Below are 108,730 nucleotides of genomic sequence, written 5' to 3'. Positions count from 1 at the left end.
AAAGCGACCCCCCCAGGACAAAGCCCCGGGACTGCAGCTGTCGCCGGCCGTAACTTTGCAGTCTCCCTCCCAGAAATGGAATTTTTTCTTTCTTTCTTTCTCTTTAATGCAGTGTGATCGGTGTGCGTACAGCGAGCTCCGAGACACTTAGTGTCTTGCACACTCACGCTCGCACGCACACGCGCCCACATCCGCACGCTCCCCTTGGTGTGGTTGTATTACCTCATCTTCGTCCGCATCCTCAGCTGTCCGTCAAGGATGCAGAGCCACGCCCCCTGACGACTGGAGCAGGTGCCCTGGAGCTCACGCGCTCCCTGCTGGCCTAAAGAGACGCGTGCCGGCCACTGGCCACACACTAGTTAGCTCAACTAACTGGGCCTCTCTGCTTACGAGACCCAGTCCAAAGGGATGCAGCAATTTGAGAGGTGACGGATTAACACTGTCTATGGTAGGGAGCAAATGTGGTTTTTCTGGCCTGCTTAGACGTTACCAGAATCAAGAAGACACATGCTAAATTGATTTATTTTGCAGGATTTCTATGACCGAAATAATGAGACACTAAGACAGACACAAGCTAGACTTGGTTGTTTTGGTCATCAATAGTCAACGTGGAAAATAATCTAAAATGGGTGCGTTCTGACTAAAAAGGTAGATTGACATCGGGCTTACATATTAATCTTGCCAGAAAACACAAACTTTGTTTTGCTGAAGTTGCAGCTACATAGGACAATGAATTCATACACTCAAGAGCCAGGATAGGATATAGAAAAATAAAAGTAGACTATGTGTTAGGAACCGGGATTATGAACCTTTCTGAAATAATCGTTTTCTTTCATAATATATGATCTCTTTTGCTTTGGAAGATTTGCTTTCCCTCCCTGTTTCTTGCTCTCTCTTGAATTGTACCTGTCCTTTCTCCCATCACTAGTTCTTTCCAAATCTTTTTCACCCCTCTGCCTTTATTTACCTCCCTCCTCACTGAGTTCTAAGTACAAAATAAAAGGAAAAATATCAAACATGCTCTTCTTCAGGCCTCCAAAAGCACCAGGCTTGAGGCTACTCTGAGCTTTGTTCTTGCTGGTCCCCTTGCCCAGAAATCTCCCCAGGGTGACCTCCAGAATCTCCAGTAAACGTCCTCCCTAAGGCCAGTCTCCCAATCCAACCCAATCAACACCATTCATTAAAACATGGAATTTTAGGGTTTGAAGGACAAAAGGAAAAGGAGTTAAGGCTACCTCAGTTAATCCTAACAAGAGTCACCATTATTCCCATGTTATAAATGACAAGGCTTAGGGAATTTGAGCAGTTTGCCCCAGTTACATGTTTAGCAGAGGGGAAACTGGTATCCAAGAATTAGTTGGGCAAAAAAACCCAAACCAAACCAAACAAACAAGCAAACAAAAAACTCACCTTGTTCCATAACACAAGTTATGTGATGAGGAGACGGTGTGATAAGAGGCAAGACATATGGCAATGTAAAAGTGCCTCAGTGTGAAAGAAAGGAAGGGAGAAAACGAGGATAGAGTGTTCTGAGAGGACACAAGTAGAATTGAAGAAAAGGTCATGTAGGGCTTCCCTGGTGGTGCAGTGGTTGAGAGTCTGCCTGCCGATGCAGAGGACACGGGTTCGTGCCCCGGTCCGGGAAGATCCCACATGCCGCGGAGCGGCTGGGCCCGTGAGCCATGGCCGCTGAGCCTGCGCGTCCGGAGCCTGTGCTCCGCAACGGGAGAGGCCACAGCAGTGAGAGGCCCGCGTACCGCAAAAAAAAATAAATAAATTAAAAACAAAAAAAAAAGGTCTTGTAAATTTGTATTGAGCTATTTTTACTTCCAATCATGAGACCAAGTGTATGAAGACCCTGGAAACTCTCTTGTGGTCTGGGAGGTACAGATCCAGAAACTATAAACTATCAGTAACGACTGAAGGGGAGGCTGGAAGTACCAGGGAGAAAACAGCATCTGACCAGCTAAACCAGAAATTCCCAAGTAGAAAAAGCCTAACCCTGCTAAAAGGGGCATGTTCTATGGGTGCTCAAAAGGAATGTGTATTCTGTTGTTGAGTGGAGTGTTCTATAAATTTTCATGAAATGCTATTGGTTGATGACTTTGTTTCATTCTTCTTTAGCCAGGCTGACTGTCTGTATAGTTGTTCTATAAATTATTATTATTATTATTTTTTGCAGTACACGGGCCTCTCACTATTGTGGCCTCTCCCGTTGTGGAGCACAGGCTCTGGACGCGCAGGCTCAGCGGCCATGGCTCACGGGCCCAGCCGCTCCGCGGCATGTGGGATCTTCCCGGGCCGGGGCACGAACCCGCGTCCCTTGCATGGGCAGGTGGACTCTCAACCACTGCGTCACCAGGGAAGCCCTCTATAAATTTTTGAAAGAGGTGTATTGAAGTCTCTAACTACAACTGTGGATTTGTCTACTTCTTTTAGTTCTATCAGGGTGTGCTCCACCTTTTTTTTGCCACTTTGTTGTTTGTGCTTTGCTACATTGTCTTGGTAGATTGATCCTTTTATCATTATATAGTATCCTTCTCTGTGGTAATTTTCTTTGATCTGAAGTCACCTTTATCTAATATTAAGATAGACACATGTTTTTCTTTTATCCATGTCTTCGTGATGTATATTTTTTCCATCCTTCACCTTCAATCTGCCTATGATGTTCAATTTGAACTGAGTTTTTTTGTAGACAGTTTATAGCTGGGTCATGTTTTAATCTACTCTGCCAATCTCTGCCCTTTAATTGGTGTACTTAAACCATTCGCATTTAATGTAACTATTGGTACGTTAGGGCTTAAGTCTGCCCGTTTATTTTTTGTCTTCTGCCTGCTCTGTCTGTTTTCTTTCTCCTGCAGGTTACTTGCACATTTTGAAGATTCCATTTTGACTTATGTATAGTGTTTTTCAATGTTTCTTTTTTTTTTTTTTTTTTTTTTTTTTTGCGGTACGCAGGCCTCTCACTGTTGTGGCCTCTCCCATTGCGGAGCACGGGCTCCGGACGCGCAGGCCCAGCGGCCATGGCTCATGGGCCCAGCCGCTCCATGGCATGTGGGATCTTCCCAGACCAGGGCACGAACCCGTGTCCCCTGCATCGGCAGGCGGACTCTCAACCACTGCGCCACCAGGGAAGCCCCTCAATGTTTCTTTTTGAATAGCTTGTTTAGACGTTGCTCTAGGCATTACACTATATATTTACAACATCACAATCTACTAATGTAGTCATTTTGGCAGTTCAAGTGAAGTACAGAAATCTTACTTCCCTTTAACTCTTTTTACCCTCCCCCATTTATAATTGCTCTATATACATTTAGGACCACATCCGTGTTACGTTCTGTCGACTGATTATTTTTTCCCAGTTAGTTGGCTCTCTTCTTTTTCCTGCAGTGTTATATAGTGCCTCCTCACCGTGATGTGAATAATCCTCTGAAGTTAAGGCAAATCAGGTGGGAGAGTCCTGATTTGATTCCTGTTTCCAGATATGTAGTCAACTGAGTCACTGAGATGAGAAACAAATTTGGGTTACTTTAACTGGAGTGCAGCTGCTTATCAGTTTCCCAAGGCAAAGAGCATGGTAGAATATATTTTCCAGAAATGCCCTCAACAATATTTCTGGTCCCATATGCTCTTCCAGAACATTGTCACTCCTTTATGAAGAGGTTCCATCTGTGGGATCCTTAGCTGCGTTGTCTAATAGGGCACCACAATAGAAATGACATTATCTGACATTCAGGGGTAGGTTATAAAAGACAATAAAGTGTAAAAGCCAATATGGGATTTCAACTTCTGGGAAGAAGAAGAAGTAGACACACTTTTCCCTATGACTCTAGCGAAGTACAACTAAAAAACCTGGCAAACCATGTGAAGACTCTGCAAGTTGGAGGAAAGACAGATCATTTAGGGACCTTGGGACCCAAGGAACAAAATGGTGGTGTTTCCCTAGTTTTCCTTTTGCCTCCTATACCCAAGACTTGGATTGGAAGAAGTCAGCAACTTGGAAATGCCGTGGGCATGGACCCAAAATGAACAAACACAACACGAAAAGCCTACTCTCTCTAATCAAAAAAACAAAGAAAGGGGCAGCATAGCAAAGCTGAAAACTTTTAAATAGTAACCACTCTACTCTAGCCAAACCGCACAGAAAAACTGTGGTCCCATCCCCACCAGTGACCACAAAGGCTGAGTGGGGAACCTATGTCCTTGCCAGGCTGTCATGAAACACCCCAATGCCACCAGCTCCTTGCTGATTTTCTCCTTCTGTTTTGACAGCTGAGTGACACATACATGTTTTCACTTTCATCACTTTTAAGCTTGCCTTTACTTTTCTTGCGTTTCATGTAGCTCGTATCCAAAGCAGTGGTTAATTTCTCCTTTTAAGGAGCTGTCTGCCCTTTGGGATTTTCCTCAGATGAATATAATCCTTGAATGTGAATGCCAGTCATCTTTCTTGAACTTCTCCTGAAGCCTCTCTGACCAGAAACAGAAAGATTTCTTTGCGAGTACCTGACTTACCTTAGTTGTCTTTGGAGTCCTGAAAGTAAATACTTCACAGATCTAAATTCCTAAAGCAACTGAAACTTTTGCTTCTATTTTGGTACACGATGTACAGTTTTTTTCTGTGCAAAGTTCAGAATAAATCTCAAAACCTGGTGAATAAAATCTGATCAGAGTTGGACGTGGGACCTAAACTACAGACTAATATCCTATCACAACCTCTGTTGCAGGTAGGGTTCTCTAGAAAGCCAACTCTGAGACAGAGCTTAGTGAGCAGAATGTTTATAAAGGAGCATCCTTTGGCTTAATACCTAGGAAGGAAGGAAGGAAGGGAAAAGGGGGCAAGGATTGGGCAAAGGGAGCTGCGCTGGAATGCAGGTTCTGTGGGCAATAAAGCATTAATTGTACCCAAAGAAAGATTTGGCCCTTTGCCCTTGGCTCCTGGGAGGTAACCTCTAAGCCTTTGGAATGTCCTGCTTGATAAGAGTGTCTTTGTTTAACCTGGCGGGCTTGGGCCATGACAGATAGTTTATACTAACACAACATGATATATGGTAGAGGACTTAGGGCACACAATATCAACTTGACATTTGGAGGGGCTGGCGACGAAGGTCAGCCTCATGGGTGGTCAATCACATCTACATGACAAGCCCCTAATAAAAACTCTGGACTCAAAAGTTTGGGGAACTTCCCTGGTTAGCACTACTCATGCATACTGTCACAAGTCATTGCTGGAGAAATAAAACACAAGCCACACAAATCCTCTGGGTAGGGACAGACAATGGACAGCTCCACACCTGTTCTCTCCCTATCGTCTGTCCCTTTGATGATTTTTAAAAATTAATACACTTTATTTTGGGGGCAGTTTTAGGTTTATAAAAATGCTTAGTGGAAAATACATAGAGTTTCCATGTATCCCATCAGTGCCCTACCCCTTCAGTTTCCCCTAATATTAACATCTTGGGTTAGTGTGGTACATTTGCTATAATTGCAGAGCAAATATTGATACATTATTATTAATTAAAGACCACATTTTCCATTAGGGTTCACTCTTGGTGTTGTAAATTCTGAGTTTTTATATAGAACCCATAGAACATGGGTAGTTGTAGCTGATTACTGTTTTAAGTTGCAGTTTTCTAATGACATGTGACATTGAGCATCTTTTCACCTGCTTATTTGCCATCTATCTTTGGTGAGACGTCTGTTAAGATCTTTGCCCATCTTTTTAATAGGGTTATTTGCTTTCTCGTTGTTGAGTTTTAAAAGTGTTTGTGTATTTTAGATAACAGTCTTTTCTCAGATGTGTCTTTCACAAATATTTTATCTTAATCTGTGGCTTGTCTATTCATTCTTTCTCTTTCTCTCTGTCTCTCTTTCTCTCTTTAAAGTAACAGGAGTTTGCCCCAGCTAGCCTGCTGCAGGTGCCACAGGGCCCAAGAGTGACGGGAAGTACCTCGTGTCCCAGTGCTCAGGCTTACATGGACTTTCTCCAACCTTGCCAGCACTTACCTTTGCACTGCATGGTGGTGGGGGTGAGGTGTCTTTCACAGAGCAGAACTTTTCAATTTTAACCAAGTCCAGCATAACATTTTTTTCTTTCCTTGGTTATGCTTTCGTGCCAAAACAAAGTTCACCTAGATTTTCCTTTGTTATCTTCTAGGAATGTTATAGTTACGTATTTTACATTTAGGTCTATGATTCATTTTGAGTCTACTTTTGTGAAAGGTGTATAGTGTATATCTAGATTCTTTTTTTTGTTTGTTTGATTTTTTGGCATGGAGATGTCTAGTTGTTCTAGCACCTTTCGTGGAAAAAACCATCTTGCTCCATTGTATTCCTTTTGTTCCTTCATGGAAGATCAGTTGACTATATTTTGGTGTGTCTATTTCTGGGCTATGTTCCACTGATTTTCTTCTTTATTCTTTGACCAACACAACCCTATCTTGATTAGTGCAGGTTTATAATAATAAGTAGTAAAGTCAAGTAGTCATAGTCTTCCAACTTTGTTCTTCTCCTTTAATATTGTGTTGGCTCTTCTGGGTCTTTTGCCTCTCCTTATAAACTTTAGTATCAGGTTGTTGATATTCACAAGATAACTTGCTGGGATGGTGATTGGGATTACATTGATGACAGATCAAGTGGGGAAGAACTGACAATGTGACAACACTGAGTCGTCTTATACATGTACATGGAATATACCTCCAATTATTTAGATTTTCTTTGGAGTTTTGTAGTTTTCATCGTATAGATCTTGTACATATTTTGTTAGATTTATGCCTGAATATTTCTCTTTGCAGGGAATGGTAAAGTAAATGGTATTATGTTTTAAACTCCAAATTCCAATTCCTCATTGCTGGTTCATACAGAAGCAACTGATTTTTGTATATTAATCATGTATCATGCAACCTTGCTGTAATTGCTTATTAGTTCCAGGAGTTTTTTGTCGATTCTTTGGGATTTTCTGCAAAGTACTTAGACAACTATATCATCTGTGATCAAAGATTAGTTTTATTTTTTCCTTCCCAAATAATGTAACTTTTACTTCCTTTTCTTGTGTTATTGCATTAGCTAGGACTTTCAGTATGATATTGAATAGGTGTGGTGAAAGCCAACATCCTTGCCTTGTTTCTGATCTTAGCAAGAAAGCATCTAGTTTCTCATCATGAAGTATGATATTGGCTGTAAGATTTTTGTAGGTGTTCTTTATCAACTTGAGAAAGTTTCCCTCTATTTCTAGTTTGTTGATAGCTTTTATAAATGGGTATTGGATTTGGTCAAAATTTTTTTTATTGGAGTATAATTGCTTTACAATCTTGTGTTAGTTTCCCCTGTACAATGAAGTGAATCAGCTATATGTATACTTATCCCCTCCCTCTGGGACCTCCCCCCCCCCCACCATCCCACCCATCTAGATAGTCACAGGGCACTGAGCTGAGCTCCCTGTGCTGTACGGCAGGTTCTCATTAGCCATCTATTTTACACATGCAGTGTATTTATGTCAAACCTAATCTCTCATTTCATCCCACCCTTCCCTTCCCCCACCATGTCCACATGTCCATTCTCTACCTCTGCGTCTCTATTCCTGCCCTGTAAATAGGTTCACCTGTACCATTTTTTTAGATTCCACATATATGCATTAATATATGATATTTGATTTTCTCTATCTGACTTACTGCACTCTTATGACAGTCTCTAGGTCCAACTATGTCTCTACAAGTGACCCAATTTCATTCCTTTTTATGGCTGAGTAATATTCCATTGTATATATATACCACATCTTCTTTATCCATTCATCTGTTGTTGGACACTTAGGTTGTTTCCATGTCCTGGCTATTGTAAATAGTGCTGCAATGAACATTGGATACATGTGTCCTTTTGAATTATGGTTTTCTCAGGGTGTATGCCCAGTAGCGGGATTTTGGGGTCATATGGTAGTTCTATTTTTAGTTTTTTAAGGAACCTCCATACTGTTCTCCATAGTGACTGTATCAATTTACATTCCCACCAACAGTGCAAATGGGTTCCCTTTTCTCCACACCCTCTCTAGCATTTATTGTTTGTAGATATTTTTGATGATGGCCATTTTGACTGGTGTGAGGTGATACCTCATTGTAGTTTTGATTTGCATTTCTCTAATGATTAGTGATGTTGAGCATCCTTTCATGTGTCTCTTGGCCATCTGTATGTCTTCTTTGGAGAAATGTCTATTTAGGTCTTCAGCCCATTTTTGGATTGGGTTGTTTGTTTTTTTGATATTGAGCTGCATGAGCTTCTTGTATATTTTGGAGATTAATCCTTTGTCAGTTGCTTCATTTGCAAATATTTTCTCCCATTCTGAGGGTTGTCTTTTGGTCTTGTTTATGGTTTCCTTTGCTGTGCAAAAGCTTTGAAGTTTCATTAGGTCCCATTTCTTTATTTTTGTTTTTATTTTCATTATTCTGGGCTGTGGGTCAAAAAAGATCTTGCTTTGGTTTATGTCAAAGAGTGTTTTTCCTATGTTTTGCTCTAAGAGTTTTATAGTGTCCAGGTCTTTAATCCATTTTGAGTTTATTTTTGTGTATGGTGTTAAGGACTGTTCTAATTTCATTCTTTTACATGTAGCTGTCCAGTTTTCTCAGCACCAGTTAGTGAAGAGGCTGTCTTTTCTCCATTGTATGTTCTTGCCTCCTTTGTCATAAATTAAGTGACCATATGTGCGTGGGTTTATCTCTGGGCTTTCTATCCTGTTCCATTGATCTATATGTCTGTTTTTGTGCCTGTACCATACTGTCCTGATTACTGTAGCTTTGTAGTATAGTCTGAAGTCAGGGAGCCTGATTCTTCTAGCTCCGTTTTTCTTTCTCAAGATTGCTTTGGCTATTCAGGGTCTTTTGTGTTTCCATACAAATTGTGAAATATTTTGTTCTATTTCTGTGAAGAATGCCATAGCTAGTTTGATAGGGATTGCATTGAATCTGTAGATTGCTTTGGGTAGCATAGTCATTTTCACAATATTGATTCTTCCAATCCAAGAACATGGTATATTTCTCCATCTGTTTATGTCATCTTTTTGTTGTTGTTGTTTATGTCATCTTTGATTTCTTTCATCAGTGTTTTATAGTTTTCTGAGTACAAGTCTTTTGCCTCCTTAGGTAGGTTTATTCCTAGGTATTTTATTCTTTTTCTTCCAATGGTAAATGGAATTGTTTCCTTAATTTCTCTTTCTGATATTTTGTTGTTAGTATATAGGAATGCCAGAGATTTCTGTGCACTAATTTTGTACCCTGCAAACTTACCAAATTCATTGATTGGTTCTAGTAGTTTTTTTGTGACATCTTTAGGATTTTCTGTGTATAGTGTCATGTCTTTTTGAATGTTTTAATGTATCTGCTGATATGATCATATGGCTTTTCTTCTTTAGCCAGTTCATGTGATGAATCACATCAATAAGTTTTTGAATGTTGAATCAGCCTTGTATGCCTAGAATAAATCTTACTCCTTTGCTGATTTTTATCTGTATCCTTTCATTGTAATAAACCATACCATGAGGATAATGGTTTTCTGAGCTCTACTAATCTTTTAGCAAATTATTGAACCTGAAGTTGGTCTTTGGGAACTTTGGAACTTGTACCCTATAAGACTCTTGCCCACCGGGAAGCTCAGGAGCTAATAATGATCAATCAGAGATGCCTCACATTTGCCCTTTATCAAATAACTTAACATATTCATAGGTTCCAAGAATAAGAACATGGATGTCTTTGCAGGAATGCTCCCCACATTGCCCATGCAACTCCTTGTGATTTTTTTCTCACTCATGCTCAGTTCTGGGTGTACCACTTCCAAATTACAAGAGGATATTTTTGACCACACCTGAATTATGACTTGGCAAATCTGACAGAACTCACCACACAATGGGCAGTTCTGGATGAATTGTCACATGACGTCTCACGGTCAGGTGCTCCATCTTTACCTGGGTTCACTAGCATACCAAAAGTTGTTATTCCAAAGACATATAATTCTCCGCTGCAAATGGCATGGCCTTGCTGCAGAACCACGGGAGTCTGCATTGTGATTCTCCCACATGTGCCGTAAACTCTACATGGTATCTTTTTTCCACATCGGATACTTCTAATACCATAGGGTCAGCTAGGCTGAATCACCCAAGCAGCAGCGCTCTTCACCACAGACGGGCTTTTCGGCAGAACCCTTTCCTAATCTCAGTCCCATTCAAAGCTGGCAGCCTGTAACTGGGCCGAAGCAGTATACCCAGGTGTGAAATATGCTACTGTCAGAAACCAGAGGCAATGTTACCTCCTTCTTCATAGTGGGATATATCATTTTCTTTAGATGAGATGTCCTGGCACGCCCCTGACTTAGTGGGTTCTCCGTAGGAATTATCTCCCAATATCTGAAATGTGTGAGTGCCAGGGCCTCTAAGATGTTGACTGCTTCTTGGTCATCTGGCTTGATTAGCATGATATCATTGATATAGTGGACTAATGGGATAGTCTGCCGGAAGTACACACCACCCAGATTTTTCTCTCTCTATTGTAACAAAAGGAGAGTGTGTTAATACAGTCTTGGGGCAAAACTAAACAATATATACTATTGTCTCTTCTGTGTGAGTTCAACTACTTATGATCCCCTTTTCTAATAGTGAAAGAAAAAAAATCACATTCATCCAATTAATGACCACATACCGTATACCCGAGACCGTGTTTCTTTGCTTTAGCAAAGATACCACATCTGGCACAGTGGCTACAACTGGAGCTACCACTTGGCTGACTTTGTGGAAGTCCACTGTCATTCTCCAGGACTTACTAGATTTCTGCAGGGGCCAGACTGTTAAAGCAAATGCATATACGACAGAGATGGTTAGTTCTGTGTTCTTCAGATCCTTAAGGCTCGCACTAATTTTCAGGCTTCCCCCACCCCAATGAGGGTAGGTAAGTCAATGAAAAGCGGAGCAGAGTTGCCTAAAGGCTTATAGTGCTGATGAGATAAAAATTGGAGTTCAGAATTTGATAAGGGAAGGGGTATTAGTAAATATCCCAAGCTCTCAGCTGGGACCCCTGGAGGGCAGAGCAGACCAGAGGTAGACAGAGAGCCTCAACATTTTGTAACTCCGTTTCAAGGCAGTTTCATCTCTGACTGGATTAAGATGATCTAATTTCTCTCTATCAGAAGGCAAGGTGACTCCTCCTTGGAGGGAAAAAAAAGTGCTGGGGCGGGGTGGGGATGAAGTAGGGGTTAAGATTTCTCCTGGAAAGGCAGCTGCCACTTTTTCATGTAAAATCCAACAAGATGCCTAGGCTGGGGGCAGACTGAGCTCCTGAATATACCATTTGCATTTGACTGCCAATGCCTTTCAATCCTTCCTTTGTTAGTCGGTGAGTCGGAGTTGAAAACCCCCCCAAAATGGGACGCCAGATGGAAATTCCCCTGGTCAGTTTCAACATCAGTTTAACTACCGGTGAAGGGCTGCTTTTGTTTAGAAAGTGTGCATTTTGTAGCTCCATCCGGCAGGTGGCGATGTGGTACCAGGAAACGGCCTCTCTGAGAGTTCAGGCCCCCTTTCGGTCTTTTAAGCAAAGCCCCGAATTCGCTTTCTCCTTTTGGGATTCTGTATTATTTTTTTGCTGGAATATCCAGGAGGGACAGGAAAATAGTTTGGGGACAATCTACACATTCCACATGAAGCAGTTCCTAAACAGGAGAATCCCCTCTGGTACTTATGAGATGGGAGTGGGGGCATATATGGCATCAATTCCACAATAGCCGTACATTGAGTCCATCCAAAGGGTCTCATCCACAAGTTCACGTCATTTCTTTCTTCACCTCAAATCTTGCTTAAACCCCATCGACTGAACTAGGTACCTTTCCTCCTACAGAAGCACAATGTAAATCGGGGGTTACAACAGAAGCTACCATCTAGGGGGCCCAGGGAAGTCCAGGGTGGTGGAGAAAGGCCAGCTAGGGTTGAACAGGGACGCTAGTGGAGGTAGGAGAGAGGAAACCTGGTTGTCAGTCTCCTTTCCTCCTTTGGCCCCTTGCTCCAGGGTCATTGCCCAAGTGCCAGTGCTACTTGCTTTCCCATGTACATCTCAGTGTCTGGTGAGAACCAAGTTCAGGGACTTCTTTCTCCCTCCACACACACTGCCTCAGCTCCAGCCCTCAGGGCTTGCTCCTGTGCCCAGAATCTTCTCCTCTTCCAGGGCAAGAAAGTGACTTGGGTGCCTGACTAGCACAATGACTGACACATTAATATGTTAACTTTTCTTTTCCCTCTTGGTAATGGTACTAATATTTTGGATCCAAAAAAAAAAAACCAAAAAAGGAACAAAAGGTAATATAAAGGTACTCTGGGTATACATACAGACTCTCAAAAAGTATCCCGTCAGCCTAATGCTTTCAGAAATGTCATACACCCCAATGGAACACTGTAATGGATTTCTGACTAGTTAAAAGATTCTTGGGCAGATATAGACACTTTCAAAAGGGGACTGGGGGGCTTCCCTGGTGGTTGAGAGTCCACCTGCCGATGCCAATGCAGGAGACACAGGTTCGTGCCCCGGTCCGGGAAGAGCCCACATGCCTTGGAGAAGCTAGGCCTGTGAGCCGTACCCCGGTCCGGGAAGATCCCACATGCCTCGGAGAAGCTAGGCCTGTGAGCCATGGCCGCTGAGCCTGCGCTCCGCAATGGGAGAGGCCACAACAGTGAGAGGCCCGCGTACCGCAAAAAAAAAAAAAAAAAAGGGGGACTGGGGTAGTACATGGTTATCAGCTCACTGGATCATGGAGTAGGACAGAGAAAAACAGAACTATGTTGGTCTTGGCTTTTCTAGATACGGGGATGTTCTAGTTAGAACTGGATAAAAGAAAAGTTAAAGGTTTTTAACTTGCAGTCTCAAATGTTTACCATTTCTGAGCCTTCTTGTTGAAAAATTCAAGGAGCGTTTTAGACTCAGGAAAGGAGATGATGGTTTGATATGATAACAGAGCCCAGTTAGTAGAAAGAGACCCGAATTAATGTCAGTAAACTTAAGTGCAAGTCTTCATTCCACTTCTGCCTTAAGCAGCAACTCACTCTCCTCTCTCCTCGTCAACAAATTGAGGATAATAAAATCCTCCCTGCTTGCCTAACAAGGTTATGGTAAGAACAAACATTAAAAAAAATTGTTTTATAAACTGTAAAGCATTATATAAATGTAGGTTACTATTGTTATTGAATAGATCAGCCATGTTTGGGATGGTGTATATTTTCATACTATGAAATAGCATTCACTTTGTTTTCATTCCATAGTTTACTGTAATATGTTACATTTGATTTCTTGGTGTTGTTCAGGAAGTGTTACAATAGCTTTTTTTTTGTGGTACGCGGGCCTCTCGCTGTTGTGGCCTCTCCCGTTGCGGAGCACAGGCTCCGGAAGCGCAGGCTCAGCGGCCATGGCTCACGGGCCCAGCCGCTCCGCGGCATGTGGGATCTTCCCGGACCGGGGCATGAACCCGTGTCCCCTGCATCCGCAAGCAGACTCTCAACCACTGTGCCACCAGGGAAGCCCTGTCTTCATATTGCAGATGGAGAAAGTATAACTCAGAGAAAATAGGTGACCTGCCCAAGCCCAGAGTTACAAAGCAGAGATGGAATTCAAATGCAGGTATAAATACCCTACAGATGGATCTTCAGTTGGAGAATTCAAAAGTGTGTTCTAGATACACTGATGTTAAAATCTGGCCTCCATTTAAGATGAAGATGATACCGAGATGGTATAATTATAGGGAAACAGATGGGAAGAGAATTGTGTAGTGCCATGAAGGCTAAATAAATGTAAAGTGAGAGTCCACCTGGGAAGTTAGTGAGAAACTTTTGCTCCAGCTTTAGTTTTAAAGAGGGATTCTGTATTATTTTTCCCCATCTATCTTCCCTCTGATGTCTCCCCAGAAGGGAATGAACAATGTAAATAAAATAGTGAAATCTTCAATAGTGATATATACCACTAGAATGAAAGCCATGGAGGGTAGCAGCCATCTGTCTTCAGAATTCCATCATCTAACACAAAGCCTGGCCCAGGGCAAACCTTCAGCAAAGATATAGTCAATGAATGAATGAAGTGTGCATGTGAGGAACTATGCCCTGTTCTAATTGCTTTTCATAAACTACCTCATATAATTCTTACAACCCTGTGAGATAGGTATTATTTGTCCCACTTCACTAATGAAGCCTTTGAACCCCCAGACAGATCAAACTATTTACTCAAGGTCACAAAGCCCCAGAGAATATATTTTTGGTGACTTTTGATTATGAACATTTTCAAATAGAAAAAAAAGAGGATAGTATGATGAGCCTCCATATACTTGTAACATCGGGTAATGTGCTCATTTTATTTGCAAATTTACATCATCTTCTTATTTTACTACATTATTTTACACTTAGAGACATCATGACATTTTAACCCTAATTACCACTTTCCATCTGAAAAATTTTGGACTTTTTCTTATATCAGACCAAGATCCAATTGAGGTACATAAGTTGTCTCTAATTATTATGTCTTTTGAGCTCTTCTATTCTAGAAAAAGCAATAATTTTTGAAGAGAACAGAGAAATTGTAGAATGTTCACCTCCTGGGTTCCTTCTTCACCTTGTTTAGTTTAAGTTCTAGCCCCTGCATTTCTGGTCAAGAAGAAGTTATATAAAGACTATGCTTATTCACATGACTATTTCACAATGGAGCAGAGGTACTGGCTTCATCATTTACTGGGAATGAGCTATTTAGGAAACTCACTTCAGCCTCTCTGAGCCTTAGTTTTCTGTTTGTAAAATGAGAGATGATTCTCTCCTATCTCTCTCTCCTCCCTTTCCCCTCCCTCTTCTCTCTTCTCCCTCCTTGGCCCCCTTCTTTCTCTCCCCCCCCCCCCCCCGTCTCCTCTCCCTCTTCCCTACCCCCCTTCTCACTCTTCCCTGGCTCGGGCTCCCCAGAGCTGAGGCTGGCCATTGTCGAGAGGTAGGAATCAGATCGTGGCTGACCCTAGGCTTCGTCCGAGCCCACCACCCCGCTCCCGCCGGCACGGAGCATAACACGAAGCAGCCCCTGAAATAGCTAGTGGGAAGCAGCCGCATAGAACAGGGAGATCAGCTCGGTGCTTTGTGACCGCCTGGAGGGGTGGGATAGGGAGGGTGGGAGGGAGGGAGACGCAACAGGGAGGAGATATGGGAACATATGTATAACTGATTCACTTTGTTATAAAGCAGAAACTAACACACCATTGTAAAGCAATTCTACTCCAATAAAGATGAAAAAAAACAAGCAAAAAACCCCCCTGCTCCTACTTGGGTCCCCCAGGTGGGGGACGCTGCCTGGCCCAGGCCCTGGGGCCCCGGTCCCTTCCCCTCCCAGCCCCGGGGGCTGGCGCGCACCTGGCTCCCCCGTGCTCACCCGCTCCGCCGCGCACCTCGCCCGCCGCCAGCGCCCCACCCAGGTCGCTCCTCATCTGGCGAAGCGAAGGCCTCGCAGCTCCGTCCAAGGCTGGCGGACTTTTGATTATGAACATTTTCAAATAGAAAAAAAAGAGGATAGTATGATGAGCCTCCATATACTTGTAACATCGGGTAATGTGCTCATTTTATTTGCAAATTTACATCATCTTCTTATTTTACTACATTATTTTACACTTAGAGACATCATGACATTTTAACTCCCTCTTCCGCTCCCTCTTCCGCTCGGACAGCTTGAAAGGAGGGAGGTGGGACTAAGACTGCCTGACTTTCGGGACTTCGGAGGCTTTTCGCCTTCCTTTCCTCCCGACTTCTTCCGGCCTTCTCTGGGTTCTTCTGTTCTTTGGACAACCGGGGAAGCGCGAAGTTGACTTTAAATCTTTTGATCAGATAAGCAAAACGATCCCTAAAGACGTTTCTTTGCTCCCACGGGCAAAATAAACTCATCACTTGGGGAATTCAACAAAGAGAAACTGGAGTTCAACTTAATATATGATTCACTTTCCCTACCTTTGAGTGCAGAGTGCCCGGAGAGAAAGTTCAAGGGACCTCAGAGGAACACAAAGGTTCTGAGTCGGAGGTGTTGGGCTGCGGCAACAGAAACTGACTAGGTCTTGCCGGGACCTCCAAGAATGTCAACTGTCGGCTCCTAGAAAGATCCGCAAAGCAACCTGTTGCTACGACAGAGCTACGTCATTTGCTTCTAGAAGTCATGGAGAGTAATAACTTGACAGGATTTTGTTTGTGTCTCCGAGGGAGGAGAGCAAGATTGGGTTATTTATTAAGGTTTTGAAGTCTGGTTTAAGTTGTGTCTTTAACGTAGAGGATTGATTAGGATAAGGTAAGGGTTGGGCAACAGTTTCGGATGTGGATATAACAAGGCGAGGACGTTGAGGCAAGGGTTCAAGAAGTCTTGGGATGTAAACTGTACTTTGAGCTTTTCTGTTGAAGAATGGTTGGGTGTTTGAGGAAAGTTACTGAAATAAACAATGAAGATATTTGCAGCTTTCATGTCCCTGGGCAAAAGCTTGCGGAATTACGTTGATGAAAAAGAGTGAATAGTTCATATAAACGTAGTCACTTATAGATCTATGTGAATGTAGATGGCTTCAGTTCTCTCAATGGTGAACCTGCCTGTGAGAACGTAATCAACATTTGTCACTTAGAGTATTTTATCCTGGAAAGAAGTTCACTCAGGAAAACACATTTGCCACACATTTGTGGCAACATTTGTTTGTTACATACAGAATTCAGAGAGAGAGTGATCTTAGGAAACATTTTTTATGAAGTTAATGTTGGGTCTTAGAAGACCCATCCGTTTTTAAAATTAGAACGTGCTCCCCCCCACCTTGGGCACCGCAAAAGAAATACACATCCTTTTACTTTATTCTGTTCTTTTTACGTTTCCAGGGACAGACCTCATTTCCCCTTTCAGAAACAGCTGTAGCCAGGACTACGTTCCGGCTCCTCCACCAAACCTGAGGGTTTTTTCGAATTGTGCCCCAGCCAGTGAATTTCCCCCAAACTCCAGATCAGCCCCAGGATCAAAGGTGTAACTCACGTAAGGGAAGAAGTGTCTTTCCCCAACCAAGCTCCCACTCGTCTGCTCAGGTAACGAGGCGGGAACCTCCCTAATTCCGAGATCTGGGGAACTGCGCCTCTTGCCAGTGGACAGAGAGATCTTGGAGTCCTGCTCTCATTGGGTAACAACTCTGCTACTGAGGAAGCCGATTGGCTGAGCTCTAGCCTAGGTGTGGAGCGAGAGAAAAGATGAGTGTGGGCTGGTCCACCTCCCTCCCAAGAGCTCTTTCTCTTGGTTAAGATCGTGCTCCGCTACTCCGCTGTTCACTGCCAACAGGGCCTGCTTCAGCTCTCTAAGTCCTGAACAGGGAAAGAGTCCGGGAAAGAAGAGGGGTCCGGGGGCGGGGAGGAGAGCCGGGGATGCGGCTAGAGAGGACTCGGGAGCGGGAGGCCCTGATCGCGGGAGGAGGGGCCCCTGGGGAGGCCCTTAGCCCCAGGAGCCAGACCCGGCTGCAGAAGGCAGAGTGGGCGGGCGGAAAAGGGGCTCCCGGGTGCCCGGCAGGCCCCGCCTGGAGATCGCGGCGCGGGACGAGGCGAGGAGACACTAGCCTGCCGTCTGCAGCGCACAGCTCCAGCTGCGCAGGCGCACAGAGGACACAGCGCGTGGGTGGGGAGGCGGGGCCTAGGGCGACTCGGGCACTTTCCAGGGGTGTCATTCCCAGCAGCTGGGACAGGACCCACGACAAGGACAATTAGGAAGAAGCCGCGAATGCAGGCGGAGTGAACAGCCTCGTGGGACAAACCGATTCTCCAAACGTGCCTCCTCCATACGTGCAGAAGTTTACCAACCGGAGGAGGGAGACATTATGAACTCCAGGACTGGGCATCTCAAAGCCGACAAAGATCTCGATCGGAAAGGGCTTGCAGAGGCAGCCTGCTGTTCTAAGAGTCTCCGTGGAGAGCAGGCATGCAAGTGTTCCAGGCTGTGCTCGGGAAGGGATCAGCGTCGCAACAGTGACTACTTCTATGCGGTTTGACAGAGGAATATACGATGTATATAAAGGTACAGGGTTGAAAAGTGTGTTGGTAATTTCAATACGTGTGGTGATTTGGGAGAACTGGCCTTTATGCGCATACGATACACCTGAAGTGGCTAAAGTTCCTGCTTCCTCTTCTGTGGGTTCTCTGCTGTTTGGATAGAGGAACCTTTAAAAAGCAAAAAAAAAAAAAAAAAAAAAAAAGGCAACAACAACAACAAAAAACCCAGCGTGTACAAAAGTTTCACCACTTACTATCATTCTCTGAATCCTTGTAGGTTTCTATATCTCTGCAGTTATCACCAGAGAATTAGTATCTGGCTGATTTTTTTTTTCATTGTGGATTCTCAAGCAGCAAACATTTCCGTGACAAGTACAAGGAGTAAAGAACACTAGGGTTGAAATTGCTGAAAACTCTGAGCTATCCTGGTGGCTTCCAAACACTGAACAGCATCCTGCCATTCGATCTGACTTATTAATATCTGATAGGCTTTTGAGACATTGCCTGAAAATTAACACACGGATCTCAGAAACCTATAAAGAAGAGTGAAGTCATCCTTTTTGGAATAAACACAGGTATTGTTGAAGCCACTACATGTACAGTGAGAAGAACTATGATGGTAATAAATACAACTGAGTCCACTGAGAATGTGTTTGTGCAGATGTGAATCATTTTCTGTGGTTTTTCCCTCCCTCCCTTCTTTTTTTTTTTTTTTTTTTTTGCCTTTTGCCTTTTGTATACTTCAAAGTATAAACAAAGTGATTTAATAGACAATAGGCTTTAACACTTTCTAAGGCATGGATGTTAAGAATTCAACATACTCATAAATTTTGTTCACTGAAACAGTGCACAAGAAGATAATAAAACGTTACGATTACAGAGGGTATAAAATTTGTTCCTCTAATATCTATGCTGCTAAACCTACTATGTAGTGAGATATCTATAATTTTTTCCTAAATCTTTATGTAATTTTGTACAATTTAAATAATCTATATATAAAAAACATTTCTGGCTTGGTAAATTAGGTGTTGGTTTATTGGGAAAAGGGTGTAAAGTAAGTAATTCTTAAACCTTAAATATATTTTCAATAAAATACATTTTGGCGTAAGGTAATAGGAATATAAACTTTTTTGGATCAATGATTACTGTCACATTTTTTTCACCATCCTTACATCTTTTCCTTTTCTTTTCTTTTCTTTTTTTTTTTTTTTCGGTACGCGGGCCTCTCACCGTTGTGGCCCCTCCTGTTGCGGAGCACAGGCTCCGGACGCGCAGGCTCAGCGGCCATGGCTCACGGGCCCAGCCGCTCCGCGGCACGTGGGATCCTCCCGGACCGGGGCACGAACCCGGTATCGGCAGGCGGACCCCCAACCACTGCGCCACCAGGGAAGCCCCTGCATTTATTTTGAAAGGCACGCCCACGAGCTTTGTTTACGGATGGGGAGTTTAAGAAACAAGAGAAAAAGAGGGCTCAGCGATGACTCCTGGGCTTTTGACTTGAGCGACTTGAGCAAGGATAAAGTCTTCCTTGACGGGTATGGGAAATCCAAGGAAGGAGCGGTGTGTGTGTGTGTGTGTGTGTGTGTGTGTATGTGTGTGTGTGTGTGTGTGTGTGTGTGTGTGTGTGTGTGAATTCTACTCTTGACATGTTGACTTAGAGAGATTAATCCACTCCAACTGAATGACAAGGAGTGAAGTGAAAGGATTCACATTTGATACGTGACAGTGAATATCCAGGAAGGATCAGGAAGGGACATAGGACTGGACATGGGAAGGAATAACATAGACCAAAGTGAAAGAGAGAGAGAGACAGAGAGAGACACACAGAGAGAGACAGACAAGCTTGGACTTTATGATGGTAATGAGGTTGGCCATTAACTGAGAACTAAATTTGAGATGCAGTGAAAAGGAAAAGGAAAAAAGAATTCCAAGGGAGATAGCTCATCAGAAGATAAAGAAAAAGCTTGCCTTGTTTCCCCAGATCCTCTGTTTCTTAGGTGACATTTATATTTTTACCTCCCAATGGACTTTTGCCCATTTGTAATGGCATCTCAACCAGCACATAGTTCCTGCCAATCCCAGAGCATCCTGGCTCCTTGAGCCTAGCTAATAGCTGATGCTTCACTCCTTGTCTGTTTACTGGTCACTGGAATAGCAACTGAACCATATGCTTGGAATAATTGGCCTGATGTCATTTTAGGTGGCAGTCTTCCATTTCTGTCTTAAGTGTAAAAGTGACCCTCACCAGAAAACTAACAGCCTAGAGCTGGCTGAATCAGGACCTGTAGGTCCGTGGCAGAGCCCCAGCACTGCTTTCCCTTTCGAGGCTGTGCTCTGAAAGCTTCGATGCAAACCCACCTCAACTTGGCAACAGTGACAGAGTAGGAATTGCTCAAGGAATCTGCTGAGTCACCAAGGAGACGTCACTTTCAGCTGATGCTGAGATGATGCTGTTGAAATAGTTTGACATCCTTGAGAACAGGTGTTTGCCTTTGATAAGACTACACACTGCACAGTCCCCTGGACTCAGCACCTTGTTGGCCGTATGTAATAAGTAGTCTGCATTTCATTATAAATGTGACAAGAATACGTCTGGCCAAGTCGCAGGTGGTTGGGTTATTTAACTGTCGTCAATCCCATAATGAGGTAAAGACCACTCACATGTTCTGGAGAGATGGGAATTCATCAGATACTAAAGCCAAGCCTGAGAGAGTCAGGGGGCAAGGCCAGTGCTTTGGAATAGTGACTACTCCATGAATCCTGACAGATGTCTCTCCCCCGACCAACATTCAAAAAATCCTAACAGAGAGGACTGATTTCTGTATTTAGTTGCAAACAACATGTTCTGGGAAAAGAGAAGAGACTATTGCCTCTACCTGAGGACACTATGCGGGCGGCGGAAGAGGGAGAGAGGGATGTAGATTTGCACTTGATAGGTGAGGGATGAAGGGAACTGTCATCGGATGTACAAAGCAAAAGCAGCATAGAGGGCTAGAGCATTGGCCTCTGGGGAGGAGCTGGGGATGAAGGCCTGGATATCCTCTTCCAGAACTGGCCCTGAGATACGCAAAAGCACAGAAGGGATGGTCTATTCCTCCTCTCCTATGAGTTCACAGTGGGCTCACCTCCCTTTGGCTTAGAAGTTGTCCTCCTTTTTAAAAGAGGACAGGAGTGGGGTCTCTAAATTTCCAGAAGCCACATAGGGTCAGCCCTGAAGGCCTAGCAGCTAAACTGTCTACAGAGACTCCTGGTCCCTCCTATCCTAGGAAGACAGTGCACTCATGGAAGGGTAAAGCCCTCCCTCCCGGGACACCAGAGGCTCCAGGAAGGAGGCCGCCAGCAAGCCAGAATTTTTCTCTCTCCAGTAAAAGAAATACAAGGGTCTGTCATACAGAGTGAAGTAAGTCAGAAAGAAAAAGACAAATACCGTATGCTAACACATACATACGGAATTTAAGAAAAAAAATGTCATGAAGAACCTAGGGGTAAGATGGGAATAAAGACACAGACCTACTAGAGAATGAACTTGAGGATATGGGGAGGGGGAAGGGTAAGCTGGGACAAAGTGAGAGAGAGGAATGGACATATATACACTACCAAACGTAAAATAGATAGCTAGTGGGAAGCAGCCGCATAGCACAGGGAAATCAGCTCAGTGCTCTGTGACAACCTAGAGGGGTGGGATAGGGAGGGTGGGAGGGAGGGAGATGCAAGAGGGAAGAGATATGGGAACATATGTATATGTATAACTGATCCACTGTGATATAAAGCAGAAACTAACACACCATTGTAAAGCAATTATACTCCAATACTGTATTGGACACTTCAGTCCAATCTATATCCCCAGTGGGGACTTATCTGAGTCGCATTTGATCTTCACAGTCACCCCTTGATCTAGGTGTGACTTTTGCCCCCATTTCACAGGTTATGAAACAGGATAGTTTGTTGGAGGCTACAGGTCTAGTTGCGGTGGGTGTAGGGGTGTCCAGGAGGAGTTTAACCTTAGAGCCTCACAGCTTCTTAGGACCCTGCAGGGAGGCCTTAGGCAAGCTCCCTTGCCTCTTGGTGTGGGGGTGGGTGTTCTTATTTCCCTATTTGTAAATTAAAGTGATTGCCCATTTGTGATTCTCCATCCATTCCTGTTCAAACTCATCACTTGAGTAGCATTTAAAAACCACAGATTCTGGGACTCAATCCCAGTGTAAGTTCAATAGGTCTGGGGTGAGTCTCCGTAACCTGCATCTTTTAACAAGTAGAGGCATCAACAGATCTGCCTGAGAAACTCAGACCAATGCTTCGCAAAGTTTACGCTGCAACAGGATCCTCTGGGGAGCTTGCTGAAACACATTCCTGAGCTCCTGTGAGATCCTGATTCCGTAAGGCTAGAGTGTGGCCAGGTGCATTTCTCAAGAGCTGATGCCAATGCTGCTGGTGACCATCTTTCTTCATTGAACAAAACTACTCTAAGGACTTTACAAATATTAACTAATTTTATCCTTATAACAGCCATAGGAGGCAGCTACAGTCATCCCCATTTCAAAGGAAACTGTCTCCACAGAGACATCAAGCAATTGACCTCAAGACACACAGCTCTTAGCAGAGCCTGGATGACCCACCAAGCAGTTGGCACGTGACTCCCCTCCCCTCCGCCGCCCCGCCCCGACATTGCTTCTCCGCTATTGTTCTAATCAGCTTCCACTACCCTAGCCCATCTCAGCACTTCCCGGGGCTGCTCCACTCCAGTCCCGCTCCCCGATGCCCCAACCTATCCCTTTGTGACCCTCCCTCACTGCTCCTGGGACAGATCAGCGCCGACAGCCCCTTTCCAGCTCCGCCCGGGCACCCCAGCAGAGCCGGAAAGAACCTCGCCCAGCCCTAGAGCAGCTAGTACTCGCTGCGGGCAAAAGCTTCTTCAGGGCGGATGGAGTTCCGCGTGAGGCCTGCAGATGGCGCCAGAGGATCAGCCTGGGGAACGGGGAGGGGGAAGGAGGCGGAGGAAAGCGGAGGTGGGTGAGAATTGACAGTCATGACGGCCAATGGCAGCATGGTGTGGTTTGCCCAACTTCCGTGCTCTGGCCCCCCAAGAGCCTCCCACCGCTTTAGGGGGCTGCAATTGTGGCAGGGAACGGAGAGGTGGAGGTGCCGCCTGCTGCGTCACGTGGTCCCTGAGTGTACCCCTGTTAGTCCAAGGTTGCAATAGCTCATGGGGGCTCAACCTTCCCCCCTCCCCCAACTTATCTTCCTCTCAGTTCACTGAGGCACATCTTACCAGTCTCTGGCAAACTCGTGTCTCCATCACTCTGGGTCCTTGTAGTTTTGGTAAAAGGCATTACTGTCGCTTTGTAGTATAGTCTGAAGTCAGGGAGTCTGATTCCTCCGCTACCTGTCATTGTCTTAGCGGCTGTTTCCCGCACTGACAGTGCAGAGCGGGCTGCTTGGCGGGTGGGGGTGAGGTGAGCAGAGTGAGGGATGAAAGGTGGGAACCACCCCCTAAATGCCAGGCATTGTGTTTTGGTGTTTGCCACAGGATTGTCTCATTTCATCATCTTTGTCTTTAATCCATTTCCTGTTTCACAGATGAGGGAACAAGGTGAATAAATTGTCCGTGGGCAGTCCTTGGATGATCTTGACTCCTGTCAGCCGCCAACGCCCAAGGGCTTTTTATTGTGCCAAGGCTGCCTTTGCAGCGTTTCAGTGCATGCAGTTCCGGTAAATCACCTCTCCCCACATAGATTCACCCTTCCGACCATCTATTCATTTATTAGGGACCCACCCGCAAGGCATAGGCCTAGTTGCTATTAAAAATACAAAAAAAAAAAAAAAAGAAAAAGAAAAAGAAAAAAAAAGAACTCTGCTATGAAGTAGAGGAGATAAAAAAGATATATACAGGAGAGTTAAAAAATATATATACACGGAATAGTGATACCTATTTTGTTCCAGATAATATGATGGTGTCTGAAGACAAAGACATGGATAAAATCTACCCTTGCCTTTCAGGAGGCCTTAGGCAGGAGTAATCCCTGAACTTTTAATTTCTCACCCCTACAATTTTTAACTAACTGAGCATCCACTCCATATATATTATTTATGTTATATATGTATATATTCTTTTGTAATTGATACATTAAATGTTAGCTCACTTAATTTCTTATTTTGGGGGTAAAATTATAAATGGAGGTGGAAGCAGTTTTTTCATTCACTCCAGTGGAGCATCTTGGGCGCTTCCTGGAGAGCTTCCTTGATCTGGAACCCCCAGGCCTGGTACATGCCTGACTCTCTCCCTTCTTTCTTTAGATCTCTGTTAAATGCCAGGTTTCCAGAGAGGCCTTCCCTGACCACTCCCTCTCCTCCTCTGTCATCTTCTGTCCCCTTATCCCAATATTTCATATACTACGTTTCACTGTAGAGTAAATATCATTATTTTTTGTTAGTTTAGTTTTTGTCTCCTTGCACTAGAATGTAAGCTTCAAAGAACAACAGGGTCCTACTGTATAGCACAGGGAACTATATTCAATATCCTGTGATAAACCATAATGAATAAGAATATGAAAAATAATATATATATGTATAACTGAGTCACTTTGCCGTACAGTGGAAATTAACACAACATTGTAAATCAACTATACTTCAATAAAATTTAAAAAAAAATAATGAAAGCTTCATGAGGGGCGGGAAGGAGTCCTGAACACTGGGGGCTTCGAGACAAAAGCAACAAAGCCAGAAGATTGGGGATAGAGGGAGAAAGCCTTACCCAGTGCATCCTGAAACCCCCCTGGGCTGGGGTAGGAGTAGAGGGAATATGGGGACTGTTTATTCACGCCTCTCCTGATTGCTGCATTCTTGCAATGCTCAGGGCCAGTATCACCCAGCCCTTCCCTCTCCCCCAGTTATCTATAGTCTCCCCTTTTTCTCTCTGATTTTTAGTGAGGAATTGCACATTTTCAGTCCTCACCCCCCACAGGTAGCAAAGGTTAAGGTCTGATACACAAAGACTCTGCTGTTTGTTTCTCTCAGCATCTTCTCACTTAAGACGTTTGTGGTTGTACAAAGTGTTCTGGCCTAGGAGCCAGAAGACCTCATCTCTGTAACTGGATTTGCCCCTGAAGAAAAGAGTAAAGGGGATGGTTGAACACCCTATTCCCACACTATCTGACTTCCATCCCATACACAGGAGCCAAGGACACCTAGGAGTTGATCTTGGATTGAGCTTCTTACCCAAACTGTGTCCTGAACTAATGAGAAATGAGGAATCCTGCATGGTTGCCTGTTTCTGTGTAATGTAAGGAGAACATGGTGAGAAACCTACACAAAGTGTAGAGATTTTTATTACGATTTATAATCATTGGGTCCCAGCTGCACCAACGATGAGAAGCAGTTACACACCCCTGAAGACCCAGGGAGGACAGCACAGTATAAAGTGGAGTGCACCCGTGCACTAGGTTCCCTGTACTGACATGGTGCACACCCATGCCAGCCTCACCTCTGGCCAGCTCTTTGCACTCTTACACCATTTTATAAACTTGAAGTTGGGTTAAACTCTATTTTATCCTATGATTTTGATTGTTACTCCCTATCTGAGCCCCCCCCCCAATTACTAGTCACCCGCTTCTTACTAGCTACGTGACCTGAACAGGTTATCTTCTTTTTTGAGCCTCAATTTCCTTTCGTTTAGAATGGGAAAAAAAAATTGGTTATTCTAAAACCAATGGGGTCACAGGGTCAAAGAAAGATATTGTGGATTTGGAAGACTTCAGAAATTATATCACTAACATACTCATACATAGAAAATACTAGAGTAAGAATTCTAACCAAACATCAAATAAATAGGAGCAGAGACCTCAGTTAGGAGCAGGAAAAAAGGAGAGCAAACAGTGGTGAGCAAAAGAGTCTGGCAAATTTTATCTATATAGTTAAATCTAAACGGACAGTGATAGACACTCTGGGAATGTGTAATAAAAGTTTTAAAAAAGCATTCTTTAAGTGGAAGTGACTCACTGCAAGGGAAATTCTATAATATCTGGAGCTGAAACATTCAGGGTTTGGCTCAGGGGGACCACAGGTAGAGGAGTAGCGCATTTTGTCTCACGCGTCATACTCTTCTGGATGTGGGGAGGGAGATGAATAGGGGAAATGAATCTTTTGGAGAGATGTCATCTTATTGGGATGCAAGTGGAAGCAGAGGGAGAGTAACTGATACTTTGCCCATCTATAATAGAAGCGAATTTTTGTTCAGCTCTGAGCAGTAGGAAAAATACTATTGACTGAATAAAAAGCTAATAAGAGAATGTGATGAATAAGCAAATCATAAGATTCCTTAGTGGAGGTAATATCTGTTGCTTTTCTATACACTAATAATGAACCATGAGAAAGGGAAAACAATAAAACAATCCCATTTAAAATTGCATCCAAAAAACTAAAATACCTAAGAATAAACTTAACCAAGGAGCTGAAAGACTTATACTCTGAAAACTATAAAACATTTATGAAGGACACTGAAGATGATATGAAGACATGGAAATCTATCATGTATTCTTGGATTGGAAGAATTAATATTGTTAAAATGTCCATACTACCCAAAGCAATCTACAGATTTAAAATGCAACCCCTATGAAAATACCCAGGACATTTTTCACAAAACCATAACAAATAATCCTAAAATTTATATGGAACCACAAAAGACCTGGAATCACCAAGAAAATCTTGAGAAAAAAAAGAACAAAACTGGAAGTATCACACTCTCTGACTTCAGACTATACTACAAGCCTACAGTAATCAAAACAGTATGGTACTGGCACAAAAAAATAGACATATAGATTAATGAAATGGAATAGAGAGCCCAGAAATAAACCCACACACTCATGGTCAATTAATCTAAGACAAAGGAAGAAAAATACTATTGATTAAATAAAAAGCTAATAAGGGAATATGATGGATAAGTGAATTCATAAGATTCCATAGTGGAGGCAATATCCCCAGTAAAAAACAGCCCTTATCTTTTGAATAGACACAGGGTACAATCTTCAAAAGAAAAAAAGTATATACAGGGGAAATAAATTAATTTTCACCCCATTCTCAAGACACTACCTTTCCTGGGATAATTGATGACTATATAAGCATAATAACTCCTTTTCAACATATTTCACAGAAGCTGAGCAGTTCAGTGTTCATGCATAAGAAGACTGGCTGATCTGGCAGGAAATGAAAATTTTACCTTAGATATATTTCTCATGAATAGTTTTTTAGGTGGTGAGTGAGTATGCTCAAAAAGCGATTCACAAGCCTCTATAATACATGAGTTTGGGACACAGAAAGCTAAAGATTTGGACTAAGTTTAGATGAGATCAGGAGCCAAAGAGGCTAGCAGAGAGGTGTGTGTGTGTGTGTTCATATAGGGACAGGTGGGTAGCCGTTAGGCTGCTAGTGAGGTACCATGATCTCCAGGTCCCGGAGTAGGTCCTTGGGAAGACAGACTCTTCTAAAAAGTTGGTGCCCTTACCATTTTAAAATATTTTTATTATTACTCCTGGGCATCATTGTTCAATTTTAAAAATATCTCGCACAGGCTACTATTCCCATGGTGACAAGGCAAGGCTTGGTTGCCAAGAGCTTCTGTTGGACTGTCCCTAATTTTTCTTTGTGAGAACAGGTGCTTCTTCAGGGTAAGGAAGGGAGGTGGGAAGGTCCCTAGTAACCTACTCCCTCTCCCTGTTCAAAGGACTCTAAAAGAGCACAGCAGAGACAGTCCACTGGGATCAACTTTAGTGCTTCCCATACTCCTGAGCTGAGGCTTTCCCTGAAGGTAAAAGAAAAGACTGTTCACTGGGTCATGGGAAGATTCATATGTAAAGCCCAAGACTCAGGTACTGTTTCAGGGGAGTTTGCATCCACGGTAAAGTAGGATCGGCCCAGGTTCATCTGACTGCAAGGGCAACAGTATAAGGCAAATATGAAGGAACTGATATGATGTGGAGGGTGGGACCAGCCTGGGAGAAAGAGTGGAAAGGGAGAAAGTTAGGTGGAGAGGGTGAACCAAACACGTGTCTGTCTTCTTCAAACCAATAACTATATGAAATAATGGAAAAAATAAAAAGAAACAAAAACAGAATAAATCTGCCCCAATAAGGTACTGTCATGGAGCCTGAAATTTTGAGCAGACAGATGAACACCAAATTGAAACGCTTATGGAAGCAGACTGCTGTGAAGATAGGAACTGTAAAAAAACTTGAAGTTTGGGTATGATGGAAGTTGGGTGGGAGATGGCCTAGGATATCTAGTCAATCCCTGTCTCTCCTCCATCCTCACATCTCTGTTTCTCCTAAGCAACATTTATCCACAGGCAAAAGTGATGAGTGTCAGCACAAAGCTAGAGATACAAATCTTACCCAATAGGTAGTTGATGAGCACAAGCAGGGACCAGAATTAAGACTTAGAGACAAGTTTCCAGGTTTCCAGTGTCCCCCATGTGGACGCACAACCGTCGCCTCCCCCAGGGTCCCTGTAGGTCAGCTATGATGAACAGACAAACAGATGAACAGTTCTCAAACACAGAAGTAGAAAACCAGAAATCACAAAAAATTCAAGTTATAATGGTATTGTATAAATCCAACTGACATTATGTGGAGTTTCGTGTTGAAAATAAGTCTGCAACAAAAGAATATGACACACATCTTAAAATATGTGTATTGCTCCATAAATTTCACGATAATTTAGCATAAATGTTCATTTGTTCACATGAAAATAATAAGTATTATGTCAGGGTACACAGATTGAGCATTTATAAGCCAAGCTTTAAAAAAAGTGTATGCTACAAGATGGAAGAAGTTGAGGCCCCCTAAGAAATCATACTAGCTGTCTTCTCTTCCTTACTAATTCTATTTTGCAAGCTGGCTAGGTAGGACCCAAAATCCAAAAGCACGGAATGACAGATAATAGGATCTAAAGAAGAAAATTAAAAAGGACAGATGCCCAGAGTTTATTGTGTCAGATAATCTTTCTTTCTAATAATAGAAGTCGAGTAAAAAGACTGAACAAACAAAATCTACTTGAAAGGGCATTTAAAGCCATAGTTAGAAGTGTCAGCTGGTGAAAACGGAAGGAATGGGTGTGTGTGCGTGGGCCAACTAATGGGATACAAGCAGTTGTATTATCAGTCTGTTATAATAGTGTAACGTAATTAGTCTGCACCCCCAGTGCCTAGCGCAAAAGAGGGATTTGGGGAACTAGGAAATGTTTGGAATATGGACACGGCGGACCATGATGTGATAATCAGAGGACACGGAAATATTTCTGAGAAAGTAGTAGAAGAAAGGGAAAGGATTGTTTCCCAAAAGATGACTTAGGAGAATAGCATTGAAAGGGTAAATAACAAAGAAAAATAAAGTATTTTGAAATTTTGCCAGGTACCTGTCCTTTTTCAGTTCACTGAACACCTTTCCACCTTAAGGATGTGTAAGTAAGTATACGCATACTTAACTTTGTCTTTAAGTATTAAAACAAGGAAAAAGGAAGGACAAAACAGATGTATGTTTGAGGAAGGAGTAGGCAGTGGTAAGCAGTTATGGTAAACTGGCTGAACTGGGCTGGACTTTATTGTTTAAAGTTTCCAGATCTGCTAAAATTAAACTCTTAGTTGCAGGGGTATGTGGGGTGGGCAACAGAGAAGGGCCTTAAGTTAATACCTAGGTTGCATTTCTTCTCTTTTTGAGGGTTATAGAAGCAAGGGTTAACAGCCAGGTTTTAGAATCAGGTAGCCTTTGTTTAGAATTCTGGTTCTTCTTTAAGCCTGAGTTATCACATCTTAAAATGGACAATAATGGAACTTTCTTTACAGAATTATAATGATGACTAAAACAGATAATACATGAGACATGCTTCTTACAGTGCCTAGAACATGAACTTTCTACAAATATTCCATGTTGTTATTTATTTTTATCTGTCAGGGTTGTCAGGGGAGTTTGGATCAGGTGATAAGGAGTGTAGCTTCAAAGTTAATACAAATGGACTCTACAAGAAACCTACCTCTTTTTGGGTGAGATCCAAACCAACTCAGGGATTCAAAAAAAAAAAAATCAGATTGGAACCTTTCTGAGGCATCCAGTCCAAATGATGGAGAAGAAGGGTGAGAATAGATTTTGGGCACTTCCGTCTACTGAACTATCTTGCTCAGTAGCCCAAGGGGTTAAAATAGCAGAGGGTAGAGTTGCTTGGGGTGTGTTGGAGAGGAGGGACATCTTGGGATAGATTGGTTTGGGGTGTCACACCTATGAGTGGCTACTTTGGGATATGATTTGAGGGACTGTGGTTGAATTTGGGTATAGGATGACTGAGCTAAGATATGAGGGAAAACCTGTGCAAGATATATGGCAGAATGATCTAGAATGAAAAAATTCTTCATCTCTATATCATATGGTTCTTGGTTGGGAACTTTTCTTTGCAGAGAAAATATGGGTTGCAAAACGTCTTTGCTAGAGGTCTCCCATGAAGGGCTGGTGAACAGTAACTGGAAATTTGGTCTGAATGATGGACTCTGAGTTATGTCCAAAGCTGCCTCCAGCATTTACTGACCTACTGTGCCCACTCCATTTTCTGGAGTGTGACGGAGCAGCCCTGAGAAGTGAGAATGCCTTTTACCCACCCTGATCTCCACCACTATGGTTTCGCAAGAGCAGGTCACAGGACACATGGCGAAATCCTTCGCTGAGCAAAGGCATTTCATTTTATGGACACGTGGCAGAGCAAAATGAACAAACCCTGAAAAATCAACAAACACTCAGGTTTCCGAGTTGCTTCCTGCGGCCGGCATCAGTGGCAATGTACTCCTACTCAGCTTAGCCCCATCAGTGACCCCAAATCATCCTAGCCTGCTGGAGTCAAGGGATATTTGTCACACATCTTCTGTCATACCTGCCCCTTTCTTTTGTCTGATAAGTTAATGAGACTTATTATGTGAAGGTCAAAGCTTAGAAGTTATTAAGACATCTTTAGACGTTTGAACTCAACAGACCTCAGAAGCTATCCAGTCTAATTTCCTCAGGTTTTCCACTGGTTCTCTACACCTACTCTTACCCCATCCCTGAAAACACCTCACTACACCTCCATTCCTGCAGCATTCAGTTATGAACTTAAGAATGACTCCCAAAGGGAAATTTTCCATGACTCATCCACCACTAATACCCTAGCTAGATCCATTTCTTCTGATGCATGTTCTCTTAAAACTCTGTATATCTCCTTCACATAACTCATCCCAAATGCAGATAAATATTTGTACAGTTACTTGTAAGATGCATGCCTCCTCCTCGACACTGGAAAGTAGATCCCATGAAGTCAAAGAACATATTGAAATGGTAGTCCCTAGCTAGGGGCTTATCAGTCAATACCCACTTGACGGATGAATAACGAATGAATGTAAATAATGAATAAATAAATAATAAATGAATGAATGAAACTTCATAGAGTAGTTGTGAAGATAAAGTAAAAAAAGAATACATCCTAACATGCACAGTGTCTGGTGTATATTAGAAGCTTATGAAATAATATTAGATCCCTTGGTAGCTAACGCTTGAAGGAAAAGCATTAACATTTTGTATTCAATGTTTTTATACTTACTGTTATGACATAAATATTTCCCGTACTATTTTTTAACTTAATTAATTTATTATTTTTAACAATTTTTATTTATTTTTGGTTGTGTTGGGTCTTTGTTGCTGCACCTGGGCTTTCTCTAGTTGTGGCGAGTGGGGGCTACTCTTGATTGCGGTGCACGGGCTTCTCACTGCGGTGGCTTCTCTTGTTGTGGAGCACGAGCTCTAGGCGCGCGGGCTTCAGTAGTTGTGGCACATGGGCTCAGTAGGTGTGGCTCGTGGGCTCTAGGGCACAGGGTCAGTAGTTGTGGCTCACGGGCTTAGTTGCTCCGCGGCATGTGGGATCTTCCCGGACCAGGGCACAAACCCTTGTCCCCTGCATTGGCAGGCAGATTCTTAACCTCTGCGCCACCAGGGAAGCCCTCCCATACTATTAAAGTCTTTTGATAAACACAATTTAAATGATTCCATGATATAGTCACATGGTATATTAGTTTGGGTGCTTTGGCTTAAAGTAAGAAAAAAAAAAAAGCCCTGATTCAAAATGGCTGTAGTAAGGAAATTTGGTATCTCATCAAATTGAGAGTCCAAATGTGGACCAGGCTTGAGGTTGGTGCCTAGCAGCAAGCCCTTGATGTCATCAAGGAAGCAGGTTCTTTTTCCTTCTGTGATCACCATTGGTTTCATTCTGAGGTTGGTTCTCTTTATGATTGACTTGGCTGCCAGTACAGGGTCTTGTTAACATGCAAGAGATACACAGAAAGAAGTTCCAACCAGACTTACACTTTCCAGGAGAACGTCACGCTCTGATGGCTCAGACCAGTGGTTCCCTAATAATTATGAATATGAATTCTTAAATTATCATATTTTATCTTGAATTAATATGACTCCATTTCACATACAATGTAATAACAACATAATGTCATTTGCCTCCCCCCTTTGTGCTATCATTAAGTAATTTTCTGCTACATTTGCTATAACTCTGTGGTATACAGTTATTATAGTTGGATTTAAAATAGTCAATTGTTTTGAAGGAATTTAAGAAAAGAAACATAGGTTTAAACCACTTAATATTTTCAATGGTCTCCCTTTCTAACTGCAGTTCCAAAAATGTCGTTGACTTTAATTCCCTTTTGGCCTACAGACTTTTTTTTTCTTGTAGGGCAGATGTGCCTTGTTTATCTGAAAATGTTTATATTTTGCCTCCATTTCGAAAGGATATTTTGCTTGATACGGAATTTTAGGTTGAGAGTCGTTTTTCTTCCAGCATTTTTAAAATGTTATTTTATTGTAATAGGAAAGAGTCTTTGTATTCTATTACAAGTTAATCACTAAAGGGATGTTGCCTGTAAGCTTAAGTTACACATAATGGCCTATCTCTGGGAACCCTGCTTCTCAGGTAAGGAGCATTAAGCTAAAATACCTTTGTTAAGCTCACAAGAAACATCCTGACCAGGCCCACCTGTGAATGACTGCAGGGAGGAAGAAATGAACACATCCCCTCCAGAGGCTGATGGGAACCAGGAAGTGTATGACTTTACTCCCTCCCCTTTTAGGATAAAAGAAACTTGAATTCTAACTCAGGCAAGATGGTTCTTTGGGACACGAGTCCACCATCTTTTTGGTCTGCTGACTTTCTGAATAACTGCTGTTCCTTGCCCCACCGGCTTGTCTCTCCATTTATTGGCCTATTGTGCTGCAAACAGTACAAGCTTGGACTTGGTAACAAATTTGGGGGAGCCAGCCAGCCAGGGGCCTTGCTGCTTGTGGCCAGCTGCCCCACACACCATGCCCCACCCCCCCACCCCCATTGGGGGACTTTTCTGGTAAGGCCCTAGCAGCTGCTGAGACCACTTGTCCTGAGAATCTGCCCTTCAAAATTCCCCAAAGCAGCTCTCGGCAGTTGGAGCAAGGAATTGACATCTGGGAGATGACGGGCTCCATAGAGTAGGGTAAGTCGCTCTGGTGTGGATAGCTGGAAACTCTATTTGGGGCTTTTTCTCTGGAATAAGCTAATTTATTTTGTATTTGAGAGGGATGCCCTATTGGAGAGAGAAAAGAGTTGTTGGACTTTTACCCAATTTGTGAACCGGTTTGTCTGTTTCTTTGGATGCTAGCGTTTGTGTGTGCCATTTGTGTTTTGTTTGTCTTGAATTTCTGTCTTTTTTTTTTTTTTTCAGTACGTGGGCCTCTCACTGTTGTGGCCCCTTCCTCCGTGGAACACAGGCTCCGGACGCGCAGGCTCAGCGGCCATGGCTCACGGGCCCAGCCGCTCCACGGCATGTGGGATCTTCCCGGACCGAGGCACGAACCCGTGTCCCCTGCATCGGCAGGCGGACTCTCAACCACTGCGCCACCAGGGGAGCCCGAATTTCTGTCTTTAAAAGTGGATTTTTATCCACTTTCTATCTATAAAGAAAATCCTCTGAGGCACATTTTGGATAAGTGATCTGATTACAGCCATGAACCCATGACTGAGAGGAAAATGATATTTTATAGTAACGATGTGTGGCCGCAGTACCCGTTAGGATCTCCACAAGGGGTTTAGGCAGGGTAATCTTGGGACCCTGTGTACCATGTACTGTCAGCCTTGCTGTGTTAATTACATAGCTTGTGGTCTCCTGTGTTGTTGGTATATGTAAAACCCCAAGACCAAACTTGGGGGTTTATCTAGAATTTTCTCTTTGTCTTTTGGGGTTTTTCGTTTCATTTTGTTTGGCACTGTTTCTCCATTTACAGCCAAATCAATTTTGTGATATTTAAAACTTTTACTGGTGTCAAATGGAGGAAAGGAATAGAAAGGGGAAAAAAAGACCTGTCTGTGGGACATTCCCCGGGAGAAGAGAAAGGTTCAACTTGGTTTCTAAAATCACCAAAAGCCCCAGCCCAGAATTCAGCCCAGTTGCTTGATGCCAAGGCAAAAAGTCATCCTTTTAATGGTTAGAGACGATCAAATCCTATTTATGGTTTTACAGTGGCTTTTTGAATGATTCTATGGCTATTTTGTGAAGAAGCAGGGAAGAATGATGAAATCCTTTATGTGTAAGCATTTGTGCTATTATATCAGGGAAAATAAGAAAAGGAAGAGAAAAAGAGTGAGGATATGTTCCTTCAAATCTTAAAATCTCAACTCCTCCAACTGAGCTAGCTGTCCCAGCCGCTCTGCCTGTTCTGCCAATACATCCACCCCTTCCACCACCTTCCGTTCCTATCCAGCCCCAATTCCTGACACTGGGGCCCAGGACTTCCCCTCCTTCTAGGGATCAATTAGAAAATCCTATGTTAGTTTCTGGGGCACAGGGACTTGGTCTGGTATCATCTTCTAAGACCCAGCAGGGCAGCCAGTTTGGGCCAGGAGCCACTCCCAGGGCAGGGCAATTTCCATTGCTGTCATCACACGTAGGGGGCTAAGTGCAACTGACCAGACAGTTGGGTTTCTCAGACTTCTTTAACTGGAAAGATCACAACCCTTCTTACAGGGAGGATATTCTATACCCGAAGCCCATTTGGCAGTACCCACAGCTGAACCAAATTGGGACCATGATAAAGGAAGAATGCACTTATTAGAGCATTATTTATTAGTGCATCTTGGCAGGGCTTTGAAAATGGACACCAAAGCAAATGAGTTTAAACAATGTTCAAGAAATTCAGCAAAACAAAGGAAGACCTCTCTGAACTTTTGGAAAGGATTTATCGGGACTACAGATGCCATACTAATACAGACCCCAAAGCCCCTGAAAATATTAGAATGGTAAATTTGACCTTTTTCTGAGCTAAGTACCTAAGATATGAAGAGAAGGTTGCAAAGATTAGATGGTGCATTTAGAATGAACCCTTCTCAACTGGTAGGTGTTGCTTTTAAAGTGTGCAACAGGGAACAACAGAACGCCACTTTCCTGGCAGCGGCATTGAATACCTAAAAGGCAAGTAACCCAAAGAGAGGTAAGCCACTATTGGGGAAGGAATAATGCACTTACTGTAAGGAAGACCATTGGAAAACAGAAGAAAAATGATAAAAGATGAGAGCTTCTCATATGGTAGAAAGAGAGGAACACAGTGATGAATGAAGAAGCCCAGAGGCTCCCTTGGACTTGAGGCATCTAATTCCCCACAGGAGGCCCCAGTAAAATTGACAGTGGGGAATGAACTGATGAACTTTCTGATAGACCTCACCCTGAAGTTTTCACCAGAACAGCTTGACATCAGAGTTTCACCAGACCACACTTTAAGCCTACAGATGGCGCTCATGAAAATCCCAGGAAAGGAGATGGAGCTCTCCCCCCACCTCCTGCCCCCAGGTCTACAAAAAGATGAGACCAGAAGTGTGTGTTGTCAGCACCCCAGGGAAGGCCGAAAACACATGGCCAGTATGAAAACCATTAAAAAGGGATGCTGGGACACCTAATCTAAAACAATATACTCTAGGCAAGGGGATCACTTCTCCCACAGATTGACTTGTCAGAATACAAACCAGTGTATTCAGAAAAGGACAGAGAGGGCCAAAGAGTGGGGTTTCACTTGGATCACACCTCATCTGGCTGGAAATGTAGTGCACAGCTGTTTTGATCCCTGAGGCACTCTTGGACACTGTGCTGTAGCACATTCAAAATAGTGCCCATTACGGGGGAGATGCCAAATTACAACGGATTCAAAAGTATATAATGGGGCCTTACCTACACAACACCATCCAGCGAGTCAATCAGAACTGCATGATTTGTGCTAGAAATAAACCCAAAGACTGCTGTTGGACATCCCCAGATGAGGACCCAACATAGGAACCCATGCCACTGAGGACTGGACTCAAATGCCTTGAGCTGCAGGAAATTTCAGATGCCTGCCAGCATTTGTGGATACTTTTTCAGGATGGGTGGAAGCATATCCCACCTGGACAGAAAGTCTCTGAAGAGGATGCCTGGTTCTTGAACCAACTGAAAGCTGAACGTGAGTGTGGTATCACCATTGATATCTCCCCGTGGAAATTCGAGACCAGCAAGTACTATGTGACCATCACTGATGCTCCAGGACACAGAGACTTTATCAAAAACATGCTGACCCAGGCTGACTCTGCTATCCTGATTGTTGCTGCTGGTGTTGGTGAACTTGAAGCAGTTATCTCCAAGAATGGGCAGACCCATGAGCATGCCCTTCTGGCTTATACTCTGGGCGTGAAACAGCTAGTTGTTGGAGCTAAAACAACAGATTCCACTGAGCCACCCTACAGCCAGAAGAGCTATGAGGAGGTTGCTAAGTAAGTCAGCACCTACATTAAGAAAATTGGCTACAACCCTGACATAGTAGCTTTTGTACCAATTTCTGGCTGGAACAGTGAAAACATGCTGGAGCCAAGTGCTAGCATGCCTTGGTTCAAGGGATGGACAGTCAGCCCTGGAGATGGCAATGCCAGAAGCATCATGCTGCTTGAAGCTCTGGATTGCATCCTGCCACGAATTCATCCAACTGACAAGTCCTTGTGTCTGCCCCTCCTGGACATCTACAAAATTAGTACTGGTACTCTCCCTCTGGGTCGAGGGGAGACTGGTGTTCTCCAACCTGTCATGGTGGTCACCTTTGCTCCAGTCAACATTCCAACTAAAGTAAAGTCTGTTGAAATGCACCATGAAGCTTTGAGTAAAGCCCTTCCTGGTGACAGTGTGGGCTTCGCCATCAAGAACGTGTCTGTCAAAGATGTTCATCATGGCAATGTGGTTGGTGACAGCAAAAATGACCCACTGATGGAAGCAGGTGGCTTCCAGCTCAAGTGATTTTCTTGAACCATATCAGTGCTGGATATTCACCTGTGCTGGATCGTCACACGGCTCACATTGCTTGCAAGTTTGCTGAGCTGAAGGAGAAGGTTGATCATCGTTCTGGGAAAAAGCCGGAAGGTAGCCCCAAATTCTTGAAATCTGGTGACGCTGCTATCATTGATATGGTGATTGGCAAGCCCATGTGTGTTGAGACCTTCTCTATCCTCCTCTGGTCATTTTGGTGTTTGTGACATGAGACAGATGGTTGCTGTGGCTATCGTCAAAGCAGTGGACAAGAAGGCAGCTGGAGTTGGCAAGGTCACCAAGTCTGCCCCGAAAGCTCAGAGGGGTAAATGAATATTATCCCCAGTATCTGCCACCCCAGTCTTAATCAGTGGTGGAAGAACGGTCTCAGAACTGTTTGCCTCAATTAGCCATTAAAATTTAATAGTAAAAGACTGGTGAATGATTAACAATGCATGATAAAACTTGCAAAAGAAAAGGAGAATGCTTTGTGGACCACTTGTTTTGTGTGTAGTAGTTTTTAAAATCAGCACTTTAGAAAAACACACACATAAATAAAAAATCAGTACTTTTTAATTGGTTAAAGCCCTCCTGAAGGAAATTGTCCCCTGATTTGGATTAAGGCATTGGAACAACATTCATCCTGGAGACCGCAATCAACAGGAAAAACTGAGAAAATGAATATTACTTTAACTTGGGATACAGCCTTGTCAGCTGCCCTGCTGTGGATCAGTGGCTCCCAGAAGCAGGCTTATATTAAGCCCCTTTGAAATATTGTATGATAGGCCATTCCAGGTGTCTGCCTCGGTGGGAGAATCCAGAAATGCTCTAAAAGAACTAGCAGTTGCCAAATATGGTAGAATATTGAGCACTAAACTCTGTTCATGAGGTCTGCCTATCCAATGGAAGTAAATGGTAATTTCATTGTAGCTGGAGAAGCATCAACCTATTTGTTCATTTTTGTCCAAATAAATAGCATAGGAATTTAGTATATGTATTGGGAACTGGAACAAAAACTCCAAGTTCAATTACAAATTAGACAACCAAATGCTAAGGGGTTTCATCAGATTCAAATAGTTGTAGATAAAAAAGGAAAGAGGATTTTACTACTGACTAAAGATTCTAAGGAAGATTCATCACCCCCATTCAGCAGAAAGTAGCCAGAGTGGTCTTCATCCCTTTCCCCACAAGATTGTGGAATATGGACACTGACAGTGGGGAACTGTGATAAGGAACAACCTTTGTATTCTATTATAAGTTAATCACAAAAGAGATGTTGCCTATAAGCTTAAATTATACATCATGGCCCATCTCTGGGAACCCTGCCTCTCAGATAATGAGCGTGAAGCTAAAATACCTTTGTTTAGCTCACAGGAAACATCCTGACCAGCCCACCTGTGAATGACTGCAGGAAGGAAGAAATGAACACATCCTCTCCAGAGACTGACTGGAACCAGGAAATGTTTGGCTTTAGTCCCTCTCCTTTTAGTATAAAAGAAGCCTGAATTCTAACTCAGGCAAGATGGTTCTTTGGGACAGAAGTCCACTATTTTTTGGTTTGTTGGCTTTCCAAATAAAGTTACTATTCCTTGCCCCAACAACTTGTCTCTCAATTTATTGCCCTATCGTGCTGTGAGCGATACGAGCTTGGACATGGTAACATTATCTTCTAGACCTTACTCTATAACTTCTGAAAGTCAGCCATTATTTGTATTTTTATTTCCTTATGGAAAATGTTTTTTCTCTGGCTACTTTTAAGGTTATCTCTTTAAATGGGGTTCTCAGTAGTTTAAATATATGCCCGGGTGTGGTGTTCCTTCTGTTTATTCTGTTTGAGGTTTACTGAGCTTATTCTAAGGGGGAGAATTCTAAACCCTTTAGTCTTTCCAAGTAATTTCTTTACTTATGGTAAAAAAAAAATACAGCTCTGATTTATACATCAAATCTAAACAATAGTTGTCCCTTGCTTTTGCTGCAGGTATTTATGAAAGGGGAGAGAAGGAAATAGGTATTTCTTGTAGTGATCCACCTGCCTCCCAGTTCTTAGCCAGCTGGTTTCACAGATCAGAGTTGCTGAGTGTTGACAGGACCTTTAGGACCAGAAAGCAGCTCAGCCTTCTGGAAAAAGAGCCTCAGGAGGCACTCTGCCAATGTCTCAACGTTACAGAGCCCTGTCCCTGAACATGGGACCCGGAGGGAGGGAGTCCATCTCGCACTCCACTGCCAGGCATGCAGCTTGGTGCATGAATTCTATTACGAACCTCAGCTCAGCAGTTTTTGGATCAAACAGATTAAAGTACACTTTTCAAGACCACTATACCCAGAAGACATATTTCATCTTCTAGAAAAATCGGCCGCCTCTTTTTTTTCTGAGGACCTCTGCAGAGACTGAATGAGAAGACAGCTTTGCAGGTGAGAACAAAGGATCATTGCTCTGAGACTCCTCATCTCCTTCTGTTTCCGCACTGAAGTGGAATGAATAAAAATGCTACTGTTGGATGTGTATAAGAATTTCTCATCTGTGTTGAGAATTATGCCAGATGAAACGGAATTATGCCAGATGAAAGGGAAGCTATTCCCTTTGAGAAACCTGTATCAGGCATCTACTGTGTGTACGGCAGTATCCTAATTCTGTGAGAAGTTTTTCACTGGATAAAGACAGGCTTTTATTCTGAATTGATAAATTTGGAGCAATTTGGGAGCTTGCCATTGGTAGATGGGTGATAGAAAATGTAATAGCATCTGGGAAGGAATAGGCTGGTTCAGGTCTCAGTATATAACAGAGATTGTTGACATACTATGCAAATATGATCTTATTTAATCCTCTAGTAACGTACTAAGTTACATAGTCAGACTTTTTTCCCCCTTGGATAAAGGATGCCCAGGGAAATTAAGTGCCCTGCTTGAAGTGTCAAAGAGACAAGGTAGATTCTAGTAAAAGAATTACAATACAGATGATATTAAATATGAATTTAAAACTATAAAAAAGAATGTAATTTTAAAAATCTCAGCTGTAATGCCCCTATATTTGGTGTTTCCTTCTAATTTTTTATCTTTACATGGTTTATGTAAATATGAACAGAAAAATACTTTATAGCTAGTTAGAATTTTTGCACTGTCATTTTAATCCTTTTCATGTTCATCTTTAAGACTCTCTCCTATGACAACATATATATCATAACTTTTATGTTAATGGGTTTTAGAGTAGTAAAATAATGATAGATCATAGTTTATGTAAATTATAGAGAGACACTGAGATTGTGTCCAATACTTCCCTGTTACTTAATATTGTATTGCTTTACAAACTTTTTCAGAGTATTTTTCTTCATTTGAATTGTTTTCTTTGAATAAATTCCCAGTTCTGGAATGGCTTTGTCAAAGGTTTCAAAGTGTGCTCTATAGGACTTTGCCCACTATCAATGCTGGCAACCCACTAAAATGAATCTCCTCAGTTTTAGTCAACTGCGTTTACTGAACACCATATTTGTGTTTTCAGTGTGTGTGTGCACACACGTACAGAAAGTTCTCCCAAATGTACTTGTTGATACTTTAATATCCCCAGTAAACTGGCATCAAATTGAATTTTTCATATTTTCATGTAATCTTTTTGTGAAATGCTCCTCGCTAATGTCTGATTAGTCTTTAGAAATGATACATGTCTACTACTGTCTTGATACTTTCCAAGATACGGCACAGGTACTTCTATTCTGGTCTGAGCCTTTTTTCAGAGGAGCAACTGGTAGAAATTCCCATGCCCAGAACATAGTTGGCCTTCTGCAAGTACTTGTTGAATGAATGAAGGAGTCTTTTCCCTCTTGGTAAGCAGAGTGACTAAATCGATTATGTTGATACAAATACATAGTACATTCAATCACTAAACAGACATCGAGTCCTTACTGTGTGTAATAAACATTGAGAATAATAAAATAAATCATTTGAGGCCCTGCCCAGAGGACTGATAATCTAGAAGACAAAATGCAATTTACTGTAACAAGTTGTGTGATTGAAATATGTACATAACCTTAGGGGAGTGCAGAAAAGAGAGTGATTTGTATTGTTTGGATTGAGGAAATAGAGGGAGTCAATAGGGGAAAACCTGAAATTTGAGTAAGACTTTGAAACGGGAGCAAAAGCTGGATTTAGAAGGTCTTCTGGAAGTAGAGCATAAATAAAATGAAGAAAGGCAGGAGTTGTTAAATCAGATACTGAGTTAAAGAAATATTCTGTGGTCTTCTGGGGAATAGAAGGACGACAGAGGAGACTAATAGACTTTACCTTGATAGTAAAAAAAAAAAAAAACTCATTTACAGGACTTAAGTAAGTCTTACCAGTCCCAGTGACTGCCCACAGCAGCTACAGTCAAGATACAAACAACACTTTAAAAATTAACTTAAAATGGGTTAAAGACTTAAATGTATTAAGACTTGAATTCGTAAAACTCCTAGAAGAAAACATGGGGGAAAAAACTTGACCTTGGTCTTGGCAATGAGTTTTTGGATATGACAACAGAAGCACAAGCAACGAAAGCAAAAAATAAAGTGGGACTATATCAAACTAAAAAGCTTATGGAGGGCTTCCCTGGTGGTTGAGAGTCCACCTGCCGATGCAGGGGACACAGGTTCGTGCCCCGTTCCGGGAAGATCCCACATGCCGCGGAGCAGCTAGGCCCGTGAGCCATGGGCACTGAGCCTGTGCATCCGGAGCCTGTGCTCTGCAACGGGAGAGGCCACAGCAGTGAGAGGCCCGTGTACCGCAAAAAAAAAAAAAAAAATGCTTATGGAGAGAAAAAAAACAGTCAACAAAATGAACAACCTATGGAATGGGAGAAAATATTTGCAAACCAATAAGGGGTTAATATCCAAAATATGTAAAGAACTCATACAAGTCAAGAGCAAAAAATATATATTATATATATATTTAATCCTGTTTAAAAATGAGCAAAGAAGCCCTGAAAAGACATTTTTCCAAAGAAGACATACAAATGGCCAATAGGTACATGAAAAGATGCTCGAAACAAAATCACAATAATACCTCACACCTGTTTAAATGGCTATTATCAAGCAGACAAGAGATAAGTGTTGTCAAAGATGTGGAGAACAGGGAACCCTAATGTACTGTTGGTGGGATTATGAATTGGTGCAGCCACTATGGAAACAGTATGGAGGTTCCTATAAAAATTATAAATAGAACTACCATATGATCCAGTAACCCCACTTCTGGGTACATATCTGAAGGAAATTAAATCACTATCTTGAGGAGACACCTGCACCCCCATGTTCATTGCAGGATTATTCACAAGAGCCAAGACATGGAAACAGTCTAAGTGTCCATAGATGGATGAATGGATAAATAAGTTGTGGTATATCTATACATTGGAATATTATTCAGTCATGAGAAAGAAGAAAATTCTGCCATTTGTGACATGGATAACTTGAGAGCATTATGCTAAGTGAAAAAAGTCAGATAGAGTAAGACAAATATGCTATGATCTCAGTTACATGTGGAATCTGAAAAAAAACAAACTGATAGAAACAGAGAAGAATAGTGGTTGCAAGCGACCAGGGGTTGGAGGAGATGCAAAGATGTTGTTCAAAGGGTACAAACTTCCATTTATGAGATAATTTCTGGAGATCTGGTGTGTAGCATGGTGACTATAATTAACAGTGTTGTATTATGTACTTGAAAGTTGCTAAGGAGTAGATCTTAAATGCTCTCACAACAATGCAAAAAGAAATACGTGACGTGATGGAGGTGATAACTAACCTTATTGTGGTGATCATTTTGCAATGTACCTATGTATCAACTCATCACATTGTACACCTTAAACTTACACAACATTATATGTCAATCATATCTCAATAAAGGTGGGGAAAAAAGAGAGATAACCACCTCCCTAGTGGTTCTGGTCTAGACTCTCCTCCCCTCAAATCATGAAGGGACCTCCCGGTTAAATGAAGGGACTATTTTTTCTCCCCAGATAACTGACAAAAAGTCCAGGTAAAAGGGAACACATATGCAAAATCAAAACATTAATTTGTCCAAGATTCTCCAACATGTTAAGACAGCAGGATCAAAACATGAAAAGAAGTCTTTGGTAACTGGAGCATGACTGCCAATAGACGCAAACTAATACTAGTTCCATTTCTCCAAGTACAGATTCTACCTGCTCATCCCAAAGGACCACTGTTCCCAAAGGGTTGAGCTGAAGAGGAGCAGGCCCTGAACACAGTGACCAGAGAGCTGGGAAGCCAAAGTAAGTAGAGAAGAAGCCAGCTGAGGTCAGTTTCCTAGCATTGATGAGCTAAATTCATGGATACCAAAAACAGACCGGGGATGACCTTTAAAAGAACAGTCAGGAACTTAGGTAAATAAATGAGTTTAAACAACAATGACTTTCTCCTAATATCTACAGGGTTCTGCATATTCCAAATTTAATGCCATTTTGAGTCTAACAAGAACTTTCCCCATAGTTCTTGTCAGGAAGAGTTAGCCGGTCATTCCCAGGGATATGACAGCTGACATCTAACACCATCCTCTCTTCAATGGCCAGTTCTAGTGCAATCTCCTTTAAGAACGCTATAAGCTTCCACTGAGAAGTATTCTCTGTCTTTTGTGAATCTCGTAGGCCTTAGGCAGAACATTTGATTTGCCACAGTCTTCTGTCTACATTTTTAGTCAGCATGTTATGATCCAGTTCTTCTGATCATCCTAATTTCCTACAGTGAGTCAAAATGCAGAAATGCTGCTTTATCTTACATAGTGATATACACTATACACATCAGACTCTTAGGTTTAGGGATGGGCTAAGGCTCAAGAAGAGGTGAGGATTGGGGATAGGGTGATTGAATTCGTTTTCAATATCATTTGGTAATACAAATGAGAATAATTTATATTTTAAAGCACATCAAAATGGCTGCTTCAAAATGTCATGAATTCTATAGCATTGTGATTGCATATTTATGGGATAAGTTAGCTCTCTCTATGGGGCATATGTTTGTTGTGTACGTGTTTTATTTTCCTTATTAGATTATGAGTGCTTAAACAACAGGAAATCTAAGCTCACAGTTGCTCAGAGAGTTAGTTGATCAAAATTAAGTGTATCAGTCAGGGTCCAAGCCGAAAAGTAGATTTGTTACAGGGAATCGACCGTATGCAATTGTGTGGACTAGTTCAGCAGTTTCTGTAAGGCTGTTTCTTCCCACCTGGTGCTGAAGACTGAAGTACACAGGGAAGGTAGCTGGGAAAAGAACGTGAGAGGGAAAAAGAACAAGCTGAAACCCACAGTTATAAGCTGAGGCTCACGGGGCCAGAGAAACTTTGTCGGTCCTACTGACCCTGACCTTGGTAGAATGGGTGTCCCGCAGAAGCCAGGTTCCTTTGGTAAGGAGCTAAACACCCACACCTGGCCCAGGTGACAGACGAGCTGAAAGCAGACCTGGGGAGAGTGAGGCACTTGCCAACCCAGCCCCTACCTTGGGTCGTGAGTTTAGCTGCAAAACGCCTGCTGCTTCGACTCTGCCCTCCAGGTGCTCCTTAGGAATCTCTCTGTGGCCCACCTTAACTGGAAATGTGCAGAGAAGGGAATTCTGAGAAATGTAGTTCAGCCTAGCTGAGGGGACACTCACCACAGTTGTTGAGATGACAGTGAGTTCTCAATAAATATTTATTGAGCGATTGCATAAGTGAAAGACTGCATGGATGAATAAATCAATACTTAGGTTTCCAGGCTAGTCACAAACGTCTATTTCAATGGTAATGAAGCCATACTAAGATACCCTTGAATAAAAATCAAGGCCAGACTTTGGTAAGGAGAGCCTTTATTTGAAAGGATTATTTCAAGAGTGGGGAAAAGGAGTGCTGTAACAGAGAGAGGGTATTATTTCAACAGGAGAATTCTTAGACCATAACATCTGCAAACACCTGAAAGGTCAGGCAGGAAATGGTTATTCTTTTACGGAAAGGAGTAAGCAAGGTTCATGGGGGATCATTCTGAATGCCAGTGGTGGCTCTGGCTGAGCGTAGGTCACAGTGCAGAGCCCTGTGTGGAGGAGAGAAGCTTGACTAATGTGCGCTCAAGCCCATAACTTTTGTTAAGACATCAGAACACTTCGTTCTGATGGTTCAGTGGGGATAAACGGTCAAGCTAACCATTTATGAAGGAAGAGTAAACAGGGCTACAAAGAACCCAGTTCTTCTACCCATTTTTTAATTGGGTTGTTTGGGGGTGGGGTTGATGTTGAGTTGTATGAGCTGTTCATTTGTTGAAGATTGGGAATTTGAAGGCTTAGTAGCTGGCCTTGTCATAGGTAACAGGGGGACACGGTGAGTCTTACTACGCCAAACGGAAGAAAGGACAGTGCTTTGCAGGAAGACATTTCAAAAACACAAACGGGATGGAGAAGTTTCTTTAGCAATTGCTGTTTTCCAGGATAACAGGGCTTAGGTGTCTTTGTGTGTCTTGCAGCACTTCTCATCCCTTGGTTTTCGATCCTCTCTTTAGATTAAGGTACCTGCCAAGATGTTCCACTTACAAGGCCCGCAACTGCTGCAGATGTTAGAGAAATCCTTGAGGAAGAGCCTCCCTGAGTCCTTAAAGGTGAGAGTGGAACATTCTTAGGGGAAAAAGGACTAGCAACAGCCTCAGAAAAAGGTGGGCAAGAGAACAAGCATTCACTGAGCACCTACTCTGTGCCAGACGCTCACTCATCTTGCATCTCATTTAGTTCACATCATCTCTCTGCAAGGCAGGTACATCATGTCTGTAGAACCAAAGAGGAAACGGAGGCTCAGTTATGACCTGACCAAGATCACAGCAATAGTGAGTGGCAATGCTATGATTGGAATCCACTATGTTCTTTGCTGTGTGATGACCCAAAAACTTTCCCTTGTGCCCTTTCAACTCTTACGTTGTATAACACTGGAAGTTTGTCCAGAACTGGCAAAGTTAATGTGTAATTTATTCTTCCCAAACAATCAAGTGCCCGATGAAAAGTTAACCATTGTGATTCTCCTTTGTAATTAATAACTGGTCAATTTCTGTTTTGTCAAACCCCAAAGGATTATTATGTTTAACCTGGGGTGAGACAGAAATTGTGTTTAAGAAGTGATCTTATACCACAGAGAAGTGTTTTTTCTTGCAATAATATATGTTGCAAAGGGACTAGGCTATTGTTAAAGAGTGTCACTGCATTATGATAAAGGCATTAATTCATCAAGGAGACATAAGAAAGGCTGAAATGTATACACCCAACAACAAAGGCTCAAAGTACCTGAGACAAAAACTGATAGAACTGAAAGAAGAAATAGGGAAACACACAGGTATAAAGACTTCAGCATTCCTCTCTCAGCAATTTGTAGAATAGACAGAAAACCTATAAATATATGTGAACTTATTACATATGAAATACAATGAACCAGCCTGAAGTAACTGGCATTTATAGAATACTTTCCACAACCACAGCAGAGTACATATTATTTTCAAGTGCACATGGAACATTTACCAAAGTAGACCATAATTTTGAAAAGTTTAGAAGAATTGAAATCATACCAAGCATGTCCTTGAACAATATAGAGTTAAACTCAAAATTAAAAAAACCTGAAAGGTGTCTGGGAAATACCTGAATTTCTAGAAATTATATACTTCTAAATAAATCATGCTTCAAAATCACAAGTAAAATTAGAAAATATTTTAGTTGAACGAAAATAAAAATACAACTTTTGAAAAGTTTTGGGATGCAACTAAAGCAGTGATAACTGGGAAATAGATAGCATTAAGCGCTTATAATAAAAAAGAATAATGGTCTCAAATCAATGCTTTAAGTTTCTACCTTAAAAACTAGAAAAAAAAGTAAATTAACCTCAAAGAAAACACAATTAAGAAAATTATGAAAGATAAGAGCTGAAATCAGTAAATTTGAGAAGAGAAAAACAATTAAGAAAATCAATAAATCTAGACTCTGGTTCAGTGAAAAAAATCAATAATGTTGGTAAAGTTCTAACCAAACTGACCAAGAAATAGAAGACACAAATTATAAATATCAGGAATAGAACAGGGAGCATTACTACAAACACAATAGACATTATAAAGATATTAGGATACACTGTTTTCAATGCTGAGCTCATAAATTTCACAATGTATGTTCTGTGGAAAGCACAAATTACCAAAGGTCACTGAAGAAGAAAAATGCAAACTATATTGTCCTATATCTATTGGAGAAATTGATTTTGTAATTTAAAACATTCCAACAAAGAAAACTCCATGTCCAGATGGTGTCAGTGGCAATTTTTACTACACATGTAAGGAAAAAATAATACCCCTTCTACACAAACTCTTGCAGAATAGAGCAGAGGAGAAAACACCTCTCAAATCATTTTATGAGCCCAGAATTACCCTGATACCAAAATCAGAAGTGGGTATTACAAGAAAAGAAAACTACAGAACAATATCCCTTGTGAACAGAGATTACCCTCAACAAAATACTATCAAGTCAAATCCATCAATATATCGAAAGGATAATACATCATAACCAAGGGGAGTTTATCTTGGAAATGCAAGGCAGGTTCAACATTCAAAAATCAATCAATGTAATTCACCATATCAACAGACTGAAAAAGAAAAGCCATATGATCTTCTCTCAATAGATGCAGAAAAAAATATTTGACAAAATGTAATATTCCTCATAGAAATAAAACTCTCAGCAAACTAGGAATAGAAGGAATTTCTTCAACCTGATAAAAAGCATACTGGAAAAATCTACATCTATCATCATACTAAATAGTGAAAGAGTGAATTTTCCTCCTGAGATCGGTAACAAGGCAAAGATATTCATTCTCACACTTCTATTCAACATGGTACTGGATATCCTAGCCAGTACAATAAGGCAGGAAAAAGAAATAAAAGACATATGTATTGGAAAGAAATAAATTAGTGTTTATTCACAGATGGTATGATTGTGGAATGTAAAAAATCCTAAGGAACCTACCAAAAAGCCACCCTAAAAAGCTCCTAGATACATAACCAAGTTAAGCAAAGGCTTTAAGGTGAATATACATAATACAAAAATTGTTTTTCTATGTGCTAGCAATGAACAATTGGAATTAAAAATTAAAAATCAATACCTTTATAAGCAACCTCCCCCCCCCAAAAAAAAAAACAAGCGACAACAACAACAAAAAACCTTAGGTATAAACTGTTAATTTACAAGGCTTGTCTCTAAAATAAATCTCATTTTCTTTTGTTGATGAATCACAGCTCTGGACTTCTCAGGGCAGCATGAATATGATGTATATTTCAGTATAGTTAATTACACTGACCCTGCTGATGGGAAACCTGGAAGGAATGGCATCATATTACACCTTTTTTTACCTTTTTCTGGTGCTCTGACACCTTGTATAGGGATCATGTGTAGACTCAGCTATGAGTGCTGAGTGCAGCCCAGAGACACTGAGCCTTCTGACTGAGGTAGGGTAGGGAACTGTCGAGAGGAACAAGGTCAGGAGTCAGACTGCTCTGACCCCACAAATTCATTGTTTTCTGGGTAACACTGCAAAAAGTAAACATCTCTAAGTCTCAGTGCTCTTGCATGTAAAATGAGTAAAACTGGAAAGTAAATACACTCGGTAGACATTCCTCAACCTTAAAGAGGGTTATGATTACCTTGCAGGGCTGTTGGGAGGATTAAATAAAATATGATAAAATTTATAGCCAACACATCTAGAACACTTACCAAATGTCAGGAACTACACAAAGTGCTCGACATGAACTCAAAAGTCTAACTCAAAAGTCATTTGGGGCTTCCCTGGTGGCGCAGTGGTTGGGAGTCCGCCTGCCGATGCAGGGGACGTGGGTTCGTGCCCCGGTCCAGGAAGATCCCACATGCCGCGGAGCAGCTGGGCCCGTGAGCCATGGCCACTGAGCCTGCGCGTCTGGAGCCTGTGCTCTGCAACGAGAGAGGCCACAACAGTGAGAAGCCCGTGTACAGCAAAAAAAAATGACTATGTAGATTTGTGTTTACTGACATGGAAATATGCTCATAGTATAGTGTGTATGTGTACGTATGGGGGGGGAATAGATGTTAAATTAATATGTATTAGGTAATTTCATGTTTAAAAACAATGTGTAAATAAACGGAATAAAATGGAAAGAGAACACTAAATTCTGCAATGTGATAGTAGATGATTTTTAATTTATTCATTTTATTTATCTGGATTTTAAAAACTATTCATATAATATTCTCATTGTTTGACCCCAAAATCTAGAACCTAGTAGAACCTGAAGATTGAACTGAATGCCCTATTAGGTACTTACCCTCATTTCATAGAAACAAACTGGACTGATCAAACGCAAGACACTTTGCCAACCCTTCCTAATAAGCTGACCCTCTCACTTTGTCCGGATACTGCAGGTTTATGGGACCGTCTTCCACATGAATCAGGGAAACCCATTCAAGCTAAAGGCCCTGGTGGACAGGTGGCCTGATTTTAATACAGTGGTTATCCGCCCTCAGGAGCAGGTAAGGTGCTAGGTGTGGAATGAATTTGCATCTATGTTTGTATTCACTATGAACCTACCATGTACCTTGCAATGTGGTAGACCCTGGGGATACCAAAATGAATTGCAGTAATAGTGAACAAGTCCCTGTCCTCAAGAACTTCACAGCCTGGAGGGAAACATAGACAAGCAAATAAATTACAACATGCTTTGAAAATGTACAAAAACATACGAGATACAGAAGTAGCACTGAGCAAGAGATGATTAAAACTGTAGATGTCAGGGGATGCAGGGAGAGGATCAGAGAGCCTTCATAACAGACATTTCACCAAAACTGAATTTTGAAGAATAAGAGGTTTTTGACAGGTTGACAAGAGCAGAGATTGCATTCTAAGTAGAGAAAATAACACCCCAAAATATGTGAAGTGAAACATGAATAACGTTAAGGAAATATAAAGAACAAATTACAATGCTTGTATCTGGGAATATATTTTCAGTACCAGACTTTTAAAAATCACTCAAACTAAGTGGTTAATCTGTTTCAAATATAAATATGTTGGAAGCATATTGCAAATATAAAATAAAAATTCATCTCATAGTATTTTGATATAAATTATTTACAAGTAAAATTTAAATGTATAGTGACTTTAAAAAAGCAAATTAAACAGAATACAAAAATAAAGATAATTTAATTATTGAAATCTAAAAATGGAATAATATTCGCTTTTTTATGCAACTTTAAAACAGAGATTGTTGGTGGTATTAATGCTGAGGGCATTTCTGTGCAACACCTTCCAGCTATTCTACCCTTGTTGGGTAGTTGTTCTCTCCTTCCTTTGCCTTCAAAATAAATCTCGCCCTTTATTTGTTAATTTTGAGCAGATCTTATTGAGCAAGTGTCGCATTTCCGTTTTGTTGGGAATATGAATTATTTTGTAAACAATAGTGCATTGTGGGTTACATTTTAAAGACATCACGTGTCTTCACTCTGTATAGCTTTATCCCATGTGAGAATTCTAATACAAAGTTACCTGTGTCAATTTCAATATTGTTTTCGTAATCCATTTGTTCTGAGACTCTTTGAAACAGAGTAACATTTACTCTTGCAATGGAAACTTGTCTTTGACAAAAATTCCTTCCTTCTCCTGAGGATTACAGAATTACTGAAGAATGCTTTGTAAACTGGTACGTGGTTGGCTGATTTGAAATTGTAATGTAACATATAAATACCTAGTTCATCAAGTTTTTCTTACTCATAAGTGGAATAATTCATTAAATCCTTTACTTAGTCTTATGATGTAAATGATTCAGGAATGATGATAGTACATCAAGAAGAATATCAATATTTAGGTTTGTAAAACATCACTGTATAATAAATACCAAGCACAAGTATTCCAGTCACTGGGTCGAGTCAATTTGATTTATTTATATTACCCAACCAAACAGGATATGGCAGATGACTTTGATCACTACACCAACAGCTACCAAATCTATTCTAAGGACCTCAAGAACTGTCAAGAATCCCTTAGCACATCAGACGTCATCAACTGGAAACAACATTTGCAGATCCAAAGTATGTAAGGGATCTGGGATATGTGCTGGCTGCTAGGACTGCTCATATCTATGTACCCGTAGGGTCACTTTTTATCCTGAGTACATCCCCCTACAACCTTTATTTCCTTTTACCAAACTCCAGACACTCAGCTTGATGTTCATTCTCTGTATCAGCTGCCACCACCTCTTCAGTGGAGTTGAATTCAAGCATTACAAACTCTAAGGTTCCTTTAAGAACGTGTGAGTGATGCAAGTTCTCGTTACCGGAGGATTCATGATATATTTTTCAGTCATATTCAGGATCCCTTAGGGTGATTGGATGTGAGAGCAGAGCTCTCCCTCTGGCCTTCCATTCCTAGAATTAGAATGATAAGTCCTTGTGCCACAGAGCACTACCCCAGTCACAAGAACACCTGTCATTGTTGGAGTCAGACTCCCTTGGGTGATATCCTTGCTCTGCCTGTGACTTGCTTTGTGATCTTGTGCAAGTGATGTAACTTAACTATTATTCAGTTCCCTCACATATAAAAAATGAAGATAATTAAAGTACCTAAAACATAAGGTTAATGTAAGGGTTAAATGTGGTATCAGACCAATACCTGGGCATGTAGTATGTGAACATGCAAGGTTGCCTACTGTTTTCTAAATACCAATTCTCCTTGATTTCACAGTACTGTAGTCAGGATTTCTAGTATTATCTCTGTATTGCAGAAGAGAAAACATGCTTAGGTAGCTACATGGCCATGGTCACATGGTCACTTGCAACAGCAGAGGCAACATCGTCTGACGTTAAGTCCTGCATAGCTTCTGTTGGGAAGCTTCGTGAAGCATCTAAATGGACAATTGCTTTTCTCCTAACTTTATCCCTCTCTAGGTTCACAGTCCAGTCTGGATGAGGTGATACGGAATCTTGCAACCACTAAATCCGTTCAGGTCAAGCAAACGCAATGCATTCTCTATGTGATGTCTGAGACAGCGAGGAAACTTCTTCCTTCCCTGCCGGAGACAAAGAACTTACCTGCTGGATACGGCACACCCAAAGCCATGTGAGTTTGAAAAAAGACGCTCTGCACTATTCGCATCTTTCACTATGGAAGTAGCCTCCCAACTTCTCCCCTTATGTCCCCCTTGTCTCCCTACAGTCCATTTCCAGGGTGATCGCTTTTCGTAGGGAATGTGGATTATGTCCATTCACCTGCCAAGAAGCCATTGAGGTTTCTCAGCATACTTTTTTTTTTTTTGCGGTACGCGGGCCTCTCACTGTTGTGGCCCCTCCCGTTGCGGAGCACAGGCTCCGGACGCGCAGGCTCAGCGGCCATGGCTCACGGGCCCAGCCGCTCCGCGGCATGTGAGATCTTCCCGGACCAGGGCACGAACCTGTGTCCCCTGCATCGGCAGGCGGACTCTCAACCACTGCGCCACCAGGGAAGCCCTCAGCATACTTTTAATAAAACCAAACTCCTTTATGGACTTTCAAGGTCCCGTAAGACCTGGAACCCATCACCTTTTGGACTTCATTCTGTCCCTCTAGCTGACTCCCACCAGCAGCTCTGGCCATCTTTCTGCGGCTCGATCTCATACATTCACACATGCATTTGCACTTTGTCTGCCTACAGTGTCCTTCCCTGTGATCTTCATATATTTGCCTCTTTCTGTCATTCATACTCTCAAATGTCATTTCCTCAGAGAGGTCTTCTCAGAGAACCCTGTCTAAAACCACCGCCTCCCATAAGTCTTCAACTGCAAAACCCAATTTTTATTCTTTATTGCATTTATCATTATCTGAAATCAGCCTGTTTGTGTGTGTACTGACCTGTTCGTTCTTTGACCCTCTCCCCTACAACATTTCAAACTCCACAAGTGCAGCGACCTTCTTTATGTCGTTCACTGATAGATCCTCAATACCAGACTGAACACACAGCAGATGCTTGAAAAATACGCATTTAATGAGTTCACTTCACAGAGCAAAAGTTTTCCAGGAGGGCTTCCCTGGTGGCGCAACGGTTGAGTGTCTGCCTGCCAATGCAGGGGACACGGGTTCGAGCCCTGGTCTGGGAGGATCCCATATGCCGCGGAGCAACTAGGCCCGTGAGCCACAACTACTGAGCCTGTGCGTCTGGAGCCTGTGCTCCGCAACAAGAGAGGCCGCAATAGTGAGAGGCCCGCGCACCGCGATGAAGAGTGGTCCCACTTGCCACAACTAGAGAAAGCCCTCGCACAGAAACGAAGACCCAACACAGCAAAAATAAATTAATGTATTAAAAAAAAAAAGTTTTCCAGTAAAGAGAAGTTAAACAAATTATATATTTTCCCCCATTGATGTCCAGTCTAACACTGAATAGAACGGAACACTGGTGGTGGAGATTTGAGCTGGAGATGCCCAATCCTAGGACCCCCTGTGTGTTAATGTACATGGAAAAGCTTTGTTCACATTGTATCACACGTGACACCTGAAAAGCACCTGCACATCTATAATCTCATTTGATTCTCCCGTCCACCCCATGAGATAGACAAGGTAGGAGATATTATCCCTAGTTTCCTGACAGAAAATAGGCTCAGATAATGAAACAGCTTCTTCAGGTCCCATGGATGGTTAAGGGCATAATGGGCTTGAGTCTAGATCTCCTAGTTCCACATGGTGGGCTAGGACCCCCCCCACCCCCGCCACCGAAGCCTCTTTACAGCCTGCAGATGCCTTCAGATTCAGTGTTCTGTACTTCGGGGGCCGCCTGCATGCCACATCACTCCCCCTCTCTGGACTTCATTCAGTTCCCACAGTGGCCAAGGACCCTCTGATGCCAACATTCTAAGATTCCATGATTCTAAGCTCTGGCTTTACATATAGCTTGCTAGCATGCGCTTTGGGGCACTTGCCTATTTTCTGTTTACTATTTTTCTTATCTGTAAAATGGGGGTGATATCAATTCCCTCATATTAAGGGGAGAGTCACTGCATTGCTGAAAGGACCGATACTTAATTTTTATGTACTTCTTATTGTTTATGGGCACAAGTCCTAGGTACTCATGATGTAATTGCTCTTATATCAGTATTTTTGGATATCCCTGCTTTATAAAGAAGAAATGGAGGCAGAGAGACATTACATTGCCTGCTCGAGATCACACAACCAGCCAGGTTATGAATCCCGGCGGTCTGGTTGCAGAATCTGTACCTTTACCTGTGCTCTCATTTGCATTGTCTGAAGACAATTTGGGGGCAAACAAATATGATACTCCACAGTATGTGTGATTTATGGACTGTTCTTTTTCCTTCTTCTCAATAGTAACCAAGAGATGTTTAAACTCTCATCCCTGGATCCTACCCACGCTGCCTTGGTGAATAAATTCTGGCATTTCGGTGGCAATGAGAGGAGCCAGCGGTTCATCGAGCGCTGTATCCGGACCTTCCCCACCTTCTGCCTGCTGGGGCCTGAGGGGACCCCTGTGTCCTGGTCCCTGATGGACCAGACAGGAGAGGTGCGGATGGGGGCCACCCTGCCTGAGTACCGGGGCCAGGGTCTCGTCTCCCATATGTTGTTTGTCCACAGTCATGCTCTGGACAAACTCGGCTTCCCCGTATATAACCATACAGACAGAGCCAACAAAATCGTACAGAAAATTAGTCACAATCTGCAACACGTCCCCATGCCCTGTGATTGGAACCAGTGGAACTGTGTGCCTCTGTGAAGCAGCCACGAACCCAAGACAGTGCTGGGTGGGCTGGTCACATGGCAAGAGATGCTGGCGGAGGGGTGGGGGGGAGAGAAAGAAAGAATAAACTGTAATCAGCAGTAAAGCAGTGTGTGTTGTTTGGGCTCTGGGGAAGCAGCATGAGTGGTCAACAGAAGCACCAGAGTCCCTTCTCCCAAATCACTCATGAATTTCCCTTTGGGTCCAGCAGACCTTCCTACTTCCTCCACATTCCAACCGTGGCAACCACCATTCTATTCTGTGAGTTCAACTTTTTGTTTTTGAAGATCCCACGTATAAGTGATATCATGCAGGATTTCTGTTTCTGTCTGGTTTATTTTACTGGTTCACAATTTTCTTCTAATACATATGGCTAGTAAGGAAACTATCCCTAATCAATAAGGAATAAATGCAACCCACTGCTCTACTGGTGCCAATATTCTTCTTTCCAGCACCATCATATCTTTCTCTACTTAGAACGTGTACATGGAATGCAGAGTAAGACAACTTAAGTACTATAGCTTGTCATATCACAATAGCAGGACAATTTAACATCTTGTTTTCCAGAAACAACACACATGCAAAAAGAAAATTGTTATTTAACAATAACTGTTAAAACGTATGTGGCAGAGATACTTTGAATTTGAGGTAAATCAGGAAAAATCTATAAAATTGGATCGAATTTGTGGGAAATTATCACACATAACATTTGTACATTCTGTGAACTAGGTTAAATCTGTAAATACTGAATATGACTTTTTTTTTCTAAATTGACAAGATAAAAAAATTGGCATGTTATCAACTTGTTTCAAGTTGCAGGATGAATATGAATTACTTGTATCAAGACAAGACTACTCTAGGTAGAAAGGGATACTTCAAATGTAACGTTCTTTCGTGTGTAAAGAGGAGTTTTACAATTAATATCAGCCATTATTCTCATACCAAGCTGTAGGACATTTTATACAGTTTAATAAAGGACTTTACATACTGAAAACCCTCCAACTAACATTGTATGTTATGTACTAGTGTGCTGTGCGGTTTCAGAAAATTAAAGCTTCGAAAATGTTCAGGAAGATGACTTTACTCTCAGCTTTCTCTTGTAGTACAATCCACCCTTCGAAGAGTTCAGAAAGGAAACTGAAAAAATGTTGCATTGTCAGCAAATATATTTTTAAGATAATGAATTTTTTGTCTTCCTCAAAAAGGAATTTGAGAATAGAATAGTGCATTAGGCACTAGTCTCTAGTGGTATGCATCTATATATTTATGTATATATATTTTTTTCCTCCAAGACACAGGAATTTTAAAAAATTCTCACATCTCAATAAAGCCATGAAACAACAAAATTCTCACATCTCTAATGAATTAGTGTAACCATAGGTATGATTATCAGAGAAGAAAGACACTGAGGATGTACCAGTGGTAGAAAAAAAATAAGAATTCTCCAAGCTGATACATCAAGGAAGAAGCACTTCCTTATTTCGGGAGATGACCTGAAATTCTGTTGGTCTAAGACAGCGCTTCTGTATGACATCTGCAATCAACATCGCATCACTGGAATTTTCTGAATACTGACAACATAAAACAGCACAGATTCTAGTAATAAATTATATTAGCTGCTTATTTTTTACCTGAAAAGGGCTTTATTTTATTTAAATTTTGAAGGGTATTTTCACCGGGATGTAGAATTTTATCACTGTTTTTCCTGAAGCACTTTTTGCGATACTGTTCCAGTGCACTCGAACTTTGTAGTGACGAGAAGTCAACTGCAATTCTTATTATTCCCTGAAGGAAGTGTGTCTTTTATGTCTCTGCCTGCTTTGTCCCCCCCCCCCCTTTTTAATTTTATGTATTTTATTGTGGTTGAAAAATATGAGATCTTAACTGTGTACAGCACAGTATTGTTCTCTATGAGCACAGCAGACCTCTAGAACTTTTTCATCTTACAAAATGGATACTTTATACTCATTGATAAGCAACTCATCATCTTTCCCTCTCCCCAGCTCCTGGTAGCTACCACTCCACTTTTTGCTTGTATGCGTATCATTACTTTAGATACCTCATATAAATGGAATCATGCACTATTTGTCCTTCTGTAACTAGCTTATTTCACTTAGCATAAAGTCCTCAAGTTTCATTCATGTTGTCGTATATTGCAGCATTTCCGTCTCTTTTAAGGCTGAATAATATTCCATTCTGTGTATGTACCACATTTTCTTTATCCATTGGTCTGTCCGTGGACACTTAGGTGGCTTCCACATCTTGGCTACTGTAAATAATGTTTCAATGAACATGGGTGTGCAGATAGCTATTCAAGACCCTGAGTTCAACTCCTTTGTCTATATACCCACGAGTGGAATTGCCGGATCACATGGTAGTTCTAGTTTTAATTTTTGGAGGAACTGTTATACTGTTTTTCACAGCGTCTGCACCATTTTACATTGCTACCAACAGTGCACAAGTGGCCGAATTTCTCTACATCCTTGCGAACAATTTTTTGTTTTTGCTTTTGGGAAAAGCTGGAATTGGGGGGTTTCGCCTTTGCTCACTCTGCATTAAGCTGGGGGGGAGGGGCTATTACCAATGAGCGTGCACTAGTTCAAACCAGCACCTTTGTTCTCAGTGGTTCCCAACATGGGGCTCTTTCCACTCAATACTCAGACTCAGGCAAGATGGAAAAATAAGTCCCTCAGGCTGCTCCTGAAAAGTCAGACCATTGCATGTCCGGTCCAGTCCTCTCATCTTCCCTGGGACAAGCTGGGAGTTGGGGTCTTCCTCCCAGCATGAAGTGCTGTGCTGCAGGGCTTGGGGGATTACGGTAAGAAGGTACCGCATATTTCCCTAGTGGCTTCAGTACTCCTGGTTTCATGCCCACCTGGTGTGCAGGAGCCTCTCAAGTGGTCTCTGGATTTCTCACAAGGGGAGTTGAGCTGTGTCTTATTTTAAAATTGGCGTGCCTAGGCTTTGGGGAGTGTGGGGTTTCCTATTATGCCATGTTACTGACTCTGACTGCTTTTATGACTTTCCTTTTATCTTTGCCTTTCAGAAATTTAATTATTATGTTTCTAGGCTTGTTTTACTCTGTGTTTATCATGCTTAGGGTTTATTGAGATCCTTGGTTGTGTAGGTAGATATTTTAAACCAAATTTGCAATTTGGGGGCCATTAAAAAATGTTTAGTTCCTCTCTTTTTTCTCCTTCTGGGACTGCAATTATACATCTGTTAGATAAATTGATACAATCTCACATGTCACTGGGGATCTAGCCTTATGTTATTCAGAATTTTGAATATTAGAACCAGAATTAGCTAAATTATCAGACATTCATGAACTTCACTGGCCTCCTGAGTATGACTGGACCTAGGGCCCTAAGGAAAGAATTATTGCCACTAAATTTTTTTTTTTTTTTGCGGTAAGTGGGCCTCTCACTGTTGTGGCCTCTCTCGTTGTGGAGCACAGCCTCCGGACGCACAGGCTCAGCGGCCATGGCTCACGGGCCCAGCCGCTCTGCGGCATGTGGGATCTTCCCGGACCGGGGCACGAACCCGCGTCCACTGCATCGGCAGGTGGACTCTCAACCACTGCGCCACCAGGGAAGCCCCAACCACTAAACATTTTTATGCACATTAGCAGATGCATATTGCATTGTATTAGATAATTTTTCATTTAGTTAATATAACATTTCTATATGCTTACCATGTACCAGGAACTTAAGTTATTATTGTCTAAGCAATTATAACTATGCATATCTAAATTAAGAAAAGATAGGATCTTATTTCTGCTTCTACCTAGGATTTAGAAAGCGGAGAAAGCTTTGTTCCCACACTAATGATGAGAAAAGGCTGGATAAACTACAAGATCATATATTTCCTGGAACTCATTAGGGATCAGTAGAGACAGGGAAACCCACTTGCCTGAATTTCCCTATTAGATAAGAGTACTATTATTTACTCCTTATTGTAGATACAGACACAGAGACATGGAAAGATCAACTAATCAGTCCAAGGTCACAGTAGGTAAGAGGTGCAGTCAGGATCTCAACCCTGTTAGTTCGGCCCCATCTTACTCATCTGAGCCCCTCTGCTGTGCTGCTTCTGTCGTCATTGGCAGCCCTAACCCAGCACCCAGAGAAACACTTCCACGAAAACTGACGCCAGTGCTCCTGAACCTTTTCCCTTGTACCTGACCCCAAAGTGTGTGAGAAGATTTATGTCTGCTATCCTGTGTAACACAGCAAAGGTAATAACCACAGAGTCAAGGAAGTGTCACCGGCAAATCCCATTAACAATTCCCGGGGAGTGTGTACATGTCCATCCTAAACTCCCAATCGATCCCTGCCCCCTCCCACCCTTCTGCTATATTTAAAATAGATAACCAACAAGGACCTACTGTATAGCACAGGGAACGCTACTCAATATTCTGTAATAACCTATATGGGAAAGGAATTTGAAAAAGAGTAGATACGGGTATGTGTATAAGTGAAAATTCTTTGCTGCACACCTGAAACTAACACAGCATTGTTAATCAACTATGCTCCAATATAAAATAAAAGTTAAAAAAAAATCAAAACCAGTTCCCGGGGAATACAAACAGAATCTGGGTAATAAAATAAAGGCTAACCTTTCTCTTTTCTTTTGTGCTTCATCTGGTTTCCTTTGCTCACAGGGTGCCTCGTGCAGAGGCCTCACACCCGGTGCTTCAGACCAGAGTTGCTGGTGTAAATGGCTGCACGGACGCTTCAGCTCTGAGGGCCTTGTGCAGAAGCACTGCCCACAACGCCAAGATTCAAGATGGTGGCAGCAGCAGAGGGCCGTGTGCACAGACCCTGCACCCGACACTGCCATCTGGAGCCCTGAGCAATACGCCTGCCCCAGACCCTAGAGAACTCCGCACCCGCCCTGCCAAGGAGAGAACCCTATAAGGCAGCACTGCCCACCACCTGTCAGGGACAGCGTGTGCTCTAGAGCCAGAACTTGCACCTCTCCATTCCCTGATGGAAGAATAAAGCTTTCCTCTGCTTCTAAGCTGAACTAGTTCTCATTTTATTGGTGGGAGCGATGCCACGCAGGAGAATCCTTCTTGGGGACCCACTGGAGAGGGTTGGTAACAGAAGAGCAGAGAAAACCCTTGGTTACCTGACATGACAACACTATTTTTTTCCAGCTGGGAAAACATTCCAGAGAGGTTAAGAGAGTAGTTTAAGGTTAAAGGGTAATAGAGACTCTTGAATCTTCTGACTGAGTGAGTGAATGCAAGGGCTGAAAGAGACAGAGGACCAGGGGTCTGGGTTCAGGTGGGAGAGAGAAGGACCCTACTCTTGCGTTGTAGATAGTCTTTGTGGGATATGGACTCTACTGGGGCCAAGGTGTCCACTAGGCTGACCCCTCCCCCACCCCACCCACTTTCCCCTTCGTTAACCATAAGTCTGTTTTCTGTGTCTGTGGGTCTATTTTTGTTTTGTTTTGTTTTGTAAATAAGTTCATTTGTATCTTTGTTTTTTTCAGATTCTACATATAAGCAATATCATTTGATATTTGTCTTTCTCTGTCTGGCTTACTTCACTTAGTATGATAATCTCTAGATCCATCCATGTTGCTGTAAATGGCATTATTTCATTCTTTTTTATGAATATTATTTTATATATATATACATATATGTATATGTTTGTATATACATACCACATCTTCTTCATCCATTCATCTGTCGATGGACACTTAGGTTGCTTCCATGTCTTGCCTACTGTAAATAGTGCTGCTATGAACATTGGGGTGCATGTATCTTTTCAAATTACAGTTTTTGTCTTTTCCAGATATATACCGGGGAGTGAGATTGTAGGATCATATGGTAACTCTATTTTTGTTTTTTTTAAGGACCCTCCATACTGTTCTCCATAGTGGCTGTACCAGTTTACATTCCCACGAACATTGTAGGAAGGTTCCTTTTTCTGCACACCCTCTCCAACATTTATCATTTGTAGACTTTTTGATGATGGCCATTCTGAGACAGAACAGTTTCAATGGCCTTTAGCCTTGGAGAAAGAGTAATGAATAATTATAACAACTTCAACTCCAGGAGACAAGATGGAAAATTAACATTCTAGGAGGACAGAAGTGAACATGTGTAAACTTGTGCTGTGCTGGTTTATGGACTGAAGGAGCACACAAGGTTTTTCAACTTTCTGGACACTAGGCAACCCTGTCCCTGCTCCTCTGATTAGAGTGACTCCTTCCCTCCACTAACCTGCTGAACAAGGACAAGAGTGATGAGGTCGAGAACCCAGATAGTGTCAACCTTCCCTCCCTGGTCATTTCACAGAGTGGGCTCTCTTTTCTATGAACCCTCCTTTCTCTTCTGAGAATGGTAGAACAAGTGTTCATGTGGGGTACTGGGCACTTTGGAGTGAAAGGCTCTGGGTTTAAATTCTATCCAGTTCAGCCACACTGAGCCTCAGTTTCCTTCTCTATAAAAGTGAGACTAAGGGCTTCCCTGGTGGCGCAGTGGTTGAGAGTCCGCCTGCCGATGCAGGGGACACGGGTTCATGCCCCGGTCCGGGAAGATCCCACATGCCGCGGAGCAGCTGGGCCCGTGAGCCATGGCCACTGAGCCTGCGCGTCTGGAGCCTGTGCTCCGCAATGGGAGAGGCCACAACAGTGAGAGTCCCGCGTACCGCAAAAAAAAAAAAAAAAGGTGAGACTAAGAAGTGCCCGAGTTGAATCATTGTGGGGATGTTTAACGGGAGCCTCAGAACGGGCAGGGGAGAGGACACAGATTATCCTAAAAAAGCGAGGGTCCTAGGAGCTTTAGTCACCCTGTGCAATTTTCTGTACTGCATACGTGAAGGAAGAAAAGTCAGATTCTGCAAACCAGACACGAACCATATCTTTCCTAATATCTTTCTCTTATTGCAGGTACTTGAGAATGGGAAGGGGAGGAGAAAGGCATTGCCTGTACAGCGTGACCCTTCCAGTCTCTGGCTCATTGGCTTCACATAGCTTGGTTATCAGAGTAATGACAGGGACTGCGGGCCAAAGAGCAGCCCGGCGTTTCAGAAAGAGAAGCTCAGATGGCGCACTGGCAGCCTCCCAACCTTGCAGAACCAGCTCCCTCAACATGAGACCCAGAGAGCAAGGGAGAGATTTCACGAGAGCTAACACCCAACTTTTTGCCTAGTGCAAGGTCCACATGACAAGCCTCGGCTCGGCAATTGGTGAAGAAAACGTACCTAAAAGCGCTCTGCAAGACCTGCTTAACTGTCTACACCAGAGGGAAATTTCATGATCTAAAGGTCGCTCCCCTTCATTTGTTCCTGCAAAGCTTGGTGTGAAGACAGCTTTCCAGGTGAGAACTCATGCCAAAAAAAAAAAAAAAAGATAATCATTGTTTTATGACATCCTCTCCACTTAACATGAGACAAATCAAAATGCTCGTATTTTGTTCTGTTCAGAATACGATGACAAATACACCTAAGGAAAAGGAATAACTTCAGCGTAAGAAACGTGTATCTGGCACCTGTTCTGTAAAAGGCAACTCGTTAGGTACTATGAAAAATTCTTGCAGTTTTTGGATCTGAACTAATACAGGAATGAGGAAAGACCTGGGCATTTTCTGGCACTGGGGGTTCTGAATGGAGCACTTAATGCGTGAAAACACCCTGTACAGCACCCTGCTGAATCCTCCTGGTTATATTTTAAAGTAGGCAGTTTTTTGTCTCCATGAAGGTTGCTGTACGTAAAGTCAGAGAGGAAATGAGTAGCTGAGTAAGGACAAGAATACAGACCAGACCTATTGTTTATTTAAATCGTATAATAAACAAACTTACTTGAAAGCTTTCGCCTCTATTGCTACTACCACAATCTATCTTTTTATTTGTCTGTGTCCTCTTATAAATGTATGCTTATGTATGTGGTATGTGAACTGTTTTAGGCCCTACATTTTCTCATTTTATTTCAACCCTTTCCCGTGTGTCCATATGTATAGGAATTATGCTAATATCATGGAGTCGCACCATAGTTTATATTTCCTTTCCCTATTGTTGAACACTGGGATTTTGTTCAGTCCTTGCTTATCTTTGTGTAGCTTTATCGGATTCTGCTGGGAGCTTTTTTCTTCTTTTGAATTGTTTTCTTTGGATTAATTTCTTCTTCTGGGAATAACTAGGTCCAAAGTTCTGAATTTCACTCCCAAGGACACTGCCTGTTGTCCAGTTCTGCCAGCTCACAGTGAGTGTGTCCAATGCCCTGGAGAATCACAGTCTCAGTAGTTTTCAATCTACCTTATTTATGAGACACCAGGATTGGTTGTTGGTTGGTGTGTGCATCCTTGGAGGGTGGTTCCAAACCCTATACTTTTCAGGAAATATGGTAATATTACACCCCACAGATATTTTAATTTTGTTGAAGTATAGTTGATTTACAATGTTGTGTTAATTTCTATTGTACAGCAAAACGATCCAGTCATATATACATATATATATGTTTTATAAATATATATATATATTCCTTTTCATATTCTTTTCCATTATGGTTTATCACAGGATATTGAATACAGTTCCCTGTGCTACACAGTAAGACCTTGTTGTTTATCCATCCTATATATAATGGTTTGCATCTGCTAATTCCAAACTTGCATTCTATCCCTCCACTACCCCCCTCCCGCCTTGGCAACGACAAATCTGTTCTCTGTGTCTGTGAGTCTGTTTCTCTTTCGTAGATATGTTCATTTGTGTCGTATTTCAGATTGCACACGTGGGCGATATCATATGGCATTTTTCTCTTTCTGACTTACTTCACTTAGTATGAGAATTTCTACGTCCATCCGTGTTGCTGCAAATGGTATTATTTCATTCTTTTTTATGACTGAGTAATATTCCTTTGTATAATATATACATATATATGTATTTATAACTATATGTCACATCTTCTTTATCCATTCATCTGTCAATGGACATTTAGGTTGTTTCCATATTTTGGCTATTTTAAATAGTGCTGCTATGAACATAGGGGTGCATGTATCTTTTCAAATTACAATTTTTTCTGGGTATGTGCCCAGGAGTGGGATTGCTGGATCATATGACAACTCTATTTTTAGTTTTTTGGGGAACCTCCATACTGTTTTCCATAGTGGCTGCACCAGTTTACCAACAGTGTAGGATGGTTCCCTTTTTTCTCCACACCCTCTCCAACATTTATTATTTGTAGATGTTTTAACGATGGCTGTTCTGACTTCACCCCACAGATTTTTTTTTTTTTTTTTTTTTGTGGTAAACGGGCCTCTCACTGTTGTGGCCTCTTCCGTTGCGGAGCACAGGCTCCGGACGTGCAGGCTCAGTGGCCATGGCTCACGGGCCCAGCCGCTCCGCGGCATGTGGGATCTTCCCAGATCGGGGCACGAACCCGTGTGCCCTGCATCGGCAGGTGGACTCTCAACCACTGGGCCACCAGGGAAGTCCCACCCCACAGATTTGACATTCATCTTTATGTTGCATCTTATACTCCTTGTGAGTTGCCTCTAGATAAAAGATAAGATTGGCCTTCAGGAATGCTATACTTTTTACAGTCTTAAGAGCCTCTGGATTCAATTCTATCTACTCTCTTGAATAAACAATCCAGTGATGTCTGGGTAGTAGCCCTTTTTTTTCTTATCATAGATGACACGGTAGCACTGGATTGCATTCTGAACGGCTGCTGCAACTTTCGTGTACCGTTCTACGTTCGGGACCCATGCCTCAAAAACTAGCAGTACCCCCTCAAATAAAGAAAATCCCCTTGCCGTTTCCTACGTCGTGAATCTCTTCAGTTCTCCAGTTACTTCTTCTTCCTCTTGTGTCTCTTCGTCCTTTCTCTGGGCCACCAGTTCCGTCAGGTCTTCATCAGTAAGCTCCTTATGTGGCACAGCACGGAGTTCAGTGAAGTCGTCTTATTGCAGATCTAGCTCCAGCTTCTCGCTGAGGGTCACTAAGTGGCTGGAGACTTCTTTGGACTCCTCATCCACCTTCTCAAATCCACAAAAGTCGTGCACAAAAACTGCAGGTAAAGGTTCTTCCCAACCCCATTCATGGTGACGGCTGTAACCTCACGACAAGCAAATCAATGTTTTTTATGGCTTTGTAGATGTTATCATCCTTCCAAAATTGTCACAAGATTGTTCCTGATTCATCACTTGCCTTTACTGCCAGGTGAAAAGTGTAAAATAAATAATATTTCTTAAAAGTCACTGTAATTGAGACTTCCCAGGTGGTCCAGTGGTTAAGACTCTGCATCCTAATGCAGGGGGCCCAGTTTCGATCCCTGGTCAGGGAACTAGATCCCACATGCCACAATGAAGATCCCACGCGCTGCAACTAAGACCCAGCGCAGCCAAATAAATAAATATTAAAAAACAAAAGTCAATATAACTCCTTGATCCATAGGTTGGATGAGCGATGCATGTTTGCATCTCTTAAAGTTCAAAACTTGAAATTTCGTATATAAGGGACTTATTGTATTCCACCTTGGCGAAAAACAGAAGTGCCCTTGCTATTCTAAAAGCACAAATTTACCCAGTTCTGGCCTGGAGCATGTCATCTCAGGCATGGTGGGTTTTATTACAACATCTCAGAATACCTCTTCGGTGCCTTCATTAAAAAGTAACTTGGGGGCTTCCCTAGTGGCGCAGTGGTTGAGAGTCCGCCTGCCGATGCAGGGGACATGGGTTCGTGCCTCGGTCCGGGAAGATCCCACATGCCGCGGAGCGGCTGGGCCCGTGAGCCATGGCCGCTGAGCCTGCGCGTCCGGAGCCTGTGCTCCGCAACGGGAGAGGCCACAACGGTTAAAGGCCCGCATACTGCAAAAAAAAAAAAAAAAAATTCATGCAGTATACAGCACTTTAACTCAAGTGGGGAGAAGGAAGGGGGGGAGAAGAGGAGGGGAAAGAAAAGACAGTAAGGAAGAGGAGTGGTAGTAGTAATAACATAACATATGTTCAGTGTTTACTATGTGACAGATACTCTTTAAGCACTTATTTACTCTTTTAATGTATTAGCTCATTTAATCCTCACAACAATTCTATGAGTCTGGTAACACTATTATCCCATCTACTTTGAAGAAACCAAGGTACAGAGAATCTAAGTAACTTTCCAAGGTTGCACAGCTTATTACTGGTAGAGTCAGAAAAATCACTGATAGCAACTAAATTTCAAAAAAAATGTTATATATACTTTAGAATGTGCTTGTTAATGTAAAGTGAAGTTAATGACTAGAATTCATCAAAGTTTTAAGGTGAGCTGAAAAATTCAGAAGGCAGGCTCTGCATTTTCTGCCAGTCTCATCCTTCCTTGGAATGGCTGATGACTTTAGTGAAGAAGACGCCAATAAAGAGAGACGGAAGAGGGCTCCGGCAATTAGCAGAGAACTTGCTGCTTTTGTTTCTGAATCTCCTCCTGCTCTTCTCATTCCAGGCTGTTTCCTGGTTCTCTCCAGAACAGGCTGTCTTGCACGATGTTCCCATTGCAAGGTGCCCAGATGCTGCAGATGCTGGAGAAATCCTTGAGGAAGAGCCTTCCTACATCCTTAAAGGTGACAATGGAAAATTCTGAGGGGAGTAGGAATAGAAAGTTCCTGTGATGAAGGGAAAGAGAGACTAATATTTATTTATTTATTTATTTTTTGCGGTACGCGGGCCTCTCACTGCTGTGGCCTCTCCCGTTGCGGAGCACAGGCTCCGGACGCGCAGGCTCAGCGGCCATGGCTCACGGGCCCAGCCGCTCCGCGGCATGTGGGATCTTCCCGGACTGGTGCACGAACCTGCGTCCCCTGCATCGGCAGGCGGACTCCCAACCACTGCGCCACCAGGGAAGCCCAAGAGACTAATCTTTATTGAGCACCTATTCTGTGCCAGGCACTGGTGCACATTTTCTCTCATTTAATTTGCATAACCTCTCTACAAGACATTTGCTGTTATGCCCATGTCACTGATGTGAAGGTGGAGGCTCAGTGAAGTGCTTCGCCCAGTACCCCACAAATAGTGAGCTGCAGTGCTATGGTATAGACGTAGGAATGCCTGAGACCTAGCATTGCTTATTGCTCCAAGCTGACTCAAAAAGTATTCCCTTGCTCCTTTCCAAGAAACGTTCCATAATAGCACTGGAAACTTGCCCAGAGTTCTCCTACAAAGTTAGCTGAGACTACATGTTAATTTTTAAATTTGTTCTCCTTAAAAGAACACTTGCCAGGTGAGAGGTTAACCGTCATGAGCCTTCTTTAAAATTAATGATAAGTCAATTTCTATTTCACTTAGATTTTCCAATTGCTCCGAACTTACGGCATATCAAGCTATTTTGTGCCTGACTCTGAGGACCTCTGTTAACCAAGTACAATTGATCAGAAATCTCAGGATTAAATAGAACATATACATAGATGCCCACATCCAGAACTGTTCGAGAGCAACTCTAATGATGGTCTGGGGTCCTCACCTGTGTTTTTCTTTAGCAACCAAAGGGATGGGGCCCATTCCAGTGGAATTTAAGTACAACCGTGTGTGTGTGAATGTGTGTGTGTGTGTGTGTGTGTGTGTGTGTGTGTGTATTTGGAGAACAACTTGTTTCCCTGAAAGTTTTTTGTAGAAAGAGAACTAGATTTCTACTGTTTTATAAGACACTCCTATAAGATACATACATTTTAGATAAGATAAATGCATTCATCTGCCTCACCCCCAATAGATATGTTACTCCATCTTTCTGTATAAAGGAGAAAAATGTTAGCATTATTTTATTTGTAGATCATATGGCTTCATTTTCATTTATTAGAAATAGACTAATGAAACAACTCGCCCTGTTCTTTAATTACTGCCGAAAATGCTTTCAAATCCACTAATTTAATATTAAAATGTCACCCACTTTGGTGGATCTCACTAATATTAATCTCTGTTACCTAATATTTAACTACTTTCACTTGATAATCCTTAAGATCCAGGCAACCTCTCAAAGAGACAGTCAATTTTTCTTAGAGGTTACATCAGTTATACATGTTATGAATGCTTGCCTAAGATATTTTTATGGTAAGTAGCTATTTTTGAAAACTCTTCAACCTAAAAGTTTTTCTTCCATGCTCTGTAGTATAGAATTTTGTGATTTAAATTTCTCTTTGGTTCTTGGGTTAAGTGGACCCCAAACATCTTGAGGAAACTCTTGGTGGTTCCCAAGTGTCCTTACTTGGAGCACCTCTGTGGTAAGATAAGGCGGCCCTCTTGGGTCCACAACTTTCAGGAAGAAACAGCATTGGTTGTATATGAAAGATATACATTCTTACCCTAGTTGAAATCTAGAATAGCTGTTTGCCAGGTACCTTTAATGGAGGTATAACCTAGAACTCAATACTTGCTTGAGTCTCGTTGACAAAACGTCCATCTGTTCTTCTAAGTGTTGGATATTAAGTACATTTTATTGCACGTGTCAACCCCAGCTGAGTTCGTGTAGAGTAGCTGCCTGGCTCACTACGTTCTGAGTTCAGCAGAAAAAAAAAAAAGAAAAGAGTTTTAATTAATTCAGCCCGGAGAATAAGAAAGAGGAAGAACTACACATATTTTCAGATCCTGTAATGGATAATGTATTAATCTAAAGCAATTTTACACACCCCCAAATGCAAAGGCATAAAAAGAAACATCTATATTTTGCCAAACTATACGGAATTTCTATATCAAGCCTCCATTCATGGCTGAAAACAATGATTTCAGATAAGCTCAGGCAACTTAGATTTTTTTCCCCTTCTCTTTCTCCATAGTGTAACATCAATAGTCCACGTCGGGTGGAGGGTGGTAGGAGGGAAGGATGTTGGTACAGTCTTTGGTCATCATCTACCCATGGTAGAAACCATTAAACTGCATACATTGTTTTTTGACCTTTGGTCGTTGGCACGTTTCCATGCTGGTATCTGCAGAGGCTTCATGTTCACAATAGTCATGTGGCCCATGGTAGTATCCACCGCTGCATTCCCCCACCCCCAAACCACCAGGACACTTAATGTCCACAGGCTATCTCATTCATTCTCTCCCTGCTTTCCCCTCTCTCTCAACAACCTATGCAAAAAGGCGGGGCTGGGGACTCAAGACTGGACCGAGACTGTGGGCTTCCGCAGCCCATTCTCTTGAGCATTTTGCTTTAGCCTTTGCTTATTGTGGGAGGAAATTACCTTTCCAGAGGGTACTGTGGACATACATGTTAAAGAGTTTTAAACATGTCCATATCCTTTGAACCAGCAGTTACCTGATGGATAATCTAAGAAAATATCAGGTGTCCGTGCAAAGATTTCTGTGCAAGCATGCTCTGCAAAGAATTAGTTGTTAAAATGAAAATTTGGAAACAGCTGAAATGACCCTCAGTAGACAAATGCACAAATGAACCATGATACAACCATATAATGGAATCCTATCATTAGAACATAATTGAAAAATTTTGTATTTATGAACATAGAGATACACCCACAATTTATTCAGTGGTGAAAAATACCATGTATCAGATCATTTTACATTTGTAAAATTGTGTATCTCTATGAGTATGAATAGAAGAAAGTCTGGGGAAAGATAATATTAAATCCTACAAAAAAAAGAATGGTGTTCTTATGATCATTAACTTTATTTGTCCCAATATTTTACCATATACATGTTTGATTTATATTAGATGGGAAGAAAAAGCTCTCATCTGAGGTTAAAAAAAGAAAGTAGCGTGTGGAGATTTTAGACACAGATGCCCTATTTGTCCCTTTAGCGCTGTAAAATTTCACAATTTCATAGACATAAACCTGTCCTGGTCAAACAAGGCACTTTGCCATCCCTTCCTAATAAGCTGACCCTCTCACTTTGTCCGGATACTGCAGGTTTATGGGACCGTCTTCCACATGAACCAGGGGAACCCTTTCAAGCTAAAGGCCCTGGTGGACAGGTGGCCTGATTTTAATACAGTGGTTATCCGCCCTCAGGAGCAGGTAAGGTGCCAGATGTGGAATGAATTTGCATCTATGTTTGTATTTGCTATGTGCCTACCGTGTGCCCGGCAATGTGGTAGACCCTGGGGCTACAGAAATGAATTGCAGTGATAGTGAACAAGTAAGTCCTTGCCTTTAAGAACCCCACAGCCTGGAGGAGAATACAGGTAAGTAAATAAATTACAACTTAGTGTAAAATGTTCAAAAACAGAAAATGTACAATATACGGAGATAGCACAGGCAAAAGCTGATTAAACTATGGAGTTTGGAGATGGAGGTTACAGGATCAGATTAGATATACTTCTTAGTGGATGTTTCATCTGAACTGGGTTTTGTAGATAAATATATCTTTGTTAGGCTGACAAAGAAAGGAGGACAGTCTAACCAGAGAAAGTAACAAGGACAAAGATAGGAAGGTATGAAACAGGACAGTTCGTTGGCTGATTATAAAAAATTTTTTTATAATATTAGAATTTCCATATACATTTTGGGGAAACATTTAGAAATTAGTGAAACTAAATAGTTAATACATTTCAAAGACAAAAAACCCTAAGTTTATTTCAAAACATCCAGTAAAATTATAACTTTATAAAAATACAAATATATCTTTCCTACAAATAATAAGTTATTTAAAATCCATGGAATTAAACAGTATATAAAATGAAGAAATTTATATTAATAATAAAAACTGAACTGCAATAAAATTATTTGACCTTTTATCTTAAATGGGATCTTAAGAAACAAAATGTGTTAGTGGTATCATTGCTGACTTGTGAGTGTATTTTTGTGCAACAATTCCAACTATTTTTGAAAAGGTTTCGAATTCTGCACTCAAGATAATATTTTCCTGTTTCTTCTTCCAAATAATCACATCTCTTATTTAATAATTTGAGGGGATCTTTCTAAATAAGTGGTTTCTTTGTTTTTCTGTAATTACAATTTGTTCAACTCTTGTATTATTTTATGAAAGCATTTCTAATTGGTTTTCATCTTCTTTGTCTTAATTTAGTATAGATGGAAATGTCAATCCAGAAATGTCAATAACCAAATTTAATACTGTCATCTTCATAGCTTCTGTATTCTGCAAGTGTTTGAAATATAGAAACATTTATTCTTGCAACAGAAGCTTTTCCTTGTCAATTGCTTTTCTCTTCTTCCTGTTGAAGAAGATGAAAATATAGAAGAATCCTTTCTAAATAGTTGTGTCTTTGCTTGAGTTGAAATTTTAATACAATATATGGGTAGAGAATAGTATTGTTCTGTAGTTTTTCATCATAATTTGAACACCTGAATCTCCCATCTTGATCTCATGATTTAAATGATTCAGAAAAATTTCTAAAGCACCAATACAAACACCAATATTTTAGTACTTAAAAATACCACAGTATAGTAGAATTTAGAAAAAAATATTACAATCATGAAAAATAAGACATTTGTTTTGCCCCCCTTTTCTCAATGATAACAGGACATGACAGATGACCTTGATCACTACACCAATACTTACCATATCTACTCCAAAGACCTCAAAAATTGTCAGGAATTCCTCAGCTTACCAGAAGTCATCAACTGGAAACAGCATTTGCAGATCCAAAGTAAGTATAAAAGGAATGGAATCTGTGCTGAACCACATCTCCATCCTGAACAATTTCTCCTATGACATATATCTCCTTTCTCCAAGCCCCAGACCCTCAGCCTGCTGTCAGTTTTTTTTACTCAGCTGCAACTATACCTGTAAAGGGGGAAAAACACCCTCAAAGCTTATACCTAATGGGCTTCATATAGAGGACTGTAATGTAATCCCCTGAGAGCTAAGGATTTATGGCATATTTTGTGGACATATCCAGCATGCCTTAGGGTGGTTGGGTATCAGAGCAGAGCTTTCCCCAGGGACTTTCATTCCCAGAATTGGAATGACAACTCATGTCACAGAACACCTCCTAGGTCATAAAGAGCAACTTATATGGTTATGAGCGTGGTCTCCAGAGTCAGACTACCTAGGATGGCATTTGCCTGTTACTTTGCCATGTGATCCTCGCCAGGGACTTGTCCTATCTGAGATCCTGACTTTCATATATAAAAATGAGGGTAATAATTGTACCTAGGACTTCCCGGGTGGTGCAGTGGTGAAGCATCCGCCTGCCGATGCAGGGGACACGGGTTTGAGCCCTGGTCCAGGAAGATCCCACATGCCATGGAGCAGCTAAGCCCATGAGCCACAACTACTGAGCCCGCATGCCACAACTACTGAGGCTGTGGGCCACAACTACCGAAGCCCACGTGCTCTAAGGCCCGTACTCCGCAACAAAGAGTAACCCTCACACGCCACAACTAGAGAAAGCCCGTGCGCAGCAATGAAGACCCAACGCAGCCAAAAATAAATAAATAAATGAATGAATTTACTAAAAAAATAAATGATGGTACCTAAAACACAGCAGTGTTGAAAAGATTAAATGAAATCTTAGCTAGGAATTGCTTAGTGCAATACCTGAATGTTTCAGTTAACTTTCACTGCATAGCAAACCTCATAATTCTGTGAACCAACAATTGGACTGGGCTTTGCAAGGCAGTTGGTCTGCTGGTCTCCTCTGGGTGTAGCTATGCATCTACAGTCAATTGATGGGTGACTGTGTGCTGGTTACTCTAAGATGGCCTAACTTACAAGTCTGAATGATGGTCTGACTGTCAGTGCTGGCTAGGCCCTGGTGACGTCATGATAAGAGCACATGTCTTCGGCAGGCTAGCCGAGGCCTCTTCATGTGGTGTTGGCCTCAAGTTAACCAGAAGCACAAAGACATGGTGAGCTCCAATGTGCAAGCATTTTTAAGCCTCTCTCTGCATCAAATTTACTCTTTCCCATTGGTAACACAAGTCATATGGCCAAGGTCAGATGCAGTGCAGGAGGGGACTATTCCAGGGAATGGGTACAAGGAGATGTGGGCAAACTGTGGGCCATTACTGCAACAATCTACCGCATTGGGAACATAGTAAGTACTCCAGAGATGTTGGCAACTATAATTATTATTATTTTTAAAAATTTTATTTATTTTTGGCTGTGTTGGGTCTTTGTTGCTGTGCGTGGGCTTTCTCCTGTTGCGGTGAGTAGGGGCCACTCTTCGCTGCAGTTACGCAGGTCCCCCATCGCGGTGGCCTCTCCCATTGCAGAGCAGGAGCTCCAGGTGCGCAGGCCCCAGTAGTTGCAGCTCGTGGGCTCAGCAGCTGCGGTACACGGGCTCTAGAGCTCAGGCTCAGCAGTTGTGGCTCACGGGCCTAGTTGCTCCACAGCATGTGGGATCTTCCCAGACCAGGGATTGAACCCGTGTCCCCTGCACTGGCAGGCGGATTCCCAACCACTGCTCCCCCAGGGAAGTCCCGGAAACTATAATTATTATAACTCACTTTCTTTGATCATCAAAACTGCATGATTGGGCTTCCCTGGTGGTGTAGTGGTTGAGAGTCCGCCTGCCGATGCAGGGGACACGGGTTCGTGCCCCGGTCCGGGAAGATCCCACATGCCGCGGAGCGGCTGTGCCCGTGAGCCATGGCTGCTGAGCCTGTGCATCCGGAGCCTGTGCTCCGCAACGGGAGAGGCCACAACAGTGAGAGGCCCGCGTACCACAAAAAACAAACAAACAAACAAAAAAACTGCATGATTATGTAGCCCAGAAAACTTAGTTCCAGTCCTGGTATTGCCTCTAATGGCATGACCATGGCTGAATGAATTTCTAGGCATGCTTTTGCTTTTCCAAAACAAGGAAAATTGCACAAATCCTGATTACATGAGCCCAGTCATACAGTAGCAGCACCGAGCCCATCAGCAAAATTCTCTGACTAGATATCCTCAGACACTTCTTACTCCACTGGAGAGCTTCTCCCTAGAATGGGCATAAATCATTGCATTTCTCCTTATAATCCCATCCAGGTTCACAGTCCAGCCTGAATGAAGTAATACAAAGTCTTGCAGCCACTAAATCCTTCAAAGTCAAGCAATCACAAAACATTCTCTATGTGGCGATTGAGGCAATAAGGGAACTGGCTCCTTCCCTGCTGGATGTAAAGAACTTATCACTTAGCCATGGCAAACCCAAGGCCATGTGAGTTTGATAAAAGCTCTCTACGCTACTTACGCCTCTCACTGACAGAGCAGCCTCCCAACTTCTCTTTCTGCTTTTACTCTGTCTGCCCACAATCGATCTTCTTCAAAGCGGCCAGAAGAATCTTTTTTAAAAACGTAATTCAAACCGTGTTTCTCCCCTGCTTAAAATACCCCACCATTTCTTGTCTCACCTGGAGTACATCAGGCCTATGTCAACTTCTTTGACCTGTCTTGTCCTTCTAGCTCACTCAGTCCGACAACATCGGCCTTCTTTCTGTCCCTCTGTCATTACAAGCTCACTTATACTCCAGACTTTGCGTTCGCTGTTTCCTCTGCCTACTCTGTCTCTCAAGATACTAGAGGTAAGAACAAATATAAACCTCTAAACTCATGGACTTTGCTTTTCTCTTGGAACATCCATAGTGACCAAGAGATGTTTAAACTCTCATCGTTGGATCCTACCCACGCTGCCGTGGTGAATAAATTCTGGCATTTCGGTGGCAATGAGTGGAGCCAGAGATTCATCGAGCGCTGTATCCGGACCTTCCCCACCTTCTGCCTGCTGGGGCCCGAGGGGACCCCTGTGTCCTGGTCCCTGATGGACCAGACAGGAGAGATGCGGATGGGGGGCACCCTGCCTGAGTACCGGGGCCATGGTCTCGTCACCTACGTCATCTATTACCAGACCCAGGCTCTGATCAAACGTGGCTTCCCCGTGTATTCTCATGTAGACAAGAATAACAAAATTATGCAGAAAATGAGTCGCAGTCTGAATCATATCCCTGTGCCCTGTGACTGGAACCAGTGGAACTGTGTGCCTCTGTGAAGCAGCCCTGAATCCAAGACAGTTCGGGATGGACCTGAGGATGCAGCTGGAGGAGCCGACGGGTGGGTGGAGGGAAAGAACCAATTGTAACTGTAATCGTAGGTAAAGCAGTGGACATTGTGTGGGTCCCGGGGCAGCAGTGTGAATGGTCGACAGGACCACCACCGTCGATGGGCTTGCCTTAGATACCTCAGCAGAAGCAGCATCCGGTCCTCCTGCAGTGGTTTCATACTTCTGGTCCCCAAGCTTCCAGTATCTCCACCATGCTTCTTCATCTGCTACATGTTGCCCCAAATGGCTTCCCCTGGGACTCTTAGGGCATGGGTTGGTAGACCCTTGCCAGTTTTTCCAGGGAGGGCTAACACTTCCTGGGCATTATGACTTATTCCTCTCTTTCTATGGCTTTTCCCTTAGTGAGGAGCAAGTGGACTCTACTCTTTAGGTCTGTAGACATTATCCTCTCCTCTGATTGATGCTTTATAGGTATATTAAATATGTTATATACAAATATATATGGTATATTATGTTAAATATGTTGTGCATGATATAGCAGGGAGAGTTATTAAGAAAAAGACTAACTTATGTTAGCCTGTACCCCCCCACCCTTCCACTCTGGGGAAAATGATTCAATATTGCTCCTAAAAGCTGAGCTTCCTAAAGTCACCTGAAACCCTCAAACAATAAAGAGATTTTGTGTTTGATTGTATAAGCTGAAGCTAAGTGGTTCGTGATGAGGAAACATGGTGTGAGTTAACGGGGAGAGGCAAGTGGGAACACCCAGCCCCAGGAAGGTGGGGCTTGAGAAGAGATGGAAGTTGAGGGGGTGGGGGTTATAGCATGGACGCCTACTGTTCCGCTTGACCTTGGCATATTACTTCAAGATGCCAGAATTCTGTGCGGTTCAGACCATTGTCTCATGGGAGAATCTGGTTGCTGGTGTGGAAAGATATTCTTCCTGGTTGGGACAGATTAGGTGGGAGAGTTTCCTGCCCCAGCCCTTCGAGAGAAACAGCACTAAACACCAGTACCGGGCAGCAAACAGAGCACCTGAATGAAGGTGATCACCTGGATTAAGAACTCGTTCCCTCTGGTCCACCTAAGCCTGAAATTAAGCTGTGGAATTGGGGATGAAGACCCCCACAAATATACATGCACGCGCACACCCACACACACGCACGCGCGCACACACACACCCACCCACACACACACACAGACACACTCAACTGAGGTTTAATTTCTTCGCCAGTTGAGAGAGAGAAGGCTCAGTTTAGAGCAGGTTTCTCGACTTTGGCGCAACAGACATTTTAGACTGGACAATTCTTTGCTGTAGGTCCGTCCTGTGCATTTGTAGAATGTTTAGCAGAATCCCCCACCTCTACCCACTAGATGTCATTAGCACCCTCCATCCCAATTATGACAACTAAAAATGTCTCCAGATATTAGTAAATGTCCCCTGGAGGCAAAGTCACCTCTGGTTGACATTTAGTTTAGTGGTTCTCAAAGTTGAGCCTGCATCAGAATCACTTAGCAGGCTTGTTCAAACAGGTTGCAGGGCCTCACCCCTAGATTTTCTGATTCAGTAGATCTTGGGGAGAGTTCCAGAATTCACATGTCTAGCAAGTTTCCAGGTGATGTTGATGCTGCTGGCCCAGCGACCATGCTTTGAGAACCACTGGTTTAGTGAAATAATAGAATACATCTTATTCCCTAGACTATAGATGAAAATTTTGTTGCCGTACTACTTTCCTTTCTGTATGAGTACAAGGTGATACTCCCCTCCAAGAATTCCCTGTAGTCGTCAGGGAGAGAGAGGCTTTGTGGTTCTGAAACAGGGAGAAGGAATTCAGGCTTTGGTAAAGGAAAACACACTGGTGGCAGCGTATAGCGGGACATTGTTGATAGCTGACATCTTGCCTCATTAGCTCCAAGACCTGGCCCCCCAACAGCCTGTAGGCTCCAGTGCTGGAACACCTCAGGCCAAACAACTAACTAGGCAAGGAACACATCCACCCCCATCTGCAGACAGGCTGCCTAAAGACTAAAGAGCCCACAGCCACCTCTGGGCTTGCCTCTAGACACGGCCTAGCCCACCAGAGGGCCAAGACCCAGCTCTGCCCACCAGTGGACCGGCCCTTCCCACCAGGAAGCCAGACCAGGCCTCTAGACCAGCCTCGCCCACCAGAGGGCAGACACAAGAAGCTAGAAAACTACAATCCCACACTGCAGGCCAGATCCCACACTGGCACTGGCTGGGCCCTGGCCCAGCCCACTAGCTGGCCAACGCAACCTTTAGGACACCCTGGACCCCATACCCAACTGAGTCAAGAACCATCCCCCACCAATAATATTAAATGAGCTCTGGGATTCCAGAGCCAGACTCTAGGAACCAGCTATGCCTACCAGTAGTCTGGAACTAACCCCAAGATCTGACTTAACCAGCCGGTGGGTGGGCAACAATCCCAGTCTTTGGGACCCTGACTCCGCCCACCAGTGAGCCAGCACTAGCTCCAGGGACCCCCTAGGATTCTGCAACTAGTCACCTCAGGACCAGACCCCACTATATAGCAGCCAGTTACATCCACACAAGGCAGGGCCTGGCAACCGACCAGCTGGGGGCCTACCTGACTGCCCACACACTTAGCCCAGCCCAACAGAGAAACCCACGTAGCGTTCTTAGGGGGAACGCCTAGAGCACATAGCTTGGGCGTCGAGAGGGGAGTGCACTGCTGGGACACAGGATGCCTCCTACAGAGGGCCACTTCCCCAAGGCCAAGAAATGTAACTAACCTACCACATACATAAAAATACAAATAGCAACTCAGAGAAAATGAGGCAGCAGAGGAATATGTTTCAGGTGAAGGAACAAGATAAAACCCCAGAAGAACTAAGTGAAGTGGAGATAGGCAACCTACCTGAGAAAGAGTTCGGAGTAGTGATCACAAAGGTGATCAAGGAACTTGGGAGGATAGTGGATACACAGAGCAAGACGTTATAGTAAGTCCCCTACCTATGAACGAGTTCCATTCCAAGAGTGTGTTTGTAAGTCCAATTTGTTCGTTAAGTCCAACAAGGTGAGCCTAGGCACCCAGCCAACACAGTCAGCTATATAGTACTGGACTGTAATAGGTTCATGATACTTTTCACACAAATAATACATAAAAAACAAACAGACACAAAAATAAAGACAACATTTTTAATCTTACAGTGCAGTATCTTGAAAAGTTCAGTAGTACAGTACAACAGCTGGCATGCAGGGGCTGGCATTGAGGGAAGAGGCGAGAAGAGTTACTGACTGGAGGAGGGAGAGGAGGGAGGAGATGGTAGAGCTGAAGGATCGTCAGAAATAGGAGATGAAGGGCAAGGTGTCTTTTCCCCTCACTCCAGTCTCGCAATTGTTTTCACTTTTGTTTCCATTGTTGTTGCTTGGCGCTTCTTAGCAGTACCAGCTACCTCACCGCTGCTTTTATACTTGTTTCCAGACATCCTGGGCTTGAAAAAAGATACTGCACTACTGTACTCTATACAGTACTGTACAGCACACAAAAGCACAGCCACTTGTAGAGGATGCACACGCGTGACAATGTACGCCAGACATGTGACCTAACTTACGTGATTAGACATGGGACCTTATGTTTGCATCTTTTGAGAGTTCGAAACTTGAAAGTTCATACGTAGGGGACTTACTGTAGAAAATTTTAACAAAGAGTTAGAAAATATAAAGAACAACCAAAGAGAGATGAAGAATATAATAACTGAAATGAAAAATACACTGGAAGGAATCCGTAGTAGACTAAATGAGGTAGAAGAATGGATCAGTGAGCCGGAAGACAGAGTAGTGGAAATTACTGCCACTGAACAGAAAAAAAGAAAAAAAAAAGGAATGAAAAGGAGCAATCCAGTGTCCTTAAAGATGAAGAGAAGATATTTTATGGGAAACAAGACTTCCCAGCCTTTGGTGGGTTTATTTGGATATCCTTTTAACGTGTTGATTGCCTTATTGTTTGAGGTAGGTGGCAAAGAAATATCTGGGATACCCCAAGGCTTATGCCCGTGCCTGTCTAGAGACTTGAAGTCTCCAGACCCCGCGTGTCATTGCTCAATTGTCTTGGTAACTTTCTTATTTAATTGCAAGATTTCCTGTCTAGGATAAATAATAATGCTATATCAAGGGCTTTCATGAGGAAAAGATAACACAATGCATGTGAAAGTGCTTTACAACTGCTACGTGTTGTATAGTTACAGACTATTGCTTTAATATGCCTAAATCTAGTACCCTGGGTAATGGGGTAAAAACATGGGATTGGGGTCAGGAATGTATCTGAATTACGAGTATGGTTCAGCCACTCAGTGTAAGATACTGGGCAAATCCCATCAACACTGCAGATTTTGTTTTCCCATTTTTTTAAAATGCAGATAAAAATACATGCACTTGTAAAACTAGATATGAAAAGGATTGCATAAATGCAAGTTAGAGAATTGGCTCAAGGTTGCAGATGGAGCCCAGTTATCATTTGCTGAATTCTCATCAAGTGATTGAATTAACATCAATAGGAGTCAGGGAAGAGAAAAAAGAATTTATTGATGCTCTAGGTGTGCTGGGTAATTCCTATAAGCTGGAGAATGAAAAGGAGTAAGACTATGGTGAAATAAAAGTGTAAGAAACTGGCACCTATAATACATGTGTGAATTGTCCACTAGAAGACCATGCAAGGCAGATCGGCCCCCAGTCAACAGAAGAACAAACTAGGATAAACCTAACTCAGGCCAGTTATTGGTCAGAGCTAGATTATGCAAGCGTGGCTGGTTGGCCTTTGATTCCATCTTGATTTTTGCTAAGCATTTTGCAAATGTGAGTGTTACCAGAGGAGAAGGCAGTAGGGGGTAGGGGAGGGGCTTTGGGGACTGGAAGCTACAGAGAGCTCTGACCCTTGGAAGAGGGGTGGGCCTCACACAAAGAGGGCAAATTACCGCCACAACTTGTAAAGTTCCAGGCCCATCCTCCAAAATACCAGGGACGTGGAGCAGTAGCTCTTTTAAAATTGTGACTAGGAACCCTCAAACTCAAAGATAAAAAGAAAACCAGGAATGACCAAAGAATTGACAAGGAAAGAAAAGCATCAAACTTGACCTGTGGATGAATTCACACCTGCTGAAAGAGAAATAGAGCAATTAGGAGACTTTAGAAAAGTATAGTTGTGGATATTTTATGTTACATTCTTAAAAAGGAATCAACTAGAGATTTCGGAAATTAAATACTGGAACTTTGAATAAAAATCTCAACGGATGGACTGAGTAGCAAAATGGACACGGTGGAAAGATAATTAGAAAGCTAAGAAGTTCTGGTAGAAGGTATATCTCAGAATATCACATAGAATGAAAATGGGATGGAAAATATGAAAGAAGATATAAGGGAACTGAACAACATTGACAAGTTTAAAGACCCATCTAAACGGCATTCCAAAAACTGAGAACAGAGCAAATGGAATGATGGAAATAATGTAAAAGGAAGAAAAAGAAGAGGTGGCAGAAGCACCAGAAGAAGCAGGTTTTCCAAAAGTGAGGAATGATTTAAGATTGAAATAACTTACTTAAGACTGAGCGTGAAAAGAACTCATTAGATATATTACTGTAAAATTTCTGAGCACCAGGGCTCTCCTGGTGGCGCAGTTGTTGAGAGTCCTTCTGCCGATGCGGGGGACGCGGGTTCGTGCCCCGGTCCGGGAAGATCCCACATGCCGCGGAGTGGCTGGGCCCGTGAGCCATGGCCGCTGAGCCTGCGTGTCCGGAGCCTGTGCTCCGCAACGGGAGAGGCCACAGCAGTGAGAGGCCCACGTACCGCCAAAAAAAAATTTCTGAGCACCAAAGATGAAGACAAGATCATACAAGGTTCCAGAGAGAGGGGATAAACTGAGGGGTTTTGATAAGAAGAATAAGAATCTTACTGACTTCAGACTTCTCCTTGACAGCCCCAGATACTTAGCAAACAGAGAAGTGATGCCATCAAATTTCTCTGAAAGGTCTAAAACCTACAATCATAGAGACAGGCAAAATAGTATCTAATTAAAAGGACAAATTAAAGAAGTGTTTGGACATACAACAACGCAACAGGTTTAATACACAGAGAATCTCTCTCTCTCTTTGAAAATGAGAGAGAGAGTAGTACTGTGGGGTTGAAACAAGCTTACTTACGCTCAGGAAACCTGCATTCTTTTCAAAAAATAGAGCAATTTTGTCACATCTAAAATTTCTTTCATACCCTTTGCCAATCTACAGCCCTACCAGAGGCAAGGGCTGGTTAAGATCTCTTTAGTGATTAATTTTTCAGGTTCTTGAACTCTGTAAAATTAGCATCATATATTGAGTACTCTTTTATGCCTGGATTTTCCATTCACCAAACGTCTATGAGACTTAAGCCATGTTGTGTGTGTTGGTATTTCATTCATTTTATTGCTGAGTACTGTCCCATTATGTCCCATCCTATATGGGTATGATCAGCTAATTGGCAGGCCCATGTCACAGGAAACAGCTCCGTCAATACTAAATTCCAATATTTTACAATCTGATCTAGGTAGATATTGAAAAAGACTAGTTTAGTACGTTCAATGCTACCTTCAATAGGAGCAGGCTGCATTTCCTCATCAATTACATGATCAATCCTTACATGATCTAAAAGCAGGTGATTCTGGAAAAGAAATCTGAGAAAGACCTCCTTGGAGCCTCCCTGGAAGGGACTTTGTAGGTATTCTTATGTTTTTTTTAACAACTTTATTGGAATACAATTGCTTTACAATGTTGTGTTAGTTTCTGCTGTATAACAAAGTGAATCAGCTATATGTATACATATATCCCCATATCCCCTCCCTCTTGTGTCTCCCTCCCTCCCACCCTCCCTATCCCACCCCTCTAGGTGGTCACAAAGCACCAAGCTGATCTCCCTGTGCTACATGGCTGCTTCCCACTAGCTATCTATTTTACATTTGGTGGTGTATATATGTCAGTGCTACTCTCTCACTTCGTCCCAGCTTTCCCTTCCCCATCCCCATGTCCTCAAGTCCATTTTCTATGTCTGCGTCTTTATTCCTGTCCTGCCTCTAGGTTTTTCAGAACAATTTTTTTTTTTTAATTTTCAGATTCCATATATATGTGTTAGCATACGGTATTTGTTTTTCTCTTTCTAATTTACTTCACTCTGTATGACAGACTCTAGGTCCATCCACCTCACTACAAATAACTCAATTTCGTTTCTTTTTATGGCTCAGTAATATTCCATTGTATATATGTTTCCCTTCACTGCAAATAATAACTTGTTTAGGTTATAAGGACAATCCCACCCTGACTCTATAATTTACTTCTTCCAAGTTATTGCTGGTTCAGTCAACTTAAAGAATCTCTAGGGCTTCCCTGGTGGTGCAGTGGTTGAGAGTCCGCCTGCCGATGCAGCGGACACGGGTTCGTGCCCGGGTCCGGGAAGATCCCACATGCCGCGGAGCGGCTGGACCCGTGAGCCATGGCCGCTGAGCCTGCACATCCGGAGCCAGTGCTCTGCAATGGGAGAGGCCACAACAGTGAGAGGCCCGTGTACCGCAAAAAAAAAAAAAAAAAAAGAATCTCTACACATAGTGGCACCTTAAAAAAAATCCACAAATAATGGATATATATTCAACTGATGCTTTTATATGTGATTTTGAAGAATGATATTCAGAGTATCATATATGTCCATTATTTGTAGATTTTTTTTAAGGTGCCACCATGTGCAGAGATTCTTTAAGTTGACAACAAAAGAAAGTTTCATTAAAATAATTTCTCATCTTTAATCTCTAATGTCTTTAATCTCTACTTTAAAAATCTCTTTATTTTATTCTACACGCAGCTTACCCTGTTTGTAAAGCATCCACCAGTGCAGATTATAAAAACTATGTTTCAACAAGGGACATGCTGGACTTCCCTGGTGGTGCAGTGGTTAAGAATCCGCTTGCCAGTGCAGGGGACACTGGTTCGATCCCTGGTCCAGGAAGGTCCCACGTGCTGCAGAGCAACTAAGCCCGCGGGCCACAACTACTGAGCCTGCGCTCTAGAGCCTGCAAGCCACAACTATGGAGCCCACGTGCCACAACTAATGAAGCCCGCCTGCCTAGAGCCTGTGCTCCGCAACAAGAGAAGCCACCGCAATGAGAAGCCCGTGCACCACAACAAAGAGTAGCCCTTGCTCGCCACAAATAGAGAAAGCCCACACGCAGCAACGAAGACCCAATGCAGCCAAAAATAAATGAATAATTTTTTTAAAAATTTGTTTTATGGTGCCCACTCTATTGCATTTTTGAGTAGGTTATAAATCTTGTTAAAACCAATAAAAATATGATTTCAGAATGTTTTAAAAAAATGATACTCTGATCAACTACTAGCCTTTAGGAATATTAGTAAGATACTATGAATAAACATTCATGGAATGTTTGCTGGAAAAATACTTTTGGAAAGTCTTGTTGATAAGAATCGACCAAACTTGATCAAGATTATAAAATACTGTCATTCAACCTAATCATTTGAATCACTCCAACCCTCAGGCAGACTAGCCCTTTATCAATGTTCAGAGGTATTTCCTTTGCAGTAAGACTACAAATTAAGTTCCAAACACTCAGACATTTGAAACCTTGAGTTATTCCTAATGAAACGATAAAAGGTTAAAATTTCTTAGACATAAAAAAAAAGTGAGGATTGTACTAAACTGTATTACATTAATTTTATCAATGATGATATACTTTTTGGACAATACTATGAAAAGAAAATTCCTTGTGCTGTAAAGACAGACATACAAATATTCCTGAGAATCAGGAAGTGTTCTTCATGATATAACCCAGATATGGAACACCTACAGAAATAATAAATGTAACCACACCTTACGAGAGGCTCCTGGCTTCTTATCCTATGAGGGAATCAGGTTCTTCTCTTCTAAGCCAGGACTGTGGGAATCTTAGTTAAGACCATCCCAGTGTATTTCCTCCCCGACTCCCCCAGTGTACGATGGGTCCTTTCAAAGAGCCTGGAACTGTCAAGTACACCTGGAGTTATACCTGTTAGCTGATGGGACACCTCTAGCTGCACGTGGTCATCTATGACTGTCCTTCATAATGACTATCATAATAAAGAACACACTTCAATCTATGCAGCCATCTCAAACTAGTTGATGTTCTTTAGCCCACAGAGTTAAGGATAATGGAACAGTCTCGAGTTTTCTTTGGCTGACTGGTAAGAATCTGTGCCATTGCAAACACAGTGGATTAACACCAAAGGAAAGCTGGAACAATCTATGTGTAAGATAAATAAAAGTCTCCCTGGCTTTCTATGCTTTTACAACAGGAAACTGTTTCTTTTCCTAAGTTAGTTCCCTGACACTGTAAAAGTAATTTGCCTGCATACTTCTATCTCCGTTTGCAAGATACATTCTGTATGCTATCTGACTACAGACAATGTTTTAACATGAATTTGTTTTCCTTGAATACCAGGAATCCCAAATTAAGGCAAAACCTTATCTAACATTGTGACGTGTGCATCTTCGCTTATATATAATGAGCTAGTTAGGAACGGCCGCCTTGAGTCAACATAAATGAGGAATTTGGTGAGGAAGTTTCTAGGAAAATCTCACACTGTGTATAACTGTGTAGGATGGTGTAGTAGGACAACATGTCATCTGTTTCTGACATTCTTCTCTTCATTGTGTCACAATAGAATGATCGTATCAAAAGGGGCTGGATCCATAACCACAGGGAAAAAGTATTTCACTAAATATTTTGAGAGATATTTACATATGCAGCTTACCCTACATGACGGTAATTTTGTTTTGCTTTGTTTCATTTAAGAGACATTAATATACGTTTTATATTTGTCAGGCACTTACCTAAGCATTTCACAAATGTTAGCCCATTTAACTTAAAAAAACAAAAACCTAGGGAGGGCTAAATTGGGAGATTAGGATTGACATATACACAGTACTTTATATAAGATAGATAACTAATAAGGACCTGCTGTATAGCACAGGGAACTCTGCTCAGTACTCCGTAATGACCTATATGGGAAAAGAATCTATAAAAGAGTAAGTATATATATATGAAAACTGATTCACTTTGCTGTACACCTGAAACTAACACAACATTGTAAATCAACTATACTCCAATAAAAAATAAAGTAAATAAATAAATAACAAAATAAAATTTATAAGAAAATTGGAAAAAAAACCCCACAACCTAGTGAGGGTAGGTAGTATTATTTACCTCACCTATAGATGAGGAAACAGAGGCACAGAGAGATTAGATGACTTGATCAAAGACACACAGCTGGTAAATGGTAGGATAAGAATACAAACCCTTAGTTACAATCAGACTCCCAAATTTGCAGAGGCAGCAGAACATGTGATCCAGAGGGAGGGACCAGGTGCCACTGGACTCCACACCAGCTAATAGTTGAAGCTTCTCCTCGCTGCTTTTAAATAGACAAGGTCTACTTCAACAGCTTCAATTTAGCTATTTCTGTAGAAAAATTACCTAAACACACTTTGCAGTTCCTGGCTGTACTCGCCAGGGTAAAGGGAAGTTCATATTCTGGAAAAGTCTGCTGCTTCTCATTTGTTCCTGGGGACCTTTCTTCGTGGAGACAAGGTGAGGACTCATCTCATTGGAGAGAATCGCTGCTTTGTGACACCTGCCTCCTCATTTTCCTCTCACGACAAGGTGGGAAAAATCAAATGCTCTTGCTGGTTTCCAAATGAAGGGCCGAGCTTACTTATTGACACTTAGGTTGAAGAAAAGGGAGTCTATTCAATTTGAGAAATAACGCATTGCAGGTACTCTGTATACAGCAGGTGTACTGTGGAAAAAATTCTTGGAAGGATTAAACCAGGTTTCGTTCTAAGCAGATAAATGATATGGAGGGATTTGGGAAGCTGGTGGGTGAGTGGAAAAGTAATAACATTTGCAAGGAAGGATCCTGATCCAAGTAACATTTATCTAGCACCTAATGTGCCGAGATACTAAGCAAACATCGTTCTATTTAGTCCTTTAGGAAACTTTCTAAAGGAGGTAGCTTTTTCTTTAGATAAAGGTTAACCAGGAAAGTGAAGTCGTCTGTTCAAAGTCAAAGAGGAAATATGCAGAGGAATGTGGACTAGAATGCAGGCCAGATTTACAGTTAATTCAAATCATGTGAAGAAGAAAGTTACTTTAAAAGACTTTATCAATAATGCTACAGCCATAAAATGTCTTTTTATTTTTAAATTTATTTTTGGCTCTGTTGGGTCTTCGTTGCTGCGCGCAGGCTTTCTCTAGCTGTGGCCAGCAGGGGCTATTCTCCGTTGCAGTGCCCGAGCTTCTTATTGCGGTGGCTTCTCTTGTTGCGGAGCACGGGCTCTAGGCTCACAGGCGTCAGTAGTTGTGGCTTGCGGGCTCCAGAGCGCAGGCTCAGTAGTTGTGGCTCACGGGCTTAGTTGCTTTGCGGCATGTGGGATCTTACTGGACCAGGGCTCGAACCCATGTCCCCTGCATTGGCAGGTGGATTCTTAACCAGTGCACCACCAGGGAAGCCCCCATAAAATGTCTTTCAATATTTTGTTTTCCCTTCTAAATTTATCTTTCTACATCCTTAAAATTCTCGTATATGTTGCATATAGAATATGTGTAAGCAAAGATTTACGTATTATAATCAGGAATTACGTACTGTTTTATGTTCTACATTTTCTCCTTTTATTTTAGTATTCTCCTGTGTATATGTGTGTGTGTGTGTCATAGTTACTATGTTAATGGTTCCTAGAGTTGCAGCATACTAAGAGATCATAATTTATGTAATCTTATCCTAGTGCTAGACATCAAGATTGTGTCTTGTTTGTTCCTATTTGTTAATGTTGTTTTATAAAACTATTCTTTAGAACTCGTTTTCTCTGTTTGAATTGTTCAACATTTTACAAACATTTCCAATAAGGCAAAGGCTGGGTCTGAACTGTGGACTTTGCCCTTTGCCAAAGCTAAAAGCTCACCCTGACTGTACAGTGTTCTAGAGCCTCTTCAGGTTTCAGTCTACCCTATTAACTGGACAATATGTTTGTTGGTGGCGGTGGTGGTACTTTCCACTGTGTGTATGTGTGCATGCCTATATGCAGAGCAGTCTCACATTATGTGATTTGCAGGTATTATAACAATGTTACAACCCCAGAAATTTGGCATCAAGCTCATTTTGCCTCTTCTGCTTCATTTTACCTCTTACAAGATGCTTCTGGATAAAAGGTCACATTTGCCTCTCGGAACGTTAGACTTCCACTATCCTGAGGCTCTCAAGGAGATGGAGCCAATGTCTGGAGACATTTTTGTTTTTCACAATTGAGAGTGGAGGTGTTACTACTGATGGCTAGCGGGTAGAGGCCAGGGACATTACTGTATGTTCTACAGTACACAGAATTGCTTCCCACAGCGAAGAACTGTCTGGACTGAAATAGAAGTAGTGCTAAATGTAAGGAACCCTGCTCTAAACTGATCAAGAAGTTTTTTAAAAGAACATGAATTACCAGTAAAGTGTCATCATGAAAAGGTAAATTAAAACCACAATGAGATAACTCTTCACATCCATAGTTTAGCTAAAATTTAAGAGACCAGCAGTCCGAAAATGATACAAAAGAACTTATTTACAAAACAGAAACAGATTCACAGACTTAGAAAACAAATTTATGGTTACCCAAGGGGAAAGGTGTGGGCGGAGGGATAAATTAGAAGTTTGGGATTAGCAGATACACACTACTACGTATAAAACAGATAATCAACAAGGACCTACTGTACAGCATAGGGAACTCTACTCAATATTCTGTAATAATTTATATGGGAAAAGAATCTGAATAAGAATAAATATATGTATAACTGAGTCAGTTTGCTGTACACCTGAAAGCAACACAACACTGTAAGTCAAATACATTCCAATATAAAATAAACTTTTAAAAAATAATAATAAATTAAAAGATAAAAAGACCAACAGTCCAAAGCATTGTTGAAGTGTGGAGTAATTGGAACTCTCATGATTTGCTGGTAGGAATGTAAAATGAAACAACTACTTAGAAAACACTGTTTAGCCGTTTCTTATATCGTTAAACATATACTTTCCATTCAATCCAGCTATTCCACTCCTAGGTTTCTACCTGAGATAAGTGAAAACATATAACCACTACAAAGATTTTACATGAATATCCATTGTAGTTCTACTTATTATATCCAAAAAAAGGAAAGAAAAGAGGGCTTCCCTGGTGGCGCAGTGGTTGAGAGTCCGCCTGTCAATGCAGGGGACACGGGTTCGTGCCCCGGTCCGGGAGGATCCCACATGCTGCGAGGCGGCTGGGCCCGTGAGCCATGGCCGCTGAGCCTGTGTGTCCAGAGCCTGTGCTCCGCAACGGGAGAGGCCACAACAGTGAGAGGCCCGCATACCGCAAAAAAAAAAAAAAAAAGGAAAGAAAAGAAACAACCCAAACACCTATCAACAGATGGATGGATAAATAAATTGTAGTATATTTCTACAATGAAATAATACTCAGAAATAAAAATTAACAAACAACTGTTACGTGATCAAATTGTTTTAATCTTAACATCATTATACCACATGAAAAGTACATAGTATGATTACATTATATTCAATATAAGGCAAACTAATCCATAGTGATCAGTTCCTGAGTAGGCTAGCAGTGGGGAGCAAGTGACTACAAAGAGAAATCAAGAAACACAGGGGATGAAAGGTGGTGATGGTTTCATAGGCATACACATGTGTCAAACCCATAGAATTGTACCCTACATATACTTTTAATTATGCCCATTTAAATTATTCAACAATAAATGTATTTTTAAAAGATATAACCACAGCTATAGTAATGCTGTCAAAGACTCTCCTCTCGTCAAACCAATAAGTGAACATAGGGAACAAAATGGCCTGTTGGTCCCCAAAGAACTGGAGAGCACCTGGGAGTGTGGGACAGGATATACACATGGAAAAGTCAAGAATATTCACTCATTCAAGCAATCTCAAATCTGTTCACACAGCAGGTTCCAAAAGGTAAATGAGATCTTTGGAACCATAAGCATTTTCCCATTGAAAGTAAGCAACACTGGTTCCATCTCTACAAGTCTGTATCTTAACTGACCATGCCAAAGGGCATATGTTCCTAAAAAGAAGAAAGCCAAGAACATGCTGGACAGAGATCTGGAAAGGTAAAGTGCCTCAGCACAAAAGGACTAAGTACATCAATCTACATTTTTCCTGCTTCCTTCAGGGAATGATAATAATAATGACGTATTAATATTATTCTCTGCTAGGCACTCTGCTAAGAGTTTTACATGCACTTTTTCATTCATTTGGTGCCAGTGCGTGGATTACTTCATTTAATCCTCACGTCTATGATTCTTCCCAGGGCACTATTCTAACTGAAGATGTTCATATCGTGGTCTGTGTTTAAGTTACATCCCATTCCTTCAATACAGAAGAACAACCCAATGGACTGATTTGAATTACTGTGTAGTTAACGGCCAGGGACAATATTAATAATAACAATAATAAAAATAATAACATTTTGAGTTAATATATGCTGGAAATTTTTCTATGCACTTAATATGTATTAATTCATTTAATTCTCATAGCAATTTTCTAAGATAGGATCTCTTTCCAGAGGATTTATTAATGAGGAAACCAAGGAACAAGGAAGTCAAGTAACTTTTTGAAGATTACATAGCTTGTTAATGGTGACATTGGGATAATCATGGACAAAGATGCACTTGCATATTTAAAGAATGTGTTTGTTCGATGTGACCGACGGGGTTTAATTTCCAAAATATACAAACAGCTCATACAACTCTATAACAACAACAACCAAAAAAAAACCCAATCGAAAAATGGGCAGAAAACCTAAATAGACAATTCTCCAAAGAAGAAATACAAATGGACGATAGGCACATGAAAAGATGCTCAACATCACTAATCATCAGAGAAATGTAAATCAAAACTACAATGAGATATCACCTCACACCAGTCAGAATGGCCACCATTAAAAACATTACAAATAACAAATGTTGGAGCGAATGTGGAGAAAAGGCAACCCTTGTACACTGTTGGTGGGAATGTAAGTTGGTACAGCCACTATGGAAAACAGTATGGAGGTTCCTTAGAAAACTAAAAATAGAATTACCATATGATCCAACAATCCCACTCCTGGGCATATATCCAGAGAAAACTCTAATTCAAAAAGATACAGGCACCCCTATGTTCATAGCAGCACTATTCACAATAGCCAAGACATGGAAGCAACCTAAATGTCCATCAACAGATGAATGGATAAAGAAGATGTGGTATATATACAATGGAATATTACTCAGCCATAAAAAAGAATGAAATAATGCCATTCGCAGCAACATAGGTGTAAATAGAGATTATTATACTAAGTGAAGTAAGTCAGAAAGAGAAAGACAAATACCATATGATATCACTTCTATGTGGAATCTAAAATATGACACAAATGAACCTATTTATGAAACAGAAACAGACTCACAGACATAGAGAACAGACTTGTGGTTGCCAAGGGGGACAGGGCAAAGGGAGGCATGGAGTGGGAGGTTGGGGTTAGCAGATGTAAACTATTATATACAGAATGGATAAACAACAAGGTCCTACTGTATAGCACAGGGAACTATATTCAATATCCTATGATAAACCACAATGGAAAAGAATATTTTTAAATGTATATATATATATATATATATATATATCTGAATCACTTTGCTGTACAGCAGAAATTAACACAGCATTGTAAATCAACTATACTTCAATTTAAAAAAAGAATATGTTTGTTAAAATATATGTGTCTTTAATGACTAAAATTCAGGGTGGTATAAGAAAATGAAGTGAAAATTATCAGAAAGAGAACGCTGTGCTTTCTGCCCGTCTCATCCTTCCTTGGAGTTGGTGAGGACTTTCATGACAGTGACACCAATAAAAGGCACTGAAGGAGGGCTTGGACGTAGGTATTAGGATAGAATCTTCAGTGCTTGTTTCTTTGTGTCTTCTATGAGGTGGCCCTTTCAGGACTTTTATGATGCCCTTCTAAACTCCTGTCCTTCATAGTAAGGCTAGAAATCTATGGTGACTATACTTTCTCCCCCTCTCCCAAAGCAGTTTTCTAGGCAAATTTATCTCACCTGTTATCTTCTAAGGTTCAGGTAAATGTGTGCCAGTCTATTTCTATTGGTTCAGTATCTTCTCATTCCTGGCTGTTTCTTGGTCTTCTCTCTAGGCTAAGGTACCTGCGAAGATGCTCCACTTACAGGGTCCACAGATGCTGCAGATGCTAGAAAAATACTTAAGGAAGAGCCTCCCTGAGTCCTTAAAGGTGAGCATGGGACATTCTTAGGGAACCAAATGGTTGCATCTTCTTGTAATAGAGGTGAGAAAACGAATGAGCTTTTACTGAGCACCCATTCTGTGGCAGGAACTCACTCATGCTGCATCTCACATAGCACCTCTTGGCAAGGGAGGTCTATTGTCCCAGAAGAGGAAACAGGTCTCAGTAATATGACTTGTCTGATACTTTTAAGTGGCAAAAAAAAAAAAATGCTCTCTGCAGACTCAGAAACATTTCCTTGATTTCTCTTTAAAAGGTTGATCTAAGTACATACTAATTTTTAAACATTTGTGCCCAAGGCAAGGTTAACCACCATGTACCTTCTTGGAACATTTAATAGGTCAACTCCTATTTCTTTGAAATCCAAAAGATTATGCACTGTCCATGGAGGAGACCTAGAAATTATTATATACTATTCATTTTTTTATTGCAGCAATATTTGTTACAAAGTGGCTGGATTTATGCACATTTTATTTATATTTTCATTTTTAACATTCAGAGGATTGATGAAATGAGTAAAATGCTTTTCTTTCATTTTTTATTTTTTGGCCATGCATCTTGTGGAATCTTAGTTCCCCGACCCAGGATTGAACCCAAGCCCTTGGCAGTGAAAGCGTGGAGTCCTAACCACTGGGCCGCCAGGGAAGTCCCTAAACGGCTTTTTAAAAGCTCCTTTTACACCTAAAGATAGAATCTTAAGTCACATGCAACCACGGCCCAGCACCAGCACCAATGGGGACCTCGAGGTCAGAACAACGCCAGTGCAGTTCATTAGTGGCAATAAAAAGCACTTATAGCCCTTACCTCATCCCAGCCACTGGGCTTTATCTGTGAACTCATATAAACTTCAAAACTCCCATATGAGGAGGGTGTCACTCTTCTCCCTATGTTGTAGATGATGCATCTGACGAAGGAAACTTAAATAACTTGCCCAACTGGTTACTGTTGAGGCCAGAAATATAATCCATGTACCCAATTTCAACTCACCTGAGCCTACCTGTATGCTTTGAGCGAAATAGGTCCTCCACTTCAGATGCTGTTAAGAATGAGGAGAAACTGGATCTCTCCTGTATTGTTGGTGGGAATGTGAGACGGTACAGCCACGCTTGAAAAGCAATTTGTAAGTTTCTAACTAATCTTGCAACCAGCACACAACCAGCAATTACAGTCCTGCACATTTGCCCCAGACAAATACAAGTTTATTTTCACACAAAACTATGCACATGAATGTCTATAACAACCTTATCCATAATAGTCAAAACAACTCAGATGTCCTTCCATAGGCGAATGGCTAAATGAACGGCGGTACATCCATACTGTGGAATGCTACTAAACGACAAAGAAGAAACGACCTATTGATACCTGCCACAATCTGGACGATGCTCCAGAAAATTATGCTGAGTAAACAAAAAGCCAATCCCAAGGGATGACATGCTACATGAGTCCATTAATATAAAATTCTTGAAATAACAAAATTATAGAAATGGAGAAGAGATTGATGGTTGCTGGAGGTGAAGGAGGACGTGAGCAGTGGAGGGTAATGGGTGTGACTCTGAAGAGCAATACGAGTGATGCTCGTGGTGATGAAACTGTTCCACATCTTGACCGTATCAATGTCAAAACCCTGGTTGTGGTATTCTACCGGCACAGAGACACTAGGTCTCTGCACTTTACCAAGTTCACACAGTAAGTAGCCAGGGTTTTATTCCAGGCAGGTTAACCCTTGAAGCCAAGTACTAACCATTATGCTCATCCACTGGGCATAACGCCTTGGACATTGGTCGATAAAGTTACATATTTCAATTTCTATTATTAGTTTTGTCAAGAACATGCACCCTAATCCTACCATGGGAGTTAGGTTGATGACAGTGACATCGCATTGGTTCTGTGGCTAAAAGGGCAGACTCAGCGTCCAGCCTGCCTGGGTCTGTGCCTGCCTCTTCCACCGTCAAGCTGTATGTCGACACCACATCACTTAACTTTTACATGCTTTCGTTTTCTCATACAAAAAGGGAGTAATGAGGGACTTCCCTGGTGACCCACGGTTAGGACTTGGTGCTTTCACTGCCCAGGGCCTGGGTTCGATCCCTGGTAGGGGAACTAAGATCCCACAAGCCACGCATCCAAAATAAAAAGAAGGGAGTAATGAGAGCTCTAACCTCTTGGGGTTATTGTCAGGATGAGAAGACTTTATGTTGAACAGGTGGAACTGTGCCTTGCACACGGAGAAGACATGCAACTATTAGCCACTGTTATTACAGATCAGACCATAAATTTACAGTGGGGTGAATTGTGGATGCATCTTAGGTGAGGCTAATGCTTTGAAAGGCCTGGCATAATTTGGGGTGAGTTGAATCTATTCACTTTGCTCAATCTTAACCATTTGTAAACCATCCTTTTACTCTGGGGAAGAGAAAGGTAAGCATTCTTCTACGGGTAGACTATCTGGCTTTATTTTTATTTGCTATAAAAGGACCAAAGAGACAATTGTCCCTGACCTTTAATTACTATAGCCTCCACTTATTGGTAGGAAATATTTACCTTTACCAGAGGATAATTTAAAAATATATGTTAAAAAGCCTTAAACATGTAGATAACTTTAGGCCCAGCAATCTCCCTTCTAAAAACCTTCCCTAAGCAAATATCAGGTACATATGCAAAGATTTCTACAAAAAGATATTCTTTGAAGGGTCATTGTTTACACTGAAAAGTTGGAAACACCTGGAGTGGAGTGTATCTGATATTTTTCATTTTTTGTGAAGTTTGTTGCGTGTGTACATGAATAGAAGGAAATTTATTAAAGATTTTATTAAATTCTACAATGGGAGAGTTCATAACTTTTATTCATAAATTTCATTGGTCTGAATATTTTCTATATGAATATATATATATTTTTTCTTTTTTTTCTTTTTGCGGTACATGGGCCTCTCACTGTTGTGGCCTCTCCCGTTGCGGAGCACAGGCTCCGGACGCGCAGGCTCAGCGGCCATGGCTCACGGGCCCAGCTGCTCCGCTGCATGTGGGATCTTCCTGGACCGGGGCACGAACCCGTGTCCCCTGCATCGGCAGGCGGACTCCCAACCACTGCGCCACCAGGGAAGCCCTATATGAATATTTTTTAAAGATATATTTATTGGGGCAAAAATTAGAACCTAAAAAACGGTCTGCAGAAATTCTCATTAGGTGCCTTCCAATCAAAAAATTTCATTATTTCATAGAAATAAACCTTGTCCTGATGAAACAAGGCACTTTGCCATCTCTTCCTAATAAGCTGACCCTCTCACTTTGTCCGGATACTGCAGGTTTATGGGACCACCTTCCACATGAACCAGGGAAACCCTTTCAAGCTACAGGCCCTGGTGGACAGGTGGCCTGATTTTAATACAGTGGTTATCCGCCCTCAGGAGCAGGTAAGGTGCCAGATGTGGAATGAATATGCATGTATGTTCGTATTTGCTATGTGCTTACCATGCACCTGGCAATGTGGTAGACCCTGGGATTATAGAAATGAATCGAGGTGTTGGTTAACAAGTCCTTGTCCTCAAAAAGCCCACAGCCTGGAGGAGATTATAGATAAATACACAGGTAAATTACAGCGTCGTGTGAAACAGGCAGGATCAAAACACAGATAGCATCCTGCTGCTGCTTAAGACCAAACACACTTTGTCATTTCTTGAACAGGTTGTGGGAATAGAGGCAACCAGTGGGAGGCTGTGGTAATGTAGGATTATGTAGATGGTCACTTTTGTTAACGGTATCAAAGGAGTATTTCCCAGGCTAGAATTCTGCATTGTAATAAATGAAACCCATTTTAAACCCTTAACCCAAGGGGGAAAAAATATTTCCTACCTTTTAAAAACACCAGTTTTGAAACCACACCAACTCATTCATGCTAACTCAAAACTTCTCATTGTGATACTGTCTTCCCATTGAGATGCTGCAGGGTGTTATAACCTACCGTCATCAATAAAGCAAATAAAACAGGGCAGGAAAAAGACTATATATGGTAGAGGTTGCAGGGAGAGGATCAGAAATGCTTCTTAGTAGAAATTTTACCAAAACTGGATGTTGAAGGCAAATAAGATTTTTTACATGGTGGCAGGGAAGGACTGCCCTCAAAGCAGAGGAAATAGTAGTTGCAAGGCATAAGGTCTGAAATAACAGAGTGAACTAAGGAAAACTGAGGAGCAAATGACATAGTTGGAATTGTCGTTTACATATTGTATGATAATTTTTTAATTAGTGAAATTGAATAGCTAAGACATTTCAAAAATAAAACATATAATGATATTTTAAAATATCAAGTAAAAATCTAAAATGTTAATGTAAATGTATTTTATAGAACTTATATAGAGGTGAAATTGGTAAGAAATATTATTCAAAATAACCAAATTAAATAATCTGAAAATGAAGACTTTTAATTATTGATAGAAACCTGAGCTACTTTCAAAAATACAGTCTTAAAAATAAGATTTGTCCAGCTTTACGAGCGATTGTTGACATAGAAGATTTTGTAAGTATAAAATGTACGATGTGCAGATTCGATACACATATATCATTAAACGATTCCCACCATAGCTTTAGCTAACACTCCATCAGGTCACATAATTACCATTTCTTTTTTTTGGTGAAAACATTCAAGATCTACTTTCTTAGAGACTTTCAAGTACAGTTGACCCTTGAACAACATGGGCTTGAACTGCACGAGTCCACTTATACGCGGATTCTTTTCAATAATTACATGCTACAGTACGACACCATCTGAGGACGGTTGAATCTGTGGATGCAGAACAGCAGATACAAGAGCTGACTGTAAAGCTATATGTGCGGATTTTCAATTGCATGGAGCGTTGGGGTCCATAACCCCTGCATTGTTCAAGGGTCAACTGTGTATAATACAGCCTTGTTAACTATAATCCCCATACTGTATATTAGATCCTCAGAATTTGTTTATCTGGTACAAACTAGAAGTTTGTACCTTTTGATATCTCCGCGTTTCCCCCACCTAGGCCTCCCCAGCCTCTAGTAACCACACATAAAGAAGGTCATACAGTATTTGTCTTCCTCTGTCTGACTGATTTCACTTAGCATAACGCCTACGAGGTCTATCCATGTTGGCACAACTGGCAGGAGTTACTTCTTTCTTGTGGCTGACTGAAATTCCATTGTAAAGATATGCCACATTTTCTTTATCCATTCATTTTTTCCCCCATATTTTGGCTATTGTGAATAATGTTGCAATGAACATGGAGTGCAGGTATCTCTTTGAGATCCTGTTTTCATTTGCTTTGGCTGTATACCCAGATGGGATTCCTGATTCGTATGACAGTTCTATTTTCAATTTTTGGAGGAATCTCCATACTGTTTACATAGTGGCTACACCAATTTACATTCCCACCAACAGTGCACAGGGCTCCCTTTTCTCCAGAGCTTCCCCAGTACTTGTTATCTCTTGTCCTTTTCTTTCTGTTTTTTAAAAAATTAATTAATTTATTTGTATGTTTATTTTTGGCTGTGTTGGGTCTTCGTTTCCGTGCGAGGGCTTTCTCTAGTTGCGGCAAGCGGGGGCCACTCTTCATCGCGGTGCGCGGGCCTCTCACTATCGTGGCCTCTCTTGTTGCGGAGCACAGGCTCCAGCCGCGCAGGCTCAGTAGTTGTGACTCACGGGCCCAGTTGCTCTGCAGCATGTGGGATCCTCCCAGACCAGGGCTCGAACCCATGTCCCCCGCACCGGCAGGCAGACCCCTAACCACTGCGCCGCCAGGGAAGCCCATCTCTTGTCCTTTTGATGATAACCATTCTGGTATGTATGTGGTCTTGATTTGCATTTACCTGATAATTAGTAATGTAAAGCACTTTTTCATGTATCTGTTGGCCATTTGTATGTCAATTCCTCTGCCCATTTTTAATGGGATTGTTTGGGTTTTTTTATATTATATTGTATGAGTTTTTAAAATATGTTTTGGGTACTAACCCCTTGTCTGATATGTGATTTGAAAGTATTTTCTCCCATTTGATAGGTGTCTCTTCATTTTGTTGATTTTTTCTTTTGCTGTGCAGAAGCTTTTTAGTTTGATGTAGTCCCAATTGTTGATTTTTTGCCTTCTTTACTTGTGCTTTTGGTGTCATATCCAAAACATCGTTGCCAAGACCAATGTCAAAGGAGCTTTATCTCTATATTTTCTTCTAGGTTTTTAAAGTTTCAGTACTTATGTTTAAGGCTTCAGTCCATTTTGAGTTAACTTTTTGAGTGGTGTAAGATTCGTTCTTCTGCAAGTGCTTATTAAGCTTTCCCAATACCATTTATTAAAGAGACTATTCTGATTGAGTGTTCTTGGCTCCCTTGTCAACTATTGGTTGATAATATATGTGAGACCTTATTTCTGGGCTCTCAATTCCATTCCATTTGTCTATGTGTCTATTTTCATGCCAATACCTTACTGTTTTGATTTCTACGGCTTTGTAGTATAGTTTGAAATCAGAAAGTATGAAGCCTCCATATTTGTTCTTATTTCTCAGGATTGCTTTGTCTAGTCAACCTTTTGTGGTTCCATATAAGTTTTAGGATTTTTTTTCTATTTCTGTGAAAATGCTATTGGAATTTTGATAGAGGTTGCATTGAATCTACAGATGGCTTTGGGTAATATGATTATTTTAACAAAATTAATTCTTTCAATCCATGAAACCTTAACCAATTCATTAACCATAAATCCAAATGTATGTCTTTCCATTTGTTTATGTCTTCTTCAATTTCTTTCATCAAAGTTCTATAATAGGGCTTCCCTGGTGGCACAGTGGTTGAGAGTCTGCCTGCCGATGCAGGGGACACGGGTTCATGCCCCGGTCCAGGAAGATCCCACATGCCACAGAGCAGCTGGGCCCGTGAGCCATGGACGCTGGGCCTGTGCATCTGGAGCCTGTGCTCCGCAACGGGAGAGGCCACACCAGTGAGAGGCCCGCGTACCGAAAAAAAAAAAAAAAGTTCTGTAATAGCCTTCTTTTTTCTCTTGTTATCATTCTTGGCTTAAAGTCTATATTGTCTGATACAAGTGTAGCTATTCCTGCTGTCTTTTGGTTTCTATTTGTATGGTATGCCATTTTCATCCCTTCACTTTGAGCCTATGTGTTTCCTTAAAGCTTAAAGTCTCGTAGGCAACACAGAGTTGATCTTTTTTTTTTTAATCCATCTAGCTACTCTATATATTTTGATTGGAGAATTGAATCAATTTACACTTAGAGTACTTATTGACAGGTAAGAACTTATTAATGCCACCCTATTGTTTTCTGCTGTTTTGTAGTCCTCTTGTTCCTTTCTTCCTCTTGCAACTTTCCTTTGTGAACTGATGATTTTCTGTGGCGGTAAACTTTGATTCTTTTCTCTTATCTTTTGTAAATCTACTGTAGGTTTTTGCTTTGTGATACCATGAGGCTTATGTAAAACATATTATAAATATAAGAGTCTATTTTACTCTGATAACAATTTAACTTTGATTGCATACAAAAACTCTTTTGCTCTCCATTTTATGTTTTTTTAATGTCACTATTTATATTTTTTATATTGGATATCCATTAACAAATTATTGTAGCTATAGATATTTTAATATTTTGTCCTTTAATCTTTATACTACAGTTAAGTGGCTAAAAACCATAACATTACTATATGAGAATATTCTGAATCTGACTATATGCTTACTTTTACCAGTATGCTGTATATTTTCATATGTTTTTATGTTACTAATTAGCATCCTTTCCTTTCAATGTGAAGAACTCCTTTTGGCATTTCTTTTTTTTTTTTTTTTTCAGAAGGAATCGGAACATTTTATTCAAGCCAAATTTGAGGATTATAACCTGGGAAGAGCATCTCAGAAAGCTCTGAGAACTGTTCCCCTTTCAGTATTTCTTATAAGGCAGGTCTTTTGGTGATGAACTTCCTCAGTTTTTGTTTGTTCGTGAAAGTTAGTGAAACATTGAAAAAAATGTTCCAATTCTTTCTTAAAAAAAAAAAAAGAAAAGCTAAAAGGAGTTCTTCAAGCTGAAAGGAAAGGATGCTAATTAGTAACAAAAACATATGAAAATATACAGCATACTGGTAAAAGTAAGCATATAGTCAGATTCAGAATACTCTCATATAGTAATATGGTTTTTAGCCACTTAACTCAAGTATAAAGATTAAAGGACAAAATATTAAAATATCTATAGCTACAATAATTTGTTAATAGATGTCCAATAAAAAAACAAATATCACAAACAAATAGTGATAGCAAGATATTAAAAATGATATCTTGCTATCTTTTCTGAAGAACAACTTTGCTGGGTAAAGTATTTTTGGTTGGCAGTTTATTTCTTTCAGCACTTTGAATATATTGCCCCCATCTTCTCATGGCTTGCAAGGTCTCTGAGAAATCTGCTGATAGCCTTTTGGGGGGTTTTGACAGTTTTATTATAATGTGTCTAAGAGAGGTTCTCTTTAAGTTGACTGGTGACCTACGAGCTTCATAAATTTGTGTATCCAAATTTCTCTCAAGATTTGGGAAGTCCTCAGCCATTATTTCTTTAAATAAACTTTCTTCCCCCTTGGAAGTTTTTTATTATTATTATTATTTTACGGTACGCGGGCCTCTCACTGTTGTGGCCTCTCCCGTTGCGGAGCACAGGCTCCGAACGCGCAGGCCCAGCGGCCATGGCTTACGGGCCCAGCCGCTGCACGGCACGCAGGATCCTCCCGGACCGGGGCACGAACCCGTGTCCCCTGCATCGGCAGGCGGACTCTCAACCACTGCGCCACCAGGGAAGCCCCTTTTTCAAGCTTCTTAATGAGTTTTATGGAGGGATAGAGAAATAATTTTAAATGGATCATTTTTGCTTGGTTTGAAAATTTAAAGCAATAACTGAGTTAGGAGTAGTTTTGTTCAGGACATTTTTCATTGTTAATTGAATCAGGGAGTCCTTGACTTGATCTCATAATGTAAATAATCCTTCAATAAAATCAATACAACGAAAAAGCTAATATTTTAGTATTTAAAAGTGTCTTAAGATAATGGAACCCTGAAAACGAATATGGCAATCACTAAATACAAGCATTTTGGTTGATTCTACTTTTCCCAACCCAAACAGGAGATGACAGATGACCTTGATCACTACACCAATACTTACCAAGTCTACTCCAAGGACCCTAAGAAATGTCAGGAATTCCTTGGTTTGCCAGAAGTCATCAACTGGAAGCAACATTTGCAGATTCAAAGTAAGGGAACTGGGATGTGTGCTGGCTACTGAGATCTCCCATGTCTGTATCTGTAGTGTCACTTTTCATTTCGAATTACAGCCCTACATCCTCTATATCTTTACTCCAAGTCCTAGACACTCAGCCTGCTGTCCATTCTTTCTCTCAGCTGCCACCACTACCTCCATAGTTGTTAGTTCACAAACTTATTTGGGAGCTTCCCAGGTGAAATCTGAAACCAGCCCCCATGTACATGTATGGCAAGGAGAGGCCTAAGAAAGGGGCAAACCACTTCCGATCGGTAGGTGGCAAGTTTAATAAGCAGGGGAACTTCCAGGCTTGTTTCCTGCAGGAGACTGCAGGATGAGCATATCACCTCACCCACCTGCCAAAATCTTAAACGTTTATATAGTGGCCTTAACTGGGTTCAGTCATGTACCCAGTCCAGATATCTCAACACCACATTTCAGTCTCAAGGCTGTGTCCTTGGAGCAGCTTCTGGGAGCTGGGAAGGCAAGTGGGAAGCACCTTCCAAGAAGGGGAGGGAGTGGGGAACCTCCAATTGCCTGGGTCCAGCTCATGAGTCAACAGGTAGCACGTCTTCTTGATGACCTCCTCCAACAATAGTGAATTAGAACTTGAAGACTGCAGTACATGGGGTTTACATAGGAAATCATGAATAACATAATTTCTTAATAGCTAAGGATTCGTGGTTTATTCCAGGATCTATTAGGGAGATTGAATATGGGAGCAGAGCTTTCCTTCTGTCTCATCTCCGTTTTATCATTGTCTTATTTACGAAGGAGGAATTTAGTAGTTAAGAATGTATTTGGGAATTCCCTGGTGGCGCAGTGGTTGAGAGTCCGTCTGCCGATGCAGGGGACGCGGGTTCGTGCCCCAGTCCGGGAAGATCCCACATGCCGTGGAGCGGCTGGGCCTGTGAGCCATGGCCGCTCAGCCTGCGCATCCAGAGCCTGTGCTCCGCAACGGGAGAGGCCACAACAGTGAGAGGCCTGCGTACTGAAAAAAAAAAAAAAAATGAGGATTAGAATAGTACCCCAAACATAAGCCATTTAAAGATTGAATAAGATCTTGAATGAGAAGTGCTCAGCACCATGGCTGATTTTATCAGTTAGGTTTTCAAACCATCCCCAGAGAGTGACTGCAAACCACAATCATTTATTAGCTCACGATTTTGTGGGTCAGCAATTTGGACTAGGCTCAGCTGGGTGATTCTTCTGCTGGTCTCTCCTAGATTCACCCATGTAGCTGCAGTCAGCTGGGGGTTTTCAGTGAGCTGGTAGGACTAAGTCAGCCATAATCTCAAGTTCGGCTGTTAATGCTGGCTTTGTCTGTACTGGCTACTGGCTGTTCTGCTCAAGTGGCTTGGGCAGTGTATAGAAGTCACAGGTTCTCAGGAGCAGAGAGAAAAGGCAAACCTCCGTGCATAGTCACTTTTCAAGCTTTTTACTGATTCATATTTGCTATTTTTCTATTGGCCAAAGCAAGTTTCATGGTCAAGCCCATAGTCAGTTAAGAAGAAAAAAATCAAGATAGTGAAGAGGAACAAACTCAGACCACTGTAGCAGCAATCTACTGCACTGAGTGCATAGAATTTTTCAATCAATTTTGGTTATTATCTTTATACCTCATCTTCTTTGATGGTCATAACTGTACTGTGATGTATTCAGGAATTGTAGTATTATCCCAATTTTGAATTATTTTTAAATATGAGAGTGATTTGCCATTATCCTATAGAAGTCTTTTCATGATGGGACACGAGTTTTAATAATTCGAAACCTGCAAACTTTGCAGCCGTTGGACAGCTTTTTTCTGACACTTAAAGGAACAGTGATATCTCATATAATTCATTTCTTCCATCTAGGTTCACAGTCCAGCCTGGATGATGTGATAAACCATCTTGCGGCTATTAAATTGGGCAAGGTGAAGCGAACACAGTGCTTTCTCTACATGGTCTCTGAGACAACAAAGAAATTGGCTACTTCCTTGCTGGATGAAAAAAACGTATCACCCAATGGTGATAAATACAAGTCCATGTAAGTCTGAAAGAAGTTGCTCTGGGGAATTCCCTGGTGGTCCAGTGGTTAGGACTCTGCACTTTCACTGCCTGCCGAGGGCAGAGGTTCAATCCCTCTGGTCTGGGAACTAATTAAGATCCCGGCCGCAGGCTGCGCGGTGCGGCAAAAAACAAAAACAAAACAAAACGAAAAAGGAAGAAGCCTCATATCTGTCACCACTGAATTAGCCAGCACATTCTAGGACAGTCGCAGAAAAGCACAACGAACTGGAGTGCCTTTAAACAGCAGAAATTTATTCTCACAGTTCTGGAGGCCAGAAGTGCCAAGTCCATGGGCTGGCGAGCCTCTGTTCCCTTCAAAGCCTCTAGGAGGGAATCCTTCCTTGCCTCTTCCAGATTCTGGTGGCTCTAGGCATTCCTTGGCTTGTGGCTTTGATACCAACCAGGGTTCTTGGCCTTCCCCAATCCATAGAAACTGATTAGAGGCCAGACAAGAAGTTCAGGTAAGGCTTTATTGGGGCCCCTGCTGCAGCAGTGGGGAGAGAGAACAAACCACAGGTTCCCTTGCTTGCCTGCTGGCTGAGGCAGGGGGTCGAGCTGGCTCCTTATATGGGGTGAGGGTAGGGGTGTGTCCAGGGGTCGGGCCAGAGGGGTGGCTTAGGTGTTTTGCCCACCCCTTTGGTGGTGTTGTGTGCAGGGGGCATGCGCAGTACCCAGCTTTTGCTCCCGACACCCTGTTTTTTGCTCCTGGCTCTTCAGAAGTGGGAATTGGGCGTTTTGGGTCTTTTTGTCCCTTTGTCCATAATTTGCCCCAAGTGCACATGCACACAGTTATTTTTAGTTTCTTTGTATTTTGTTGCCCGAGGAGAAGTTTGTCCAGGTGCAAGCATTGTAGCACTGCAGCAAAGGGTCCCAGGTCCCAGCCTGTCTCAGCTTCATCACTCTCGTTTCTGAATTTGCCTTCACATGGGCTTCTCTGTGTGTGTCTGTGTCTTTTCTTCTGTCTATTATAAGGACACTTTTGATTGGATTAAAGGCCCACTAGATAATCCAGGATGACTTCATGTTGGGATCCTCAATGTACTTACACCTGCAAGGATGCTTTTTCTGAATAAGGTCACATTTTCCGGTTCCAGGTGGGCACACCTTTCGAGTGGACACACCATTCAACCCACTATACCTCTTACCTTCTCTTCCAGCTTTTGCTTTGGTCTCCTAACCATCCATTTTCTGCCAAGCAGCCAGAGTAATCTTTTTTTAAAAAAAAATGCACATTAGACCATGTTCTTCCCCTGCTTAAAAGACTCGAGTACTTCCCATCTCACTTGGAAATAATTCGGAACTCCAACGTGACCCTATAAGAGCCAACACCCATCTACTTTTTAGACCTCATCTCCTCTCTTGCTTACTGCCCCCAACAACACTGGTCTTCCTCCTGCCATCGATCATTGTAAGCTCAGGCTTTTTTTTTTTTTTATTATATTTTATTTTATTTTTTATACAGCAGGTTCTTATTAGTTATCTATCTTATATGTATTAGTGTATATATGTCAATCCCAATCTCCCACTTCATCCCACCCCGCATCCCCCTTTCCCCCACTGCTGTCCATATGTTTATTCTCTACATCTGTGTCTCTATTTCTGCCTTGCAAACAGGTTCATCTGTACAATTTTTCTAGATTCCACATATATGCATTAATATACGATACTTGTTTTTCTCTTTCTGACTTACTTTACTCTATATGACAGACTCTAGGTCCATCCACATCTCTACAAATGACCCATTTTCGTTCCTTTTTATGGCTGATTAATATTCCATTGTATATATGTACCACATCTTCTTTATCCATTCATCTGTTGATGGGCATTTAGGTTGCTTCCATAACCTGGCTATTGTAAATAGTGCTGCAATGAACATTGGGGTGCGTGTGTCTTTTTGAATTATGGTTTTCTCTGGGTATATGCCCAGTAGTGGGATTGCTGGGTCATATGATAAATTTATTTTTAGTTTTTTAAGGAAACTCCATACTGTTTTCCATAGTGGCTGCATCAATTTACATTCCCACCAGCAGTGCAAGAGGGTCCCCTTTTCTCCACACCCTCTCCAGCATTTGCTGTTTCTAGATTTTCTGATGATGCCCATTCTGACTGGTGTGAAGTGATACCTCATTGTGGTTTTGATTTGCATTTCTCTAATATTTAGTGATGTTGAGCAGCTTTTCATGTGCCTCTTGGCCATCTGTATGTCTTCTTTGGAGAAATGTCTATTTAGGTCTTCTGCCCATTTTTTGATTGGGTTGTTTGTAAGCTCAGGCCTTTTGAGTCAGCTTTTCCCTCTGCCACCACCCCACCCAATCCTGACACACATGACTTCTTTTGCTGTTCAGAACTGCTCAAATGTCACCTTCCAGAGAGTCCAGCTAGACCACTCCACCTAAAATCACTTCCCAGTTATTTTCCACACATGACCCACTTTTATTTTCTTTGTAGCACTTATGATTATTTGAAATTAGGTAATTTAGTTAACGATCTTACTTACTGGATGTTTGAACTCTCCCCAACAACGTTGCAAACCCACGAGAGAGAGCAGGTACCTTCCCTGTCTTGTTCACTGATAGATCTTCCACAGCTAAAACAGTGCCTGGTATATAGTAGGTATTTAATAAATGTGTTCAGTAAATTCACTTGACAAACAAATTTTTCCAATAAAGAGAATTTCAACAAATAATATATTTTCCCCCATTGATGTCCAGTCTAACACTGAATAGAACTGAACACTGACGGTGGAGATTTGAGCTAAAGATGCCCAGTCCCATGGCCTTCCGTCTGTACTGCTGGGAGAGTTTTATTCACTTTGTATCAAAGAACCTCTCTGGATCCCCTTGTCTGCACTGTAGGATAAACAGGATGGGAGATATTATCCCCATTTTCCCGACAGAAAACAGACTCAGATGATGAAATAGCTTGTTCAGGTCCCGTGGATGGTTAAGGGCATAGTGGGCTTGAGTCTAGATCTCCTAGTTTCACCTTGTGGGCTCTTTCCAGGACACCCCCCAAAGCCCCTTTACAGCCTGCAGATGCCATCAGATTCAGTGTTCTGTGCCTTGGGGGCTGCCTGCCCTTCATGTCACTGCCCCTTTCTGGACTTCAACCTCCCCACTTGTTCAACATGGTAGCCAAGGACCTTCAGACATCAACATTTTAAGCTCTGGCTTCACTGCTTGCTAGCATGTGCTTTGGGGCACTTGTTTATATCTCTGCAACATTTTCCTTCTGTGTAAAATAAGGATAAGAACACCCGCCCTACCTAGGTTGGAAAGTTGCAGCGGAGGCCAAATGAAACAATTGTAGCTAATTTCTGTAGAGGATTTATTATCTGCCAGGTGCTTGTTCTAAGCCCCTACATCCATTGACTCATTTAAGCCTCACAATGATTCTATAAAGGAGGTGTGATTATCATCCTTATTTATTAGATGAAGAAATAGAGGAAGTGGGAAATGAAGTAATCAGCCCCAAATCACCCAAGGAGTCAGATTATGAATCTAGATAGCCTGGCTACAGAGCACTTATGCTTAAATATGCTCCTATTCCCCTCTCAGAACAATTGGGGCAGGGGACAAATAAAATACTCCACAGTACATGTGATATTGTTACCGAGCCAAACTTGGGTCCACTTGCAGTAAAGCCAATCTACTGACACCAGGTTGTGGTGAAGGAAAGTACAGCATTTATTGCAGGGTACCAAGCAAGGAGAATGGGCAGCTCATGCTCAAAGGACTCGAACTCCCCAATGGCTTTCAGGGAAGGGGTTTTAAAGTCAGTGTGAGGGAGGTTGCTGCAGGGTTGTGGTCAGCTTGTGCACAATTCTTGGATTGGTTGGCATCAAGGTGAAGTTTCAAGCATCATCAACCTCCTGGTTTCAACCAGTCTAGGGTCTATGTTCTTGAGATGAGCAGTTTTCATCTGGTGGGGATCTGCTTCCTATAAAAACAACTTAGAAATGTGTGTCAGGCCCTTATCAATATCTTGCAGAGAACTGTGAGTTCAGTGATTCTGCCATGTGGCAGATTTATAGTCTAAATTGTTGCCAGTTTCTCAGCCCAACAGCTCTTCTGTTTCTAGATCTTCACATTTTCTAATCATTAACTCTGTTAGCCTTTTGACACTGAAGGGAGGTCTGGGAGACTAAAGCAAAAGGTTTTTATTTCAAAGGACAGGGATAAACAGGCTTGTATACAGTTTCAATATTATGAGCTATTCTTTCCCCTTGTTCCCAATAGCCATCAAAAGGTGTTGAAACTCTCATCCCTGGATCCTACCCACGCTGCCTTGGTGAATAAATTCTGGCATTTTGGTGGCAATGAGAGGAGCCAGCGGTTCATTGAGCGCTGTATCCGGACCTTCCCCACCTTCTGCCTGCTGGGGCCTGAGGGGACCCCTGTATCCTGGGCCCTAATGGACCAGACAGGAGAGCTGCGGATGGCAGGCACCATACCTGAGTACCGGGCCCAGGGCCTCATCACCTACCTCATCTATGTCCAGGTTCAGGCTCTAGACAAACTTGGCTTCCCCATGTATTCCCATGTAGATAGGGCCAATCACATCATGCAAAAACTGAACTTCAAGCTGCAGAATATCTCTGTGTCCAGTGACTGGAACCAGTGGAACTTTGTGCCTCTGTGAAGCAGACCTGAACACAAGACAGTGTTGAATGGACAGGGCATGTGGCTGGAGGAGCTGATGGGTGATGGAGAGAGGAGAGAGGGAATAAAATGTAATCAATGGTAATGAAGGGTCCTGAGCTCTGAGGAAGCAGTGATGGGTAGTGAACAGGATAGCCTCAGTCTCTGTGCTCAAATACCTCCCAGGATTCCCTTAATTTCCTCAGTAGGAAACAGGCCAGACACCCCAGCTGTCTGGCTGGTACAGCTCCTACACTTCCAGCATCCTAGTCATGCTTTATATTTAGTTGCATGCTTTTCTGCATTGTTCTTCCTGGAACTACTAGCTCACTGACCCTTTCCAATTTGCCAGAAGGATTGTAATAATTTGTGGGTTCTAGGACTTTTTCCCTCTGGCTTTCTATGTGTTGTTTTTAATTGACTATAGAGTCACATGTCTTCTGAGTAGCTCTTTGAATATCCTCCTTTCCCAGGTCACTTCTTAAGCCTTGTATTATAATCACATGAAATATACTATACACACATACCACACATTTCTATATCTATAGATATAGATGGTGTGTGTGTGTGTGTATAATGCAGCAGAGATAATTAAAACAAAAAGACTGACTGGCATTAATATCTTCTTTTGCAACTCCTACTTCAGGAAAGAGATACTAACGTTGTTTCTGTCCTCTGAAATTGCACAAGGTGAGAGCTGGGAGTTTCAGATTTACTGGGGGCTTACTGAGGACTAGCCTGGGAAACAGTTTCTCAGATAGCTCTGAGGAACTCCTCCAAAGAGGTAAGGGGGAAAAGAATGGTACAAATGAACTTATTTACAAAATAGAAACAGACTCACAGATTTAGAGAAGGAATTTATGGTTACTGGGGTGGGGTGGGGTGGGGGAGGGGGAAGAGTGGGAGAGGGGATGTTTAGGGAGCTTGGGATTGACATGTACACACCGCTATATTTAAAATGGATAATCAGTCCTAGCCATGGCAATCAGAGAAGAAAAAGCAATAAAAGTAATAAAAATTGGAAATGAAGAAGTAAAACTGGCACTATTTGCCAGTGACATGATACTATACATAGAAAATCCTAAAGATGCCACCAGAAAACTACTAGAACTAATCAATGAATTTGGTAAGGTTGCAGGATACAAAATTAATGCACAGAAATCTCTGGCATTCCTACACACCAACAACAAAAAATCAGAAAGAGAAATTAAGAAATCACTCCCATTTACCATTGCAAGAAAAAGGATAAAATATCTAGGAATAAACCTGCTTAAGGGGGCGAAAGACTTGTACTCAGAAAACTATAAAACACTGATGAAAGAAATCAAAGATGACATAAACAGATGGAGAAATATACAATGTTGTTGGATTGGAAGAATCAATATTGTGAAAATGACTTACTGCCCAA

At 41.8% G+C, this 108,730-nt stretch overlaps 3 protein-coding genes and 1 pseudogene across 9 annotated transcripts; all 4 read left to right on the top strand.

Annotated features, from left to right (window-relative positions):
- Positions 1-36,638: 36,638 nt before the first annotated feature.
- LOC132429216 (elongation factor 1-alpha 1 pseudogene) lies at positions 36,639-37,712 on the top strand (annotated as a pseudogene).
- A 1,834-nt stretch (positions 37,713-39,546) lies between these two features.
- On the top strand, positions 39,547-55,774 carry LOC132429951 (glycine N-phenylacetyltransferase). Of its 2 annotated transcripts, XM_060018961.1 has the most exons (7): positions 39,549-39,791; positions 43,536-43,632; positions 45,880-45,975; positions 49,784-49,891; positions 51,316-51,442; positions 52,298-52,469; positions 54,704-55,774. In XM_060018961.1, exons 3-7 carry the CDS (start codon positions 45,898-45,900, stop codon positions 55,104-55,106), a joined length of 888 nt encoding a protein of 295 aa, XP_059874944.1. In that variant the 5' UTR covers positions 39,549-39,791; positions 43,536-43,632; positions 45,880-45,897; the 3' UTR covers positions 55,107-55,774. The 2 variants fall into 2 exon arrangements, with proteins under 2 accessions (XP_069397064.1, XP_059874944.1); XM_069540963.1 differs by lacking the exon at positions 54,704-55,774 and having other exon boundaries at positions 39,547-39,791; positions 52,298-52,473.
- Positions 55,775-62,120: 6,346 nt separating this feature from the next.
- LOC132429949 (glycine N-acyltransferase-like) lies at positions 62,121-75,663 on the top strand. 3 transcript variants are annotated; one of them, XM_060018960.1, is made up of 7 exons: positions 62,367-62,445; positions 65,032-65,135; positions 66,542-66,659; positions 69,954-70,061; positions 71,527-71,653; positions 73,981-74,152; positions 74,578-75,663. In XM_060018960.1, the coding sequence occupies exons 3-7, from the start codon at positions 66,582-66,584 to the stop codon at positions 74,978-74,980; spliced, it is 888 nt and encodes a 295-aa protein (XP_059874943.1). In that variant the 5' UTR covers positions 62,367-62,445; positions 65,032-65,135; positions 66,542-66,581; the 3' UTR covers positions 74,981-75,663. The 3 variants fall into 3 exon arrangements, with proteins under 3 accessions (XP_059874942.1, XP_069397063.1, XP_059874943.1); XM_060018959.1 differs by lacking the exon at positions 65,032-65,135 and having other exon boundaries at positions 62,121-62,445; XM_069540962.1 differs by lacking the exons at positions 65,032-65,135; positions 74,578-75,663 and having other exon boundaries at positions 62,121-62,445; positions 73,981-74,156.
- A 9,772-nt stretch (positions 75,664-85,435) lies between these two features.
- LOC132429948 (glycine N-acyltransferase-like) lies at positions 85,436-108,196 on the top strand. Of its 4 annotated transcripts, none has more exons than XM_060018956.1 (6): positions 85,436-85,629; positions 91,275-91,370; positions 94,685-94,792; positions 100,497-100,623; positions 102,488-102,659; positions 106,921-108,196. In XM_060018956.1, exons 2-6 carry the CDS (start codon positions 91,293-91,295, stop codon positions 107,321-107,323), a joined length of 888 nt encoding a protein of 295 aa, XP_059874939.1. In that variant the 5' UTR covers positions 85,436-85,629; positions 91,275-91,292; the 3' UTR covers positions 107,324-108,196. The 4 variants fall into 4 exon arrangements, with proteins under 4 accessions (XP_059874939.1, XP_059874940.1, XP_069397062.1 ...); XM_060018957.1 differs by having other exon boundaries at positions 85,436-85,701; XM_069540961.1 differs by lacking the exon at positions 106,921-108,196 and having other exon boundaries at positions 102,488-102,663.
- The last annotated feature ends 534 nt before the right edge of the window (positions 108,197-108,730 follow it).

This window comes from Delphinus delphis, chromosome 8 (genome assembly GCF_949987515.2).
Source record: "Delphinus delphis chromosome 8, mDelDel1.2, whole genome shotgun sequence".
Lineage (NCBI taxonomy): Eukaryota > Metazoa > Chordata > Mammalia > Artiodactyla > Delphinidae > Delphinus > Delphinus delphis.
The sequence above is the reverse complement of the archived record's forward strand: the minus strand, read 5'-3'. Positions and strand labels throughout refer to the sequence as shown.

Excerpts from the sequence above, each read along its gene's own strand:
- LOC132429951 (XM_060018961.1), top strand. The coding sequence starts at position 45,898 with ATGTTCCACTTACAAGGCCCGCAACTGCTGCAGATGTTAGAGAAATCC. Across the intron at positions 45,976-49,783 it reads GCCTCCCTGAGTCCTTAAAG|GTTTATGGGACCGTCTTCCA; the intron begins GTGAGAGTGGAA and ends CGGATACTGCAG. Across the intron at positions 49,892-51,315 it reads TTATCCGCCCTCAGGAGCAG|GATATGGCAGATGACTTTGA; the intron begins GTAAGGTGCTAG and ends CCAACCAAACAG.
- LOC132429949 (XM_060018959.1), top strand. The coding sequence starts at position 66,582 with ATGTTCCCATTGCAAGGTGCCCAGATGCTGCAGATGCTGGAGAAATCC. Across the intron at positions 71,654-73,980 it reads ACAGCATTTGCAGATCCAAA|GTTCACAGTCCAGCCTGAAT; the intron begins GTAAGTATAAAA and ends AATCCCATCCAG. Across the intron at positions 74,153-74,577 it reads CATGGCAAACCCAAGGCCAT|TGACCAAGAGATGTTTAAAC; the intron begins GTGAGTTTGATA and ends GAACATCCATAG.
- LOC132429948 (XM_060018956.1), top strand. The coding sequence starts at position 91,293 with ATGCTCCACTTACAGGGTCCACAGATGCTGCAGATGCTAGAAAAATAC. Across the intron at positions 91,371-94,684 it reads GCCTCCCTGAGTCCTTAAAG|GTTTATGGGACCACCTTCCA; the intron begins GTGAGCATGGGA and ends CGGATACTGCAG. Across the intron at positions 100,624-102,487 it reads GCAACATTTGCAGATTCAAA|GTTCACAGTCCAGCCTGGAT; the intron begins GTAAGGGAACTG and ends TCTTCCATCTAG.